Here is a 144,179-nt window from a genome sequence, read left to right as displayed (position 1 = left end):
ATTTAATTTATGTTTTACAAGTCATCTTTTCTTAAGTACATATTAAAGCACTGTGTGGACATCCGTATTTAGCTTAAAAGCTATGATTTAGTTTGAATAAAAAGTTTAACTTAAATGGTAAAACGGACGATAATATTTGTAATAAAACGGAGAATAATATTTGTGATAAAACGGACGAGAATATTTCAATAATAATTTAAATTTAAGTTAAAAACTATATAAAATATTTTATTAAATAGTTGTATATTAGATGAGACATATTAAATTGAAACATTTGAATTTTTTAAGATTCATCATACGTGGCGTTGTTACACCTAGGGAGGATCCATTATATCTTGCAGCTCGATATAAGGCAACCCGTCAGGTTTCCAGCCTATATACTTTGAATCTTTAAAATATTTAAAATAAGGTTGGAGAGAAGGTCAGCTATTGTTGTAATTTTGATAAAAAGTAGTTATAACTTTTAAAGAAATTTAAAAATATTAAATATTAAAATAAAACATTATTAATATAAAAAATAGTAATTTGAATATAATAATATCAAAAAAGAATCGTAGTTTAATTTTTATAAGTAAATTGGAAATAAATTAAGGTTATATAAATATTCAATAGTAAATGAGCTCAATAGAACTGTTTTCAAGTCTTTTTGAATTTTTTAAGATTCATCATACGTGGCGTTGTTACACCTAGGGAGGATCCATTATATCTTGCAGCTCGATATAAGGCAACCCGTCAGGTTTCCAGCCTATTTACTTTGAATCTTTAAAATATTTAAAATAAGATTGGAGAGAAGGTCAGCTATTGTTGTAATTTTGATAAAAAGTAGTTATAACTTTTAAAGAAATTTAAAAATATTAAATATTAAAATAAACATTATTAATATAAAAAAATAGTAATTTGAATATAATAATATCAAAAAAGAATCGTAGTTTAATTTTTATAAGTAAATTGGAAATAAATTAAGGTTATATAAATATTCAATAGTAAATGAGCTCGATAGAACTTTTTTCAAGTCTTTTTGAATTTTTTAAGATTCATCATACGTGGCGTTGTTACACCTAGGGAGGATCCATTATATCTTGCAGCTCGATATAAGGCAACCCGTCAGGTTTCCAGCCTATATACTTTGAATCTTTAAAATATTTAAAACAAGGTTGGAGAGAAAGTCAGCTATTGTTGTAATTTTAATGGACAAGCAAGCTACACGGTAATAAAATTAATTCATACCTGTTCATACTTAAGTTGAATCAAATAATAATTAAGTTGAACCAAATATTTAAAATTAATTTGGAAACAAAATAGTTCTACTCCAAACAGAACTAGCAATTAAATCTTTACAAAATCGCAACCCCAAAATATTAATTTTTCCAAAATCATCATGATAAAACTATTATTGATTAGAATTTTGAAATAAAGCCTACCTTAATAAAACGTACCTGGTCTACTCCACTCTCACCAGCAAACAAAGGCTGGAGTCAAAAAAGTAATATTTGTTAAGTAATTTAAAGTGAAAATGCATAGAAATAAGGAAAAATTTTAGCAACGAAACTTGTACGTACCTAGAACAAATGCCAATGGCTGTGGTGTATTTAGTTGCACCAAATATTAATTCAGGTGCTCGATAGTACCTAGAACAGATGTAAGATTATAAAAGTAGCACCAAATATATTTCAGTTTAAGCAAATATAGAAACTTTACCTATATCAGTTTTGCAAGTGCCCACTTGTACCAGGATCAAAGACACTGCCAATGAAGCTATACACCTTAGCAAAATATGGCAAAACTACACAGTAAACACATAAGTTGGATAGAAACATGAAAACAGACCAAAAGAACATCTAAAAAACAAAAATGGAATCACCATTAGTATGTAAACATGAAAATGCACAGCTTTAAACAAACCAACTTTGCATGTGCAGAATCATACTCCACAAAACTCATAAACATTAACTTCTCCTAACCAGAATACCAACTTTATGTTTACAGAGGCCTTGATCAAAACTAACATAACTGTTGATTTATAACTTATCTAATAAGAATCACAGAATATGCAGAAAGTACCTGAGCATTTAATTTCAAGAGAACCATGTATTCGAAGGAAAAGAGCCAGAAAATGATCAATGTATGCAAAACCTGGTCTATATTTCAAAACTGGAGTAAAGCTTTCATCTAGTACCAAATACATACATATATAGAGACACAAACACACAGGCATACATCTTCCATTACCTAAATCTATTTCTTGCAAATAAAAGATAAGTACCTAGAACAGATGTAAGATTATAAGAGTAGCACCAAATATATTTCAGTTTAAGCAAATATAGAAACTTTACCTATATCAGTTTTGCAAGTGCCCACTTGTACCAGGATCAAAGACACTGCCAATGAAGCTATACACCTTAGCAAAATATGGCAAAACTACACAGTAAACACATAAGTTGGATAGAAACATGAAAACAGACCAAAAGAACATCTAAAAAACAAAAATGGAATCACCATTAGTATGTAAACATGAAAATGCACAGCTTTAAACAAACCAACTTTGCATGTGCAGAATCATACTCCACAAAACTCATAAACATTAACTTTATGTATTTATTTATCTATCATCAACCAAATATAACATCTCATCACTGCCATTTCCGAAACTAATGAATAAACAAATTACAGTCAAAATGTAATTCAATAATAAACCATACCCAAAACACATCCAACAACCATACTTAATTCACTTGAGTCAGAAAAATAACAACCACAAATGCATATCATACCAATTAACAATCTTACCAAGATAAGCTAATTATAAACCATACTTATCATTACTTCATACCAAATCATATATCTAAGTAAAATGATTTTTTTCAAAATCATCATGATGAAACTATTCTTTATGCGAATTTTGAACTAAAACGTACCTTAATAATTTCAACAAGCTGGTCTACTTCACTCTCACCAGGAAACAGAGGCTGGAGTCAGAAAAAATAGTATTTGTTAAGTAATTTAAAGGAAAAATGCATAGAAATAAGTTAAGTAATTAAGCAACGAAACATGTACCTAGAACAGATGTCAATGGCTATGGTGTATTTATTTGTAACAACTATTAATTTAGGTGCTGGACAGTACCTAGAACAGATGTAAGAAAAAAACAAAAATTGCTTTATGTATTCAGATATTTTCATAAGTTCTAAGAATTAAAGGCTCAAAAAGAATCCATAAATTCACAATAATATAGCTAAACATCATGTACCAGACAACTGAATGACAGACTGAAAGATGAAGCATATGATTGAGTTCCTAAACTTATTGATGCCCACTTGGAGTATCATTAGCTTATTTATTTTTTTAAGAAGATTTCTAGAAGATCTTGTGTTTTGAAGTAGTAAAACCACAAAGTGCAACTGACAGCTAGAAACCAGAGCATAAATAGTAAGGATGGCATAATAACCAAGAACAGAAACAACATACCTGCATATAAATGCTAACAAACGGTTCAAACTTTCTAGTAATATAAATGCAGAAAAGCACACAGCAATGCTGAATGGACAATTAAGAAGCTATGCTATTTAGACTCAAGTGTAACTATCATATGCATACTATATTAGTTTATTTGAGGTCCATTTTATGACGATTTTTATGGACAATAGGCAGTATTGTTTTACCATTGCTGTGATTTCTCTCACCAATACATAAATAGTATTACTTGGAATCTTCAGTTTAAGAGTCGAAGTCTTATCAGCTAATCTCTGGTTTAATCCTACTATTACTATGAATCTTGTTATGATCAGCTCCCTAGAAGCTACCAATATAGTACACGGTTAAACTTTTAGAGTCAGATGGACTTCCTGTCCAATTTGGAAACAGGCTTATGATGTGGGATTGACTTCAACTGCTATGCTCAATTGTTTCTTAGAAAGATGGCATGCCTTTTAATTGAAATAATGTTGTTTGTGACAGGTAGTTAACTGGTATATTGATGAAGGTGTTGCATAGCTTGTACCAGGAGTTCTATTCATTGATGAGGTCTTGTTTTTTTCTTTAGTTGAGTTGTTTTAGCATACGATATATGTCCTTTAGATGCATGGAGGCAATGTATGTTTCTATGCGAATAAGCATGCAAACAAATGTATATCTAACATACTTCTTAGGTCTTGACCTGTGCACATGCTCAAAGCATTTTACACATCATGCATGTTTATGTTCTCTAAATCATGGTTAGCAGGTGCATATGCTGGACATGGAGTGCTTTTCATACTTGAATCGTGCTTTAGAGAGCTCACTATCTCCAATAGTAATTTTCGCTACAAATAGAGGCATTTGTAATGTAAGGTAAGTGAAATCGATTTTGTCAGAATTTTTAAAATATCGGCAGCTTTTAGAGGGCTAGCTTAGTTTTACATGTTGACTTTCCAGGCATGCGATGCAATTTGAGAATCTGAATATATTAGACCTCTTCTGCAAGATGAATTGTAATTATTTTTGTTTTGGGCCTGAGTTATATTTTCTATCATCATAAAAACAGCAACTCAATTCAGTAAAACTAATGTTCCTACTATATTAGTTTATTAGTATAAAATTTTGGGTAAAACAAATAATTCACAAACTTCAGAATTTATGTATTTAGAATTATGTATTTATATAAACACACAAACAATTCATATAAGTTCAATCACGAAGACGACATCTAAACCTGACTAAGTTATAGAACACACACACGGATAAATATATATATAACTCCTATTAAGCTTTCCAAGAACAAGATTCAAATTTCCAAATTCCAGTTTTCCAGCAGGAGCTATTAAAAGAAAATACAACTCCACTTAGTACAAAACTGAATCAAGCAACACAAACCCAGATAATAAACTTGAATGAACTTAGATTATAACATAGCAAATAACGAAAATAACTAGTCAAATTGAAATCTGAAGCAGAAAAGAAATATGCTTTTCCGTTGAACCCAAAAATTATCGAGGAGATGAGCAGAGAAGAACTTACAGGTGTAAACGAAAATGGCAACAGGCATAGTTAGAAACCTAAATCCAACGCCTACAGGACACCTGACACTTCGAATACCGATCATTAATATAGAAGAAACAAACTTTGAAAATCATTAATCGTTGAACTATTTTCTTACCTTGAACTGTTTTCTTCAACCCCGAAGCCAACTTCTGAAACCTTTCCTTTCTTAATCCAATTTTCTATAGATGGAAAATCAATGGCCAGTGGGAAGGGTGGATTTTAGGGATTTCAAACTGGGGAAGAATGGGCTATTTTCGGATGTCGAATTGGGGAAAAATGTGATGATTCTTTAGGGATTTGGGAGTAAGGCAGAGAGGGGAGGGGAAATGAACTGGGGAGACTTAGACAAAATTTCTAAGTGTTATCGTCTGTAAAAATGAAGACAACAAAAACGACGATGTTTTGACAAACTTAATTTAACATTTGCGGCGTTTTTGCAATAGCGCCGCTAAAAGGGTAAGCTATTGCGGCGTTTCAAATAAACGCCACTAATAAACTAACAAAACGACGACACTTTGATCTAAACAAAATAATATTAGCGGCGTTTATACACTAGCGCCGCTAAATCCAAACCTATTGCGGCGCTTCACAAAAAACGCCACTAATAAATCCTACAAAACGGCGCCGTTTTGTTTAAAAGATGATGCTCTTTTGCGGCGTTTTTCAATAAGCGCCACTAATTCTATATTTTTTAGTGGCCTTTTTGTAAAAACGCCGCTAATGCCTCTGCACACAAATCATAAAACGACTTCGTTTTGCCTGATTTGAAATTTTTTTGCGGCATTTTTTACAAAAACGCCACTAATGCATTTAAATTTTAATAGTTTAATTATTTCTTAAATTCCTTTTAAACTAATTTTATTTACTTTCAAACAATATATCTAATTTGAAAAAATTAAATTATATTGAATAATTATTATTTAAATATTTAATATTTAAATTTTAGGTAAATAATTTCTAATAATTATTTAAAACATGAAATGAATTCAAATAAAAAATATATATATTCGTATAATACTAAATCCATGCGTAATTATCTGGGAATATAAACATATACATCGTAAATACATGTATAAACATGAGATCAAGTATTTAATTAAACCACACTACGAGCACTCCAAAACCTAGATTCAACCAGAACATCATTTAATCAATTAACCCTTAAACCCTAACACTAACCATTATAACCTTAAACATTAAGACCCTAAACCCTAAATTAATACTTTAAACAGTACCAAACCCCAAACAACAAACTAATTTAAAACACTATACCCCAAATCCAAGATAACAAACCCGGCCCATACCATTAACTTAATATATATACTATACCATTGAACCGGCCTAAACCATAAACTTAAAATATATATATTAATTCTACCATTGAACCCTAAACCATAGGCTTTAAACCTTAAATCCTAAATCCTAAATCTAAAAATAAATTTAATCAATATTAAGTACTTCTTCCACAATTTATTATAAACATAAGCTTTTACATTAATATCTATATATATACACATCAACATGATCCATATGATTTTTTGTGGGGGGGTTTAGGGTTTTGGAGTTTATAGATTAGTGTTTATGTTTTATGATTTAAAATTTAGGGTTTAAGGTTTAATGTTTAAGATTTAAGGGTTTATAGAAAGCCATAAAACGTCGATTTTAACAGCTTGGTAACTTAAATAAAAATTTGTAAATAGTTTAGTTATCAATTTGTAACTTTTCATAATTAAGTAACAAAAATGAAACTTTCTCATAGCTAAGTGATGAATAGTGTAGTTCCCATTTTTTTATAAAGTTAGCTTTAAATACAAAAATAATTAAATCAAATTCAAAATAAAAATAAGAAAATAATATGAAAATTAAATCAGATCAAATCAAAACGAGTGTCGGTTACCCTACTAAAAAATGCCTGCTAAACTTTTTGCGGCGTTTGGACCAAAAACACCGCTATTAATCAGTTTTTAGTGGCGTTTTGGATAAAAACGCCACAATTGATCAGTTTTTTGTGGCGTTTGGGAAAAAAACGCCGCAATTTAGTGGCATTTGAGATTAAAACGCCGCTATTGATCAGCTTTTAGTGGCGTTTTGATAAAAACGCCGCTATTGACCAGTTTTTAGTGGCGTTTTTGGCAAAAACGCCGCTATAGTTTAGCTTTTAGTGGCGTTTCGGACAAACGCTGCTAATGTATATTATTTGCGGCATTTTTTGTTAAAACGCCACTAAAAGCGCCGCTAAAAGTCTATTTTCCTGTAGTGTCTCTTTTACACTTTTACAAACAAGTCCCTTATTTAGGTGTTTTCACTAAAAATCACCTAGTAAAATATGTTTATCATTCATCAAACATTCATATTCCTCCATTAATCATCCAAATACATGCATATTACACATGGGTCAAATTTTATACATGAACCCTAGCTTAAAATATAACTAGAAATGGGTAGATCATACTTCAAGGACTTCAAAAATGCAAAGAACATTAAAAACAGGGCTAAGATGCACCTACAATCAAGCTTGGGAATATTGAACAAACCCTAGCTATGGTGTCTTGCAAATTTTCGACAATGAAAGAAGAATATGGATACCAATTTTGACTTATTTTTCCCTTTTTATTCTTTTAATTACCAAATAACCAAAATGCCCTTAGGGTTTTTCTTTCACATTTTTCCTATGCATGTCCATTTTTGTCCAAAATTATAGAAATTGGTTAAATTGCTAATTAGAACCCTCTAATTTAATATATAATGCAATTTCATGCTTGATGCTTCTAGAATACAATTTTTGTACTTTATTCAATTTGGTCCCTAAAATGCAATTAGACATTTTATGCATAGAATTTCTTCATGAAACTTTCACACAAGCATGCATTCATAACATAAACCTCATGAGATTTATAAAATAATTATTTCTATCTCAGATTTGTGGTCTTGAAACCACTGTTCCAACTAAGCCCTAACTCAGGATGTTACAACTCTTCCCCCTTTAGGGATTTTCATCCTCTAAAATCTTACCGGTAAAAAGGTTTGGATATTGTTTCCTCATAGCCTCATCAGGCTCCCATGTAGCCTCTTCAACCCCATGTCATTGCCATAAAACTTTCAAAAGAGTAACACTTTTGTTTCTCAATTGCTTGACTTCCTAAGACAAGATCTTAACAGGTTCCTTACCATAAGTCATTTTCGGCCTGTTCTCAACCTCTGTCGATACAATTACATGTGAAGGGTCAGATCTATAGCAACACAACATGGACACATGAAACACATTGTGAATCTTTTCTAATTCAATCAGTAAAGCCAATCGATAAACAACAGGCTCTATCCTTTCGGTAACCTTATACAGTCCTATAAACGGGGACTCAACTTGCCTTTTCTACCGAATCACAAAATCTTCTTCTATGGGGATACTTTCAGGAATACCTTATCACCAACCTAATACTTAATTTCTTTCCTTTTCAAATCTGTATACAACTTTTGTCTATCTGACGCTACTTTCAAACAATCACGAATTATTTTCACCTTTTCCTCGGTTTCCTTAATCAAATCTATCTCATGAACCTTATTCTCCTTGAGCTCAGTCCAATACAACGGTGTACGACATTTACGTCCATACAATGCTTCATAAGGTTCCATATTTAAACTCGTTTGTTAGCTATTGTTATAGGTAAATTCAACCAAAGGTAGGTACTTTTCCCAACTACCTTGGAATTCAAGAACACAACATCTAAGCATATCTTCAAGTGTCTGAATTACTCTATCGGATTGTCCATCAGTCTGTGGATGAAAAGCGGTATTAAAATTCAGCTTTGTACCCAAAGCTTCATGTAACTTCTTCTAAAACTGCAAAGTGAACGTCGAATCTCTATCTGAAATAATCGATAAAGGTACTTCATGAAGTCTCACAATCTCAGAAATATATAGTTCGGCTAACTTATCAAGTGAATAATCAACGCGTAGCAATATAAAATAAGCCTACTTAGTCAATCTGTCAACCACACCCATACGGTATCTTTCTTTCTTGGTGTCAACGGAAAGCCTGTCATAAAGTCCATAGTAATTTTGTCCCATTTCCTTTCAGGAACTAAGATAGGCTGAAGTAAACTTGAAGGTACCTGGTGTTCAGCGAGCATTTCGATACAAATTCGGATATATCTCTTTTCATGCCATTCCACTAATACATTTTCTTTAAATCATTGTACATTTTTGTGCTACCCGGTTAAACTGACATACCTCCATTATGAGCCTCATACAAAATATCCCGAATCAACTCAGCATTCTTCGAGACACAAATCCTTCCACGGAACCTCAAACAACAATCAGGACCTCTCTAGAAATCTGATTCACTACTCGACTCACTCTAAGCTTTCTTAGCTTGTAACTCTTTATCAGCTTTTAACTCTGTTAGAATAGCGCCATCATGAGATAGGGCTAGCCGTGCGTTCATAGCTCTCAAAGCAAATAAAGACTTTTTGCTCAAGGCACCGGCAACCATATTTTCCTTACCGGGGTGATAATCTATCACAAGCTCATAATCTTTTAACAATTCAAGTCACCTTCGTTGCTTCAAGTTCAAGTCTTTTTGTGTTATCAGATATTTAAGACTTTTATGGTCTGAATAGACATGGCATTTCTCCCTAAATAGGTAATACTGGCAAATCTTCAAAGCAAATACAATAGCGGCTAATTCTAAATCATACGTAGGATAGTTCTTCTAATGGGGCTTCAGTTGCCTCGACGCATAAGCCACTACCTTACTTTCTTGCATAAGGACACAGCCTAATCCATTCATGGATACATCACTATAAATCACAAATTTTTTCCCTACTTCTAGTTGTACTAACACTGGTGCCTCGGTTAACAATGCTTTTAGTTTCTCAAAACTCTGTTGGCACTTCTCCGTCCATTCAAACTTAACATTCTTTTGCAACAACCTCGTTATTGGGGTGGCTATCATCAAAAATCCTTTCACAAACCATCTGTAATAACCGGCTAAACCCAAAAAGCTTCTAACTTCCGTTACATTCCTCGGCAGCTTCTATTCGACAATAGCAGAAATCTTACTAGGATCGACTTGTATACCATCCCCTAAAGTAATGTGGCCAAAAACCCAACCTCTCGAAGCCAAAACTCGCTTTTACTAAACTTGGCATATAACTGTTTATCCCTCAGAGTCTGTAAAATAGTTTTCAAGTGCTTGGCTTGCTTTGCATCGCCTCTAGAATAAATCAGAATATCATCGATAAACACTACAACAAACTTATCTAAATATTGCCGAAAAATTCGGTTCATTAAATCCATAAACACGATAGGAGCATTCGTTAGTCCAAATAGCATAACAAGAAACTCATAGTGGCCATACCTCTTTCTAAAGGCAATCTTAGGCACATCAGACTCTTTCACTCGTAATTGGTAGTATCCAGACCTCAAGTCTATCTTAAAGAACTGCGTCGCTCCCTTCAGCTGATCAAACAAGACATCAATCCTTGGAAGAGGATACTTATTTTTGTTTGTCACTTTATTGAGTTGGCGGTAATCAAAGCATAATCTCATAGAGCCGTCCTTCTTTTTTACGAACAGTACGGGAGCACCCCATGATAAAAAACTTGGTCTCGCAAAATCTTTGTCGGTTAGCTCTTGTAACTGTGACTTCAATTCTTTTAGTTCAGTCTGGGTCATTTTGTATGGGGCAATGAGATGGGTACCGTCCTTGGCATTAGCTCAATATTGAATTCCATTTTTTTAACCGGAGGCAAACCCAGCAATTCCTCCATAAATACATCCGTATACTCACACATAACCGGCACTGATTCGATTTTCAATTCGGATTCTTTTGTATTCAATATATATGCTAAATAAGTTTCATACCCTTTTCTCAAGTATCTCGGAGCAATCATTGAAGAACTCATCATTGGCGACTTATCTGCATCATCTGATTCAACCTGAAGAATTTTACCATTTTCACTTTTCAATTCCATAACTTTCTGTCTACAATTCACTATTGCCCCATGTAGTGTCAACCAATCCATACCCAGTATAACATCAAATTCATCAAATGGCAACAACATTAAGTCAGCCGAAAAATAATGATCTTTAACCATCAAAGGACATTTCTTACATACTTTTTCAATTATCACATGCTTTCCTAACGGGTTAGACTCCTTAATTACAAATTCTGTAGACTCGACTGGTATATTCATACTATATGCCAATTTCATACATACATACATACGAATAAGTGGAGTCAGGGTCTATCAAAGCAATAACATTAGTATTATAGAGAAAAAGTCTACCAATGATCACATCAGGAGAAGTTGCGTCTTCGCGTGCACGTATGGCATAGGCTCTAGCCGGAGCCCTAGCTTCAGACCTTACTGCTGTATCTCGCGTCACATTTTTACTACTGGACTCATTCCCGACATTTCTCGAGGGTATTCCCCTAAAAGCTGCGCCACTCTGTCTTGGACTCTGAAATCTTTCTTTTTCCATCATCTCATGACAGTCCTTAATGAAGTGGTCTAAAGAACCACATTTAAAACATGATCCCTCACTCACTCTACAGTTGCCAGAATGACGTCTACCACATTGCGGACATTCAGCCTTGGAAGGTTTAGCGTTACCCACGCTTTCCAAAGACGTAGCCTAAGATCTAAAACCCGAATTCTGCTTTCTATGATTCTCGTATGAATGTCCAGCTGACATATGTGAACGAGAATACATCTCTTTAGATTTCTTAGACTGGAATGGCAACGACTTACTTATGTACCTTTTTCTTGTATCTCTTGTATCAGACTCGGCCTTTTTCCTCTCTTTAACCAAGTATTCGGCTTTACAAGCCATTTCAAAAAGTACCACAAATTCTTTCAACTCGAGAATACCCACTAAAGTCTTAATATCCTCATTGAGCCCATCTTCAAATCTTCTACACATCTTAGCTTCGGAGGGTACACACTCCCGAGCATATTTGCTAAGTCTGATGAATTCTCTCTCATATTAACTGACTGTCATACGACCCTATTTCAATTATAGGAATTCCTTACGCTTCTATTCGATGAATCTTTCACTAATGTATTTCTTTCGAAATTCCTCTTGAAAGAATTTTCAAGTAACCCTCTTTGGTGGTACTACCGATATTAGCGTTCTCCACCAGTGATACGCTGCACCTCTCAACAGAGATATGACACATTTTAAACACTCCTCGGGTGTATATGACAATTCATCAAATACCCGTATCGAGTTCTCTAACCAGAACTCTGCTCTTTCGAGGTCATCATTGGCATTTGCCTTAAATTCTTCGGCACCTTGTTTTTGAATTCTATCAATAGGTACTCTAGCAAATCTCATGAAATCTATATGTTGAGGCATCACAGGTGCAGGTTGAAGATTTAGGGGAGGTGGGGGAGGTTGAGCATTCGGGTTCATTTGAATGAACTCCGTATACCATGCATTCATCATGTGGAGAAAAGCCTCTTGACCTCCTTCTCATCTACTGACAGTTTTAGGCCTACTTTCAGATGACATCGCTCCTTCTACTAGAGCAGACGCGTTACTTTCTACGTCATCCGCCACTACTCTATCGGGATCTATTTACTATATGGAAACATATTTTAATATTGTCAGGAGTCGTCACACTATCTTTACTTATATATATATGTATAGCATGTATAGCTAGACTCAAACACGTTACGTTAGTCTGAGAATAGACTAAACCATAACTCTGATACCACTAAATGTAACACCCCTTACCCGTATCCGAGATCGAGACAAGGAAAGAGGTATTTTTAAAAAATACGGGTCATAAAATTTCATTCTAAATTAAAAACCGACCAAACAAGGTCATATTATCTTTATTATGGACCTATGAAGTCCAAAACAAACATTTAAAAGCAATCCGGAACTAAACTACGAACTTAAGAAAATTCTAAGAAAGTTTCTAGGTTTAAGCCTCACACGCCCGTGTGCATTGGGACACGCCCGTGTCCCATACCTATGGGGAATTTCTAGAATTTATTTTTCATTTCAAACCTACAGGGGTTTTTACACGGCCGAGCACATGCCCGTGTCCCTCACACGGCCTAGACACGCCCGTGTCATCGCCCATGTCCAAAAACCTGGACATTCTATTTATGACATCATCGCTCATTTAGGGGCACACGGCTAAGGCACACACCCGTGTGCTAGGCCGTGCCCTCCACACGGTTGAGATACACAGTCGTGTCTCTACCTGTGTGTTTACTACCATTCATACTGTCATAGAAATTTTAGGTGCATGGGACACACGGCCATTCAACATGCCCATGAGGTAGACCGTGTGTCACACACTGTCTAGACACATGCCCGTGCGTCTATCCGTGTAGACCACTTAAAGGCTATTTTTCAAGCCAATAGTCACCCACAATCACCCATACATTCAAACATACTTTATAACATGCAACATGACATATTTAGGCATTCAAATATTCCACACCATGGCACTCTCACATCTTTATAATGTCATCCTATTGTACATTCATTTGCTACACCACTTAGAGACATTCCACACCAATTTCATGCATTATTACACTTATTACCATAACTTCAAATTAAGCACTCATGGATATAGTCATTTTAAACTATTAAGTCACCCATTTATCCCTTAGTACCAGATTCATACTTTACCATACATTCATCGATCAACAACATATCACTCCATTACCATGCACTCACCAAGCAATAACATATCCTACTATCAAAACACTAGTGCATGCATGGGCAATTAAATTACAACCCAATGATCAAATATGAGCCATATCACATTGCCATTACAAAATGAATGATCATTATCATAGGCCTTCACAATTTAGCCAAATAGCTTGACACATATCACAAAATGACCAAGTTTCCTATACATGCAATACTCAAAATAATAATTTCACTATATCCAATGGTCCTTTGATAGTGTGATCGAATACTCCGACAGCTTCCGATCCCAGAACTAGCTTGGCGAAACTACAAAGGATGGAAAGAAATGGGAGTAAGCATTAAAGCTTAATAAGTCCACATACAAATAATATGAACTGGTAGTAAGGAATTAACATGCAGAAACATACCAACATATACATAAAGTTTATTCATCATTCAAACTTTTTTGTATACTTATCATATGTTCATATATTTACATATACATAAACTTCTCACCATAAGTCATTCTTCATCAAGGCATTGCTCATGAGTTTAGCATACATACCTATACTCATCATAAAGTATCCATAACCATACCTCTTTCATATTTCCTCTTCGGGACTCTCATTACATTCATTACATTACCCGTTGAATACTCAGAATACTAATAGATACACGAAAAATTTACACATAAGTGCCACATATACAAATGTAGCCGAGGCTACCACATAACATATAACACATCCATAATGAAGTTGGACCTCTCAATGAGCTTAGATGCTCGCATCCATAATGAACTTGGGCCTCTCAACAAGTTCGGATGCAACATATCTCACGAACCAGAACCACTCAACGAGTTCGAACTTCTTAGTTCCTAGTGACATGTCACTTATATCCTAAACTATTTCTAAGGTTCAAATGGGATTTTTCCTTACTTGCATAAAGTATCTCCATCGTACTTACTCGTAACATCGTGGATAATGACCATAATAACATTCATGCTTTCATAACAATTAGCAAGTATATAACTCATAATTACAATAAAACAATTATTACAATATATTAAAGCATTAAAAAATACTACAACACCACATTATTTGCATATGTACTTACCTCAGTACAAAATGATGATAATCGAGCTTAATCATCGTGTACTTAATTCCTTCCTCGATCAAGTCCCAGTTCACGTTTTTCTTGATCTATAATGTCAAATTTAACTTATTTATTATTCACATTGTTCAAATGGGTCCATAAATCATACTTTTGAATTTTTATATTTTGACCCCTAAACTTTCACATATTTGCACTATGGCCCTTAGACTCGTAAAATGAAATGCATGCATTTTCTTGGTTACCCAAGCCTAGCCGAGCCTTTACTAAGCTTATATCAGCCCATGTTTTCTCTTATTTCACATTATTACTATTCTCTTTTACACTTTTACAAACAAGTCCCTTATTTAGGTGTTTTCACTAAAAATCACCTAGTAAAAGATGTTTATCATGCATCAAACATTCATATTCCTCCATTAATAATCAAAAACAAATGAATGTTACACATGGGTCAAATTTTATACTTGAACCCTAGCTTAAAATATAGCTAGAAATGGGTAGATCATGCTTCAAGGACTTCAAAAATGCAAAGAACATTAAAAACGGGGCAAGGATGCACTTACAATCAAGCTTGGAAATGTTGAACAACCCTAGCTATGGTGTCTTGCAAATTTTCGACAATGAAGGAAGAAGATGGACACAATTTTGACTTATTTTTCCCTTTTTATTTTTTTAATTACCAAATAACTAAAATGCCCTTAAGATTTTTCTTTCACATTTTTCCTATGCATGTCCATTTTTGTCCAAAATTATAGAAATTGGTCAAATTGCTAATTAAGACCCTCTAATTCAATATATAATGCAATTTTCATGCTTAAAACTTCTAGAATGCAAGTTTTGCACTTTATTCAATTTGGTCCCCAAAATGCAATTAGACATTTTATGCATAGAATTTCTTTATGAAACTTTCACACAAGAATGCATTCATAACATAAACCTCATGAGATTCATAAAATAATTATTTCTATCTCGGATTTGTGCTCTCGAAACCACTGTTCTGACTAGGCCCTAATTCGGGATGTTACATAACACATCCGTGATTATTTTGTAGATGCATCTACCAAAATCATATATTATGAAAACCACCCACATGGTGGATGAATGGACCCATATTTGTTTCAGAAATGCAAGACATTAAATCTCAACTTTAGCTAGTGAATTTCTAATAATTAATTTTCATTGAGAACAAGCAACATATGAGAATTCTTTTAAATTAAAGAATCTTCTAGCTCTTTAATGAATGTCCATATAAATTCTCAATAAATGTTTATATCATATATGACCCAGGATGGTCTAACTGGTCATGCCAAGTAGTAAATACATTTCTATCAGTAAACTTCTGATTTACTTTAACATGTGCTTCAATTGTACTAAATTGTAACAAATTAATAATTTTACTATAATTCCTTTTACCTTTATCCACATATAAGTGTTATTGTGACATTTACTACTGGAAATGGCTAAATTAATGTGAATATTATAATGTTACTAAGTCAACAAAAGAAATATAATTTCCAAACAATTATATGTAATATTCACTTTAGGGAATATGCCAAAATCTTCAAATATCTAAAAAAAAATTACAACTCTAGGTTCATCAAACCATAACGAGCTTTAGATAGAATTATCATATTTTTATTGCTCATAAATAGATTTTTCATTGTCAAATATTTTGCTTCCAACCCCTTAATAAGAATGATGACAAGAAGATCACAAATATTATAAATATATATATAAATTAATAACTCAATCATCTCTTTTTCATCATTTCAAAATAGATATTTATAGCAATAATAGTGATTCATATGAAATATAATATTTTCCTCATTCACGATCTCAATATAAAATCCATTACAAATATATTTTAAAACCAATAGATTAACCATCACAAGATATTAATATATTAGCTCTTCTAGAGCTTTTGACTAATTTTGTACTATCAAATATTAGAATAATATTTGTTTATTTTAGTACCAAATAAGATAAATGCTTTCTATCTATAATGATAGAATTTATTACTACATTCTCATATCCTTCCTCAAGGAATATTAAAATAGAAACAAGATATTTAAACATATGCCATATATGTAGCCAATAAACTTTCATATCACATTGAGAACATAAGTTATCTTTACCCTTTGAAAAGTTATCTTGAGAACTCTCATTGTTCTCTTATTTATTACTATGTTCCCACTTGTAGTAGTCCATGATTATATCTTTTATTTTCTTTATGTTTGCATTCACTTCAGGAAATACAATAAATCTAGTAGGATAGACTTCTAAACGCCTCCATTGATTCTTTATTTCATAATCACCACTGCAAAACATGCGTGGATTTGAAATCAAAATCTATCTATTCATGTTGACATGACTAGTCTCCAATCACATCCTCAATTACAATAACAATCATGATCTCTATATTTTCATTTTTCATAATTGTTTTGCACTGCTGCATTCACTTCAAGGAATGAAGCAAAACTAGAGGGAAGAATTTCATAGTTTTTCATTAGTACTTTATTATTTTGCTTAGTCACTTGAAGGTATGAGATTGTTCGAAAATACTATTAAAGTCGTTTTCACAATATTGCTACTGTAGGTGCACAATAGATATTTCAATCATATAGTGTAATGTATTACTTCAGGGAATATATATAATACAAATACATGAGTATCTCATGTTATTTATATATATGGTTTTAATGTAAAACACATGAATGTTTTATTCAACATATATCTTCTTGATCTGAAAAATAATATTATATTTTATAAAATTTTGCATTATAAGGAGCTAAAATATAAGCTCTTAAAGAGCTTTTTTACAGTTTGATGCAATATTAGCTCTTTAGAAGCATATAATCATTTTATTGTATAACCTTAATCAATGCTTAATTTATTTAAATAAAATTTTATTTATTCATATTAAAATAAAATGAATAGGTATAAATAATATATGTATTAAACGTAACAAATAATAAATTCATGTCACTAATAAATCATTGTGGTTAGATAATATATATTTTATATATCATAACACAACAAAATACAAAATATTATAAATTCAAATTAAAATAATTTTACAGCTATAAAAGTTTAAACATAAACATTTTCTAACCTCCACATCTTATGACATAATTTCATCTCTAATTTTACAATGATATGAAATTATTACAAACAGGGTGAATATCCCAAAGTTCATGACAAGTAAGTATTTTTTCTCACATTCCGCAATAATCGTATATCTTAATCAAAATCAAAATTAAACCAATTAATTCTATTAAAAATAAAAAAATATTTATCTCCACATAAAAATCCAATAACTAAATGCATAAAGGGTTTTATAAATTTATAGAGATACGGATAGTGAATTATATAAATTGATCTTTTTAATAAAAAATCAAATCAAATTTCAAAAGAAGTTAATTAGATTGACTTACGTTACCATAGATGAGAAGTAGTGATTATAAATATCCTTTATAATGAAGAAATAGAGATCATCCCCAAGCAAATATCAAAAAGCAAACTTTGAGAGTGAATCTTACTTCTCGATTTTATATAGATAGTGGTATCAAATCTTTCACCATCCTTAAGAACAAAAAGTAAAATAAGTCAATCAAAACAATGATAACGTATAATGAAAGAATAACGAAAAATAATAATCAGATATGAAACATTAAATAAAAGAAACTTTCTGTAAAAACTTTGCATCTTGTTGTCAAAGATATTGAAAATCAAGAAGGATAAATTTGATCACCGATAAAAGGAACTATCACTTTGAGCAAGATCGTGCTAATAACGTGTTATAAAATAAAGAGAGATGGAGAGGATAAAGAACAAAGAAACTATGAAAGCAACAGAGAAAATACTTCACTGATCAAAAGGGATGATTACAATGTTTCATCAGAATTTTTATTTATAAGCATAAGAAGTATAAAAGAAGTAGAGATCTAATTCTAATAACTATTAGAATTTAAAGTACATTAAAACTTTATTTTGATTATGGTAGACATCCACTTAATAAGATATTCATAACAAAAAATATTTTTTTATAAAATTCTAAATTACATAATTATAAAATTCTACAAAGGAATTTAAATTTCAAGTTTTTTTTAATTATTTGAATTTTAAATAAAATTTTTAATTTTTATATATTATTTTGACTTTTTAAAATTTATAATAGTATATTTTAGAATTTTCTAAAAAAATTATATTTAAAATTTTTGTAAATATTTTTATATATTATATATGAATTTTTTTACATTTTCAATCAATATAATATATAAAATACTAAAATTTAAAAAAAGACACATGGTGTGTTCTAATAGCACTGTGTGGCCGGTCAATAGATAGTCAATGCCTATCGTCGGTTAAAGTTAAAAAGTGTTTTTTAATATTTAAATATTTAATATTATAATTTCCTATTTTTAATTTAAAATTAATGTATTTATTTTAATTACACCTAATTGCTCGTGACAATTTTTTTATTGATCAAAATATGTCACATGACACTTTTTTATTGACCAAAGTTGCGTAATAAATTTTTTTAACATCCATTACAAAATGAGTAAAAATAGAGAAAATTAATATTTTATATATCAAATTAAAATAAAAAATTTAAGTAAAAAAATAAAATAAAAAAGTCAAAATTAATGAACAAATTTAAAAAAATATGAGGTTGGTGGCCGGTGGGAGAAGCGTGTGCCGTGTGCCTCCCCAGCTCACCTCCCCTCCGCTTTTCCCTCCAGCTTTCCAATTTCGGTTCTTTCCTTTATCAGTTCCTCTTTGTCTATATTATTTTTCTCTTTTTTTCTTATTAATGGAGATTTTACAAAGTTTTATTTCTATTTAGTACACTACCAGTAAAACTTTTATATTCTATAAGTAGGGTTAGAAGTTGACAAATGTCTTTTAATAATATAATATAATATAGTGACAAAAATTTCAAGTCAATTGAATTGACGAGTTTTATTTTATCATCCTGACTCTATTTGAAATATTCTTTAATCGAATTGAGTCGAATAAAGTGAAATTGTTTGAATTAAATTAAAAAAATTAAATATATCAAACTAAAATCTTATTAGGATATAAGTAATTCTATGTTAGAACACATAAATTTTAAAACCTTTTCAAAACAAAATAATAAAAAATAAGATATTTTAATATGATAAACTTGAATAGTTAATTAATTTATTTAGGTCCCAAAATTATTATTTTAGAATTTTTTTCAAAATTTTAAATTTTTATATATTCTTTATTTTTAAAATTTTTAAATTATTTTTAAAATATAAAATATATAATTTTTTATAAATATTTTGAATTTGAAAATTATTTTGGCTTTTTTTATTGTAAATTTTGTTGAGAGAGGGACCAGTTTGCTCATTTTCAAAATTGATATGGACAAAAGGGATATTTATACCAGTTTGTCATTTGAATTATTCGAGTAATTTGAATTATAAAATTCAACTTATCTTGAACTCGAATCACTTATTTAAGTTGACTCGAATAATTCGATTCAATTAAATCAAAATTTGAAAAAAAAAATTGATTTTTCGAATCGAATCAAGTTTTGGTCATCCCTATTGGCCTTGGCCTCCCCTAAAATAGAAAATTTCTCATTTAAGCTCCTTTATAATTTATAATATTTTAAAGTGGTAATAGTAAAATTACACTTTAGCCCCCCAAAATGATAAAATTTTAATTTAATTCTTTAAAAGTTATAAAGATATAGGCTATTAAAATGGTAAAATTGTATTTATATTATTGTAAAAATATACAATTTAATCCTATCACCCTAAAAATATTGTCTGGCTTCGTCACTGATATAATATTAAAAAAATAGATATTTAAAGAAAAGATATACGTGATAATTTTTAAAAAATATTTGTAGAATAAAAAAATATATTGTCAGTGTATCAAATAGTAATATTATATATTTTGAATTTTATAAAATTCTGGTTAAGTGGAAGAATGGTAATTTTTTAACAAGTTAAAAATATCATGATTTTATGCCATGTTTTTGTCCCTTTTAAGTTGAATCATCAAAGGAACTCGAATTACGAGATAAAAGTTTCCATATTTGATTTAAGAGTATTTTATTTATATTGGTAGAAAAAAGAAATGTTATAATAAAAGACCTAAATCAATATTAAAATGCTAAATCTGTATAAACCAAGTAAGCTCCCACGTGAGGGAGGGCGTAACCATAAAGTAAACACCATCCTTGTTGAAACAGCAACTTCGGCAGACCCAAAAAACCTCATCATCGGACTTAAGCCAGCCTTGTTTTTCGCAGGTAATGGGAAATTCCCCTGTTTCATGCCGAAATCATCTGAATGAAAACAGCAGTGGAGGACATGGAATATGTAGAAGGAAGTCTCGTTTCAAACCAAACCAGGTTAATTATCTTTGCTTTCTTAATCTGTATTGTATAGGGTTTCAGTTTTGTTACTCCAATTTGGCGGAAGCATAATAATAATTGCTCTTGCTTTGCAGTTTTGAATTGTAATGAGGGTCAGTCATGTGCCCCTTGTATAGGATAGGAATTATGACTCAATAATTTGCTTAATTGCGGATATTTATATATATATACATGTTTGTAAAAGAATGAAGGGTGAGGATGACTAGGGCTGTTTAAGGAAATGCAAGTTTTTGTATGTGATACTCTATTTATTCAAATTTATTTTTAGAGTTATTTCTTGCCTTTATTTATACATTAGGAATATGTGATTTGTTTTTTTTAATAACTCAATTCCTTTTATGACTTAATTATTTTTTTCATTAATTCTAAAGCTAAGTAATAGGCATTTACATAAATAATTACAAAATACGTACGATTTATTTTTTTAATTAAATATTCCATTTATTCTAAAAGGATGGAAGTTAAAAATATTTTATATACTCACTAAAATTAAAACATAACTATTAAAATAATTTAACTGGTACAAATTAATATTTTAAAAAATAATTACATTTTGACAAATTTTCTTTAATTTTAAAAAAGAGAACGAAACGAAATTACTATAAATAAATAAATAACGATATATATGCATAATGGAAAACTGTAACCACCAAAACATAAATATTTGCGCATAATAACTAAAAACAATTAATTAAAGGGGTTGTATTTAATACACTCATGTATATTTTTATTTCACAATCAACAATAAAAATAATATGTTATTATATTTTTATAAGATACTTATCAACTCCTAATACATTAATAATAATAATATACCAAATAATTTCTTTTAATTAAAATGTTTGTTAAAAACAATTGATTGTAATGTAATAATATAATTTATAATAGAGAAATTATTTGGTAGAATAGTAAAATATTAAAAAAAAGAAGAAGAAGAAGAAAGAAATACATATCACTTTTTAAAATTGTTTGTAAAATTAAAAAATATATATATCAAATTCTCGCTCTTTATAATTTTTTTAAAATATTTCCATTTTTTAAAATTTTAAATTAACCTTTAAAAAAACTTTTTACGATTTTATTTTATTTAAATGATTCAAAATACCTCTATTTACTAAAATATAATGGATTTTGAGAATATTTTATTATTTTTAGACATTATAATTATTATTCGAAAGCATAATACATACATAGTAATTAAAAAAAACTATTCAGTAGTAATAATGTTTTTATAATTTTCGATTTACATTGATGAGTCTTAGTTCAATTAGTATTGGTATTATTATCAGTGCAAGAGATTATGGGTTTGCATACATTGAAATGTATTGTTCTCTTATTTAAGGATTGGGAGGAACTCTAAGTAATTATAAATGTAAGGCATGAATAGTTTTTTTTTAAAGAATGTAAAATAAGTAAAAGAACAATATATATTTATAAATATAGATTTCAAACTACGGTTAGTGTCCACTTTTTTATTAGGAGAAGTTTTAAAGTGTTGTTCTTTAAGATGTTGATTTGAGCTTTAAACAGTTGAGATATTATTTTCAGGGTATCTATATTCGATTTTAGCCCTAGAATTTTGTATCCTCTGAGAATAGCCTAAAAGGGTTCATGAAATTTATCCAAAGCGCTTAAAACCCATCAAAAAAATATTTTATCGTTTTAACTTCGATGAGATTTGAAGCCAAGTCTTTAAAAGGTCTTAGTGGATAAAAACACTGCCAATAAAAGAGCTAATTTCCCGTTTAACAAGTAACATGATTGAATTATTATGTGTGGATATTTTATGTTTTTCATAATTTAAAAGCTTGTTTGAAAATAAATATATCTTTCAAAATTTACATTTTTGTTAATTTAACCATTATTTTTTAGTTAAATTTAGTCATTAACTTTAAAAAAAGTCAAATCATTTTATTTACAAAAATATTGATAAAAGCATTAATTTTTTTAATGATATTGGCATCTTTACATGTACTTCATACTAATATGGTATTATTTTTATTAATATTTAATGCCAATACATAATTTAAAAATGATAAAAAAATTTAAAAATTGAAAAGTGTATAAAAATTAAAAAATACTAATATAAAGTATACCTGAATTTTCATATTTAAAAATTTAACCTAATATTTTTTTAAAAATAATTGAAGATTAAATTCCACCATTTTTAAGTAATTGAGAGTTAAATTTAAAAAAGAGAGTTAAATTTAAAAAAGAAAAAGAAAAAGAAAAAGAAAAAGAAAAGATATAATGGTTAAAAACCAAATTAATCATTAGGACTAAATAGAAAATGATCTTAAAAGGGAAAGTATTTTTCTAAAAGGGAATCATTGGATCAAGAATGGTAGACCTACCAAAATTTTTTTGCCAAGTGCAATCTGACGTCGGCATGGGTTATCGAAGTTTTTACTTCAACGACGAATCATAGGGGCTGCTTTGCAACGGCAGAAGAATATTCATTTCCTTTTTACTTTCCCTCCTCCACACGTTTTAACGCTTAGCCCTTCCAAATCTTGAAGATCCCTTGAAATTTCCTTCCGTTTCCTTAACGTCCACTGTTCTTCGCATTTGTCTACACTTTAGATTAAGAAAGGAAGTACGCTACGAAACCAGATCTCTGCTGATTCATTTTCCAGGTAACCCATAAATCTCGCTTCTTCTTCTCTCAATCAACATTCAGCTTCTAGTCACACCGATCTCTCCTCATTTCCTTGTTTCAAATTCAGCAAAGCTTATCGAATCTATCTTTTCACTCTTTGTTTGGTGTTGTAATTCTCATTCTGCAACTGCGAGAAAGCCTTTCTAAGCTTCAGTTCAACAGTAACCAAATTCGGTTGAGTTCATTTTCCTTGAATCTTTGTTGTTTTACATTTCATGTGTTTGTTAAAATGCCTGAATCCGAATCATATATCATAACGTAAATCCTTTTACTGTTTTGAATGATGATCTAAAGTGAGTTGACTTTTCTTTCTGTTTTGAACCTCTTTTTTTTTTTTCTTATCCTTTTGTTATGGATAAATTGCTCGTGGTATAATCTACAAGTAAGCCGATATGGTATTATAAATCGCTTTGTTGTTGTTATTGTTGAGTGAATGTGCTGCTGGAAATAATTACTGCAGGGACTTAACATAAGAAACTTTATAGCTCTATTACTTTAATCAATCTTTTTCTTGGTTCATCTTGGTCGACTTTTAAAGTTCTTGTATATTATGTTTTTCGAATATTTGTTTTTATCCAAGGTAATTTTCTGTGGCACCTTGGTTTTGACGATCAGTGGTCATTTTCATAATACAGTTGGGCCCAACAATGGCAGAATCTAAGTCGGACACTGACTTTTTGAAGGAATTCTACATTCCTGCGTATATATTTAATGATGAAACAAAATTTTCTGATGTTCGTGATGCACCTAAGTTTCCAGTGCTTGTGTTTATCAACTCCAAAAGTGGTGGTCAATTGGGTGGCGATCTTCTTAATACATATAGAAGTGTCCTCAATGAGCATCAGGTACCTTTACTCTTTCAGAATGCATATTGGATATTTGATTTATTGCTAATCTTAGTGTGATTAATTTCAGATTTTCGATGTGGGGGAAGAGGCCCCTGATAAGGTGCTTCGCAAAGTTTACACCAGATTAGAAAAGCTGAAACAAGAAAAAGATGAATTTGCCACGAATATTCATGAGAGATTAAGAATAATTGTAAGTCGAGCCTGATACTGTACAATCTTACAGGTCTATATATATTTTTCAGGCAGTTATAAATAACAGCGACCATCACTGCAGCTATTATTAATTCAAATATTGTTATTTTATTTTGTTTTTTATTCCTTACATCTAGATTGATATTTAGGTTGCTGGTGGTGATGGGACAGCTGGCTGGCTTCTGGGGGTTGTTTGTGATCTTAAATTGCCACATCCACCTCCCATTGCTACAGTTCCTTTGGGTACCGGAAACAACCTGCCTTTTTCATTTGGCTGGGTGAGAATTTACTTGCTTTTAGTTGTAAAATCAAGTGATAGGATGAGAGCTCAACTATCAAGATACGTTATATCAATTAGAGCAATGAATTATTGGTCACGCTGTTAATTCCTTTTTTGCTCAGAACGTACTTTTAATTGGCTTGGTAATATTTGGCGTATCCATCTCAGTTTCATTTCTTGTGTGTGAGCTGAACTAAGTTTACACACTTAGTCAAAAAAATAATTAAAGCCTTCCCTTTCAGTAAATTTGTAATGTTAGCTGAAAATTCTTGCAATTCTTGATTGACGCTATAGTAGGCAACATGAGTCTGCTAGAAATCTCTATATCATGAATAATCTCCTTCAAATTTTACGAGCTATTGAGCATTTGTTCAACTGCTTTCTACAGGGAAAGAAGAATCCTGGGACTGATCGGAATTCTGTGCTGTCATTCTTGGAACAAGTAATGAAAGCAAAGGAAATGAAAATAGACAAGTAATGCTGTCATAACTCATAACTCCTCTCTCTCTCTCTCTCACACACACACACTTGCACACACATTCTTGAGGTGTATTTGTAGACTGAGGAATTCCCTGATTTGGCATTGTGTTTTGAATATTCAATTTCAATGAATTAGGACTTCGCCTCTTCTAACCTTTAGTTATACAATATATGAAGTATATACTCCACCTCTAGGTGGAGTATTGTGTAAATGTTTACCAGAAAAACACATCCATCAATCCTCTGACCAAGTACAAATGTGCTATGAAGTATGCAGTAGGGAAGAATCATTATCTATTAATGGTCAACCCTTCTGGTGTAACTTCTTAATGGAATAAGTTCTGGGAACCAAAAAATTAAATGGTTAACTTTTTTGACAAAAGAAATCTTCTGGGACAGGTGTAAGATCTAAAAACAGAGTTCATTCCTATTTAGCTACATCATCAAGAGAACATTCTTTTTCCTCTCTTTTGATTCCTTACTCCATTTTCTCTACAATCTCTTTTAGGGAGGCCAAAACTTAGAAGCATTTTTGCATCCTGTTCTCCTTAAAGATCAAAGCTAAATTTAAAACTACATAACTGCATTATTTGATTCTTATCACTTGTACGTCTCTATATGGATGACAATATTTATTTGTAAAGATATTCTCCTTCCAACATACATTGAAATGATTTTTTCAATTAAATTATGGGGTTTACTAACATAAGGAACTGCAGCATAGTTCTGTCTTACTGATATATGCCTTTTTGTGGTTTAGTTGGCATATTCTCATGAGGATGAGAGCTCCAAAGGAAGGTCCATGTGATCCTATTGCACCTCTGGAACTACCACATTCTTTACATGCATTTGGTCGAGTCTCTTCAACAGATGAACTGAACATGGTGAGACATTCTACCATTACCTCCTTTGTCTTCTTAAGATCATTTCTTTTCCTTAAGTCTATGTTTCTTTGCTATCAAGTATTTGTATATTTTTTAAACTTTCTAACTTGCCGTGAAAACCTTAAATACCTTTTCTGATTTCAAATGCCTTTTTTAGAAAAGAAAAATTCCTTTTTCTCTTTATACCATTGAATATTTTAGCAGATAACTCTTCCTGGCACCTTTGGTCTAACTTCCAGTTCCAGTTATCATTTTCTACCTAATCATCAAGTTTTATAAAAGAAATGGAATATGTGTAAAGAAGCATAACATATTTTGTATCGTATTGCATCCTTACATGGAAAGTATTGATCCTCAGGAAGGTTACCATACATTTCGTGGGGGATTCTGGAATTACTTCAGCATGGGTAAGGATTTTATGTTGCTAAAATAAAGCTATCAATAAATAAAGCTATCAATCTTCTTACAGAGTGTGTTATTTATGACTGTGGATACAGTACACATGTTTCCATATTGATACTTTAATGTACAGTTGATTATAATTTCTGCTATCATAAATTAACTTTCTTTTCATTTTTTTTTACTGTCTGTTGCCTAATGGAATTTGAACAATCCAGTAAAGAATATATGATATTGTCAAAGATATGATTGAAGAAAAACTTTGAAAAATTTAAGGTTTCCTTGTATGTATTTATATGCATTGGACTTTGGTGTCGGACATGGTTGTTTCATGAAAAATGAAGAGTGGGAGCAAATAGGTGTGTTCTACCATACAGTATCCTCCCCCTCCCCCCCTCTTTTGTAGCCACCTTTTAGGCTAAACAAGGGAAACTTATCCTCTCTTTTCCTGTAAGTGAAAGGCAGGATTAGATCACTGGTCCTGTACAACCACCAAAAGACTTTACCTGCTAAGCTAGTTGACACCTGGATTATGATATGGACACTTTAATTGCAATAGGAGTTTTTAGTTTTATTTATTTATTATATATCAGGTTTTACTAAGAGTTTTAGTTTTACTTATTTTATCTATTATATTAGGTTTTTATTTCCTTCATAAACTCTAAGTTAGGAATTCTATTTTATGTCAATTAGGACTATTTCCTTTGTCATTAACAGTCTATAAAAGGCTGTCAATATGAAATAAAGAGGTAAGCAATTATTCTATCAAAAGAACCGTTATTTTGAGAGGGGGTTCAGTCAAGGACGAATCTGCCTTTTGAGTAACCATAAGTCGAAGCAAGAATTCTTTCTCATCTAGACCTGTGACTAGATCCTACGCCAAGGCGCATAACAATTTGGTATCGTAGCCAGCTGTCATGGGTGACGAAAAAACTTTGACAGCCAAGTTGGAGGCATTCATGGAACAAATGGCTACAAGGCAACAAGCGTTAGAGGAGCAGGTGGCGATGTTATCTCTTTCGGTCCAAAAGACAACGAAAGGGGATTCAAAAAAAAATAATGAAGAACAAGGCAGCAATGGTGGCAAGAAAAGAAATTCAGATTCGCAACACGGTGAGGGCATGGTGCCACGATACTCTAAGATGGAATTTCCCACTTATGATGGGGTTAGAGATCTTTTAGGATGTTTAAAAAGATGCGAAAATTTTTTTGGCAATCAACGGACCAACGAAGAAGACAAAGTCGGCCTAGCTTCATTCCATCTTTTAGGAGAGACACAATTATGGTTTGATCAAATCGAAGAAGAGGCAAATTTGGATTGGGAACGCTTCAGAGTGTGTTGTCATATCAGGTTTGGGCCACCTATGAGTAATAACCCCTTGGGGGAACTTGCAAACTTGAGACAAACTGGGACGGTAGAAGAATATCAACGCCAATTTCAATCACTACTCGCTAGGACTACTGATCTTAAACCTCGACAACAAGTAAATCTTTTTACTGCTGGATTGGTAGAGGAACTTAGAATTGATATTGAGATGCAACAACCGGGAAACCTTGGAGTTGCCATGAATATGGCTCGAGCTTTGGAACGTAAACAAAAAGTCTCTTCCAAGATGTTATCTCAAACCAATCTAAACTGGTCAACTTCCCAAAACACTGACAGCAATTCAATCATTCCAACAACTCAGAACATTGCAAAGGGAGGGGGACAAACAATAGAACCAACAGGGAACAATGGCAAAATAGGTTCTTCTGCACCATTTATTAAGAGATTGACACGAATAGAAATGGCGGAAAGAAGGGCTAAAGGGCTGTGTTATAATTGTGACGAGTCTTATTCCATGGGACACAAATGTAAAAGGTTATTTTGGATAGAAGTACCAGGTGTTGAAGGCAAGCAAGATGATGATGAGATAGATGATTTTGGATAAGTTCTGAAGTTTATTTTGAATTTGAGCTTGAGGACAAGCTCAATTCCGAGAAGGGGAGTAATGATATGGACGCTTTAATTGCAATAGGATTTTGTAGTTTTATTTATTTATTATATATCAGGTTTTACTAAGAGTTTTAGTTTTACTTATTTTATCTATTATATTAGGTTTTTATTTCCTTCATAAACTCTAAGTTAGGAATTCTATTTTATGTCAATTAGGACTATTTCCTTTGTCATTAACAGTCTATAAAAGGCTGTCAATATGAAATAAAGAGGTAAGCAATTATTCTATCAAAAGAAACGTTATTTTGAGAGGGGGTTCAGTCAAGGACGAATCTGCCTTTTGAGTAACCATAAGTCGAAGCAAGAATTCTTTCTCATCTAGACCTGTGACTAGATCCTACGCCAAGGCGCATAACAGATTACTATTGTATGATTCAACATAAAAGAACAGATTCCTTTACTCTCACCCTCTAGTTACCTGGTTTACTCATATTTGTTTTAACATGACAAATTGACTATTGGTTAACCTCATTAATAGCATTGTAATGTTGTCTACAGGAATGGATGCTCAAGTATCTTATGCTTTTCACTCAGAGCGGAAGTTGCATCCTGAAAAATTTAAAAACCAGTTGGTTAATCAGGTATGATTCTGTCATAATGTTATCTGCTTTGTTTGATTATGCATAGACGCTTGTTGTCAGATCATTAGACTTTCCTTTTTAATAATGTTACATGTTTACTGCTAGCTTATGTAGTCATGATAGACTTATTCTCTTTCAGCTTTGAGGACAGTCTTTTTCTAGAGTTAGTTATGTTACAATTTGTAACTTAGTACTGGTTATTAAGTATTTTAAAATTCGTAATATCTCTAAAAATTTGAAGGAACTAGAAACCATACATGACACCAGATAAATTTGGTGGTCTTGTAAAGTGCGCGACAAATTTCATTGGATAACAGTTTAATGATATCTGCATGCTAGAATATGCTGTTGAATTAAAAATTAATTACATAATTAGGGCATTGGTTTGTTGAGAAACTAATGCACGTTACTGGTTTGGCATTGATCTGCTATGCATACTGAGATGGTTAACTGCTAGACATTGATCTACTGTTCAGTAAAAGGAATATGTATATGTTACCAGGATCTTGCATGTCTCTGATGCTGCTTCTCCCTCAGAAAGATATTCAAGTTACTGAATTTTTTATGTTCCCTTACCTTCTTTCCAACAGAGCACTTATGCAAAGCTTGGCTGTACCCAGGGGTGGTTTGCTGCTTCTGTTTTTCATCCCTCTTCAAAGTGAGCTTGGTTGCCTTTTTTATATTTATGTGTAATAGTTAAAGTTTTCTATTCAAACGAAAGATCAGGTTCACATTCAGGTTTCATGCATTTTCCTTTAATCAAAGATTGACAATTTTTCTCTAATGAATTCTTGATAATGGAAAATAAAAAATAAATTCAAAAGAAAAACTAGGAAAGGGGAAGGTGGAAGAGTTTATAATGTGAAAAGTCTGCTTTGTTCCATATTGTACATTTGTACTACCACCTTCTGTGTTAAAATTGCATTTTAGCCTTTCATTTGAAATAAATAATGGCATGCATACAGGAATATCTTTTAGTACTCTAGGTCCTAATAGTTGGCTGGATACCATAGAGCGCCTCTGGCCAGATAAATTTCCCCTCTTTTCTTAGTAAATTGAAAGTTTTATATGATCTTAAACTACAGGAATGTTGCCCAGCTTGCAAAAGTGAAAATCATGAAGAAACATGGTCAATGGCAGGACCTCCACATACCACAGAGGTAACTTTCATTTGGTCTAAAGCAGCTTTGCTGGCTATAAACCATTCATAGTTGTCATATGTGAAAGAAAATGATCCGGTCATACCAGAAATCTCGATTGTGACATAATGTAGAGGAAAAGTATAGCAATAGGGTTCAAATGATGAGTAAAAGCATTGATTACAATTCATGAGAAGCATGTGCTGACAAGATATATAGCTCACATATTCAATTATAGGAGTCTTTTTGCTGCCTATATGGTAATTCATTTTATATGTTACAATACTTGAAAAAGATATTAACTAAATGTAACACTCCAGACCCGACCTTGTCACTGGACCTGAGTATGTGATGTCATATTACTTCGCTGAAGCAACTTAAGCTACTATAACACAAATACATTCAATTCAAGCATCCAAATAATTCATAAGCATGCGTTTATACACTCATTGATTTCATTTCATCACTTTATGGGGGTTATATGGGTTAAATTTAGAGTTAGGACTCAAATCCAAACTCAAATGTCAAATTTATGTCTCGAGACAGGTCATAAATAATTTTGGGATTTTTAGCTTTGAAGTTAACATGCCTTGTGACACAATTGTGTCTCGAGGCAAGGTCCTTTATGTCTTGAGACTAAAGCCACCACTAAGATGCCTAACAAACTTGACAAAACAATTTTAAGTTGGCTGAAAAGTTCAAAATCTGCATGATTCGACCACTGCAGAAGTGACTGGTAGAACATGCCAATTTACTTGATAGTTGGGTTACTGAGCCTAATATCATTGGCATTGGCGTTTGGTTTAATGCTTTTGTGTAAGAAATTCATTAATAAATAGAATAACCGAAGAAGTATAAAAGAGATTACTAACCTGAATAAAAGAAAGTAGAAGACCCAATAGTTCTCTGGGTGGACAGAGAAAACTGGTAACCCACTATTCATGACAAATTTTCTTAGATATTTGCAAAAGTTGGTCATGCTATGTTATAGAGCTTCTAATCCCACATCTTGTTGTAAAGCTTAACAACATTATCGAAACATAAAATGTGTTTCTCGTGGTTTTTGGCAATAACAATGCCTCTTTTTTCATCTTCTCAAGTTTCATGCACTATTTTTCTTAATTAGACGATTCATGCTTTGCATTTTAACAATGAAAATGTAGTTATAGAGCTTTCTGTTAAATAAAATCATTGTCTAGTGCTTATTTCAGATTTTTCTGCTTAATTTCCTAATATTTCTCCCATAGTTACCCAACAGTGCTTCTAATATCTTTCTCTTATGTCCCTGGTCCCCCTCTTGAATTTAAACAGCATAAGGTCGATCATATGCCTCAACTTGCCCAGCTTTTCTGGTGGTCTAAATCCTTGGGGAACACCAAGTGGCAGAAAAAAGAATGAAGTTAGTTCCTGTTTTTGATGATTTGTTTGATATATGACATTTGGTTTGCCTTTTTGTGAAGATTATCAACCAACTTTGCTTGTAAGAACCTGATAGATGGTTTTTTTTCCCATGAATTTACAGAGAGACTTGACTGCACCTTATGTAGATGATGGCCTTCTGGAAGTTGTTGGTTTTAGAGATGCATGGCATGGGCTCGTGTTGCTGGCTCCAAAGGGACATGGAACTCGCCTGGCACAGGTAAATAATTAAAGAAGGCAGGCATATTTCAGTAGTCAAACCCTGTTTAGATTGGACATCCCTAGTTCAATTCTCTCTCCCCCAAACTATTTTAAAACTTTATGAGAGAATTTTTCAAACCAATGATTTTGCTTCTTTTCTTATTTCGTTGCATTGTTACAAGGACCTAGATGTGTGTAAAAAAGTAAAAGAGGACCATAAAATTAGTATACTTCTTTTTGTGTGCGTGCTCACATGGTCATATTTGTTTTTAGGCATAATAATTTATTTGGACCTCCAATTTTACAAAAAAATTTATTTTAGTTCTTTAGTTAATTTTATCTTTTTTAACCTTCAAGCTATTTTTTATCAAATCACCCCAAAATGGATAGAAAAATTTACGCTTTTTTAACTTTGCTAATGTGATATACTCATGGATTGCCACGTGGATGACATGTCAATATTTAATTAATTTTTTAAAATTTAAAAAATAGTATTAAAAAATATTGTTAAAATTAAATATCATTAAAATTATTTAAAAAATATAAAAATATATATTTTTTTTATTTTTAAAAAATTAATTAAATGTTTATATGTCATTCACGTGACAATCCACGTGCATGCCACATCAGCGAAGTTAACAAATGTTAACTTCCCTATTCATTTTGGGGTGATTTGTCAAAAAAATAGCTTAAAGATTAAAAAAGATAAAATTAAATAAAAAGTTTTTTTTTTGTAAAGTTGGAGGGTCAAAAAAGTCATTATACCTTGTTTTTTATTGGTATTAATCTCTATCGGTGTTCAGTTCCATATACAGTCGTTTGGTAGTGCTTGATTTGTTTTTGTCATGGAAAATAGGCACACCGAATCCGCTTTGAGTTTCACAAAGGTGCTGCTGACCATACATATATGAGGATCGATGGGGAACCGTGGAAGCAACCACTGCCAAAAGATGATGACGCAGTTGTAGTTGAAATTTCCCACCTTGGACAAGTCAACATGCTCGCAACCCAAAATTGCCGATCGAAAAGTGTGAGCGATGTTTCCTCATCAACTAGTCATCATAATGGTGAAGAAGATGATGATTTTAGTGATGAAGATGACTCTAGAGCTGAGCCAGAGTTCAGGAAATTTGGTGCAGCAGACACGTTCAGAATCCCAGATGAGATTGATATTTCTCAACTTAGTTAAACATCTGATAATTCCATTTCTTGTGTTCATTACTTATTCACTGTAATAATGTTTGGTGTTCATTTGGTTTAAATATTGCCGTAAAAGGTTATAACTCATAGTTAAATTGCCGCTTTTTAAACCAGAAACCAAATGATCCCATCTTAATGACGCCATTAGCTTCCCAGTAATTTGATTTTGCTTTGGTAATTTGGTTGTAACTTGCACTCCATCAGCATTACGAATCCCCTATTTTTGTTTTTATTACTGTTACTCGTTGTATCCTTTTTTTTTTTGGAACTTGAAAGCATTGCAGCAGCTACCTCCTATTTGGGTATTTGAAATCAATCTGAATCTTTTAAAACCCTAAAAAGCTTAAAGCAAATGAATGAGAGGATTCATACATTAATAGGATATACCAATTGCTTTGAAGTTGAACCTCCTAAGTTTATACAATCCTTTAGATTTTCTTTAAGAAATGAAAAATATATATAAAATCTTCTTGAGTTAATATCTACTGGATAAACTTCACAACCTGGTGGTCTTCCTAATAGAAGAGACATTTGATAATAAGCTTGTGCTTGCTTGAAAATATCATCATAAGTGATTAAGGTGTGCCGTCCACAATACATAAAATGTAACACCCTTAACCCGTATCCGTCGCCGGAAGAAGGTTTCGGAGCATTACTCGGATTTACATATCATTAAGCAAAAATTCCCGTTAAATACTTACCGATTCAATGCATCATATAGATAAATAAATTATCATTCAATCAATAGCTTGACACTTGCCTTAGCATCAATCAGCATTGTTAGTATACTTACGCATATTTTATATAAATTTAACATTGATATACTTATTTTCTCAACACGTCACACTTGAGTTTAATAATTGTCTCCACCTACATAATTTCCTTGTATCAATAAATCAAAGATAATCATATATGTGCATGTCATGAAATATATTATTCTCTTACCATTTAAAATCATTTATTTCATTATATTAAAATTTCATGTACCATAATTTCCATATATTTCACGTATATTTATTCCAATAATAATTCATATCAAACTTAACATAAATCAAATTCTATATGCACATACTTTCCACACCATGTGTCCATATAACATGTACAAATCATTATATATATACTTCAAGCATATATGATAATAATTCATTTCATATTCATATTGTTTCATATTATACGAATGTACTAATATTTCACATTCAACCCAAAATAACATACAATTTAACATATTTTCATGCTCAATTATGATACACAAATTTACTTGACAAAATTGCAAAAATATCCAGATTTAGGGGCATTTTGGTAATTTTTCATTTTCCCCGATTTTCATCGGATCTTGATCTAAATTGATAATTCCATTCAACTTATTAATTTAGACAATAAGTCAATTCATTTCCTTCAAATTGGTCATTTTTGATATCCTTACAAAATTGCCCCTAAAATTTTACTTTTATTCAATTTAGTCTCTGAGCCTAAAACGTACAAATTAGCCATGCTAGCTGAATATTCATACATATTCTCCTCCTCCTCCTCTCCATTCCTCATCCTTAATTTATATAACATGCTACAAGTAACATTATCAATACTTTCACTATTCACTTATATGTATATTCAAAACTGTCCATTTGCGTCATAGTCACTAAATTATTTATATCTTGAGCTACAGACCTCAAAATTAAGATCGGATAATTTTCCATAAAATTAGACTTACATATATTCTTACAAAAAAAATTTCATAATTTTTGGTTTATCCAATAAGTACAATTTATTCTTTAAAGTCACTTCTATTCTGTTGTCTGACAGTTCTGACCCTTCTTTACTAAAAATTAATTATATCTTCGTACAGGATTCAAATGATGTTCTAGTTTGTTTCTCTTGAAAATAGACTCATTTAGGATTATAAAAATATAAATTTAAGCCCATAATTATTTTTATAAATTTTTTTATGATTTTACAAAGTCAGAACAGGGGAACCAGAAATCATTCTGACCTTGTCTCACAAAATTTATCATATTTCATGATTTAAAATTCCATTACTTACATCGTTTCTTATATAAGAAACTAGACTCAATAAGCTTTAATTTCATGTTTTATTCAACCTCTAATTCAACTTACGCAATTTTTGGTGATTTTTCAAAGTTAGCTTGCTGCTGCTGTCCAAAACTGTTTTAGTGTAAGATATTATTTACCACGTTTATAACACCCTTATTCCCTTTCTCTACAATATTTTCCATCACTTTCTCCTATTTCCCTTCACCAACTCATGATCACAAAACCTCATATAAGAAGACTCTACTATAACATTATTTCCATGTTTTCTCAATAATAACAAACTTAAAAATATATTGAAATATTGATATACTTACCTTGTTCTATTGATTCCAATCTTTAATTTGATTTTCTCTCTACTCCAGCTTCTATTCCTTGAATCCAATTTGATATTCTAACTCCCCATAGTCTCCTTAACATTTTTCTCCCTTGGTAGCTATAGAAATTCTTTTGATTTCTAGGTGAAAATGGTGAATTTTTGGTAGAAAGACTAAATTGTAAAGAATGAAAAATTTCTTTTTTCTCTTCTCTTCTTCCTAACGTGAATGCATGGAAAATGGATGAGAATTTCCTCATCTTTCTTTCTTTACATATACTAATAAAATAATAATAAAATAATAAAATATCATATAAAAAATCAAATTAAAATATTAATAACTAATAATTAATTAATTAATTAATCTAAAATATCTCCAACATCATCATTACTTTCTAGATTTATCTCTCTTCCAATTGACTATTTTGCCCTTCGTGATCTTTAAAAATTTCATTATTGAGTCATCACTTAATTTTGGTAAAATTACAATTTAGTCCCTCATAATTCTTCACCTATTCAATTTGGTCCTAATTCATCAATTTTTCCTTGGTTTCCAGATCCTTCCACCCTTAAAATATTTGCACTATTAGCCCTTCAAATTTTTCATATTTACACTTTAATCCCTCAAATTTTGATTATTTACTCTTGGGCCACAATACTTTTCTTACTTCTACAATTTAGTCCTTTCTTGAATCAATATGTCATAATATACTTCCCAGCGACATAACTCAATTTTCCTTTTCTTGTCACTTTATTTCCTTATTTTACTATATTAAGAATAATATCTTACTGTATAAATTTTTGGGGTGCTACATTTCTCTCCCCCTTAAAAGAAATTTTGTCCTCGAAATTTCCTTGTTTTATTTTGATCATGAACTTTGTTATTTTTATAATTCTATAGTTTCTTTCTGCACATATTTACCTAGTTTATTATTTATATCTATTCTTTATCCTTTCGTTTCACAAATTATTTTAATTTAATATTTCAGATTTGTTTTTCAGAGCTTCCACCAACATAAATTAGAAGATAATACCATATGAATTTTAGTATCAAGTATTCTATCACATATATTGGCTTGGAAAACCAAAGAGAGATAGAGTGATATTGTGAATTAATCAGACTTGCGAAAATTTCTATCTGTTTGCATATTTATGCAATCTTTCCATATAATGGTTATAGCACCCAAACATGAACAGTTGTATATACCTCTGAAAATATCAGTATATATAAGACACCTATATAAAATCCCAAAAATCTACTGTAATATACCCAATTATAATAGTTATATTCAAATATTTTTGTAATTTATTCACTAATTTCATTTACTAATATAGTCATCAAAAATTTCATATCATTCAGTTTACTCAAAAAACTAATTCGGAAGAAATTTTCAATTAACCATTCTGTAAATACCTTATCTGAATAAATCAATTTTCCTATAATTAACTTCTTTCTTTAGCAGTGGTATTGTATATCCCAAGTAATTTTTAAAATCTAATATCTCTATCCGGAACCCATATTCACTTATTAACTCATTCTCAATTTTAACTGCATTATCAATTGTTCAACTATTGAACTTTTTCACTTTTACCGTTTTGAACTTAATCAATATAAATTATTTAGCCAAACCAATCCCTCATTAAGGAGCAAGATATTATAATGTAGCTTTGGAATCTACTGTTTCGGCTATCCAATGTTCACTTCCCATTATTAGAAAGTGGTCAATACTTGAGCCACCACTACAGGAAAACAAACTTTTAGCGGCGTTTTTTTTACCTTTAATGGCGCTTAAAAATGCCGCTAATACTTTTAGTGGCACTTTCCCAAGCGCCGCAAAAAACGTCGCTATATGCAACTTCACAAAAATTAGCGTCGTTTTTTAAAAAAAATGCCGCTAAAGAAAAAGCGCCGCTAAAGACCATGACATTTAGCAGCGCTTTTTTCAAGACGCCACTATATAACAAACCTTTAATGACGCTTTTTTAAAAACGCCGCTAAAAAATATAAACTTTAAAAAATATATTTCAATTAAATAATATTTATTTTCTATGATAAATATTATATTATTTTTATTTTTGAAATTTGAACTTTAAACTATACACAATTTTTTAAAAATCATTTATATGTAACTCAACAGAAATTATGTTCAAAGATTCGTTGTGTCACTAAATAAAGAAAAATGATTTACACAAATAAATAAAAGACGAGAAAATGAAGGTTCTAATGAGCAAACTATTTTATAAGCAATCAGAAAGAATAGTACAGGAAATTCTTAGTATCCTACTCGAAGAAAGCATTGGAAAATATAAAGAGTATGAGAATGAGTACAAGGAAGCATCTTTAAGTTGAACCATTCTAATATATGGTTCCTTGCCTGTCTTAGGGAGAAAACACTTGCACACAACAAGGACATGATGTCCCTTTCTCCATTTGACTTAATCACCCACATTCTCTCATACCCTTTCTCCCAAGAGCAATTATTCAAGTTCTTCTCTTCTTCTCTCCAATTTCTGCATATTAATTTCCATGAGATTATGATATTTGATGAGAAAATTAGTTCACAGCTATGATACTCAACTCAAAATCACAGTTTTGAAGCCTTTGCTCAATTCCACCTCAAACTATATTTTACCTCCTACTGTTGTTTAACGTTATATAGAAATTATTCTTTAAAGAATAATAATATATACTATATATACTATATTTTATCTGAACAAATGTTCCTTTCTTCAAATATACTATACAAACTATATTTCATCTTGCACAGACCCAAAATCTCTACCTTCATAGTATTCTATTGAACTAGGTAAGAGGAAATGATCACTTTGCATCAGAAGAGTTCCCTGAAAACTCAGGTTTGGGCTTAAAGCTGTTTTTCCCATATTGGAGATTGGCTCAGAGATCTCATCATGTGCCTCAGCTGATCCCACTTGTTCACTCTCAAGTTGTTGAATTCTTCCAAAATATAAGGCAGATGCCTTACCAAGAAGCTCAATCACAACAGCCCTGTAATCAACTGGATAATCCCGATAATGACCTGTAAAGACCATTAATTGACACAAGTTGAATGCCAATGCTATTGCCTGAATAAGCTTTCAGCTTGTATTCAAAAACAAGAAGCTAAATCTACTGCTGCAAATGAAACTATTATATTTTAGGAATTCATTTTATCAATTCTATATATTTGATGGACTCCACCACATATTATATATCTAGATTTGTTAAAGTTATATAAGTGATCTATGATAATTTCACCACCAACTACCTAGTTATTTCAAATCAAGAAGCTTTGACCAACTAGAAACAGTTACAAGAAATTTCTCTATTCTGTACATCTTCTCCTTCTCTTTTTGATATCCTTCTTTCATTTTTCTCCACTGATGCGTCAGCTAGGCTTATGTTTAAGAAATAAATTTACAAACCTATTCTTATGCATGCAAACAACATGGGTCCGGACCCATGTGATGGATGCTTGAAGATGAATGCATGACTATCAATTATAATTCCCCCCCCCCAATACACACACACAGGCCCAATATGTTACTGCGGTGTTGCCGAACCCTGGTTAACACTTTATATATAGTATGATCATGTTCTAATATAAGTAGTTTCTCATAAGTTTAGAAACAAACCTACATGAGGAGAACCATTAGACTTAACAAGTTTTACGTCACCCCCAAGTTGTTGTATTCTTTGAGCGAAATTGTGGATGATTTGATAAGGAGCAAGATCGTCAGTTTTCGAGCATAATATGAGATATGGTGCCCCCATCCTCTGCAAAATAATGGTAATGAGTAAACAATAAATATAAGAAAAATGGAAGTAATAAGTTGACTAATAAAATTTATAGTACACTTACAATAGAAGCATATAGAGTCTGCCAATACTCAGCATGATGGGATTCAAACCTACTGAGGAAGAGAGCATCAAGTCCAGAAGCAATGCCATTTGCTATCCATGATGCTATTCTTGGAGGATGAGACATTCTGAGAACTGTTGGGTGAACAACAAATCGAGCACCCAAATCACTGGTAAAATCCACTGGACTGGAATAAAAAATATGGCCTGAAAAGCACTCCTTCACCAGTTGGAGGTCATCCTTCATCGGAAGTCAAAGAAGATTTACTAGACCAGTAGAACTTAAATGTCCATAGCAATGTTCATAAACCATATTGATTATTACTCTAGGAAAGCATCTTTTCTGAAATGCCATTATACCAACAATTGGTTTATTTTTATGTCATATGGAAAAGAGAGACAATGATTTTCAGGATTGATGTGGTAATATTTCTCTTAACAATAAAACCAATTTTAATCTATTCAGTAATCAAAAGAAAACGGGAAAGAATGAATACAATAGCATGATTTAAAAGTTGTCGAAAGATAATATACTGGATTTACTTTCACTTCACAGGATCCCACAATCATCTGCAGCAAAGAAATCATAAAGCTATATCACCACAGAAACAAATGGAAACAAGTATTTTCATATATAAGGTTATAAAAAAATGGAGTTTTCAAAGTATAACCTGAAGAACCTTGTACATGCAGGCCTTAGGGCCACCAGAAAAAAGATGAAAAGACAACAGGGCATGGCCTAATCTTTAGCTCCTGCATGCAACCAAAAAGAGAAAACCCACTCAATGCACTAAAGCATAAAATTTCAGAATACAGGGTTACTGAAAAAGTGAAGATTGAAAGCATTGACAGGAAACTAATCTTTCCATCTTGAAACACTTTAGACAGATTATGTCCAGACTTCAGAGGAAACCATATGAAATGAAGCTTTCCCTTTGTAAGACACTAATTTTTCTTTCCTCTTTTCTTCAATTTCAAATGATAAAATAAATAAACCATAAGCTATTTGTTGAATTGTGTCCCCTCAACCACTAGTTAAAACCCAGAGACTGCACTATTTACCCCCACATCCTTACATTGCAGACATAATATAAACCTATTCCCACCCTCTCTCTCTCAATCTTGTTTTTATACCTTAAAAAATCCTATGTTAAAAACCCAGGTAGAACTTAGGATTGGATCCATTGTAACTTATTCCAATCCACTGTCACTGATGATAACAAGCACATCGTATTTTCATCTCAATATATAAAGCAAAAAAAAAGGGTAGAAAAGGGATAGCCACTTCACCCATGCATTCAAATTTTATCAAGTGGATTAAACATTTTGACTAGTCAAGCTGCTCCGTTGGAATCCATTGAGCTCGATCCGGATAAGGCATCACCATGAGTCCCATTCTGAGAGTTTAATGGACTTAATGACTGCATTAGCTGGGAAACTTTTGCGGATGGTTTCAATTTCATGTACTGTAGAAAAAAGAATTTGTATTAAGCTTTTTTACGAGATGGGATATAAGAGATTTCAAAAGAATAGCATAATCTAACTGCACAAGAAAGTTTGACTACCTGCACAAGAATTTGTATTACTCATCGTTTTGAAACTCCACGGAAACCTTCCACGATTTAAGCTCGTCATCGCCGTTGTTGAGCACCATCAAAACCGACTCGAACCTGTAGGGCTGGTGGGTAGGATCGGTGGGTTTCAACTTGGTCCCGGAACTGTAAGCATAAGACAAGAAGATACCGTTGCAAGAATCGGCGGCCAGAGATGGAGCCTCGACGACATCGAATTGGGAGAAGGAGAAGCTCAAAAGGGAGAAAAAGAGTGAAAAGTGGGTATTGTAGTTCAAGTAGAAAGCCATTGATTAGTAATTTGCTGCCAAAGCTTTTGGTTTACAGAAAAAAAGGAAAGAAAAATGAAAGAATTTGTAGCGAAAGGAAACGCGTAAAAAATCAGGTCAGATCCGGAAAAAATCAGCGGAGACGGCGGTGGGCGAGAACTGAGATGAGAAGAAAAAAACTGATTTGCAGAGACGAGGGAGAGAAGAGGGGCGAATTTAGGGGCAAATTTTCAGAGTAAAAGGGAAAAAGGAATAAGTACAAAATAATTTAGGGATTTAAGGCGCGACAGAAATGAGAAGAGGAGGGAGTAATGAGCGGGGAACTAAAAATTATTGGTCTTTTTGCGGCGTTTTCATCAAAAACGCCACTATATCTAAACTTTTTATTTAATTTTAATTTTTTTCATTTTTAACATTTTTTTATTTTTTCTTCCAAAATTTTTGTGCTGAGTTTATTATTTTTCAGAATTTTTTTTTAAAATTTTGAATATTGAACTTTTTAACTGAAATAAAAACTAAAATATTAAATTTTTAATTTTTAATTTTTAATTTTTAATTTTTAATTTTTAATTTTTTTAAATATTTTTATAATTTTTAAATTAACATATAAAATAAAGCTTGAAAACAGCAACATTTTGCAATCATTTTGCCATTTCACTTTTTTTTTCTTTTTTTTTGTGTTTTGTTTTTTGCTCTTACATTAAATTATTATATATATACTTAATATCCATATAAAATTTATTTTTAGATTTTAGGGTTTATGATTTATGGGTTATAGTTTAGAGTTTGGGATTTATGATTTACATTTTATGGGTTTAAAAGTTAGTTTTAGGACTTGGGGTTTAAGGATTGGGGTTTGGGTGTTAGGGTTTACAGGTTGGAGTTTTAAGGGTTTATGATTTGAGATTTAGGGTTTAAGGTGTTGGGATTAAGGTTTATCGTTTTTAGTCTTAAGGGGTTATGATTTGAGATTTAGGGTGTGGTGTTTAAAGAGTAACTAATTAGTGTTTGTAGTTTTAAGGGTTTATGATTAGAGATTTAGGGTTTAGGGGTTAAAGGGTTATTGATTTAAGAGATTAGGGGTTAGTGTTTAAAGAAAGCAATAACATTGATTTTAACAGCTTCGTAACTTAATTAAATGAAAACTTCTAATTAAATATTTTAGTTATCAAAGTGTAACTTTTCATGATCAAGTAAATAAAATGAAATTAACTTTCCCATGGCTAAGTGAATAGTGTAGTTAATTTATATTGTTTATAAAGTCGGTTTTAGATATGATCAAAATAAAATCGAATTCAAAATAAAAATAAGACCTTATTTAATTTGTTATAAATTGGTCTTATCCAAAATAGATAATTACCTATCCATATCAATCTGTTACTTTTTTATTTATTTTTCAATAAATAATTTGTTATAATTTTAAAATATTAAAATTAATATTATCTCTTTTATAATTATATAAGATATTATTTAATATATAAATTAAAAAATACTAATTAATTTAGACCCTAAACCCATTAACTATAGTCTCCAAACCCCTAAATCATAAAACATAGACCATCAACCTTAAATCCCAACCCTTAAACCCATAATCCATAAACCTTAAAATAGTTTAAATCTATAATGGCGTTTTTAAAAAAGCGCCGCCAAAACTCAAGCTATTGCGGCGTTTTCCACAAAGCGCCACTATGCCACTGAAGTAAAACGACGTAGTTCTGCTTAATCTTTTAGCGGCGTTTTTAAGAAAGTGCCGCTAATGCTCGATCTTTAGCGGCGCTTTCTTAAAAACGCCGCTAATACTCAATCTATTCGATTTTTAGTGGCGTTTTCTATTCAAACGCCGCTAAAAACCTGTTTTGCAGTAGTGCACGGAAGATTTTTTTTGACTAATAACTACATAAACACATATTATATTTTGCCCTTACTAATTGAGAATCATATCCATGGCTATTGTTGTTTTACCAGTCAATCTATCGTCAATAATTAATTCTCGCTAACCACGTCCTATAAAGATCATTGAATCAATAACAATAATCATATTTAAAGATAGTCATAAACAGAAGGTCTCGAAATAATACCTGAAACAGGAGACTCAATTAATCGAGATTCAAAAGCGAGATCAATACGTAAACCGGTGGATGAATATTAATTGCTACATCTGGAAGAGTAATATGGAGGGATTTGTTGGAAATTGGCCATCCATGCTGCTGTTATGTTTTTGTTGAGTGCATACGGCTTGTATGCATGCTGCATGCTACAGCAACATGTTGACTGTTGTAGTTGCAACTTAGTTTAGTTTGGTTGAAAATGAACTTAGTTATTGATGTTTTGATGGGTTTAGGTGATGATTGAGCTGATAATTCAGCTTATTGATGTGTACAAGTAATGCTTAGCAAGTCCCTAGGCTACTAAGTGGGAGTAGGTAGTATTTGGTAATGTGTTTTATCTATAAATGTATTATTTTTCTAATTGAATGAATGAATGAGCTAAATGAGCTGAAGCCATAGCTCCCTTGCTGCACATTTGTGAGCAAGAAAAAATACTGTCTTGTTCTGTCCTGTATTTCTTCCTCTGCTCCGTTCTTCTGCTGTCAAAAATCCCCAACAATAGCTAAAAGCTTGAACTTCAAGCATTTTTCCTTCATATTTTATCCGGGTATAGTACGTTGCTGCTGGTGCTCTGTTTGAAATTCTTACTTTACCTGGTTAAAGTGTGTCAAAAACCCAACAATTGGTATCTAGAGCTGCATTCTTAAGGGACCTGTTCTAGCAAACTTTAAAAAAAACGATGGCTTCATCAGGCTTCTCACCAGCTGCACCACCAGTCTCCAATGGAGAAGGCTATCACATATGGGTGGTTAAAATGAAGACACCAAAACAAGCCTGGGATAGACTGAAGGAGGAGTTTCAAGGAAAGAATGTGAGTTTTCCAATGTGCAAGCTGCAAGCTTAGCAAGATGTCAAAGCTGCAAGCTTAGCAAGAAGTGATAGTTGCGAGCCTATTGAAGACACCAACTGAAGACAGTAAGCCAAAGTGCGAGCCTGTCAAAGGTGTATGGTTGCAAGCAGCAAAGTTGAAGACACCTGTTGAAGATAGTAAGCAAAAAAGTGAGCCTGTCAAAGGTGTATAGTTGCGAGCAGCAAAATGCAAGCCCGAGTGGGTGCAAGCCAAAAATGGCAGACTGAAGGCAAGCAAACTATACTTGCAAGCTGTTTATGCAAGAAGAAGCAGGACTGTAATAGGGAACAAGGCAAGATGTGTTGTCAACCAAGGCTGTGAAGGAGGAGAAGACTCCATTTGCCAAGGTTGAAAATGAAGTGCTTGTGCAGGGTCAGCTTGAAAGAAAGCATCTAAGGACTGCCAAGTTCAAAAACTTGATGAATGAATGACATTTGCAGCATGAAGTCCAAGGAAGAGTGTTGGAAATTGGCCATCCATGCTGTTATGTTTTTGTTGAGTGCATACGGCTTGTATGCATGCTGCATGCTGCAGCAACATGTTGACTGTTGTAGTTGCAACTTAGTTTAGTTTGGTCGAAAATGAACTTAGTTATTGATGTTTTGATGGGTTTAGGTGATGATTGAGCTGATAATTCAGCTTATTGATGTGTACAAGTAATGCTTAGCAAGTCCCTAGGCTACTAAGTGGGAGTAGGTAGTATTTGGTAATGTGTTTTATCTATAAATGTATTGTTTTTCTAATTGAATGAATGAATGAGCTAAATGAGCTGAAGCCATAGCTCCCTTGCTGCACATTTGTGAGCAAGTAAAAATACTGCCTTGTTCTGTCCTGTATTTCTTCCTCTGCTCCGTTCCTCTGCTGTCAAAAATCCCCAACAATAGCTAAAAGCTTGAACTTCAAGCATTTTTCCTTCATATTTTATCCGGGTATAGTACGTTGCTGCTGGTGCTCTGTTTGAAATTCTTACTTTACCCGGTTAAAGTGTGTCAAAAACCCAACAGGATTTAACGCTACATTACTGTTACAGTTTTACAAGTTATATTTAATTAATCTAACCATGAACTTTGTAGTACAATTGTAGTTTCTGTTCACTTAATTTTTAATCATTAATCATATCAATGGATCAATACTCAACTGTTCTGGACTTCAATTTAATACAAACTGCAGACCGAGCAGTGCATTAGGTTTCGGAGAATAACTCTTTTCTTGTATAAAGAAGGCACTAATTTAGCACCAACTTAAAAAAGATAGCTTCAAAACTAGGATTTGCCTCAAATGTTACTTAAATATCAACTACTATCTTTAGTTCAGTCTTTGATTCAAAGTAGTAAACAAAAACTAAATTGCAAGTGGCAGTGGAGAGTTATGTGTCAGTCTTATCCCGTGAGTGTTGAGTGATGAACGTGTCCAGGGTATTCATCAACTCACGTGCATATATGCCTTGTGCTCCAATGCCTAAGGAAGGAAGGAACGTGCGCAGCATCTTCCTCAACCTGCAATATTTTCAAAGTTATTTTTATTAGTAAAGTAGAACCCCCAGAAAGAATAAGGAAGAAAGGGGGGAAATGTAGGTATTGCCATATATAATAGTTTCCATAAAGACTGAGATGGGATATAGGGATTGATTTTTAACTTTATTCATGTCAGTCTTTCCTCTAATGGAATCTAGCCCACTAACATGCATTAGTACCTAGAAACCTGGCAGTGTTGCATTTGCCACTCACTTCTTCTCTGTAACACAGTTGAGATACTAAGGTTAAATCACAGGTTAGAGACAATAAAATACAACCCAATTGATGCTTTTGTAGGTAACAAATCCATTGGTAGAAAAGATCATGAAGCAGAGGTGAGGTGGAATGAAATTCAACTCTACTACACAATATTAAATTTAGATGGAATGGATTTCGCCAGGTGGATTAATCAGATGAATTAGATCCTCAATGGATTAATCTATTTATGTATCCATCATACATGTCAAGTGGAAACCATCTCCAATAAACAATTTTCTTTTCCTAAAGACCACCAATTTAAAACTGGTATTGGTCCCAAGGTGGTGATTATATATACATGATTTCCAGTCATCTCTCTCGTGTAATTTTCTCCAAAATTCTCTTTCTTTCTTTCTTTCTTTCTCTCTCCCACTCCCTTGATTACACAGAAGAGACAAGTATAGAAAAGTAGGCAGAGATGAGCTTGAGGAACACAAGCACCAAAGACCAAGCTCCAAAAACTGAGTCGGGTATGGGATGTTGTTCAAAGCCAGTAAAAGGCATTTCAGGATGCTTTGATCCAATGAGTACTGATAAGTCTGGTAAAAGCAGTAATGAGAGCAAGCTTAAACAGGCTGAGGATTCCCTCAGGACTGTCATGTACTTGAGCTGCTGGGGTCCCAACTCCTAATTAATCTCAACCAAATATGTTCATCAACTGATTCAATGTCCTTAACCTTTTACTTTGACTCTTTTGAGTGCCTTAACTTCTTCTAAAGCTGTCTAACAGTCGACAGAGTATTTGTACGTATAGTACCTTTCTTTTTTCTTTAGTTTGTACAAATATATGTTCCATGTTGTAAAAGTTGGCTTGCCTGTATAGCTAGGCTTTTGCCTCTCTTGTACAAATAATAATTGTATGTTAAGGAGCGTTGATGCGTTTGATGAAATTCTGCAAAGGTTTAGTTTAAATTATCGCTTTCATCCCATCCATTACTAAGGCCCGCTGGAAACCTAACTTGAAGGACACTAGGAGCTTTTCATTAAGGGGTTAATTAATTAGCAATGTATGTCGATTTTGAAAGATAATCGGGAAATAAGTTAATTTTTAGATATTTAGGAAAATAGATCGATTTTGGAGGGAGAAACAAAAATATATAACACAAATGATAAATATAAAAATATATAATTACATATTTATTATTTTATTTATATAAATAAAAGAGTTATTAATTATAAAGATGAATTAAAGAACTTGAAAATAATATATTTATTCATTATTAATTAAAAATTTTAAAAAATTAAAATAATATGAAATAAAAAATACAAATGTAAAAAATAGGAGGGGAATCAAACTTGAGACTTAAGCATATATCAGCAGAAAACCTTCCTGCAAGACATGTTTTCTATTTATCTCTTCAAAATTAACTTATTTTTTTAAAATATTGAGAAATTGGCTCTAAATCCCTAATTATTTTTTAAAAACAACATTTTCTTCAAATTTTCCCTTTGATTAAGACCTAATTTCATATCTATTTTTTTTGCACTCATTTTTTATTTTTATTTTTGGTATACCAAAATTCGTAACACCCACTTAAATACAAATAATTCTTAAAGGGTAAATAATATTTATTAGAAACAAATATATTATTAAAAGTAAAATAAATCAAAATAAGAAATTTTTTATATGAACAGATGTTTTTAAAGTAATGACATGGATATCTAATATTTTTTTTCTTTTTGATAATTTTACTAAGTTAGTAATATTGAATTCAAGTGCAATTAAAAGCTTTATAATAGTAAGGTTAGTGTCTTAAACTTTTTAAGTGTTCAAGTTATTGAATCATTAAATCTTATAAATGAAAAAAAAAACTAATGTAGAGAGAGATTATCCATCATTTAAGAAATTAATCCAGTTGGATTTTAAAATTAATCGGGATACAAGATATAGAAATTTATTTAGAAATGATAGGAGGAGAATGTAACATAAGGTAAGTGATGAAGAAAGAAGAGGGAAAAACAGTAACTTGTTCCATATATTATGGGCTGAACATAACAAAAGTAGCCGCTGGTTAGAAGAAGAAGAAGAAGGAGAAGGGCCTTTGGTATTCGCCAAAACAACATGCTATAAAAAAGTAACTGCCTCTTTCCTTTTAATCTCCTTATTTTCCTCTCTCTCCCTTCATTAATATTTATATGCCTCATCTAACCCTAAGTTTTTCGCTGTTCTCTGTGTGTTTATATATGTTGTAGGAATGAGTTGGAAGAGTAAGGCGTGGGCTGTTGCCGCCACTACTCTTACGGCAGCTGAAGTTTCCAAGGAAAAACAGCTATGCCTATGGAGCTCAGCTAAGCACCACCACCAAGCTGCCATTAATAATGTGGTGGGATCCTCACAAAGGGAGAGACCATCAGCAGCAGCAGCATCCACTTGTTCAAGGAGGAGAGACAGGGAAGAAATGCGCCATCAATCTGAAGAATCACTTAGAACAATTATGTAATTAATCATAACCATAACAATGGGAAATACAGTGAAAGGATAACAAGAAGGAAAAAGAGGGATATTTGTGCATTTTATATACAGTTTGTAATACATGGAGAGGGTGACTGACTTATTAATGTATATGCTTTAAATATCGTTATAGCTTCAAATCAAATGCAAAGAAAATGATGACCAAATTTAAGGTTTTCCATTTGCCAAACCAATCATAACATTATCCAAGGATATATAAAAGTTTTCCCTTTTTTTTCTTTTTCATGCAGAAGGGAAGAAATTTATTATACATATTAATTTCAGAGTGAGTATTATGCACAATAGTAGGTTTCTCAACCTCTTTTTCTTTTAATTTGAAACATAGTCAAGTTAAATGATAAATCAACTGGGTTATTAGACAAGCAAACTTTTGCATGTGTAGTAGACCAATGCAACCAATATATAGATCTAGGAGAAACTACTTAGGCAAGTAGGTGTAAATTAATTAATATTTGAGGCCTTCTGGGTTTTAATTTTAGGTCTCAAATTAATTTAATTTCTATATTCGATTTTTCCAATTTTGTGTGTATATCTTATATGAGTTTTATCTAATTTATTGTGCATTTTAAACTGGTAAATAGATTTCTTAATATATCTTGTATATTACACCCCCAAATACATAAAATTATATTGGGAATTCTTATTTAAGAATGCACGTGAAGTATATGAGTCACAAAATGAGAGTGGTAAGTAACGTTTATAAGCTTCAAAAGTTTTAAAATAAAATATCAATATAAGTTTTCATTTATGAGTTCAACACGAAATTTCTATGAATGCAAATTCATCATTTTTCCTTCTTTTTTCTTTAAATAAAACATTTTTTTAAATTTTCAAGACCAACCATAGTTCTATGGCTAAACTATCTAATACTCACTTTTATTTTATCTTAGGTTATATTTTAGTCATTTATATGTGAAATGTTATATTTTTAGTCACTTATGTTAACATTTTGTAAATATTTTAGCCACTAAACTCTTAATTATCATTAACGCTATAACAGTAAGCTGACGTGGCACGTTAAATCATTATTTCAAATAAAAAGTTTAGATTAAATTATATAATTACTCCCCATATTTTTTCGTTTTGAGCAATTTAATTTTTTTCATTTATGTTCTTTTAACTTTCTTTTTTTTTTCTTTCTTTATTTTCTATTCTCTTTTGCATTTACCTTTGTTTTCCCTTCTTCTTCATCTCTATTTTCCACGTAATTAATTTAAAGAAATGAGATTTCAAACATGAGGCATCTAGAAAATTGTTTTGCTTGAATGATCTAATAATTAATTCAAAGAATTGGGATTTCAAACATGAGGCGTCTACAATTTATGTCAAACAGTCAACTAAAGTTTACTTGTTAATATGTAATATTTAACCATACGATGGATTTAAGAGCCTCGTTACACAAAAATCATTTGAGGCAACTCTTGAAACCGTCATTGGAATATGGAGAAGGAATGAGGGAACATAAAAGAAGAAAAAAATAAAGTTAAAAAGAACATAAAAAAGAGAGAGAAATGAGGAAAACTGAAGATAAGAGAATAAAAAATAAAATAAAAAAATTAAGTTAAATATAGAGGCTAATTGTATTATTTAACTTAAAATTTTTATCTAAAATAATAATTTAATATGTCATGTGAATTTATAGTTTCACCGTAAAAGATAATTAACGGATGGGTAACAAATGTTTTAATTATATTTATACATAAAAATATAAAAATATTATGCCGTATACAGTGTGATTGGTTAAAGAAAAAATATATATATAGAAAAAAAACAAAAATGAAAATATTTGCAAAGATCCAAAGTGTTGTGGGTGAAATCATTGCCTGTCAAACCTGATTTGACATTGGGATGAAAAAAAGAAAGATGCTTTTCTTTTATATTTATTATTAGATTTTGAATAATTTTGCAAGAGGGCCACATGGGTGGATGTTATTTTAATGCTCCAAAAGTAATATATGTTGTTTACATCATAACATTTCATCAAAAACAGAGCACACTCCATGAGCTCATCTCGATATTGTATTTTTCGAACCTTTCAATCCATTCTTTCTAAGCAAAATTAAGGCTTATTTTCTACAAAAATATATATTTATATCAAATGATTACATAGAATCAAAAAATGAATAGACATCAGCATTGCACTGTCCTTTTCCAACAATGAAAATTAAGTAACCATGAAAGTTGAATGCCAAGAAAACAAAACAAAAATATATGTTTTGCTTGCAAGCATATGTTATTAGACGTTAAGGAGCTTTCAACAACAGTGACAACTCAAACCACATCCCCAAAACTGATATAATAACTTAGTTTAATATTTAATTCCTACCCCATATCCATTTACGAACAAAATTCCACCCTTGTTTCGACTTTTTATTTGCTTCTGTGTATTGAACTTACAAACATAGACAGATCCAAGTGTGTGTGTAAAGCCAAAAAATATGATGGGTGTTGATGAGGAGAAATCTGAAGGTGAAGGGAAAGTTTGGAGTCTTTGTAGGATGCCGAAGTTGTGGCAGATGAGTAGTGGCAATGGGAATGGCTCATCTTCATCTTCTTCATCATCAATGGGGAACAACAATGTTTACCAGCAAACCCCAAGTAGTGAAAGATCAACTGTGACTTCTTCAAATGCATTTTTTTCTATGGCCAAATCTTTGCTTCCTGCTCGAAGAAGACTTAGGCTTGATCCTTCCAACAAGTTATATTTTCCTTGTAAGTTTCTCACCTTTTAACTGGGATGGGGTTTTCAAGTAAATTTTTTGGCTTTTATGATTTGGTTTCCATTGCATGATCCTATTCTGTTTGTGGAACTGATAAAGGGGTCCTTTTACTTATTGCAAATGCGTTTCTGCTCAAGTGATTCAATTGCTAAAAGTGAGATTTCATGGCTAGTGATGTGCTATAATTGCCAGTAAGTTAATTTGAGTAACTCAATCTGGGTGCATGAGGTTGAAGTTTGTGGTTTCTGTAGATGAACCAGGTAAACAGGTCAGGAGTGCCATTGACATTAAGAACACTAGCAAGTCCCATGTAGCATTCAAGGTATGGAACATGTCCTTATTAATGTCTGATGTGTGGTAAAAACATGTTGCTACTGGTTCTACATTGATTCAAAACATCTAATGAGTGAGAGCTTTGTGGTTCCTTCTACAGTTCCAAACAACCGCACCAAAGAGTTGTTACATGCGACCTCCGGAAGGTATACTTGGTCCCGGAGAAAGCATTATCGCAACCGGTAATCCATCAATTTAAATAACCCCATTACTACTTTCTATGCATTGGCAGAAGAACACTGATTGATTTATGGTTTTAATGAGTTGTTTTTTCTGACGAACAGTATTCAAGTTTGTGGAACCACCGGAGAACAATGAGAAACCAATGGAAAAAAAGAGCAGGGTTAAGTTCAAGATCATGAGCTTAAAAGTGAAAGGAGAAACAGATTATGTCCCAGAACTGGTATAATTCTGCAGATACATTTAGAACATAAAATTTCTTCATGTCAAATAGTGAAACTGAAAACGTGTGGTATAACAATCTTGCAACAGTTTGAGGAGCAAAAGGATGAGGTCACAGTTGAGCAGATATTACTTGTAGTTTTTCTAGACCCAGAACGTTCTTGTCCTGTAAGTAATCAAAACATAATCAGAACTGGATTACTTGGTTTATTCGTAGTCTGTTTCTAAAAAACATATTGGTCTCAAAGGCACTGGAAAAACTAAAACGTCAACTGGCGGAGGCAGAAGCAGCACTGGAATCGCGGAAAAAGCCACAAGAAGAGACGGGACCGCGTATCGTAGGGGAAGGACTGGTTATAGATGAATGGAAAGAACGGAGGGAAAGATACCTAGCTAAGCAGCAGGTTGAAGGTGTTGCTCCTACTTAGCAATTACCAACTCCATTCAATCTTTTCCATTGCTTTCTGTTTATGTTGTCATATGTGGTAAATTTGAGCTGAATTCCATTTTTCAACCACTGTCATGTCCCCAAATTTATTGTAGATAATGGGGTATATAAGTAACAAATTTGTGGAATTTGGAAGAACCATGTCACGTTCATTATGGTTTTCCTTTAATTTTTTTGTTAAAGTGCACTCATAAACTTGGCTACTTCAGATTTTCAAAGAGTTGTATAATTCATAAAAGTCATGCTCTCTGTACCTCTCTCCCTCTCTCCCTCATGGTCCAAACTGGATTTATCATATAACAATTGGTTCACAACATAGTCACTTCCAATGAAAGCAGAAAAGAAAGATTTTTTATTGAAAAAAAAAGGAAGGTCTCACGTAGATCCAGTAAAGTCATGAACAATGTAGCGCCTCAAGTAAGTTCACCCTGGAAAACAGGGTCTTGAGGAAATCTACATCTCAATGAAATGGATAAAGATTTTTTATTGAAAAAAAAGGGAGGTCTCACGTAGATCCAGTAAAGTCATGAACAATGTAGCGCCTCAAGTAAGTTCACCCTGGAAAACAGGGTCTTGAGGAAATCTACATCTCAATGAAATGGATTACTCATCATGGACCAAGTTCTAAAACATTTATTGTTTAAAACATGTCTACAGGCTCAGGAATAAAACAGCTTTCTCAATCAAGAATCTTCAGAAGCAGAACTGGCATTTTAAAGCTGCATATAAATCCTCATTGCCAAGATCCATTAAACAAAAAAGTCATTTTTTTTTCTTATTATAAATGGTGGGTTGCTGGCTCATATCAAGAAATTCAACCATTTTTATTACTTATTTGCTTCATCGATTGCTCTCGGAAGCGCGGATAAAATAAAAGTAATCATCGCCAGCACAACTTCAAAAAGAAAAATGAGATGGGGATGTAGCCGCCGATTTGACACAGAAGAGCCAGTGGAAAAGAAAGGCTGTTCCGCAACACGTAAAACAGCATGGTTTTAGCACCAACATTGGGGCATTTTTCTTCAAAATCTAAAAATCAGATAAGCCCGGGAGAGTTTGTGCATATGTTACTTTTGGCATCAGAACAAATGGAAAACAATGGACAAGGATGGAAGCTCTGGGACGAGAATATGAACAACAGAGGTGCTCTTCTATCATTTATATACAACTTTGAAACAAACCCTAGTTAACTACTTCAATAAAACTACTGGGGTGCTGGGCTCACCGTCAATAAAACTTAGCTCATTACTAAACTTTTAGACTCACAATTTCATATATTTGGGCCTTTCAAATTTGATGATTAAGGTTTTCAAAATTATATGAGTGGTGAGACTATTAATTCATTGGTTTGATTCAATGTGTTTGAATTGATTCAGTTAAATTAATCATTAAATAATTTAAAAATAAAATAAAAAATTATATTATATTCAATTCATCTGTACCGATTCTCAAGTTAATTAATTCAATGTCGTTCTTCAGACTGGTACCTTGATAGGTCGGGTCTAATTCAAGTAACTTTATTGATGACTATACCAATTTCATCATGAAATTTCAATATTTCAAACATATTCAACTTAAACCTGAATTACCCACCTTTTAAAGCCCCCAATTTTTTTTTGACAAATTTCTTTTCTTTTCTTAAGAACACATATAAGATTCGTTACTACAAATAGGATAATGGTAACCTCACAATTAATTATTTCATTTATGAATTTTATAGTAATAGAAATATATCTCCTATTGAAATAAAATTTGTAACTTGCTATCATCTTGCCTAGCAAGCAAGGATTTACCTTCATGGAAAAGATAATTCATTCGGATCCACATGAAAGTCCAACTCTATTGCATTGTCATAATCCATGTTGTATATTTGGAAAAAAATATAGTAATCCTCATTGCTTCTCTCCTCACTGAGCCCCTATTTTATTGATTTAAACAGACAAAATGTAATGTAAGACTAAGATTAATGCCAACAATCAATCACGGAAGAAAGGACTCATTGAATTGGGATCACTAACTAATACTAATAGATCCAAACTTAAATTGACTCAACCTAAAATAAACCCAACCCAAATAGTAAAATAATCCTATCCTAAAACAACCTAACTCTCAAATTGAGTTGATGGAAAAATTTTAAAATCCAAATTACCCTGATTCACCCAAACCGTCCAATTGACCATCTGCGTAAAATTCTTTCTCCGCTGTTACCTAAAGTTCCTAGTCCTAGAAAGTGTGTATGCATTGAGCTTGCTGATGTTGTCTATTTGAGCTTTCTTTTTTCTTCGTACTCGTTTTAGTTCTCCTCATGCTATTTCTTAATGTTGGGTAATATTTTTCTCTTTATATATATATGCCAATGTTACAGCCATTATTGGCTACGAATTCTTCCTACTTGAATCATTAACACAAATATCAAGGTTTCCCATGATACACTTGTCATTAACAGTTTCTTCTCTGCAAGGCATGAAGAACATCAGATTTGAGGAATGATGCCATCCCGATATTGTATGGTTGCTGTTGTGTCAATATGTCATAGCACAGCAAAACAAAAACAGGGGAAAAATACGCTACCAAACCCAAAACCATGAAATGAATCTACATGACACAAAATTATTTCCAGACAAAAGATCAATGTCGTTACAGTAGATGTGTGAAACCGATTAACTGTCCTCACACTATCATCCATGTCAAATGCCGGTAACCAACCCACTTGGCAGCAAGATTGATTCCGATAGCCAAGGCTGCACCTAATAATGGCATTGGAAGCCGTCTCTCCATAGCAATACCTTCTGTTTGCTCCCTTACTTCTGAAAGCTTCTTTGAATGGTTAAAGATAGCTAACGCTAGATAAGAAGTGATCACCAAGATCCTAACCCAAGGTTCCCCGATGGCAGCCATTACAGCTGCAACAGGCAGTGCTGATGTAACATCATCTCGCTTTTTAATAACCCGCGAGAAACTATATAACCCCAATAATAGAGTCCAGTAGAGTGGCTCAGAGATATAGCCAGTCACGGCTGCATAGCCAATGAGACCGGATATTGTGAGCATATATGGTTGACAACTTATGGAGTTGGGAACAGTAGCCTCAGCAATGGCGAGAACCGCTGATGCAAGCACAATAATCACAGTAAGTTCTTTAACAGGGGCATATGCCACTATCCCAGAGTAGAAAGCTCTGACACTATAGATCAAAGTCTCTATACACCTGATCATGGAGGTGATTGGATCCCCAATGAAATAGAAAATAAGGGCAAGTGCAAGCTTCAAGATGTACCCCACAAAACGAACAACACCAAAAGCAGCGTTTCTCCAATTAGATAGCTCTAACAAAACAGCCCTCCATGCATAGAGAAGGAATGCCACAGCTGCACATGGTCCAAAGAGAAAGTGGATTAATTAGCATTATGTTAAACTTTTTTTATGGCAATTCTTTGCTTTATATGATTGTAATGGCGTGACCGAACGGTAGTAATACATGACAACTTTAACAATGCCCTAAACTCGTTGGAACCTATGTTATGAATAGTTTTCATGGGATTTTCACTAATTACATGGCGAAATTCTAATACTCAGCTGAATAGGACATATGAAGAAGCTCACCAACAAAGAAAGGCCACCTAACAGGAGGATCAGGAGCTTCTTTGGTCAAGTATCGGAACCTCTCCGGCATTGTACTCTCTCCTCTTGCCAACCTCTCCGCTTCATCAACACCACCATCTTCTCCTCCATTGCCAGCATTAGCATAAAACTTGGATTTTCGATTGAGAGAAAGCCCCAACCGTTTCCCAGAAAGTAAAAGGAAATTTGGGGCCGGCCTGGGAATGAAAGCTTGGGGTATTGAGAGAAATGAAGGGGGGGTTTGATGACGGGATAGGACAGTGCGCCGAGAAATTGAAGAAGTTTTAAGAGGAAAGAGTGATGGGTTGAGTGAGAAATTAGAAGCAATGGTTGGGATCGTCATTGAAACAGTGAGGTGGTTTAGGGTTTAGAAAGGTTTCGCCATTAGCAGAGGATTTGGGAACTGAGAGGCTTCGCCATTATCTTCAAGGTTTTGTTTTGGTAGCTTGGGCTACTTTCACCTCTGGGTTTTCTTGGGTATTGCTGTTTAGGCCCATAAAAACTTTGAATACAAACTTCTCCAAAATTTATGTACCTCTTGACATGTATTTCGCTTGTAAATATGTTACTTTCTCTGTCTCTTCTACATCATACTAATCAATCCAAAGAATTATAGACAACACTTATATAGGTAGCATATGTCAAGGTGCATTCTCAATGCCTTTAATATCTAATAAGCAACTGCTACAAAGCTCTAGATAAGATGTTCGTAAATGGAAGGATTAGAAGTTATTACTGCACACCCTAAAAATACTAAAACTGTGTGATGGGTGAAACACACAAATAGATTCTATAATTTTTTGAAAGATTGTTGGACTAAGACCAAATGTCTAACACATCCAAACTCATGAAAAAAAACTTTACAATCCCTCCTGCCTCTCCATAACTTAAACCACTTCATGCTTAGTTTTAGGTCTAGATATTGCATTTGTTGCATTATTAGGCCTAGAATCTTTAAGTGGTTTAGCCTACTCACTTTCATTTGTACAAATGGCTTGTTGGTGCAATGTTGTAAGTCTTAGTATATGTAGCTTGAGTTGATATTTTAAGTTGTACAATTGCATAACAGTCAAATTCGTTGAATATGGATGGATCCGTCATTAAAAATTCAGGCAAATTTAGAGTCGAGTGTATAATTGTGACCAAGATAACCAATGGGATAAGGGATCATTTAGGTATTGTTGAGATTGAACTATAGCTTTCCGAGATAAATTTTCCCTTGCTTAAGCTCTTAGGGCTAGTTTGGTATTGTTATTGCGATGCAGAAGTGCTTTTGAAAAGTTGCAGTTGAAAAAAGTGTTCCTTAAAAGAGCTATGAAAAAGTGTTGTGAAAAAGTGTTATTTGTTTATTTCAAGTATTTGACATTATTGTCAAAAATTAGGGTTGAAAGTTAAAATATCTATTTTAGACATTACGTTGAACAATAATAAATCCATATAATAAAAATTACACAAGCAGTACAATCACTATTAAATTAGTTAATCAAATAATATTTAAGTAATTTTAATTAAATATATGTGCCATATATTAGATATTAGTAATATAATAACAATTACTATTAGTTTAATAATAGCAATTACGGTGAAATTTATGCATCTATACATTTTTAACATTACAAAAAATTAATAATGATTGTTTATAATTTTGAATCATGGATAAGAAAAAAAAAAACTGAAGTTGCATGATATTGGATATTTTGGTGTGAGCTTGGAGTTCACCATAAAATAAACCATTTAGAATTAAAATTCTCAGACCTCTGTTTCAAACATAGGCTGGAATAAACACTTACATTACTCGTATCTACTCAACTACAAAGTGAAGCAAATGTAAGTCCTTTTTCACCCCTAAACAGCTAAAGTCAACAACCTCTGCACTTGATACCAACTTCTCCATTTGAAAGTGTTTTTAACTGAAAAATCAATATGTTTGGGATTGCTGCTTTTAAACTTCTAAAGGCATTTTCAAATATGCCCTTAGTGTTGCTTGATTGGAAATTGAGCTTAATACTACTTGTGTTGTTAATTTTTTGCAAAACACATCTCATAATCAAACATTTTCCACTTTAATTTTGCATTCTAGAACACTCATCAATGGGATACAACAGTGGAGAATAAAGCATGCTTTTAAAGAAAGCAATCTAGTTGCTTATGTTTTGGTAGGAATGGCGAGTTGTTATTTTAATCATTTGACTACCCACATATTTGATTTTGGGTTTTATGTTATGTGTACTAGCTCTAGGGGCGAAATAAAAAAAAAAATTCAGGCAAAATTAAATTGTATATTTTTGCGATAATAAAAATACAATTTTACCATTTGAATAGTCTATATATCTTTATAATTTTTAAAAACTAAATGAATTTTTATCATTTTTTGGTAGCCAAAGTACAATTTTACCATTATTAATTTAAAATTTTATAAACTATAAAAAGACTTAAATAGAAGATTTGAGTACCTACCAGTACCTGTATTCCCCATTGACTAGCCCTAATTGTATTAAGGGCCATTTGGTAAAAAAATCTCAGTACATGATAAATGGAATCCCAATATAGTTAACTTCATATTTTAATATTGTGGATTTCAATTTTTTCAAATAATAAAACTCCAATAAGGCCAACAAGCTATTAATCTTGTTACAGGGGTGAAGCTAGACAATTTTTTTAGGGGACGAAATGAAATTTTAATATTTAATAGTCTATATCTTTATAATTTTTTAATGATTAAATTAAATTTTCATAATTTTAGAGGGCAAAGTACAATTTTATCTCTACTAATTTAAAATTTTAAAAATTTCTAAATGGCCAAAATAACAATTTTCTATTTTAAGAGGGGCTAGGGCTCCTACCAACCCTTCTGGATTCACCTCTGTCTCATTACAACTTTTATGTGTTCAAGTAATAGCATGTTGTATTGGGTTGAATCCCAAATATACTATTTCTTCCTTTAAGATTATATCTATGTTCAGCTTTTAACACGCTGTGTTGCGTTCAATGCTAGATAAACCCTTCATTAAGCTTTGTTTGTACCCCAAAAGAAACCATTTTTCTTAAAAGTTTAATTTAATAATTGACCCTCAAATCATGTCTTTTTTAAAGTTAAGTATTTAAATTTTTTTATCGAATTAAATACCTAAACTTTATTTTTATAGTCAACGCTAGCCATTACCGTTACATTTATAAAAAAAACTTCTACATCTAATTAAGAAACAAGATGTAATTAAAATCAAATTAAATCAAATTATTATTAATAATTATATTAATATTAAATAAATTAAAAAAATATTCCTCTTTCTCCCACCTTCTCCTATTTCATTGTAGAGTGTAGTAGCAGAGATGGAAAAATCAAGACTATAAAACTACTTCGATTGTAGTGCTCAGAGATGGCCATTGATGGTTTTCTTTTCCAAATTGTTTCCCCATTGATAGATAGATAAAGCTCTAAAGATGAGTTTTCAGTAATGTTGTTTTAAATCCGAAAAAAAGACATAGGATGGGACGGTGAATAAGTTAAAGATTAATGAAAAAAGAAAAAAAAATAAAGGTATGATGTGTCATAATTTGGTTAGCTCGTGTAACGATATAGGTCAGCATTGGTACTGAATTCGACAAAAAAAAGGGTAAATTACACCAATAGTCACTCAACTTTAGGGTAGCTGACAAAATAATCACTCAGGTTGCAATTTAGTCGCTCAATTTTAAAAAAATAACAAAACAATCCTTTTAACCATTTTCCGTTATAGACATAACGAAAAAGTGATATGGCAGATGACAGATTCCTTATTGTCATTAACCGTCCAACTGGTCGATTAGCACCAATTTAAACAGCCCTTTTAGCACCAATTTAGGGTTTAGGTAGTAGAAAAAGAAGGAGAAGAAGAAAAAAAAAGAAGAGGAGGAGAAGAAGGAGAAGGAGAAGAGAAAAAATAGAGATGCTAACCGTGATTTTGACTTGCTATTGTGGAAACCCAGCCAACTTAAACACGTCTTAGTCCAATGATAACCCAGGTAGGAGGTTGTTAGGTGTAAAAAGTTTGGGAGTGGATTTCAAAAACCATGTAGTTTCTTCACCTGGTTTGATCTACCATTGACACCCCGTTCACAAATTGCGTTGTTAGGTCTTCTGAAAAAAGTGAGAATATTGAAGAATGTAAGGAGGAGGGAGAGAAAAAAATGGGTTTTGGTGCTTGTATTTGTAATATTGTTGCTATTTTTTAAACCCTAAACCAACTTATGTGATAGCTGGTGTTGTTGTTAGCACTGAAAACTAGCTTATGTGGTTGCTGGTATACTGTTTTGTTATTCATTAATAGTGAGTGAAAGCTAGGGGTCCTAAATGTAATGGTTTGTAAAGGGTAGAAGTATGCATACAAACTTGAAAGTTTAAATACTAATTGTAATGGGAGAGTATTTAGTTATTGTAATGGTCTAGTATTCTCTCACAATTGTATTTCATTTCATTTCATTTTTTGAATGTTTAATCTTCTTTTAAGGCTTGAAAGAGTACTTAGTTATTGTTTTTTATTTTGTTATATTGCATGGATAAATGGTCATATGTTAAAAGAGATAAAACAGATGAAAAAAAAAACAAAAACACATTGGTCAACATTAAACTTCTTTTATATATTAAGGCCAAAATGGTTACAAAAGGAAGGGTAAACAATTGCCAAATTTGCCTACAATTTAGTACAATTAAATATATTTGAATTGTAGGCAAATTTACAAAAAATAATCTGCCTAAGTTAAGAAATCAGTAGTACATATTGGCAAGTTTACATAAGTTCAAAAAGTTAACAAAATAACGTCATGTTCGCAATGTCATCGTTGGTCTGTCACAGATAACTTTTGAGTAGAAGGCATCTATCTAATAGTCATTGGTTCCCTCTTGAATGGAAGCTTTTCTCTTGGGGCAGCATCTTGTTGGTGAGTTGGGGAAGTTTGTAACTGAGTTAGGGTAACCTCTAACTGAGTTGGGGGTAACATGTTACTGAGTTGGGGCAACCACTTGGTTATGAACACCAAATTTGTGTCTTTTGACCTACAGGAACAAGTGAAATCCATTAAAAAAATTTCATTTATAAGTAATATAATGAAGCAAAGGCAGATGACTTACTGGGATGTGTTGGCTAACTTCCCCTTTGCAACTCCTTTTATTATGGCCTATTTTGTTGCATTTACTGCACCTCATTTCCACCCCTCTCTTGGTCAACCTTTTTATTATTTTGGTTCATCAGGTTCTTTCATTCTCACCTTAATAGGTTTGTCAGGTGGCTTTCTTAGTGTAGGAGGCAAGATTGGCAACATATTTGGCACAGACGCCTATTGCTTAGGACCCCTTACTGGCCTTATAAAGTTAGAGTAAATGGCAAGTTGGGTTTGCTTGGTGTACCATGTTTTTACATAAGTTTCTGGGAACTCAACTTTTAGATGAATGACTGTAACACCCCTAGCTCGTATCCGTTGCCGATTAGGGTTATGAGGCATTACCGATCATATTACAATTCACACAGATATGCATCACATAATATAGTTCGAAATTTTAATTACATCAATGATTATAATTAAATCAATTATCGAAACTCAAGAATAAATGTCATTCACAGCATAGTATAAATTTCAGAACCATTTATACATATACTGAATATTTAATACATCAATAATTTCAATATTGAATATTAGATCTATTTTTATAAAAGCCTTGCACTTTCAAAAGTTACACACCATTTGAAATAAAATTTACTTGTCAACTCTTTTTAACCATATATGCGGCATCAACTATTTAATCTATATGAAACTTATATATATATTTGCATATTAACACCAATTAAAACAAACTTTCGGTCATAAGTAAACTCAATTCATTTCCTAGTCTATTCGACTATCACAAATCTTTTGTACCTATTTGCAAACTTATAGGTAACTAGCTTTGTCATAGATTTGTCATTAGGGCTGCAATCATAGAAAAACCTTTCACGAACCATCTATAATAACCAGCAAGTCCCAAAAAACTTCGGACTTCAGAAACATTCTTAGGAGGTTTCCAATCAAGTATAGATGAAATTTTACTCAGATCAACTCGAATACCCGATGCTGATACAACATGGCCTAAAAAAACTGACTTCACTTAACCAAAACTCACATTTACTGAACTTCACATACAACTATTTATCTCACAAAGTCTATAACACCAGTCTCAGATGTTCGGCATGTTCGGTTTCATCACGGGAGTAGATCAAAATGTCATCTATGAACACAACTACAAACCAATCCAGATACTGTCTGAAGATCCGATTCATCAAATCCATAAAAATAGCAAGTGTATTAGTAAGTCTGAAAGGCATAACCAAAAACTCATAGTGTCCGTACCTCGTTCAAAAAGCAGTCTTTGGCACATCGGAGTCTTTAACTCGCAACTGATAGTAACCTGATCTCAAATCTATCTTCAAAAACACTGTAGCCCCTTTCAGTTGATCAAACAAATCATCAACCCGCGGCAACGGGTATTTATTCTTTATAGTCACCTTTTTAAGCTGTCTATAATCAATGCACATTCTCATAGTTCCATCTTTCTTTTTCACAAACAACACTGGTGCACCCCAAGGTGAGAAACTCAGTCGCACACATCTATCTATCAATTCTTGTAACTGAGCTTTCAAATCTTTTAATTCAGTAGGTGCCATTCTGTACGGAGCTATGGATATCGGAATCGTCCCAGGCATTAACTCAATATGAAACTTTACCTCCCGAATAGGTGGAAAACCCGGTAATTTTTCAGGAAACACATCCGGATACTCGCACACAACAGGTACCGATTCAATGTTTCTTTCGGCTACTTTACTATCAAGCACATATACAAAGTAAGCTTCGAGCCTTTTCTCACATATTTCTGAGCTAGCATCGAAGAAATCACTGCTAGTAACCCATTCAGATCATTAGATTCAATCCAAATAATCTCATCATTTTGGCACCGTAAATCAATAGTCTTTCTCTTGCAGTTTACAATAGTATCATGCAAAGTCAACCAGTCCATACCTAAAATTATGTCGAACTCATCAAATGGAAACAACATCAAGTCAGCCGGAAAGCACGAATCTCGAACCATCAAGAGACAATTCTTACACACTTTGTCTATTATAACACACTTGCCCAAAGGGTTTGACACTCTAATCACAAACTCAGTAGATTCAACAGGTAGAGTCTTACTGAATACTAAGTCTCACACACATAAGAATGAATCAAACCAAGATCAATCAATGCAATTACATTAGTATCATAGAGAGTGAATGTACCAGTAATGACATCTAGGGATGAAGCCTCCTCACGTGCGGGAATAGCATAGGCTCTGGCAGGTGCACGAGCCTCAAATCTGACTGTTGTATCTTTAGTCCCTCATTGACTGCCACTCGCATTACCCACATTTCTGGGTGGTCTTCCTCGAGCTGCAGTATTACCCGATCTCGTATTCTGCACTAAATTTTCTTTAGCTAACACTGGGCAATCACGTATATAATGATTCATCGATCCACATTTAAAACAAGCCCGATCATGTAATCTGCAACTGTCGGGATGTCGTTTGCCACAATGTTTACACTTAGGTTGATTTGATCTGACATCACCCACACTAGCTACTGAGGTAGCTCTCGAGCTCATAGGTGGTCTACTCTGATCCCATCTAGAATAACTCGAAGTGGCTTTAAAACGGCTGAAATCATTTCAGAACTTCTTTGGTGTCGACTGGAATGACTTACTGGATGTTCTTTTACATGCATCTCTAGCTTCAAAGTCAGTTTTTCTTTTCTCTTTCCCGAGCTCTTCAACTTTGCAGGCTCGCTCAACCAGTACTACGAACTCTTTTATCTCAAGTATGACAACTAACAGTTTAATGTCTTCATTCAGGCCATCTTCAAATCTTTTACACATTATGGCTTTGGTAGAAACACACTCTCGGGCAAACCAACTAAGTCTCACAAATTTTCGCTTATACTCTATCACGGTCATCCGACCCTGTTTCAGCTCTAGAAACTCTTTGCGCTTTTGGTTAATAAATCTCTGGCTGATATATTTCTTACGGGACTCAGTTTGGAAGAAATCCCAGGTCACCCGTTCTTTTGGAACCACTGATACTAAGGTATTCCACCAGTGATATGCTGTGTCTCGATACAAAGATATAGCACATTTCAAACACTCATCCGGGGTAAAGGATAGCTCATCAAACACACGAATAGTATTATAAAGCCAGAAGTTAGCCCGCTCAGCATCATCATCATCAGTAGCTTTAAACTCTTCAGCCCCGTGTTTTCTGATTTTATCAACATATGGCTTATATAATCCCAGTGGATCACTTACTTGAGGTACAGCAGGAATCGAAGATGGATTAGTCAGGGATGGAGGTTGTTGTGCAGCAGGATTAGTCCGGATTTATTAAGTAAACCAATCATTCATCATTTGGTAGAAGGCTTGTCTAGCCTCTCCTTCCTAGTTACTCAAAATCGGTCAAGAATCAGTTGGCGCTGTCACTTGCGGGGGAGCAGGCGCTACACTCTCGACATCATCAGCTACAGCTCTGTCGGGATTCATTTACTATATGAAAGCACATTTTCAAATGTCAGAAGTCATCACACTATCGCAGTACGTAATATGACATGTATAGCTAGACTCACACAACTATGTTAGTCCTAGAACCGACTAAACCGTAGCTCTGATGCCAAAAATATGTAACGCCCCTAGCCCGTATCCTTCGCCAAATTAGGGTTATGAGGCATTACCGATCATATTACAATTCACACAGATATGCATAACATAATATAGTTCGAAATTTTAATTGCATTAATGATTATAACTAAATCAATTATTGAAACTCAAGAATAAATGTCATTCACAGCATAGTATAAATTTCAGAACCATTTGTACATATACTGGATATTTAATACATTAATAATTTCAATATTGAATATTAGATCTATTTTTATTAAAGCCTTGCACTTTCAAAAGTTATACACCATTTGAAATAAAATTTACTTGTCAACTCTTTTTAACCATATATGCGACATCAACTATTTAATTTATATGAAATTATATATATATTTGCATATTAACACCAATTAAAACAAACTTTTGGTTATAAGTAAACTCATTTCATTTCCTAGTCTATTCAGCTATCACAAATCTTTTGTACCTATTGGCAAAGTTATAGGTAACTAGCAAATTTATATATATAACCACATGTATATATATATACACATAACATCCATAATATAAACACTTTTATACACAAGTAAAACATATAAAAAAATTCAACTAATATAATAAGGCCGAATATCATATACACATGACTTAGTATAAATTATAATTGAACACCAAATTATATCATATATAAGTCTTAATTTTTACTTAACAACATATGGCCAACCCTAGCTTAATTAACATCTATTATAAACATATAGCCGAAACACAAAGTACCTTCACAAGCTTTATATACTTAGATACACTTTCAAAATAACGTAAAGATTATGATCAACCATGACATGCGGCATAATAATCAAATGGACTTTAACCATGATTCAACAAAAACCAAAATCAAGCCTAAGAATAAAGCCATTTTCAATGCATAAAACATTTACCTCGAACGTCATCCATTCATAAAATTAGACACTTTAAATAAAACAAATTTAAACCACAATTAAGCATAACCAAATTATCAAAACCAAGCTCACTAAACATTATGACTAAGTACACTTAAAACCAAGTCTAAACATAAATAGCAAGCCATTTCGCATAGCTTTAAATACATAACCAAAATCAACATTTCAAAAGTATGTTCTAGCCTATACATGCCATAATTTAAGTTTGACTATTTAAATACCATAGTAGTAGATAGTGTGATGAACTTTGCTGACGATCCCCGAGCTTGTAACGTGTATCCCAAAATCTATAAAACAAAGTAACATGAACACACAGAGTAAGCTAACTTGGCTTAGTAAGTTATAAGCAAATAACAACCCAACCATATAGTCAACTCATTAAATTTAAACTAATCCACCATTGTCACATTTAAAACAATTTATACATTCCATAACCTCACATTTTTAAACTTAACTATCACTTTGACCGAATTCTTATAAGGTTAAAATTTTGCAAATTTTCATTCAACTTCCATAGCCAGATATCATTATACATTCAAGTATACTTCCACTCATTTACACAAGCTCACAAAACAAGGTTTAACTTCATATACATACATCACTTATTTGGCCGAATACACAAGGTCATATATATAACATCACAGATGTACATTACCTATATGGCCGAATATACATGGTCACACATATGCAAATAATTAAGAATCATTTCATTAATGTTCAAATTATTTAGGCACAAGACCGAATATACATACTAATCTCACATATATTTTCCATTTCTAACATACATGATTTTAAACAAATATTCAAAGTACTCATTTACCTTATCTCACATGGGTAACAAGTTAGCTCATACCTGGCCATTTAGCTCATTTTACTTATTCGAACACAACTTATCCTTGCCCGATGAACCATTCGAAATTGGATAGGACACTCTGATAATCACACATATCGTACAATGCCAACGTCCCAAACGTGGTCTTACATGTAATCACAAATCGATGCCACTGTCCCAGACAGGGTCTTACTCGCACACATATATCGGAATCCTACGTCATGACATATGTATCCTAACTATTCTTAAGGTTCATACGGGGCTTTCGAACTTCATAACTCGATCGAAACAAATTCGGAAACAGTGTAATCAAGCCTATTCATATTCGGCTATAGCATATAATAATTCATACATATCATTCAGCATATATACTTTGCATTTATTTAAAATTGAGTATGACTATTTGCTTATAAACTTACCTCGGACGATATAAAACGGAACGAGACAGCTAGTCGATAACCTTCGTTTTTCCCCAATCCAAATCTGATTTCTTTGATTCTTGATCTAAACATATTCAAATTAAGCTCATTCAAACATATTTTCATTCAATTTAGTCCAAAAACACATAAATAGGCAAATTACCATTTTACCCCTAACATTTACAATTTTTACAATTTAGTCCCTATTGCACAAAACACAAAATATGCAAAATTTCCCTATATCCATGTTTGACCAAATATTCGTAGTATTCATACAAGTCATATGTTTCATTTATTTCACATTTTAGTCCCTCAACTTATTATTTTTGCAATTTAGTCCTATTTACTCAAAACCATCAAAAACCCCAATACAAAACATGTTAATCTAAAACATATCTTTCATTTTTCATCATCAAACAACAAAAATCACAAGCTCTCAAAAATGGCATAACTCAAAATATTCACCAAATTTAAAAATTTAAGCATGGGTTTTGTAGTACTCGAAGCAACGATTTCAAAAACGTAGAAATTATCAAAAACTGAACAAAAACGAACCTTGATTGAGCTTGAGTAAGTGTCGAACCCTTGCTTTCTCTTATTTCTTTTCTTTATTTGTTATTTTAGTAGATGAACAAATGAAAATAATGTGTTTATTAACTTTGGTTTTATTTAATATAAGTTTATTAACTAAATTACCTAAATAACCTTACTAATATAACATAAAACTATTATAAACTATGGCCACTACCATCCACCAATATTAAATATGGCCTATTTACAACATAAATACTTCCTATTAAAAAGACAACAACAATTTGGTCCTCCCATATTAAACCATCAAAATTTCATCATACGCGATTAAATCCTTTTATTTAATCGAATACGTAAACGACAAAATTAAATCACGAAATTTCCACAGATATAAGTCCATAAAAAATAAACACAGAAAATAATTTTAAAATATTTTTCTAACTCGGATTCGTGGTCCCAAAACCACTGTTCTGATTAGGGTCTAAATCGGGCCGTTACAATGACAGCCACTGCATGCATGCAAGGGATGCCGCTGAGATCACAATTCCTACAGAAGTAGGAATTGTCAAAGTCCACAACATGCTGACTGCCTAGACCACATTCAACCTGATACCTATCCCCACTGATATGTGATGGAACACACCTAAAAAATAGTCACTAAAACAATATTAAAAACAATATGTGATTAGCCCTACGAACAATCATACACAAGGCATAAATATATTAAAAAATTACAGAATAAAGACATACATGTATTGGTCTAACAACATGTGATCAACTCCACCAGCAATCATACACAAGGCAGAATAAAGGCATCAATATATTAAAAAAATTATCTATTTACCTTAGTGAATCTTTGATATTGACATCAAGCTTTTTCTTGATATTTGGGCACAAGATTCTTTTAATTTTTTCATCATCTTCTTTTTTCTTGACAATCAGTAACATAATCTTGGTCCTAATTGTTTCCATCATGGTCAGAATATGTTTCCCTCTTACTTCCAATATCTCTTACCAGTAAGCAAAATAAAGGATTAGTGAACTGCATGTCCTTAATGATCAATAAGTGACATAAAAATAGGGGTTTACCTTGTTAAAACATTCAGAAAGATTATTCCCTAACATGTCAGACTGGCTCCTAATTGAGAAATGAGACCTTGACCAGTGAGTAGAGTTCTTTTCCTTCAACCAATCATAAGCATATTTGGAGTGCTTACTCTGACAGCTTTCCAAAACCTCTACAAAATCCTTTGGAGTGCTTGCTCTGATAGCTTTCCAAAAAAAAGCTTTCAATTCTTTTGTTCAGAAATCAGCTTTCTTGAAATTGGCATGTTAGTATCTAATACAACGTCTTGTTACTATATTAGGAAACAACATATATACTGCTTCTCAAAGTCCCTGCAAATAGAATAAAAATAGTTTAATTCTTTGACATGCCATAAACCCTAAATAGAAACAACATAAAACAAAGTAGACAAATAGAGTTTTACCTTTTGTTTGTCAGACATGAAAGATATCTGGTATGAGGTCACAATTTCCAAGTCTAATGCGAGTAGCTCTAAGAACCAGAGCCATGATGTTTGGTTTTCACTTTTGACAGTAGCATATGCAATAGGATAGACGTCATTATTTGCATCTATCCAAACAGTTGCCACTAAGTAGCCACCAAAGTAGTCTTTCAAGAAACATCTGTCTAAACCTATTATCCTCCTACAACCAACCTTATAACCATCTTTGCATGCTTATAGAGACATACATCCTTTGAAACAACCTTTTATCCAGATAACAGATTGTTGTTGTTCCCTCATTTTGGGTCCTAACCTCTAACAAATACTTATAAATCTTATCATATTGAGCCTTATGGGCTAATTCAATTAATTCTAGTGCTCTAAGTTTAGCCCTCATACATTTGGTTAGTGAGACAAGGCAACGGAAATCTCTTTTGACATTTTGTTGCAATGATGTCAAAGAATAATCAAGATCAACAATGAACCTTTCTTTATAATGTTGACCTATCCAAGATGAGGTTACATTATTATTTTTATAGACTTCAGAGCAATTATGGTTAGGGTTTGAACTCCTAATTTGCCAAGTCTGGTCAATAGGGTCATTAAGGTTTAGTCTAGAGGTCCGTATGTACCAAGAACATTTTGAATGCAGACTGCTTTTAACCTCTTTAGATCAATTTTTGGGAACTTAATAAAATAACTATTCAACCTACCATACTACTTAGCAGCTTCTTTTAGACTGTCTTTGAAATTAAATAACATTCCAACCTGAAGTTTAGGATTACTCATGTCACTGTCTAAGTTGAACTCAGGCCAATTTTGGCCATTGGCGTTAGATTCATGTGCACTATTTAACTTCCAAGAATCATCACTATCACACAGTTCCCCTACTTCTATATCATCCAGGTTTAAACCATCTAAATTAACCCTAATCCTGTTAGACACATCACTATCAGATACATTACTAACATACACATCACAATCAAACATTTCTTCTTCACTCTCATTGAAATTATCATCAATTAAACCTGCCAAACAAATTTAACGTCAATAAAGGCAAACAACCAAACAATTTAATACAACATGACAAACAATAACCAATTCAAAAATAATTTAATACAAACACATCCATTTCTATCACGCACATGACAAACAATAACCAAACACTTTAACCCTAAACCTAGGCAATGATAGACAATAACCAACACAATATATAAGCTAAAGAATAAATTTAATCCAATTGATATTTGAAACTAGGAACTGATTTGTCTTTTTATAACAAAAAATAACCAAACTTGATATTGTTAGTCATAAAAATAGGAACATATTTGTCTCTTTAATAAGGCAATTAGTATGCAAATGGAAGACATATTTGAATACACAATATTTCAATAAACATATTTAAAATACTCATAAGTCATATTTGAATAGTTAAATCAGTTTGATCCAAACAATAAACATGACATACACAGTATCATACACATGGCAGACTATACACAGTATTTGCCATTCACTTCTAAACCCTATGTGAATAACAAATGAAATCAAAATCGGTCATGCACATTAATAACAAATAAAACCAAAATCTAGCATAAACCCCATGTGAATGCAACATTTTCAAAATTTAAATCTAAACAACCTTATATCGAAATAACCCTAAATCTAAAAATCAAAAACCAAATACAGAAACTTACTCGTTACAGTAGATGTAACACATTAGCAGTGTAATGACTCGAAATTTATGGGTATTAGAAATCGTGCTTCTGGCTTACTATTTTCGTAAATCAGGTTCATAAATATTTATTAGAAATATTTACGAATGTTAGTTGAGTGATTAATTAGATTTCGGCTAGGTGAATTAGCTTGAATTAAGGTTAATTTAGTGTAAGGACTAGATTGAATAAAGTGTGAAAGTTGAATTATAGAATAAATAAAAAAACCAAGGGACTAAATTAGCAATTAAGCCATAGGTGCCAAATGTATGGTAAAAATTAAATACATGTGTAATATATAATAGCCTAAATTTTCAATGGTGTCGGAACAGTGATTCGAAATCACTAAATCCAACAAATGAGTAGAAAATATTAATAATTTAGTAAATATAAGTTAAATGTGAAGTTAGGAAAATTTTTGAAATAGCGAATAGTATACTAGAAATAAATATTTAATAAAATTAGAATCGAAAATGAGATATCGAGAGTTTGAAAATTTTAAAACGAGCCATAAATATTTTTATAAATATTTATGGAGTGTTAATAAGTTAGTATTAAAGTTCCGTCAAGAAATTTTAAAGTTTCGATAGTTAATTGAATAAAAAGGACTAAATTGTAACAAATGTAAAATTATGGGAAAAGATTAAATAACTTAAATGATAAAAGAAAGAGGGTTTAAAAGGCAAATAGACCCAAGGTCTATTTGGGCTGGACGGCAAGGGGCATGAAATCAGCAGGAAAATTGATGAATTAAGGGTAAAATTGGAATATTGCAAAATTTACTTAATAAAGCTAGGACTAAAGTGGAATTATCTAGATTTCTCATTATTTTTCTGCATTCTCATCAGTAAAAACACCATATAAGGGTTTTATTAAGCTGGTTTTTCATATTTTTACTTCAAGTAAGTTCAATTCTTGATTATTTCTTGAAATTTTTGTGTATTTATGACTTTTACAACTAGGTCCACTTGTTGAATTCACTAGTTTTTAATTTTATGAAAGAAATTGGAAGTTTCTATGAATATGTGCTGGAAGTTTATGATGATTTAGCATGGAATTAGAGCTTTAAATTGTTTATATGCTGATTTTATTGAAAGAATTGAATAGAAAGTGAATGTTCGGGACCTAATGGTGAAAGAGTTTGAAGTTAGGGTTTTATGTGGAAATTATGAATTTAAATAATTGTGAAATAACTTATAATGTCTAGGTAAAGCATTAATTTTGAAAAATTAGCTTCATTGAGGGGTTAATTGATCAATGACTGAATTGTATAAACTGTGAAATTTGGGGCAAAAATCGAAATCAACATTTGCACTAAAACAGTTTTGGACATCAGCAGTAGTCTAACTTTGAAAAATCACCAAAAATTGTATAAATCTAATTATAGAATGAATAAAATATGAAATTAAATCTTATCGAGTCTAGTCTAACTTTGAAAAATCACCAAAAATTGTATAAATCTAATTATAGAATGAATAAAATATGAAATTAAATCTTATCGAGTCTAGTTTCTTATAGAAGAAACGGTGTAAGCAACAAAATTGTAAATCATGAGATATAATATATTTTGTAAGACAATGTCAGAATGAATTCAAGTTCCCCTGTTCTGACTTTTAAAAATAATAAAAAATTGAATAAAAATAATTAGGGGTTTAAATTTATATGTGTAAAATCCTGAATGAGTCTATTTTCAATAGAAACAAATGAAAAAATCATTTGAATTCTGTACAAGGAGATAATTAATTTTTAGTGAAGAACGGTCGGAACTGTCAGACAGCAGAACAGGGGAGACTTCAATGAATAAACTGTATTAATTGGCCCATCCAAAAATTATGAAATTTTTATGGTAAGAAGATATTTGAGTCTAGTTTCAGGGAAAATTAGCGGATCTTAATTTTGAGTTCTGTAGCAAAAGATAAAAATAATTTAGTGACTATGACACGGATGGACAACATTGGAATATACATAAGTAAATAATGAAATTATAGATAATATTACTTATAAGCGGGTTGAAGATGAAGTCATACTGATAAGTGAATGATTTTGCAATGATAGATCGAGAACCCGAAGCAAGTCGAGGAAAAGAAAAAGTAGCTGATTAGTTCCTGAACTTTCACAAATTTTACAAATCGACCCAGGTAAGTTCATATGGTTGAAGTTTAATGATTATATGTTAATTTTATGAATTATTTAATGTATGATGAAATTTATTTATTGATGAATAGAGAATAAAATAACAACCCAAAAATCGAATAAATGATCAAATTGAGCGGAACGTCGGATTTGAGTACTTCTGATCAGTGACAAGTGATAAGTGGTAGCTTTAGCTACACTTATCTGATCAATGACAAGTGATAAATGATAAGTGGTAGCTTTAGCTACACTTATATGATCAATGACAAGTGATAAGTGATAAGTGGTAGTTTTAGCTACACTTATCTGATCAATGACAAGTGATAAATGTGATCAATGTAAGACCGTGACAGGACTATGACTTCAAAAAGTGATAAGTGATCATACGCAAGACCATAGTTATACTATGGCAAAGTGAAAGTGAAGTACTCAATTTTCCATAACCGTTCCCTAATTTGGTTAAAGAATGATATGTGACAAATGGGCCTAAAAGAATTAAAGGAAATGGATAAGTGGTAGTAAGTTTATACAAGGGAACTCACCAATGACTGTGGTTGACAGGTGAACTTAATAATTATGTATATTGTATAAGTGTATAAATATTTGGTAAGATTTATGTTTTATGCCTATGAACTTACTAAGCTTCTATAAGCTTGCTTGAGTGTATTCAATGTCTCTTGTAGATTGACGTGGAAGTATACAGAGGATCGGATCAACACAGAGGATCACACTATCCAGATTATCTCCGGTAATTTTTGTAAATTTCCTTTTTGATTTATATGGCATGTATAAGGTTTGATGATTATATAAATGCTAAGACTTGATTAATGAATATACATTAAAGTAAAGAATGATGAATATGCTAAATGGTATGATTATAATAGAAGTATAATTTGGTATCAAATTGATTGAAATGAATTGGCTGGTTGGGTTGGTCTCGGTTTTAAAATTTGCAGGGAAGGTTAGATATTTATAAAGGGGTTATATTGAACAAAAAAAATTAATTCGATAAACTCCGGTAATGCCTCGTACCCTATTTCGGCGACGAATACAGGTAAGGGGTGTTACATAATAAATACTATACATACATTTTTAATACATGTATGTATTTACTTATTATTTAAGTTAATAATAATTATTACTAAAATATAATATAGTAATATAATAAAACATAATGTAAAATAAAATAAAAGTAAATAAATAAAATAAAGAACAAGAACAGAGAAAGAACGAAAAGAGAGAAAGAAAAAGTGAAAAAAAGGGAAATTAGGGTTTTGAAGTTTGAAGCTTAATTGGTAAGTCAATTTAGTCCATTTTCTTGTAATTTTGATTTTTTGGAATCCTAGAGACAAATATTACTTGATTTATGTGGAAATTTTGAAAGTTAGTAGATTTTTAGGTATGGTTCATGTTGAACAAATTGTTCAATTAGGGATTTAATTGAATGAATATCAAGTTAGAATTGATTAAGGGATTAAATTGTAAAAAAAGCTATAAGTTTTATGTTAGAGGGACTAAATTGAAAGAAACTTGAGATTAGGGTTTTACCATGAATATTTGATGGTTACGGTGGATATGATAGGAAATTGAATAGAAATGAAGTATGAATTGAGTGATAAAAGTAAAAGAGTTAATTAGGATCAAATTGGAATTAAGGTTTGAATTAAATAGAAATTCAATTATTTATTGTGAATTAATGCTGTATTGATCGTGTAAAATTGTTTAATTTCTGTAGCTAATGTAGTATCGGAGAGAAGGTTGACGAAGAGTAATCCGAGAATTACGGTTTGTATTTCTATAAACCGAACTTAGTAATTAACTGTTGCTTTTATTATTTAATGTGTGTGGTAAGTGAAATTAAGGTGAATTTGATATATTGATATTGAATTGAATTATTTTGTGGAAGTATGTGTATGATTGAAAAGTGTATTGAATTGGAATGGTTTGAAATTGTATATTGATTGGAAATTAAATTATTTATTGAAATACCCTATTAACAATGTCGGGTAAAGTCGGATAAAATTGGCATGCCATAGGATTGGAAGTGTTCAGGGATACTTCAACCTCGAGTCGATGGGGCACTATAAGTATCGTACTGTCATTGTTACTTCGATTTAATCTGATTAGGTACTGAGTACCGTACTGTTACTGTTTACTTCAGCAAAGCTGATGAGGCACTAAGTGCCGTTCTGGTGTGTTGGTTGGATCCGTGTATCCGTCCAGGTCCGAATTATGTTAATAGGGATAAACTACTGTACTGAACAACTAATTGTTATTGATTGATTTTGAATTGAATTGAATATTTCTTTGAGAATAAGTTGTGAATATAGTTATTGTTACAAAATTGAAATTTTTTATTTTAAATGCATTTGAGTTAATAATTGATTTAATTGTTGGTTTATAGAAATACCATTGAGTGCATACTCAGCGTACGGTTTATTTCCGTGTGCAGGTTAGGTACGAAGGTGACTAACAACTCAACATCCAAGCCGATCCCGAACGCAAATATGTGGTGATGTATTTTCCTTTTTGAAGAATGACATGTACCTAGGTTGTCTTTTGAAGTCATTTTGAAAGGTGAATATTAATGGTGTATAAGATTATATTGGTTGATCTATATATATAAATATATGTCTTATAATATGGTCATTTACATAGTTTAACTTGAATTGATTTGGATGGTATTTAAATAAAATGTTTAGAAAATTTATGTTAGATACCTATAAACATACATGATTTAGATCGTTATATTGACAGTTTTGACATGTTTTAGATGTATTTAATCATGTTTTGGATTGATTGAAGAATTGGATTTTAAGTTGCTTGTTATTCAAGGTTTGCAGGGTTGGTAAACTTGAATTATAAGGCTCATTTTGAGTCCACACGGCTTGGCACACGGGCGTGTGATCAGACCGTGTGAGACACACGGCTTACACACGGGCATGTGGTTAGGCCGTGTGTCCCTTGCATTTTAAATGTTGTAAACAGAATGCCCAAGAATAGCCACATGGGTAGAGACGCAGGCGTGTGTCTCAGCTATGTGAGGCACACGGCCACAGCACACGGGCATGTGCCCTGGCCATGTGAAAACTGCATTAGATTCGAACACGGGCTAAGCACACAGACATGTGTCTTGGTCGTGTGAAACTAATTTGTTCATGAGTAATAAGTCAGAGAGTTACACGGGTAAGGGACACGGGCGTGTCCTGGTCGTGTGAGTCACACGGTATGACAACACAGACATATCATAGAGACACACGGGCGTCTCTCCTAGACCACACGGGCGTGTGGGTACTGTTTATAATAAATATTTTGGAAATTTTACGAAAAAATTTATAAGTTTCTGATTGGGTCCTGATTTGTTTCTAACTTCTTCTTTTGGCCTTGAGGGTCCATTAAAAGGTCAATAAGACAAATTAATGAACTGTATAATGAATATTCTTGTAACTGGTAATTCTCCATAATCCTGTTCCGATGCCGAAAAAGGGTTAGGGGATGTTACAAGCAGCTTCTCTTTTATTGACCAATGTCGCTAAAAACCAAAAACATTGATATGTTTCCCTTTTTGTCTTCTTTTCTCCCCAAACGAAAAATACTAATTGATTTCTAACCCTAAACCTTGTTAGTCAATTTTCCAATCGATTTTCTAACCACAAACCAACCTTTTTAATCGATTCCGAATCAATTTCTAACCCAAAACCCTGTTAATTTTTTCCTAATCAATTTTATTTTCCTCTACCCTTAATCACAATTAATATTTGTTTTTTTACCCTAAACTAACTCATCTATTCAGATTTTTTTTCCTAAACTCATTTCAAACTTTGACCCTTCCACTGCTTCATTAACGTGGCAAGTTAACTTGCCACATCAGCGATTTCGTGAAAACAGTAACGAAAAATGTTAATAAGTGACTGATTTGTCACTTTTTAATAATGTTAGTTACTATTTTGATATTTTTCAAAAGTTAAGTGACTGAATTGAAATATAAATGACTATTTTGTCAGCTAACCAAAATTGAGTAACTATTAGTGGAATTTACCCAAAAAAAAAAACTTAACTAACTCAAACAAAGGGCGTAGAATGAGGACCAACCGATGAATTAAGCCTTTATTAAAAGGTTAAGTTGTAACGCACCGTTTTAGCTGTTTCGCCGGTTCGCCGGGACGAATCAGGCGGTGCGTTTTGTATCAATTCCTTCCAACAAAACGATTGCCTATTTCTTGGAAGTTGCAGGTCGTATCGTCACACTCCCGTTTCGTAGTAAAACAGCATCATCCATTGATTCCCTTCCCTTCTGCTCCCTCCCTCTTCCATTAAAAAAGAAGACAGAAAGCAGCTATCAAAATGGCTACTTTGCTAGCGGCTGCAGGTCGTAGAGCAACTACTCTATCTCGATCCCCGGCTCTGTCTCAAGCCGCTTCTCTCATTCCTCGCCGTGGTCTTGCCGGCGCTGCGGGTATTCTCCGTTTTCCCTTTTTTTATTGTTACAATTTACAAGTTTTTGTTGACTCAAATATATGTAAAGTTTGTCTGAACATTTTTGAATCTCGTTTACCTTAGATTATAGTTGAAGCTAAAGGATCTTAGAAGTGAAGATCCTATTTTCACCCAACATTTCTTCAACTCTTTTGCGCTTTGCAGATCACCATGGACCCCCGAAGGTTAATTGTTGGCAAGACCCAATGAACCCATCTAAATGGAAAGAAGAGCACGTTAGTTTGTTTCTTTTTCATGCTTATATTTCAGTTCTGCCTTTTTATTTCTTACGCTAGTTCCAATTCTTTCCATGTTTTTACCTTGAAAATTTTTGAAAACTGTTTTCTGTTAATTGATTTTGTACACCTAATTTAAGCCCTGTCCAGTCTCAATGATCGGTGCTTCATTTCATTCACTTGAAGTTAAAAAAATTTGTTGAGTTTGAGCAGCTTTTACATCACAGCATACAAGCTGATTCTTTTGCTTTTTACTCGACTATGTACAAATTAATTGATACTATTTCTGAACCAATATAATTTAGATTGGTGAGAAAACAATGTAGTGGAAATTAGACAAGTTGTAAATGTGGAAACTGTCTTGACCTTTTTTTATGGTTGTGCAGTTTGTTATTGTCTCTTTATCCGGTTGGGGCCTGCTTTTCTTTAGCGGATACAAGTTCTTCACTAAAGGCAAAGGCAAGAAGGAAGAGGTACTTTTATACTGAACTTTGGTTGTTATTAGTTTGGAACCTCTACATTTTCTTTTCTATTATCTATTTATCTGTGATATGATGAAATTCAAGGAGTGTCATTATGGACTGTCAATGCCTATTAAGAAAATGAAACGACTGCACTAAGCAGAACAAACACATGCATCGCTGATTACAATTAAACAAATAGTCATTGAACAAGCAAGTTTTACTCTAATCTCCATTTTTTTTATAAGCATCGGGTAATTTAATATCATCCTGTGCAATCTGTTGTAGTCTCGGAATTCTGAATCAAACAGTTTCCTGAATTTGTTGAGAATGTTGAAACAGACTTTGCAACTTTATCATGAAGCCTGAACTCAACTGAACTCACTAGACTAATCCCCAACCCGTTTTATGAATGCTACAAATTTGATTGTATACGTACTTAGTGTGAGAACAAGAAATCAATACATGACCTTGGTTTCCAAATGCTCATCACAAACCAACACAAATTGCATTAGTAACTAGTAAGAGATATCTCCTATGAGCCAAGTTTGTCCTTATTAGGAAGTATGTTTAGAATTACCATCCAAGTGATGATATCATGTCTAGGAATCTGATGCTTGAACCATAAAATTCTCTACCAGCTTATGCATGTTTGCATCATCACAAGTTCTAGCTACACAATACCTGGGAGCAGAGTTGAACCAATTAACATCATATGCTGCTACTTGAGTTGATTAAAATTTCCTTCTCCTGACAATGCCTTAGGTTAGGTCAATGTTTCTTGTGGCTTTTCTATTGAATCAAACTTCATCTCATTTTGTTGGAGATGTTTCCACTAGTTGATGACCTTGTTTTATTGAGTATCTAACAAGAAATTGACAATGGGGTGCTTATTCTAAAAGCGTGATGGAATGCCTAAGCATGTTTTCAGCTTTACATTATTGTTGAGTATCTATTATAGCTTATCCCTTCATTTTAACTTTTGTTTTGTGACAGAACATGGTGGAAACGACACATTAATGAGGTTGGAGTTTCTAAATTTTACAAATAGTCCATGAATAATGTGTTGCTGGAACTTCCATGTCCTTGGGCATCATCTTCACTTTTCTGTTTTCTTTTCTTTTCTTTTTCCCTCAAGTAAATTTGGAGGTCAGCTTCTTGTCAGTGAACATACAGCCTGTTTCATTGGCTTGTCCTGTTGGTAATGGGATGTAACAGTTTTTAAGACCCAAAATGTGTTGATGAATTGGAAAAGTTAATGAACTATGTTTTTATGCATGTTGTCTTGATTTTGCTTGACCCCTATGCCAAATATAACTTAATAACTATGTTTAATGTTATGTGATACAATATGTTTGATATTATAACAAGCAGGAGCTTGAAGTAATGTGGATACAGTGCTTCGATTTGCGAACCAACCCATCATTTAAAAAAGAGAGGAGAAATCCAGGTTTCATTTATTTCTGAAAATGATTTCCGTATTCCTTTTCGTGTTTGTTTGAAACCAGAAGGTAAAAATGTTTCAAACAATTGAAAAGTACTTTTTTAGGCATATACTTGTGAAAGTAAGACCAACAACAATGAACACTTGAACTACCATGTAGATTTTTACTAATTCTAAACATAATTTCCTTCATTGCTTAAAGAAAGGATAGTCAATTACTGAAATAAGATACTTAAAAGCTAGGACATAACACTTGAGAAGTGGTGTTAACTAAAACTCAGTCTCAAGACTCGCCCATTTCTTCCTTGTACCCTTGTTTATCTTGTGAATCAGACATAAAATCACCGGAAAGGTCACCATTTGTTGCTGCTTGTTTATCTGTAACCTCCATATCTTCCATTTCATCTCTTTCGGCAACTTCCTTTTCCTGTTCTTCCAAGTCCCTGCTGTTATCATTGCTTGCTTCAAAATTTTGCTGATTGACTTCATTTGTGTTATTACTGGCTTCTCCATTGACACCAGTGTTTTCTGAAACTTGTCTTGCCTCGCAGTTATCTTTGTTGGTGGACATTGCCTCAGAGTTGTGATGCCTCAACAATTAGCTGTTGCAAGATCCATTTCCTTCCTCAGACCTGTTTTGGGTTTGCCCCACTCTTCCATGCTTCTTACATCTTGATATTCTGTTGAAAATATTCTACTTGTGCTTACCACTCCATCTATTTCAGAATTTGCATTCTTCAAACATTTTCCAACATTCTCAAGGAATCTCTTCTTTGCAAATATCATCCCTTTTGTTGTGCTTAAATTTCCAAATCTCTCTGCTAAGCTTGAAATCTTACTACTCTCATCCGTTTCCAGTTTGTTCCTACCTTGATGACTTGGTTTGCTTTTATGAAGCTCACCTTCTTGTTGGGGACTACTCCTGTTTTTGCCTTCATCCACATGTGCTCAAATGTTGCAGTAGCTTTTGCATGATTCTTTTCCATATACATTGTTGTATGTTTAGAATTCATTTCATTTTCAATGTTGTCTCGCCCTTTTTCTCATCTCCATTTTCAACCCATTCTCTGTTGTCTTCCTGATGATGAGGATAACTCAATTTAGTTTTGTCCTGACCTTTTGGAGAATTATCAGCACCTCCACCATCCTCACGGCCAAGTGTCAACGCTGTCTTTGGCTCCATAATTGTTATATTTATTGGAGGATTTGCTGGGTGATGAGTAGTGAGAGAGGAGGAGTTGAGGCGGTGATTCAAGTCCTGGATTTCATCCTCCTTTTGCTTCAAAGTTGTTATTAAAGCTGGGAGCTGAGGATTTTGGTTTCCGGAATGTCGGAGGAGTTTGATCTGGTTTTGTTTATCCACCAGTTCAGACTCCATGGTCTTTTGCTCGTCTTTGAGGGAATCAATGGTAGATAGCATTTCCAAGAGCCTATGATCCAACTCCATTTTCTGCTTTCTAAGAGAGTTCATCTTTGCTTTTGTCTCTTCAGCTTTCCCTTTCAGTTGTTTGGTGTATTCTGTTTGTTTCTGTAATGAAAAACACAACACATGTAGAACCCTCAAAACAAATTATTTATGTAATATATGATAGAAAAGCAGGGAGACCTGCAGCAGGAGCTGAAGGGAAATGAGGTGATGGCTGTTCTCTTGGAGGAGGAGGTTGAAAATGCGTCTCTCGCGGAGCTTGTGGAGGGCCATAATAGCAAGCATTGCAACCCCAAAGGCCAAAAGGCAAAAGCAGCACCAACCCACAGGGTCTTGGCCTCTGCTGCCCGTTTCCATTCCCTTTCTGAGATAGTAATAATCCTCCCATTGTCATCTCTTACTCCTTTTTCAGATATCAACAACCAAGTAAGATAGGGAGATGTTTAAATAATAAAAGGAGGATACTTGGTGTTCCTTTATTTGCTTGTCATGTAGAAACAATCATGCAACTACTCTCCACCAGCATGGGAGTTGTTTTCAGGCGCTGATTCTGGACTCCACACTCACACTGCATTCATTGTTTTAATGTTCACCTCTTCTTTTTACCACAATAGTAATAGCCCCTCCATTGTTGTTCTGAATTGCAGGCATCTATTTTGATTAACTACTCTGAAAACACTCCAATACAGTCAATTGAAAAATCAGTTGGGATAACAGTTGTATCGGATCAAAACTCCGAGCTGATTTTATTTAAATAATTTTTTATTATAAAATTCAGGCTTAATTAATAATAATTAAGGTTTTGATGGATTTGCCATAGTTGAGTAGAGATGAAGGTGGTGGTGTCGTTTAAACGCAATTGGTGTTGTTTAACCCTCCAAAATCCAACCATTACCAATCAGACAAATATTCCCAAATCCTGCAATTGCGCAAGTTGGATAATCTTTTCCCTGCAATCCATCTCCTAAAAACTCTTGATTTCCCAGCCCAAAAATCCTCTTCCATTAAACCTTCACTATACTCTCGCCTCTTGAAGGCATGCACATACCTTCAATCTTTTCCTCACGGGCTCCAATTCCACGCCCACGTCATTAAATCTGATCTCCACATGGATCGTTCTTTAGGTATCAGTTTATTTGCTCTCTACTTTGTGTACCGATTTTTGAGAAACTCGGAGAGTTTTCGATACGATGCTTGTAAAAGATGATAATTCGTGTAAGTTGATGGTTTCGGAGTATATTAGAGCGGGAAAACCAAAGAGTTCGCTTCAACTGTTTCTCGAATTAGTGGGGTTGGGAATTGAGCCTAGTGGGTTCACTCTATCTGATAAAGGCCTGTTCGATTCTTGGAATGTTGCTTTCATGGGAATTATGAAACGTGAGTTTGATTCGGATAATGTAATTATGACCGCGTTGATTGATTTCTATGGGAGGAATGGGCAGTTGAATGAGGTGTGCCAGATGTTCGATGAATTGCCTGAACCGGATGCAATTTGTTTGGATTCTGTGATTTCGGCTCCCACAAGGAATGGTTTGTGCAAGGAAGTATTGAGTTTTTTCTATTTTATAATGAAAAGGAAGTATGGGTTGATCCTAGATGGACTTACACTTGCGACAATTTTGACAGCTTGTGGGAGTTTGGGGTGGTTTGAGGCAGGGGAAGCAAGTGCATGCGCAGGTCATTACTTGTAGACTTGGTGATGCGGTTCTAGAACGGTCTCTTCTTGACATGTATGGCAAGTGTGGGTTGGCTGAGGAGTCTCAGCATGTTTTCGATAGGATGTCAAAGAAGGATTCACTTGCTTGGGCTGCCTTACTTGGTGTCTACTGTCAGAATAAAGAATGTGAATCTGTTATTAGAAAATTTAGGGAAATGCGTGATGAAATTAATTCGTGCAAGTGCAAGTGCAATTGCGGCTGCTTTAACACAAGGGAAACAAGTTCATTGCCAGTATGTAAGAAGGATTGGTTGGAGAAATGTGGTTGTAGAATCAGCCTTGGTGGATCTTTACGCAAGATCCAGCGCTATTGATGTAGCGCATCGCATCTTCATGCAGATGTCTGATAGAAACTTGATAACACGGAGCTCAATGATCTATGGGTTTGGTCAGAATGGAAGAGGTGGAGAAGCTCTAACAACATTTAATGAGATGGAGGGCATGGAGCCTGATTGTATAAGTTTTACCGGGGTTCTTTACACTTGTAGTCATACTGGGTTGGTAGATGAAGACGATATTTTAACTTAATGACCGGGGAATATGGCTGATCTGTTGGGCTGTGCTGGGTTGCTGGAAGAAGCTGAAAGTTTGATAGAGGATTCAGATTTTAAAGATGATTCATGTCTATGGGCTGTTATTCTTGCGGCTTGCTCAACCAGTACAAATTCCAGTACTGCAGAGCGCATTGCAAGAGAAATGGTTCAACTTACACCTCACCAACAGGTGAGTTGAGTTGTGTTGGCTAATGTATATAAAGCAGTAGGCCGATGGGATGATGCTTTTAAACTTAACAAGCTAATGAAAGATAGAGAAGTTAAGAAGACTGAGGCCAACCACACCTACTAGGAACATACATGCCTTCTTGTCTCAGGAATGATGATACTTTGGTTTCAAATCCTTTGAATGTACACTCCACTGTGATTATTTTCCACTCATCCCCCATTTTCAACCTCCACTAAACAACTTGACCCTCCAATGAAAGTCCAAAATTTCCATTCTTATAACTTTTTTTTTTACTTTCTTTATATTCTAAATAAATTATGTTTAATTTTTTTCACGAAGTTAATTTATTTATTTATTTAAGTTATTTATTTAAGCGAAAATAGCTTAAGTTCGAATAACAATTGTAAAAAAATAATAATTTATAAGTGATGTAATTAGTTAATTAATTAATAGACTGGATTAATTAAAATATTTAAATAAAAATAAAAATAAAAATATTTTATAACTTTAAATATTATTAAATATATAAATAATGTTAGTAATCATCATACCATACCACCAGCATTTAACACATTTCCTATCATAGTTTAATCTCACCAGAAATGTAACATGATGAAGATATTGAATAAAAGTTAAGTGTACGCCATCTGGAAACTGTTTCTGATTAACATACCCTAAAATCATTATAGATTTAGTACAAAGTATCAAGCACAAAATGTAGCAGAAGAAAAAGACCACTGTTTCTGATTAACATACCCTAAAATCATATAGATTTAGTACAAAGTATCAAGCACAAAATGTAGCAGAAGAAAAAGACCACTAATTAGCATGTAATGTTAACCCTCTACACAAGCAAAGCAACAGACAGGACTACTGCAGGTCGTCTTCGTTCATCATCTCAGGAAGCAGAGATTAAAGCAAAGAATCCTTCGATTAAGTAGAACAACACAGAAATATTATTAAAAGTTAAGACTGCTAAATCTTACTAACCACAAATTTTGATTGTCATTGTATCCAAGTTTTATCTGATTTCTCAACATTCTTCGTTCAGCAGTATGTGTATATATTTAAACAACATATCAATAAAATGAATAGGCAAGTAAGCCAGCCAGGAAGGGTATGGGAAGAAGATGCAATTTGAGTACATGGTATCTTATCCGACATGATCTAAGTCCAATACAAGCAAATACCATCTTCTGCTACGGCCTCCTTATCATTATCAGAGTGCTGCAGCCACGGTTCTTCTTGCCGCCTCACGCTTCATCTCGTCAGCTTTACCGCTACCTCTGAAATACATGTAAACTTGCTGCAAATTTGAAAGAGAAAAAGAAAACTGAAGGCTTTAGAAGAAACGAAAATGGGGAAAGTTTTGCTGAAAAAGTAATCAAAGACGAGGAATTTATGACCTGAATAACCCAGACACTGAGCAATGATTCAATGCAGAAAAATCCAAAACCAATGAAGTAGAATATCTGCAAGTCAAAATGAAGCATACCATGTCAAGTCTTCTCAGAGATTTTATTGAAGTAAAACCAGAAACAACAATTGCAGGCAAAGCATCCTAATGGCCTAAAACTTACCCCCACCAAAGCATTGTGGCCAATGAGATCAATCGCAGGCAAAATACCTCTGCACCATTAACACATCAGCTATAGCTTACCATAGAGGTACAAGTATACAAGATTAAAGTTGTTCCTATCTCTTTTTTTTTGGTAAAAAAAACTGTTCATATATGAAAAAGATAAAAACATATTTTCCAATGTGGTAGAAAATTCAGGGATAGATTTGCTTCCCCTTCAGATTGTATAAAACCGTAGAACACAAACCATGTATGAATATTCAGGTAGAAATATTCAAAAACCCACCAAGGAAATCTTAGGTTTTAAAAAGGCAAGATATCCACTCTCTAAAAATTGTTACCTTCTCTATAAAAGAATTAAACCCAAAAATAAATGTAACAAAAAAAATCCTTTAGGGAGGAAAAAGTTCTAACACACTTACGCAAGGGATTTGCCCTTGAAAATAATTGGGGGAGCAACTGAAGCAAAGATGCAAAAGCCAATATGCAACTGCGTGGAAGAGAGGAATCAGAAATGAGAAGCTTTCTAATATGTCTTCCATGAATATAGAACAATTACAGTGGGAAAGCAAGAAGCATACCAAGTAAAACAAAAAAAACCATCCAAATTTCAACGCACTATCAGTCCTGTAAAATGAACAGGAACATAGCAACACAGGATAAGATTAAGGATTACACAAAAGGCTTACATTTATAATCATTGGAATCAAGACAGTAGAAATAATTGCACAAAGTACTACAATCTAAGCAATAATTGGACAGATACAGTTTTTAGTTACTTGTAAACCAAACAAGGAATAACCCAAAAGTAGTACCTCATAGCACGATAGAGAGGGCGATACCACATTACGTAGCCACCAGGGACCCCAGATATGAAATATATAATGGCAAGAAACCAAATTGTTGGACCTGGAATAAAATATAAACTTAAACCATGATAAAGATGTCAAAATAGAAATTAAACACTTGACAGATTAAGCACAATACTAACTTTGAAAACCCACCTTCTCCTTTGATCCAGGCTGTAGTAACAGCTACCACATTCCAAGTGAGACAAAGAACCAAACCTTCCATCCAAACAAAATTACAGACTTAAGTCAGCATTGGCCATAATAACAAATTGACAATTTAGACGTTTTTCAAGATGTGAACAGAAGTGAACATTAAAGCCAATACAAATCACATTTTTAACTGAAAGACTCACTGAAGACTTATATGTAAGAAGAGCAAGAAAAAATTGGAAAAAGAACAAGACCAAACCAAAACCAACATCCAAGCATTCCATTTTATACTGGTGAAAGTTTTTTCAAAAGAAACAGAAAAACCTGAACTTGAACTCACCTAACAATGTTGTGAAAGCAACATACTGAATCTTTTGTAGGTGGACTGGTATTTCATTTGCAATATCATGATGGATAATAGGAAAATACGGTGGCCAATTTTTGTCCTCTATTACAATTCCAGCTGCCAAGAACAAGGCAAGAACTCATGTCAAAATCAAACTGGTAATGCATAAGCCCGGGACTCATCAAGATAAAAAATAAAAAAGAACCTACCTCGTGCTATTGCATCCTCTTTTCTTCTCAATTCCTGCAAAATATAAAGTTAACATTCAGTTACTACAAGGACAAATTATTCTAAGAGCAAAATGAATAGCAAAACCACCTTACATACAACACAGTTACATATTGCATCCGAACATATAAGAATCAAGTCATTGCATAATTTTAGTATTTTCATAATAAAAAGACTACAGAACATAAAGATATTTTACAAGCATTCAGACAGAAAAACTAAACTGAAATATGAATAGGAAATTCAGATTCAAAAACTATGGTTTTGATTTTTTTGTGCCAAGATAGCAATATTTAAATTACTTCAGAAATCTGTATAATTTGTAACTGCACTGCGAAAGGAACAACTTATCACAATTGATATCGAATACTGCAAAAATAAATCAGAAGCACCAGACTTATTATTCAAGGGCCAGCCTCACTCGAGTGTAAACAGCCAACAACAAATTACCTGTTCACGCTTATTCAGTTCAGCCTCTTTTGCTTTAAGTTCCTTCTCTCTTGCTTTCAGATCCTAGATTTGATAAGACAAAAACATCAAAAGAAGTCTTTTGCTTAAACATAATATCCAAAAACATGACAAACGGCCATCCAATATATGAAAACTTTTAGGATACCTTGGCAGAATCAAGAGGAATATCTACAGTTGCACCACGGTCATATGGCTCAGGAGGAAGGGGTGAAAGCCTTGATGTTGCAGGAGGAACACTACCGGGGTTCTATATTGTGTATTTTACAAGCAAGACTTTAAGCATTTGCATAGGATCATTTATTTATGCATACAGAAGCACAACACGTATAGCAGCATATATAGGACACGAAAGTAAACCAGTCACATGAGAAAGTATTACATGGTCAACAAGCAGTCTTGCAAAAAAGTTTCACAAAGCACAAGGTATAAGCTAATGGGAAATCAGATCCCATGCAAATTTTGGATAAACGATGTTGCACAAAACTGCATCTGCAATCAGGTTTCAACAAGCCATATTCCTAAATATCATGATATACATGACTTTCATGCCAGATCTCCTGTCACATGGAGAAGGCATGCTCATCCCTCCATAACAGCTCTCCTTGAGCTTTGCCTTCATTCTTGGACTGTGTAATGTGGCCTTTCATGGAGCACCTATTTTGGATCTATCTGATCTCCATTCTAAAGAAAACAAGCTGTTTAAGAACAGGGAAATAAAAGAATTTAAACCCAGCAACATATGCAGTGGCTGGGAAGGGTTATAAATTCATCCAAGAAAAAAATTCTGGCACGGCTATCAATGCTAACAGTAGCAATCACAGACCATTAAAAATGAAGCATTTCCAATCATATCAAACATTGATAGCTTCTTCGCCGTAATGATAACCAATTTCATCATTGAAACCACCACGAAGCTACAACTTAGTGCACTACCATTAATTAGTTAGAATAAAGTCAAAGCATGATTATCATGTGAAAATCGATGATCAACTTTCACTAGTCATTGCAACCAACCTATGCATTACAAGACACATACAGAAGAGCTTAGTACACCTGTCACCAGATTTTGCTATTCCCACGATTGAAATTGTACTATTCAAACATTATGCAGGTAGAGGTAACAAGACAATTGTAGGAAAAATAGTACTTACAGTAGTATAAAAGGCACCTCCACCATAATTTGATTGCCCCGATCCTTTCCTAACTGCTGGATCCTGCGATAAATAAAATGGAAACATACAGATCATTCCAAGCAAAAACAATAATTAAGTGCTTTAACAAAAAAATCATCATGCAAAAGTTAAATCACTACCAATTTTGAAGGGATACCATTACGAGGTTCAGTGCGTTCAAACTCAAAAAAAAAAAAAAAGTAAACCGTATTCAACAAAGAAAAGCCTTATACCATAAATTCACATCATCACAAGCATCAGTTTTACGTATCAGAAACAAAGCTTACTATTAGAATACTGGCATTATTAGAGTCTAAGGCAGTTTCTTTCACTTCGTAGCTTTACATTTCCCGCAATGAAGAAAAAAGTACATGAAGACAGTTGCCAGAACTACATTATGGAAAACAAGAAATCCTACATAAAGTGAACTAATTTTAACATAAAAATTTCCAATCAGCAGCGCAAATGAAACAGATCTAGCAATTTAGCTAATCAGTCATCCTCAAAACCTACAGATCAAATCTCGTCGGAAGAATTCAGAAGAATGTGAAAACCTACAATCGGTGGCACTGGAATTTATGAAGAGAAAAATGGAATATGAATACGTGAAAACTTGCATACAAAACTTACCGAAAAAGGATTGACCTCTTCCTCCGCGAAAGGGTTAGCATCGAAGCGACTCATCGAATCTCAAAAATGAAACTGTCAAGACTAAGGCAATGCGATATAGATCTGAATTTGAGACACTGAGAATAAAAAAGGTTTGGTGACAATGATAGTTAAAGGAAACTAAAAGACGGATTTGGAGAAGATAAAGGGGAGAAAGAAGTGTGACCAAAGTAAAGGGATCAAGTAAGCCGCGGTTGGGGTTTTAAATACGAATCGTAATGGGCTTGAATTATGTCCAATTTTGGGCCAATTCCGCGTCTTTCTTTAGCGGCTAGCAGCATTGTTCCTTTTAATCAATTAAAAAAAGGGATTAATTGTAAATCAAGAAAAATGGATTAATTGCACATACGTTTTCAAACTATCATGTTTCCGTGTTGAAATCTGTCACGAAATTTCAAAAATTGATCAATCAAGTCCCTTGAGTATTAGACGTGAAGCATTATTGATTCACAATTTAGAGAAAAGAGAGACAATGTTATTAAATTTTATGCATGTAAATCCAAAGTTTTTCATATTAATGCTTAAAAATTTGATTACGGGTTACATTATATCTGAGTTAATATTTAACATTCAAGATGAGGACTGAACTAATAGAAAGACCTTATGAATATGATAGTGATATTTTAAAGATTTAATTATAATCATTTTGTGTTTGGAATTGGGAATAATTAATCTTAAAAATATATATTTGTTGATTTCTTTATTTTAGATCTCGTTAGTCAACTATGACTCAACAGCCAACACCTTAAGGATTAAATTATTAGTGATGAGTCATGCTGTTGAAGGAAAAGACATTTAATTTGGATGATGATTCTCCCTCCCTTACAAAAATTGGATAGTGATATTTAAATTTAATAAATAGAAAAAAATTATGATTCAATATAATATTGACTATTGTTTAAAATCGTTGATTCGAAAATTAATTGAGATATCAATTTGAAATAAGAATTAGATGATGGATTCGTGATTTGTTATCAATCAATTAAGTTGAATTAAAAAATCGATTGAAACTTTTTTTTTTTTTAAACAATGTATTGAATTGAAGTGAAAGTATGAATTAAAAATTGATGATGTATGGGTGGACCATCCATTCATCCTATTATGAGAAGCTTATAGAAAATGAATGAATAAGGGAGAGATCCAGCACCCACGATATCCCCAGCCTGAAGGGAAAAGAGCAGTTATTAAAAGCCCAACAACAAATATTTGAAGTCCAAAAGGAAGCCCAAATCTAATAACTGAAAACTGACAAATCAGCAGCGCAGGTGAAGGTGGAACTAGCCACCCATTCCCCTCCCATCCTCACCAAAGCCATCTCAACACCATCCTCATCTCTTTTCACTTGACCACCTGAAAAGAGAAGCTAGAAATAGAGAGGAGAAATGATGCAATCTCGCTTTACCTCTGTTGTTCGTGCCATATCATCCGCCGCAAAGGCAAGGCCCTTCTCATCCACCATCGATTCACCTACCCCCACCAAACCCGATTTCCCTCCCACCCTTGCTGGCCTCCGGGCCCGCCTTGCCGCCGAATCTCCCACCCTCTCCGATTTTTTCGGTCTCCAAACCAATAACCTCTATTCGGTCGAAGTCGGCACCAAGAAAAAACCGCTCCCTAAGCCCAAATGGATGAGAGAATCCATTCCCGGCGGCGAAAAATACGTTCAGATTAAAGCCAAATTAAGGGAATTAAAACTCCACACTGTCTGCGAAGAAGCTCGATGCCCCAATCTTGGCGAGTGCTGGTCCGGTGGCGAGACTGGGACCGCAACTGCCACCATAATGATCCTGGGTGATACTTGTACTCGCGGTTGCAGGTATTCCTTCTTTTTTTAAGTAAAAAGTAAATGTGATGCCTATAAATATATATATATTTACTTATCAAATTTTATTGTTTGTGATCTTTCCAGGTTTTGCAACGTGAAGACGTCGCGAACGCCGCCTCCACCAGATCCCGATGAACCGAGGAATGTTGCGGAGGCAATTGCATCGTGGGGTTTGGATTACGTGGTGATTACGAGCGTGGACCGGGATGATTTGGCTGATCAAGGAAGTGGGCATTTTGCGGAAACCGTTGAGAAGTTGAAAACTTTGAAGCCAAATATGCTTATAGAAGCCTTGGGTATCAATTACACCTTAAGCTTTACTTAAAATTTTTACTTATCGGCATGTCCTCTGACACTGAAGGTTGATGCTTAGCTCCTTTCTATATATAGATAATAAGTAAATGCCCTTGTAGAAGTAAAATCCTTAATCAGGTTTCGGCATTTATGGTTGTTAGGGATTTATTTTCACAAAATTCTGTAGTTTGACATAAAAAAAAATTGCAATGAGGGGCTGTTCTTTCTTATTTACCTCTTCAGGATTTCTTATCCAGTCTGAGTTCGTACATCTTAGCTGATTTTGGCTTGCACTGTTTTCAATCTTTTAGTTCCTGATTTCCGGGCAGATGCTGCCTGTGTAGAGAAAGTTGCAAAATCTGGATTGGACGTCTTTGCTCATAATATCGAGACTGTTGAAGAACTTCAAAGGGTTGTACGTGATCACCGTGCTAATTTTAAGCAATCTTTGGATGTTCTAATGATGGCCAAAGAGTATGTTCCTGCTGGAACACTTACCAAGACTTCGATTATGTTAGGATGTGGAGAAACGCCTGATCAAGTTGTGAAAACAATGGAGAAGGTCAGAGCAGCAGGTGTTGATGTAATGACATTCGGTCAGTACATGAGACCATCAAAGCGTCACATGCCCGTATCAGAATATATTACACCTGAAGCTTTTGGAAAATATCGAGCCCTTGGCATGGAAATGGTATGCCTGTGATGTTTGATTCTAAAAATTATAGTTTTCTTCATAAATTACCAGCTATGTCTCTGCTCATATTGATTGAATGCCTAACCAATTTACCTTCTCTGGTTTCTTTTGATAATTTTCATAGTCTGTCTTTGGCTTGGTTGACTACAATTGCTTGTTGAAAGAAAAAGGGTATCTTCCTTTAATGGATCTTGTTAAGTTGCTTTGACCAATGGTTCTTAAGTGCTTTTGCGGAAGGGATCTAAAATTGAGAAATGAAAATGTTAGAATGTATGACAATATAATTGCCAATGCTAGCTTGCCAACTATATTCATCTCATCTTTTTGCTTTCCCCTTTTAAAACACCTGCCATTCATGATTGGAGCAGACAGTTAACGAGTTCTAATTGTACTAGTGGCACTCGTATCCATTCCAGGTTGATGTAGAGCTTTCTCAACGTTTTCTTAAAAGTGATTTTTAGGATAAAGTTTTGTTTATTTTCATTCATAAATTTGCATACATGATATGTTTATAAGTTGTTTAAAATGAGATTCGAACATGCCTACGAACAACCATAATATTTATTTTATAGAAGATAATGAAATAATAAAAATAAAGAGATGAAATCTTAACTGGTATGTCTAAATTCCTAATACTGACAGGGATATATTGCTAATTGTTTTGCTTTGCTTTTATGCTTAGTCTTAATTAGTTTACACATCATTCTTTAAGAACTCTTTAAGTTTCTTTTCTTAAATAAATATACTAGTTTGCTATTGCAATAGTGTTTCTTTTTTGCCAGAATATTGAATCAGCTATTGAAGTCGTAATAGTACTTAGTAAAAAAGTGTGAATATGCAGGGATTTCGATATGTGGCATCTGGTCCCATGGTCAGATCATCCTACAAGGCAGGAGAATTCTACATCAAATCTATGATAGAATCTGATCGTTCTGCTGCTGCTTCATAGTTCCTTTTCTCTTCATTCCCTATGTTATTCTTTTTCTTTGGCTATCATTAACTTGCTTCTGATACTACACAGTTTGGCTAATAAATTGGTTTGGAGGCTGACAGCCAATGATTCGGTACTCCAATTGTTGCAGTATATTGGCACCAATTTCTAATTGAGATTTGTATTGTACTTGTTGATGTTGTAATTGTACGTAAGCTACACTTTTGGTGCTTTATGAAATATTATGATCAAGGTTTAGGTTTTAATTGTATAATCATGCATTTTTGCCCTCAAGTACTATACAAGTGTTTTCATTCTCATTCCATAGGGCTGCTAGCCTATGTATGAGGGTGTTAGAATTTGTGATCATGCTCAAACTCCTCAGACATTCTATTAGATAGGAAATATTTTATTTTTCATGCTTGTGCCAATAAGCTACCAAATGCTTACACTCTGTTAGGCTTAATAAAAGACTTCAGTATATAATCATGAGCCTATATTTTGACTTGTCCATATGGTATACGATTGAATTATGAAAAGAGAATTGTTTAGGATCAAAATGGGATAGCAATGCGGCCCCCAAATCCTTTTGGACCTCAGCACATTTTTAGGCCCTTCGTTTGCATGGGTTTAGGTTGCTCAATTAACAGCTCATATACGAAGATCAAAGAAAGAATGGTCATACATGGATGGATTTAGACCCTTTAGTTAGTGTTGTGTTGTTTGGGATTAGTTTAAACTCGTTGTCGCCATAATAAAGCTAGATGGAACATTGATCGGACGTTAAGTTTGAAGTTAATTCAAAAGATTGATTCACACACTTAACTCCTAAGATATTGCAAATTTTCCTTTTGTGAATTCCATCTCGTTTGTCCCAAAAAAAAGGCAGCAAATGAAAATGTTAGTTTTCTTAAAATGCAAATGTACAAATATAAAAATATCCTGGTGCTTTTTTTCCATTCCATGCCTGCTTCTTGTCTCAGTTGCAGCATCAGCTTAAGCTTGAAGGAACACCAATGCTTTGGCTCTTTTGATGCAGAGGTCTCAAGACACGGTCTGGTGGACATGGCACCAGAGCTGGAGTAGGATGTGCAATGAAAGTAGGAGTTTCCTCACCAGGCATTAAAACTGATACTTCATTCGCATAAACTGTCATCTGCATAATTAAACAGATTTTCAATGTTTAAGCAACAAAACAGCGAAGTAATTGTAAAGAAGGAAGAGGATCCAAATTAGTGAAGGTACATTAATTCATGAAACCAGACAAAGTCTTAATTGTGGTTTAACATTTATTATTATATTGTTCGTCCATTAACCAAGGGAGTTGAAAGCCTTAGAAGAGACAAAAGGATGAGTTATTGCATTCTTGGGATACAGGCATAAATAGCATATAAAAATAATTGAGGTAAGATTAAGAATAATTATATGTAGCCAACACCATTCCCCACTAATAAAACAAAACCATTGTCTGCAAAATTTTCTACCTTTTCCCCACAAATAAAGGGGTGGGGGTTTCCAACAACCGGATGACATTGAAAAATAGGCACAACTCAACTAGGCAAGTAGCTAGCAAGCAAAGCGGAGACGATATATTATTAAACTAAGGGAAAGATGAAAGCGTGCCATGCTTTGATCATACAAAGTGGGGAATCCACAGCACCATATGTTAGTATTATTCTATGCTTCAGCTAAGTAACACATCAGGTGATGGTGTTGGCCAATGGTTTAGCCAAAACTTGCATCCAACCAACAATTCAGCATGGAACGCTCCACCCTTTTGTCAATGCACTTAATGCAAAAGGACATTTATGGCATTAAAGATTTTGTTGCTATCCCCTGTTAAGATCTTAAGGCGATGTTCCTTCATTATGACCCCCCCCCACCCCCCGGGTTGCCGACTTTTGATTGGAAGGAACCTCAAAAAGTCAAAATGATGGGAAAGATTTAGATATTAAAAAATAAACAAAAGTTTGGCAACACTTCAAGTCTGCCGGTCATTAAGTGTGACATTTGAGACAAAGATCACATGCTGGTGATGCATAATGCTCTCATTACCCCTGTGAACCCACATAGACAGCATACAGATATATAATGCTTATCCTGTGTTGTGTATCTATGTTATAAGATATTATTACTATAATAATACATAATGCATACCGCTGTGTGAACTGAGAATTCCGAGCCATCCACTGCCATCTTCCATGGAGATGATGGGATTAGTATTTAATCGGCATGCCTTATCCTAAAATTAACCCACAATCCTCAATCAACTAATTAAGCTAAACCCTAAATGCTATTAGAGCCATACAGCATAATACCATGGGGACAAACAAAAAGGCCATGGTTTCACGAGTGAGAAAAAGGAGGCATGGCAACTGGCAAGATGGTCAGCATACATGTAGAAGATGGGTCCTTGCCACTAACCTTTTTGTCTAAGGAAAAGAGATTTTGTCCTCAACAAAGACCAAAAACAAAGTTGTCCACAAATTGAAATACTTAAATAACCCAATATACACGCAGTTGAAGGTTACCGTATGATAGTATCAAAGACTAAGTTCAAGCCTTGATAACTCTTTCTTCTTTTTTTTTTAGAAAAAAAAGGAACTGTTCTATAATTTAGATTACATTTTGCTTTCTTTACTAAAGAAAATAAATTAACCCTTATACATTGGATTAAAAAATAAATCGATCCTTTATTAAAAATTATTTCTATTTCTATTGTTAAAATCTTATCTTTGTACATCAACACGGAGTACACATGATAAGCCATATGTCAATGCCTAATTATTGTGTTAGTCACGCCAGTTTTTAACAATAAAAATTTTAACAAAAAGAATCAATTTACTTTTTTATCTAATATATAGAGACTAATTTATTTAATTTTTAATAAAAAAGACAAAATACAATTTTATTTTATTTTTTTTTCAAAATTCGTCGAGTGTTCGAGGGAGGAAGATAAAAAAAGAAGAGCACAAACTTTATGATAAAAGTGTAGTAACGAAATGGATTAGTTTTGATGCAACAATGCAGTGTGCATAATGATCAAAGTGATGCACCAAATTAGCTATAATTACAGACAACAAAAGAAGAGTCACAATCATGCTGCCAAGCCCACTCATTAACTCCGCTAAACAGCAAAAATAAAACATCAAATTGCAAGAAACATATATAGAGATAGAAAGAGAGTGAAAGGTAACCATTTCTAATATTAAAGTTTTCATGTATAATCCTTTTCTATTATTCTGGATCACTCATTCCATTTTGTTTCCACATACCAAGAAAATCCTATGGCAAATTTCGAATACTTGAATTCAACCAAAAAAAAAGGGGGAAAGTTCAGAGAGAGAGAGAGAGCTTACTTTGGGAGAAGGGTAATTAAGCTTGGCATTGAAAATATTGTGAGACTCAAGGTCATTAGGGGTTGTAGAGGTATCGGAAGTTGGCCTGATGAACCTCTCGAAGATAGCCATAACAAGGAACATTGATATGAGAATTGCAGTAGCTACAAACCCAAACGACACCGCATTCACCGAGTTGTCGAAACGTCTCCAATGCTCTTCCCTCTCTAAACTCAATGGATCCACTGTGGCAGTAGGTGGCACCGTTTCCCAGTAATATTCACCACCCATTAACCCAAAAACACATCAACCAACCTTGTTGTATAAGGAGCAGAATCAAGCAAAAACACTTGTAAACATGATCAGAGAGCCATCCTATTCCCATGTATGCATGTAGTATGATAGTATCCTACCCTCCATTAATTATAACATGCCTCAACAAAAAAAAAAAAACACCACTTCAAGTTTGAGGCACTGGATCTTCTTCCTCTCAAGGTTTATAATATGCACCAACACTTTGAATGTTCTTTGCCCTTCAAGCCTTTTAAGAAGAGAGGATGGATGAACAGGGTATTACCGCCGGTTGAAAATGAGAGCTTTTTTGGGTCGTCTGAAAAATAGACCTTTTATTGCTTCTTCTTACTCACCTCTTGGCTCTTACAATTCAATCCTTGCATTCTCCTGTATATATATAAAATATAGATATAGTTACTGTCGTTTCAAATTTTTTTTAAATAAAATCATTATTACTATTAATGCAGCATTTACTCCAAATATGATGCTACGCAAAGTTGTCACTATACGAGAACCACTACCATTACCGGAGTTTAGATTTTTTTTTTATTGGCTGACATTAATTTAGAATCTTTATTTAAATCTAAGGTTTTAGTACATATTTTTGTCTTAATTATTGGAAATTTTCGTATTAAAAATTTTCAGACCGGATTTGGTAATTCTTAGCAAGATAGATACGCATCTACGGTTCATTAATTACAAAATTAGTTCTGGATTAACTTTTTTGGGCAGCAGTGTTGCGTTTGAACTTAGGAATACAATGTTGAATATCAACCCCAATGTGTTTTGTTAATGTTTATTGTTGTGTGAAGTTTAGCTTTTGTCAACAGTAATGAAGGGACACAATTAGAAGTTGAGGATGCAAGTGGTACGCTAAGAAAAATGGAAAATAAAATTCGGTAAACCATTGGTTTGCATTGAAGACGATGGTTGAAGAGGATGTGCTAGAGCACATCTAGGACGCCAAAACTGTCAAAGAAGCATAGGATACATTGGCAAGTTTGTTCTCCAAGAGAAATGACACAAAGCTTCAAATCCTTAAGGGCGAATTATTGTCGATGGCACAACGTGACATGGCAATCTCACAGTATTTCCACAAGGTGAAGTCGATATGCTGAGAGATTGGTGATTTGGGTGCACAAGCTCTGATAGGGGACACTAGGGTGAAGAGGATAATCATCTATGGTTTGAGACTAGAGTTCAGAGGCTTTGTTACTACAGTACAAGGATAACAAACCCAACCATCACTTGTTGAGTTTGAGAATTTGCTTGCTGATCAAGAAACGTTAGCAAAGAATATGGGAGGAGTAAACAGTTTATGCCAACAAGAGCAGTTGGAATTTCAAGCAGCATTGTGGACAAAAAAGAAACAAGGACAAGGCAGAGAGTCTATGAGATGAAAGGGGTTCTCATACAGGAGGAGACTGCAAGTTGGTTGGTCTTTGTGATGTTGATTATGTGGGTGATCATGATACCAAACGCTCAATGACTGGGTATGTATTTTTGTTTAGGTCGAAAGCAGTTTCTTGATGCAATAAAAGGCAGTCGATTGTTTTTTTTGTCAACAACAGAAGTGAATATCGAGCAGTAACGATGGTAGCTCGAGAAAGTACTTAGCTCGTGCAAGTGTTACAGGATTTGCATTAACCAATAGAGTGTGCTAATCTGTTCTTTGATAACGTGTCAGCAATACGTTTGGCAGAGAGCCTAGTTTTTCATGCAAGAACTAAACATGTGGAGGTTCATTATCACTTCATTAATGAGAAAGTGCTGCAAGAAGAGATTAAGTGGCAACATGTTAAGATGGAAGAGCAAGTTGCATACTTATTCACGAAAGGTTTGAGTGGCAACAAGATTGAAGTTTTTGTCACCAACTAGGTATGTTGGAAAGGAAGTAAGCTGGTTTAGAGGGGGAGTGTTGAATATCTAACCGCCTCTAAACGTGCAAACATTTAAAATAAAGATCATACAAATAAAATATATAATTAAAGTGCAGTATCTGAAAGCAAACAGGTCAAATTGTAATATAGAAGTGTTGCAACGAAACATCAGTAAATATTTCGAGGATCGTACCTAATGGAGGTTGAATTAAATCTAAAATTATCTTCTACAGTAACAGGTCTAAACAGTAATCACTAAAAATTATATTATGATAAGTAATAGTAAAAATTAACGTTATAAAATAAAAACAAAATTATTAAAATGAAGTTGACAAACGAAAAACTCTCTAATAATAAGCAAAAGATTAACTCGCTTCAGTGGTTCAGGTTTTATTAGTGAATTATTAACTAACCCGTATTACCTCTCGGCCTTTACTAATTAGTTAATTGACTAGTACTCACTTATCTCTCGATCTCACTTTTCTAACCGGGATAAATCACGATTTACTCAGCAAACTTATCTTTCGGCCTTGTTTCAATCCTAGGATTTAAGCACACATAAATTTATACCAACTAAATCGTATGAGAAACTCTCATTCTTCCATTAATCACTCCCACATTCACTCATTAATATCCCTAAAGGACTTAGCCATTCATTGATTCAATTACCATCTTCATTAGAATTAAATTAATCATGCAAAACACACAAATTAAATTAAAACAAAAGAAGGATAGAAATTGATCCGTTTGATAAAATGGATGTGCTCGAATCTGTGAAATCTTTTAATAGTTGTCGAGATATCGTCGTTTGCAAGAGAAATGTAAAAGAAAATTATGAAAATACTTAATAACAAAGACTTGGACTCAAATCGAATCCAAGTTGAATAACAAAAAATAAAACTATTTTTAAAATAAAATAAAACTAAGTTAAAATCCTAAACTACTAAACTAAAGCCCTAAAACGACTTGGCAAAAGCTCTCTCTAGTTGAGCATAAGCCTCATATTTATAGGCAAAGTTAGCAGCCCTAATTAGGTTAATTACAAGCCTCAATTGCACTAAATATTGATTGTACGGACAAAATCACCCTTGCTTAATTTTTTCCCTCTATCAGACCTATGTCGCGGCACAGCCTAGTGCGTGTTGCGATACACAACTTCAAATATAAATTCTTATGCTCGTTCAACTATGTTGCGACACCAGAAGCTTGTGTTGCGACTCGGTTGTCCTTCCTGATGCTTTTGGACCTGAAAATAGGTGCCATGCACACTCAATTAAATCATTAAAACTACCTTAAAGTCGATATTGACCCAATAGGTTAACTAACTCGAAATATTGCGTAAAAATGTTTATTTTGTAATAATTTAAATCTAAACTAAATCTAAACTAATAAAACTTAAAATGCAATAATTAAACACTAAACGACTTAAAAACAAGCCTGTTAAGTGTCAAAAAGTACTTAAATTGCCACTACAATTTGTGGCTGGTCAATATCAACACCAGCTTGATGGAAAATGTGTTTTGTTAGTGTTCATCGTTATGCAAAGTTGAACTTGTCTTTAGTTTTTAGGCACTATGTTTAGCTTAAATATTTTGTTAGTAGTGGAATAAATCTCACATTATTTAGGAACAAAAATCAAAAGGTTGTAAGTATTATTTGCACCAAACCAAATATTGAATCTTCTACTTGGTTCTTTAAAGTCTTCCTTTATTTTGTTATTTTGGAGTTTTAAGAGATGTAGCTAAATTTTAGTTTAGTGGTGTCATGAACTTGAATGTTCTACAACCACATAGCATACTAAGAAAAGTTTCACTCTTTCCACCTTACTTTGATACCAATTGTAGAATACTTAGGCCCACAACAACATTAAACTAAAATTTAGCTACACCTCCTAAAACTCAAAAAAAAAAGGAAGAATTTAAAAAATCAAATAGAAGATTCAATATTTGGTTTGGTGCAAATAGTACTTACAACATAAGTCTTTAAATAGACTCAAAGTCTAACTACCTTTATGTTTTTGAGCTATGTGGGATATGGATTTTTATAAAAACTCATAACCCTTTGCTTTTTATTCCTAAATAATGTGGGATTCATTCCCCTAATAATATAAAACTTAATACTAAAATTAATACCTAAAGACTACTCACCGAAGTTAAAATTTTTACAAAATAAATATTAACAAAATATATTTTTCAGTAAGTTAGTATTGATATTCAAGACTCCCACTCAACACTAACTTTCACTATGCCAAACTGATGGCAGAAGCTTCTGAGTTTGTTGTTAGAAAAGCCTTTTGTAAACAAGTTTGCAGTCAACTACGCACGGCTTCCTTTGTACTCCTACAAATTTTTCAATTTCTTCTTATCACCTATCATGTGATTTGAATAGCTCGAACCAACAATCCAATGGTTCTTATGATCAATTTGATTGGACATTACAGTTGTAAGAACCATTTTCTTCTTCACAACAAATAATGCCTCAACATCCCATTTTTGTTCACTGTTGACGGTAGCAACATTACCTTTCATAGGCTTTTTCTTCAACCAGCAAGTGTGTGCCTTATGACGCTTTTTATTGCAATTGTAACGGCTCCTTCTAAACTTTCTGTTACTGACATATGGCTTCGCAACTCCCCCTACATGAGAACTTCTTTTATCCCAAAAACTCTTCACATTGTCCTCGTTCCTTTTCAATCCACCTTGCTCATTGGAATTCCAACTGCTCTTGTTGGCATAGAATGCTTGCTCCTCCCGTATTCTTTACTAACGCTTCTTGTCCAACAAACGAATTCTCAAACTCAACAAGTGATAGTTGGATTTTCCATCCTTGTATTGCAATAACAAAGCCTCTAAACTCTGGTCTCAAACCACGGATGATTATCCTCTTTACACTAGTGTCGCTAATCGGAGCTTGTGGATCCAAATCACCAATCTCTTGGTATAACAACTTCACCTTGTGAAAATATTGTGAGATTGCCGTGTCATGTTGTACCCTCGAGGAGTTAATTTTTTGTGTCATTTCTCTTGGAGAACAAACTTGCCAATGTATCTCCTACTTCTTTGAGAGTTTTGGCATCTGGAGCACATCCTTTTCAACCGTCGTCTTCAATGTGAACATTACTTTATCGAATTTTATTTTCCATTCAGCCAAAAACTTACAGGTCCGTCATTGTATCGATAGATGATTCTCACAATTAAATACCTAAAGGGTGAAAGTATTTCGTGAACAATGTACCAAGTAGTTCCTAGAAAAGAGATGTGGGTCAGAATGGACACTCTTAAGTATCAAGTCTTTCATTAACTAGAACATTTCCTAGGTATGCAATTTCACACTACCACACTTCTTTCCAAAAACTAAGCAACCATGGAAAATTTCAAGTATGAGAATTTCTTTTCTGATGTGGAAGATCAGACAATACCGCAACCACAAAGCATACTAAGAAAAGTTCAACCCCTTTAACCTAGCTTTAATACCAATTGTAAAACACTCAAGCTCACGACGCCGTTAAACTAAAATTTAGCTACACCTCCTAAATAAAAAAATAAAGAAGGGATTTAAAAAACCAAATAAAAGAATTAATATTTGATTTGGTGTAAATAATACTTACAACATAGATCTTATATAGACCTAAAGTCTCACTACCTTTATGTTTTTGAGCTATATAAGACATGGGTTTTTATATAAACTCATAACCCTTTTCCTTTTGTTCTTGAATGATGTGGGATTTATTCCACTACTAACAAAATACTTAAACTAAACTTAGTGCTTAAAAACTAAAGACAAAAACTAAACTTTTTACAACAATAAACACTAACAAAACACATTTTGCAACAAGCTGGCGTTGATATTCAACATACAAAATAAAAATTTAAGTTTAGTAAAAATGATCCGCATATTGATTTTTAGGAATCAATTTTAGCTTGTTTTTATATGTTGAAACATTAATAGAGTGATAAAATATTTATATTTAAGTATTCTATTAACATAAATTTTAGATTCATTCTTTGAATAACTTCATACTTCAAACTCTAAAAGAAATTTAGATTCAACATTTTTTCTATTTTTATAGGTTTCAACATCTTTTTATACCAGAAAAAAAAGGACCATAAAATGAAAAATAATAATATATATTTTATTTGGATGTTGATATAGTGTACAACAAAAGAAGAAGGCAAGGAGGAGACAATGAAGGGGTAGTGGTGGGGCAATGAAAGCTGATTCACCTAAAAAGACAAATAGTTAGGATAGGAACTAGAGGGCAAGCTGACTGTTTGAGGAAGCAATTGTTTAGAGTAACTTTAGGGTATTGAAAAATGATTCTTTTTTCATCATTGATAAGGGTATTTATAGAAGAAACTCTCTTGTCCACTAGTGTAACATGGCAAATCATCGTGAAAGAAGTAATCATCATTTGATACGTGAAGGGCATGCATTGTGAAGCCCATTCTGTTATGTATTCGATCAATACAAGGTTGTTATACTCAGGTGGATCCCACATGCATTTAAGGTTTTGTTCATACTTGAGGAATATTTTCACCTAAAAGCTAGATGCTTAGCCATTCTGAAGAGAATAGAGGGTTGAGAGCCTTCTTGGCATATCGGGTGGTTGAGAACATGAGGGGGGTAATGCATCATTGTTTAGAGTAAGTGATATTTAGGTGAAGTCAACAAGAGATAAACGATGTCTATTCTTTTAATACATGTCTAAGAGACGTAGGAGTATAACAAATATATATGAGCTATATGAGAAAATTATTAAAAAAGATAGATATTGATATTTTATTTTTATTTTTTAGTTTTAATAATAGAGTAATAAAAAGTGTTGGATAAATTCTAACTTATTATACTGATATACAAAATATAACGGAAAATTACTAATTAGAGCCTCCAAATTTGTTAGTAGCAAGCAACCAATAACAGAGGATCTCGTTACATGAACCACGAGGTGGTCCCTTATACACATCTAACTTGATTTTCAAGCACTCAAAATACTAAACAAAGAAAATAATTTATTTATGGATCACTTCCGTTTAGATTTTTATCAATTTGTGCATCCTTTAATTGTAAATTTTGAAGTACTATATAGTAAATAGTTGACATTTCTATGTCAACCAAATTTATTTCTCCTTAATCTATCTTTCAAATTTTCTTATATTTCGATGAAGAAATAAGAAATAAAGGAAAGAGAAAAAAAATTAATTTTTTTTTTTGCAAAATTTATATAAAATTTTTATGTTTAAAGTTCATAGTTGCTCCTCTCAATAATGTGGTATTCGAAGTTCAAATCTAGATCTCTCATTGAGAATATAATATACCTTACCATTGCTAATAATACTTGTTGGTTAAATATAAATACTTTGACACGATTAATTAAAATAAAATTGTTATGATACTAACTATTATCAACCCACTAACCTGCTAGTCCGTCAAGTCTTGACCTGCATTCTGTATGAGTTCGTACATGCGTAGTATGGGCGACCCCTAGATGGGGACACGTAATACGTAATATAGTTTGCCTACACACGGCGTGAATCCACTTCGAGTATACACGTATTAACTCTAAGGTAGGATATGTGTCATCATGCATGGAAACTTATCTAACATGTCACATCTATGAATAATAATTATATCATATAAATACACAGAATTAACTCATCTGAAGGGACACACAGAAAAACACTAGCAAAAATTATCTTATTTCTCAAAAAATTTATTTTATATTCACATAATTCTAGATGTTTTTGTCCTATTCTACAATGATTAAATTTCAGTTTCTTTTTAAACATAAATTATATTTTATTTGGATTCAAAATCAAATCCACACACTCTTGAAACTCTTTTGATATTGGGTTAGCAAAGATTATGAAAAAATATTTTTAGTATTCAATAAATACATTCATTGACAGAGTTAAAAAAAAATTTAGGTGAAATTAAATTGTATATTTTTATGATAATAAAAATTTAATTTCATCATTTTAATAGATGATATCTTTATAATTTTTAAAAGATTAAATTAAAATTTTATTATTTTAGGGGGCCAAAATATAATTTTATTATTATTAATTAAAAATTTTATAAATTATAAAATACTTAAATAAAAAAAATTCATTTTAGGTCCTGGACACTCCTTTACTCTTCCACTGATTATATTTTAATTAATTTTAGTTTTTTATAGCTTTCCATTTCACAATTGTGAAATCAAAATTGATGATAATTTTTTAAAAAATATTTAAAAAGAAAAAAAAAATCATATGTGGTGTTGTGCGGTGCGGAGTGTCCAATTCAAGGTAGAAAACTTCACATGCCTCCCGTGCATGACTTTACAGCCACAGGGGACGGGGGACCACGTAAAACACGTGTTATCAATCTGAGTACTAATCCCATCATGCCACCTGCCCATATCTTATTGAACTCTCATCTGCCACCCGACAACTCCGTCAATGGCCCTTGGGCTTATGTGGGGTCAGCTCACTTGGCCTGTGAGAGTCTTGGGCTCATGTGAAGTCTTAACTGCTAACCACCTTTTATTTTTTAAATTTTATGTTTTTGCTCCGGCTCTATCATTCATAGTACTCATTCTTTCTCTTCTTTTGATGGTGCTGCGGTGTGCGTATAGTACAGAACATGATGGTTAGGTCGTGTAATGAAATTATGGGCCCACTATTTTGAGAACTGGGCCTCCGTTTGTTGTCCACTACAAAATTTCCATGCCTTTAATTACTACTGTTTATCACAATATTCCTTAATTTATCTTACTTTAAAAATCAAAATTAAAAAGATTTTATATTAATTTAAAATGTATTAAAATGAAAATATTTGTTTAATACTATATCGAATTATTACAAAATTTTATTTTTTAAATTAATCATGAAGATAAAAAAAATTTAATGCCAATTTTATTTTTTATTTATGTAAAACGAATTGGTTTCATTAGTTTTTACATATTTTCACTTTTTTTTATAATTAATATTTCAAAAATTCAATTTTCTGTTCATATAAGTTATACATGTAAATTTTAATATAAATTAAAAATTTCTAACTATTTATTTTATGTAAAAATTTTCAATCGTTCAATAAATATTATTATATACATTATTTTATATCAATATGATAGAAATATCGAATTGATTCAAAAATTTACATTCATAACAATATAACTATATTGATAAATTCAATCGTCAAAATATTAATTATATAATAATATATGAAAAGATGTAATTTTATTTTAATTTTATATCGGTGTAAGTGAATTACTCCCTTATTTTCATAATAAATTATTTTTATCACATTAGATTGCATATTAAATTAAATATCATGTGAATTTTGAAATTTATTTTAACAACCCAATTTTTCAGTGGTTTCGAGGCCACCAAATCCAGCGAGTAAGTTCATAAATATTATTATTTAATATTTACAAGTCAAATATGGTTTTAAAAAGGTTTTTGAATTGGTAATTTGTGTTTTATAATAATTTATTAGGTTCGAGTGGTAAGACCCTAGGTCAAATGGTTTTAGAAAGTGAGATATTGAGACCTCGTTTTTATAAACCGAGCCGTAATATTTTTATAAATATTTACAAAGTGTCATTAAGATGGTATTAAAGTTCCGTTGAAATATTTAAAGTTTCAATAGTTAATTAATAAAAAAGAACTAAATTAAAAAAAGTGCAAAACTTGCTACTTATAATATTTAAGTGATTAAATGCTTGATTAATAAATAAGAAAGGACTTAAGTAACAAATATACCTAAATTAAATGGTGGGAAGGCATATGAAGATAAAATAAAAAAAATAAAGAAAATGAAAGGCAAAAGAGTAATTTTGATTAAATTAAAACATACAAATTGAATTTTAAAGCTTTCTATTCAATTCATCTTCTAATTTCGACTTAAACCGACTTAGGAGAGAACTCTTTAAGCAGGTTTTTCATATTTTTGATTTATTTGAGTTCAATTCTTACTCGTTTTTTATAATTTTTATGTTTTTGAGATTGTTGCAATTAGGTTCAATTAAACCTTATCTTAGTTTTTTTTTTATTTTAATAAAAATTTTTGGAAGTTGCCATTGATGAATATTAAATATTTTTTATGAATAACATGGATTTAGAACTTTGATTGTGTTGTATGATAATTTTATAAAGTGATTTTGTTAAATATTGATTTTAGGATTAAATTGTGAAAATATTAAAATATTAGGGTTTGATAGAGAATTTTAGATTATTAGGGGCTTTATAATGGCTTAGAATATTTGGATAAATTATTGATTAAGAAAACTTAGTTAATTTGATAGATTAACTAATTAAAAGATTAAATTACAAAAATTTTAAAAATTTGGGGTAATTGTGTAAATTCAAAAAATAAAAAGGGTATTAATTGTGAAATGAATTGGAAATGAAATATATGCTAATGAATGAGTAATTTTATATTTTAGATCAAGATTTCGTAGATACTCATGAAAAAGGAAAAATAGCAGAATAGTCCCTAACTTCTGCAATTACTACAATTCAGTCCAGGTAAGTTCATACGGATAAAATTCAATATTTTTATAAATTGATGAATGGTATTATTTATTTATTCTATTGTTGAAAATGAATTATTGTTGGAATTATAATACTGAATTGGATTTCGGTTTGAATGGAACGCGAGATTTGAGTACGTTCGTAATTTGGTATATGATGGTATTGGAAGGAGACAACGACATTTTTTCCAAGTAAACTAAAGTTCAGCATTTGTTGTGAACTCTTGTGTTTTACTTTCTGTTTTGCGTATTTGGGTGAATCAACTCTTACGAGCTTCTATTTAGCTCTTACGAGCTTCTATTCAGCTTTCGAGCTTCTGTTGGCATATTCAGATGGACCAGCTCTTGTGAGCTTCTATTGATGATGTACTCCTATCCGTAAGTTATTCTTCAAATGGAAAAAAAATCGGCAAGTTGATTTTTTAAATGAATTTGAAAGACATATTATTTATTTTTATATTGATTTGAATACGAATGTATTTATCAATGGAAGTTGTGAATGACAAGAATTGACAGTGAATGACATGGAATTGAAATGAATGATTTTATTTATTTGACTTGTTATAGTAGATTCGGTAAGATTTTGTTTAACCTGTCAGACTTACTAAGCTTCATTAAGCTTATTTGTATTGTTTAATGTTTTTGAAGATTTTCCGAAGGTTGGACGATCGAATCAGCACTCAAGTCACACTATCCAGCTTATCTCAGTAGTTTTTGAAACATTAAATACGGTTTATATGGCATGTATAGGATTTTGTACAGACTTAGTCAAAGTTTAGCTTATGTAAATATTATGAATAATATTTTGTTTATATAACCAACATACTTATTGGTATGAAGTTAAGGTATGATTGTGATGTTAGTATAATTGATATATGTATGTATGTTTTTATTATAGTGAACTTTGGTAACTTGGTTAGATAAATTAAATAGGTAAGTTTGGATACTTGGCTGACATTTTTTTTAGTTGTCATTTAAGGTGCCTAAAGACATATTAGTTGTATGTGGTGATAATGCATGTTTGAGACTTGATTTTTAACTTGTTTTAAATGCCTTGTTATGGCATGTAACACCCCTAACTCGTATCTGTCGCCGGAACAAGCTTACAGAGCATTACTGAAACTTTTGGAACATTTACAAATAATTCACGTTAATTTCTATTCTTTTACTAAAATTATTCTTAATGACCCTTAAATGGACCCTCGAGGCCCAAATCGAGTATTAGAATTGAGTTGGGACTTAATCGGGAACTCTAAGAATTTTTCGCAAAATTTTTAAAATTTTTCCTAGGTGCAGGGCTCACATGCCCGTATGGTCTAGGGACACGCCCGTATTGTAGGCCGTGTTCGACTCCGTGTAACTCTCTGACTTGTGCCATACGGCCAGCTACACGCCTATGTGAGTAGGCCGAGTGATCAATTCAATTTTCAAAAATTAGGTGCAGGGTTCACACGGCCAAAACACACACCCATCTTCTAGGTCGTGTAGTACACACGGCTAAGACACACGCCTATGTGCTCAATTCTAAGCATTCTGTTTCTTAAATTTAAGATACAGGGGACACACGACCTAACCACACGCCTATGTACCAGGCCGTGTATAACACATGGTCTAGACACACGCCCGTGTGTCTACCCGTGTGGACAAAATAGAGTCATTTCTAGCTTTATTTCTCATCCAAAATTTTATCAATATCCTGCACCAAAACTTACATCCAAATACCAACCAATCCAAGTAGTATATCAAGACCAATTCAAGCATCTATCATAATATATCATTATATGTATACCTCAATCAAACCATAATATTTGTACTCATGATAATACCATAAGGTTACCTTAATAGGTATCTCAAAACAAAATCATTACTGATGTGATCCAGGCCGTATCATGTCTTGATACAATTCGACGACATCAAAATTGGCCTAAGCACGAGGGGCCCAAGTGCAAAATGAAGCTTTTAATTTTAGTTTGTTAATTTGGTTGCGGGAAAATAAAGATTTTTATCCATTTTAGTTATTTAGTTAAAATCAGTTTAAGACTTTAATTATGTCATAATCTGAACATCTTTAATAAGGGTTTTTAATTATGTCATAGTTTAGGACATCTTTAATATATGTTTTAAATATGTCTTAGTTTAGATGTCTTTAATACTTGTTTTTAGTTCAGACAAATTAAATTGTGTTTAAGCCGAGTTTAAATGTGTTTTTACAGGTTGTTCACATTGGTTGCTGATCATTCAAATACAAAGGGGCAGATTCAATGGTGCATGTGCTTGTTATTGACCAAATTCAATGCAACATTCATATTCATGAACGTTTGGAAAGATGGGAGCTTAATGTGACCATTTGGTTCATGTTCATGTATGTAACACCCCTAACCTCTATCCATCACCGGAATAGGGTCACGAGGTATTACCAGACTCATTCACCAGCATTTATACAAAATAGAGTTATAAATTTGCATTCCAAATCAAAACTTTTCAAATTTCACCATAAAGTCCCTAATATGGGCCTACGAGGCCCATTACATGCTTTAGAAGTGATTTGGAACTAAACCGGTAACTTTGGAAAACTTCGAAAATTTTTTCTTGAAGTTAGGGGCACACGCTCGTGTGGCTCACATGGTCATGTAGCCAGCCCATAGGCAGTTCTGACTTGCAATTTCTTAAGCAAAAAAGGGGCACATGACCTGGGCACATGCCCATGTGGCTAGGCCGTGTGGTAAACTGATTTTTCACTATTTTAAAGCTATTTTCACACAATTTTGACACACGACCATGCTTGAAACCCGTGTCCTTCACACGACTAATACACATAGCCGTGTCTTTTGCCCGTGTACTATCCTGACTTCACATTTAAGGATGCAGGGGACACACGGTCTATCAACATGCCCGTGTGCAAGCCTTGTGTCTCATACAGTCTAATCACTTGCCCGTGTGACATGCCATGAGGACTCAAAATGAACCTTATAGTTCAAATTTACCAACTCTGCATACCTTGAATAGCAAGCAATTTAAAATACAATATCTCAACTAGTCCAAAACATGATTAAACATATCTAATACATACTAAAACCACTAATATAACGATTTAACTCACGTATTTTCAATAACTATTTAACATAGAATTTCCAAACATTATACTTAAATATCATCCAAATCAATTCAAAATAAACTATATAAGTGACTATTTTATAAACATAAACCCCTTCGCAATATAATTTAAGAAATGGTGATCCACTGCCAATATATGTTTGCATCATCGTCTCCAACCCCCTCGCAACTTTGATTTTGAAAGCGTCATATATGACTGGGTCGACTGAAGCACAAAACCAATTAAGGGACGATACTCTCATCTAGTTGGATCTGAAAATTTTCTGCCTAATTCTTTTTCAAAGTTTTGGCAATTCAATGTTCTGGTTAAAAACCAATCGCATTATGTTCTCTTATAAAAAAGTGACACCATTCTTGGTGTCACGCACTTCACCATCGTAGTAAATAATGATATTAATTCTTCCACTCACTTTCAAATTCGGATAACCTGTTCCACATGTTCAAAACAAAAACATCATACAGAGAAATAATGTTGTAATTAAATATGAACAACAAAAATCAATGCTTACTTTAAACAAATAGGTTGCTCCAACTTATGCCTTATGTGCGAACTTATTCTCTTCTAATCTTTCTACGATTTTTCTTTGCTCGTAAATGCATTTTGCCACTCGATGATGAATTAAGTTGGTTTTATAGACTAGAAGTAACTCGTAGTTGGTTCAAAAAATTCCTCAGGCTCAATGGGGAGTTGAAAATTGTAGATAGAAAATGCTCCAAGTAAGACGCACTATAAGCAAAAGCACTAAAAGAGCGTCTAGCTAGAAGTGTTTTCAGTATCATGTCAATTGAAAAAGCTTTTAGTTGGACGCACTTTTAGTGCTTCTGATGACAATGCATACTACTTGAAGCGTTTTCTCTTTATAAATTTCAACCCTAGTCTTATTCCAAGAAACCCATCATATATATATCCCAAGATATATTTTTTGAACCTCATTATTTGAAAATAATAGATAAGAGAATAAATAATTTACTGAAAAATTAGATCAAACTAATATTAAGAAGGTGGGAAAACTTTAATAACTAATATTTCATCGCTGCCGAGTAGGCCGAGTTTCGATTATGATTCCAATTCAATTTTTCAATTCGAATATACGATTGGCGTAAATACGACATTTTTAATTTTTGAAATAAACTATTATTTAACATCTCAAAAAATTAATACAAAATAAAAAATTAAAAAATCAAAAGAAACCTTAAAACCCTACTTTAAATACCCTAAAAATCAATAACCGTAATTTTAAAATAAAAAAATGACGTTGAAAAAATCAGAGAAAAATGCTTTTATCTGGAGGTGTTTTCAAAAATGACCTATTCTCGTAATTTTTTCTAAAATCGATTTATTCACGTAATTTTTTTCTGACATTTATTGGTAAATTAGTCTTAATCATTAATTATTAGTTAGTTGGGATGACACTTTATCATCAGTCATTAGTACTTAGATGGAATGATACTTAGTCAATAATATCATCATTATTTTGAAAAGATGTTACTACAATGTGATAAATCTCAATACTATATATGAATTTTAGTTTGATGTGTAATTTTATAAATAAAATTTTGATTTGATCTAATGCTTATAAATTATTAATACGATTATTTATATGATATCATTTTCTGTTTATATATTGCATACTCATATAATTATATCGATCCAATATAAAAATAAATTGATGTATTTTTTTCCAAATAAATGTATTTATTTCTTTAAATGTGTATGATTGAATCAAAATTAAAGCTTCATGTGTATAATTGCATTGAATTAAAATTCATGCATCAAATTAAAATATAGGGATTACAAAATTATTAGTAAGAAAAACTTCAAAAAATTAAAAAATTCATAAATTTTTTATTTTAGAAAATTTTAGAATTTTAGGAATTTTAAAAAAAATTATAGTATTTTTTAATTAAAAATTCAAAATTCCTTTAAATATGAAAATTTTGTAAAAATGCAGAAAAAAAAACCCTAAAATTTTCAAAAAACACCATAAATTTCTTAAAAATTTTCATGAAATTCTAAAATTTTCAAAAAAACCTAAATTTTCAAACATACAATTTTTTTAATTTTTATTTCTTTGAAGTTTCGCATATACTTATAAGTTTTCTAAAAAATATTTTTGTAATTTTCAAAATTAGATTTTTGTTTTACTTTTTATAATTTCTTTGTTTTAATTTTTTTGGATTTTTAATATATTTCTTATTTTCTTTTGTTTTCTTTTAAAATTTTAAGTAATTTTTTTTGACATGTGGTAGCGTGTTATTAGTTGGTTTAATTTTTAACTGAAAACTAAATTGGGGTAATAGGCTGTACAGAATGAAAATACAAGGGTCAAATTAATAAAAATAAGAAGACAAGTACGAAGGTGATAATTTAACTACAGTATAATGACAAAAAGAGGTATTAAGTGAATTAAATATTATGAACTTTATTTAAATATAATTAAATATAAATTATAATTTTATGTTTCTTTTTTAGGTTTTGGGTTTTGTTTTTTCGATTTCGGGTTTTGATTTTTAAATTTGAGTTTTAAGTTTCCAGTTTTGAATTTTGAATTTGACTTTTTTTTTATATTTTTTAGGCTTCATAATTATAATTAATATATACTTTTTAAATAAAAGTTACTTAAATTATTGAAAACCCTTCCATATTTTTTGTTTTACACTAATAGTGTGCCATCTTGTTTTTTTTTTTAACATTAATTTCATTATAAGTTCTTATCATATTTGTTTTTTTATACAATGCCTAGAACTATTTATAACCCCTCATCAACCCTTAAATAGGAGGATAATGAGCTTTAACACGCTCGAACTCACATCCTCCTCCACTAACAACAATACCGATACCAATCAAGCTAAAACTTAATCGACTGATGTGCCATTTTGTTATAATTGATGGTGCATGAAACCAAATATCCTCCCAAATAAATGTATGGATAAAAAATATAAGAATTTTTTTTGTTAATATAATGATTGAGATGGTGTCAATTAACTTGTGACAACAAACTTATGCAAACACTTAATATTTGTACATATAATGAATTTAAAATAGTAAGTAAAATAATATTTTAAAAAAGAGAAAAATATTTGATATATTATAAATGGAGTTTTTAAACACAATCATTTTTTAAATATGCTTGTGAAATTAATATATATATATACTGTTAGTGTATCAAATATTAATATTCTAAAAAATATAAAAATTAATTAATAAAATTTGTTAAACTTAATAGAAATAATATATATATATAAAATAAAAGACTAAATTACTAATTAATAGTTGTAATATATTGATAATTTTTTTAAAAAAAATTGTTTCTTATCCAATATATGAAAAAATTGATTAAGTGCCAATTTTACATTGTTTCTCAAAATTATTTTTGGACCAAAAAGTACTTTTGAGATAAAAATATTGCTAAATAAAATGCTTTTTAACTTTTTAAAAATATTATTGAGACAAAAAAAAGACTTTATAAAAATACTTTTTTAACAAAAAAAACAGAAGGATAAAATTTTGAATTTTACTTAAAAGTATTTTTTAACCAAAAAAAAAAAGTTTAATGGTGAAATGCGGTGTGAGTTATAACAACATTTGACATGAAGTGTAGCAAATAAAAAACAGCATCAGAATTCCAAATAGAATTAAAATGATTTCCCGTTGGAGTGAAAGTACAACACAGCTACTATTTCATTTTCGAACATGTGTTTCATCATTGCAAATATATCACTAAGTTCCAAATGAAATAGTGATTAAAATATCATAATTTAGAGGCAAATATGAAGGGGAGGGGCTTGGCCACCAAATTGATTTTGTTTTTAGTTTTCTCCCCCATAAAAATGAAATAATTTATGTTTAATCTTTTTAAATATATAAAATTATAAATTAACACATAATAAATTTATATTCTGGTCTATGAAAAATTTATAATTAAATTTCAACCCCTGCAAAAAGAATTCTGAATTTGCTCTTGTTATAATTCATTTAATCTTATCATGAGTGGATGATTCAGTATCATCCTTTTTAGACATCGATTAATTTATTAAAGTTTTGTCATGGTTAAATGTGTCTCTAAAAATTTGAACTTATGTCTTCAAACACAAAGGAATTAATGCAAAACGAATAGCAATTAACTTAAATAAAAAATTAATTAAAACTACTTGCGTATGAGTTGAAAAAATTTAGTAAAAAAACTTTTAAGATCGGTAAATGTATCACATATGTTTATATATTAAAAGTTGGATTGTATTTTTGTCCTCTTTACTTAAAAATAGATAAATTAATCTTTTTATATTAGATTAAAGAGTAAACCAGTCATTCTGTTAAAAATTTCATACATTTTTATTGTAAAAAACTGGTCCTTGTACTTTAGTACGAGATACACGTGACATATCACGTGTAATTTTCTAGTTATCTATTAGTCACATTAGTTTTCAACAAGAAAAATGAATGTAATTTTTAACAAAAAACTAATTTAATTATTAACCCAACATATAAAGATTAATTTATTAATTTATTTTAAATAAAAAATAAAAAAGAAAATGCAATCCGGAGATATTTTTAGCCTCAAGAACCAATGGATCATAAACATTCTACATCAGTGTATAAAATGCAGGCCAGGCATAAGGAGATTCTATCCTTGAGCAAGAAGCAAGAACCAAAATGAAAAATTGGTAGCTTTAAGACTTGGGAAACAGATTGAAGCAAAAAAAAAAAAGAAAAAAAAAATCAAAGTCAAAAACTGAATAGTAGTAATTGGGTTAGCCCCGACAAATAATAGAGTGTAGGCTTTTCCTTCTCTCACAACTGACAACGCATATCCTTCGATCAATCTTCGTCACGCCCCTCCCCATACTAATGAGATTGTCTAAACAGTCATTTCACAACATCCTTATTTATTTGATTATTTAATATGCTAAGTTTTGTGGAATTTTTTTTTCTGGTCATATTATGGGAGAGATTATTCCAATTATGGATTTAGAATACATAATTTAAAAAAGGAATGAGATTTATGAATACAGATTTAATCTTAAGATTATTTGAAAGTGCGATTGCTTAGAATTTAAGACAGACAGGATTTAAAATATGATTTTTCAACTTTTATGGGCCTAAATTTTTTTTTTGAACTTTTAAAATAAAAAATTTTACCAAGCCAAAAAAAACTTTTTTTTTAGTTTTTAAGGGACCTAAAAGAATTTTTTCTAATTTTTAAAAAATTTAAAATTCTATTTTATTGTTTTGTTTAAGATCCTAAAAATAACAAAAAGGCTTGATGAATATAGAGATAGAATTTTGAATATCATGTCAATTAATTTGAAATTTACACAATTTCATTATTAAAATAGTGACGTGATCAAGTAAACATGCTATTGATTTTATAGAGAACTGAAAGTGATATTTCGTGTATTATGAAACTCAAACTTTGATGCTTGTTAAGTTACTAATCAACACTCAATCATCTTAACAATATTATGTCAGATGATTTTTTATTATTTATTTAAGAACTTAACTTGATCAAGATGTTTTAAAAAGTTAATTTTTACCCTTAATAATAATAATAATAATAATAATACTAATAATAATATACATCATATTTTTTTTAGAGAGAATGAACAATATAATATATCAAGAAATACTAAGTTAGCTTTTATGATTATTTTTAAGGGAATAAATTATATCAGGATCATCACAAAAAGTATAGTTTTTAGGCATCAATAAAATAGTGTCACGTCATTAAATTTTAAAGATAATAAAATATTATTATACACTCATCTATATCTAATATCTTCTCCAACTTAATTTAGCTTTAGTAAAGTTAAATTACTTAAAAATTATTAATTTTTTAAATTAAAATTTTAATCATTTTTTCCATAAATTGATATTTTTTATTTTTGTGCAACCAATTTTAAAAAATTAGTAAATTTTGTGCAATTTTTTTCCATGTTACATATAATTTTGGTAATTATTTTACCCTATACTCAGAACCTTGAACCTTAAATCTTGAACCCCAAATCCCAAGATTTAGGGTTTGAGATTTAAGGTTTAAGGTTTGAGTTTGGGTTTGGGGTTCGAGGTTAAGTTTATGGTTCAAGAGTTTGAGGTTTATGATTTGAGTTCAATGTTTAAGGGTTTTGGGTTATGGGTTATGAACTCGGGTTTATGATTTGAGTTCAATGATTTGGGGTTATGAGTTTGGTGTTCATGTTTAGGTTTGTTGTTCTATATGTTGGATTTAGGGTTTGAGATTCTAGATTTAGGGTTTAGGGTATAAAAAATTTCAAAATCATGCGTAAATGACATGGAAAATTTGTTGAAATATCATTAAATAATTAGAAAGGGACCATGGATAATGTAATGGGAAGGGTCCACAAAATATTTTCTCTATAGATAAGTGTATGATAATAGTTTCATGTCTTTAAAATTTGATGATGTGCCTAAAAACCTTAATTTTTAGGATCGTCATTATGTAAATTATTCCCATTTTTTTAACTCTAACAAACAAAGAAATAAAATCAAATAGTCAAAAGATTTGCCAACTCTCGAAATATGTAAGTCCCACAATCAAGTTTTGTATAAGATTTTAAAAAATTAATTATTTTTTTATAAAATTTTAAAACCTTAAACTTTAAATTTTAAAACCTAACCAAATTATAAACACTAAATTCTAAACCCTAAATATGAAATACTAAATTTTACTCAAGTTTTTTTTTGGATAATGAAAATTTAGTCAACTTTAAACCTTAAGATTAAAACATTACAAAATTTATCTAGAAAGTGCATTATATTAATTAGAATTTCCTTTAAAATAGATAATATGATATATTATTATTAGGTGCTTAAAAATTGTTTTTTTTAAAGATAATTTTAATTTATATATATTATAGGTTTACTCATTTAGTGTCACCTTTTAACTAGGTCTTAACTCAGTTGAGTAATTATCAAAAATCTTTATTTTATCTATACTATGGTTATGGGATTTATTGAGTTGATGTCGTGTAACACCCCTATCCCGTAACCGTCGCCAGAATAGGTAAGGGGCATTACCGGACTTGTAACTCATGTCAGAACAGTAAAATTTTAAACTTTTTCTTGAAATAAAGACCATTCATTTAAATAAGTACTAAGCACAGCTAGAGATAAAATTTAAACTTCACTAAGTAAACATTCAAAAGATGCCATTTTCGCATGGCTTATATACATTAACCAAAAATATTCTTCCGCCACTAGTCTATTCTATACATGCCATAAAATAGTTCTAAACATGACAGTAACAAGCAGTGGATAGTGATAGTGTGACTAGTTGCTGACGATCCCCGAGCCTGTAGCTTCGCAATGAGATCTATAAAACAGAGGAAACAGAGTAAACGGAGTAAACATTACAATGCTTAGTAAGTTTTAAGCAGTGTCAACAGATAACAATCAAATTATAACATAGTTGTTCGTATTTTTATTTCACTCTTCCTTCGGGCATACCATCCCTTTACCGAATATGCACATCTCATCATACACAATAGGCAGATAAACTTTCACATAAAAGTGAGCTCATGTGACATAGATATATCGTATGATTTCACATAACCTCTCACACTGATCCGATGTCACATAATCATAGGAATAGTCTCATAGATTGCTCTCGTATGCATCACATAACTACCTTATGATTTAGTGCAAATCAAGCTCACATATAAACTTGGAGTACATACCTGTTTAACCTTTCGCATTGAGTATATTTATAAGCAATTCTTATTACGAAGTCTTACCCGGACATAATCTCCACACGAAGTTATCGGGTCTTACCCGGACAAAATCCCCACACGTAGTCATCGGGTCTTTAGAGCTCGGATATAGTACGAGCATGAAGCTTACGGACATTAATCAGTGATAATATTCTCGCATAAAGCCTGCGGGGTTTTAACCCGGATATAGTACTGACACAAATGCCCTTCGGGACTTATCACATTTATACACTTTCACATCCATCACGTTGGCCACTCGGCCCTGTCACATATATACACTTTCACATTCATCACATCGGCCATTAGGCCTTATCACATATATATACACTTTCACATTCATCACATCGGCCATTAGGCCTTATCACATATATGCATGTTCACATCCATCACATAGAATCCTAAATCAAAATATAGATTTTCATGTATTCACATCACAATTATCCAAATATACTTCACATACCACATATACTTTCACGTATACACACTGTCTTGGCTGAATCTACATCTATCATTTTCCAATATCACAATTTAGAATTCACGTATGGGTTTAATCAATAGCTTATGAGCAACTAAAACAAGTTTATCAAGGTTTACAACACAATCTCAAATTCAGCACAAGCTGTTTTTCCTGAGCAATAGTCACTAAATTATTTATAACTGGAGCTACAAAACTCCAAATCACTTTCCGTTAATTTTTCCTGAATATAGACTCGTATATCTTCCATCCATAAAATTTCCAGAATTTTAGGTTTGGCCAATCAATACCAGATTTTTCTTAAAGTTTCCCCTGTTTCACTGTTTGACTAATCTGACCACTCTTCACTACGAATCAAATTTCTCATTTTACAGAATTCAAAATGTGTTGTATTTGATTTCATTTGAAACTAGACTCATTAAGGAGTCTAAGCATATAAATTTTATCTTATAACCATTTTTGTACAATTTATAATGATTTTCTAAAAACAGAATAGAGTATTACAGTGTCATTCTGCGCTGTCTCACACAACTTTAAGTATCTCATTATCGGAAATTCCTTTGCTTACACGGTTTCTTTTATAAGAAACTAGACTCATTAAGCTTTAATTTCATGTCTCATTCAGCCTCTAATTTAAATCCATAAATTTATGGTGATTTTCTAAAGTCACGTTACTGCTGCTGTCCTAAGCAGACTATTTCAAATTACCCTTAAATTCCCAAGCTCAAACACTTAAGAACTTACCATTTGAGCTTAGAACATATCATGGCCACATCATATCTTATTAAATGAACTCATCATGTCCTATTATAATTGAATTTACTCAACGTTTAATCACTTAAAACTTACAAAGGAATCAAACTCAAATACTTAAGAACTTACCTCGGAAATTGCCGAACGATTACAGATCGACTATTCGGTTAGGTAGCTTTTTTCTCTTTTCCGAATTAGACTCCCTAAGCTCTTGAGCTTGAATAAACAAATTTAATCTATTACAAACCAATTATACAAACTCATGGCCGAATATAACAAGAAGACTACTGGATTCTACTAGCCACTCATTGCCCTATTATTAACCTTACTTAATTATAAACGCATTCGGCAATTTGATAATTAAGTTCATATCATGGTATCATAACTCCACATTTATCAATATATCATTAACAAAATATGCTCATGTCAAATTTACTCCCAATCACATCTCAAAATTCAGCAAGCTTAGAACTCATTTAATAATTAAATTCGGTAGCTTAATCACTTTGCTAACTACTTATGCATATAATTCAATGATTTTTACATCATCTTACAATCACCATTATTCAAGACTTTGAGATTTCCACAAATGTTCATCTAATGCCTCTAGGCCGAATGTAATATTGCATCCAAATTCACATAGTTTTTTTTTGTTATATCTAATTCTAATGTACATAATCATAATTCAATTCAACATTATAAACCATTATCACCCATTTAGCCGAATATACCACATTAATTTTTAACATTACCCATGTAAATACCTATAGGTTCTTATACCTTAAATTCACACATTTAACCCTTTAATGCCTATTGATCATTCCTTTGGTCTTAACCTAAATGACAGCTCTCATTCTCCATATTTCAACCGAATTTTTCATAGCATGAAGACTTTCATACATTTATAAAAACTTTCATAACTCATTTGAGCCATCAAGCACATTTAGTTTATTCATACTCAACTAGAATCAATTATCCTCCCAAAATCATCAAACATACAAAATATACCCCATTAAGCTCATGACCGATTGCTACATGCTTCATGAACACAAAAATTTTCACATGGGTCTTGTTGCAAGCTTCAAAACCAACCAAAATTCACAACTTTTCAAAGAAAATAACATGAACCTTACCTTATTTGAAGTCTTCTTTTGCCGAATGCCCTAAGCTCAAAGGTTTCTATTTTGTTTCTCAACTCACGGCAAGAAGAAGAAGAAATGGCCTTGTTATTTTCACCTCAAACATGTTTTATTCATTTATTTCATTAACTTTTATTATTTCTATTTTATGAAACCACTTTCTTTAATATAAACAAATATATTATTAACATTATTTACTAACATACAAAGCACAAAATGCCAAAATGTGTCATTCATGCCCATCCTTGCCGTCCACTACCAAGAAAAAGGAATGTTTGACATGCAAGTCCCTCATGCTTCAAACCATGCAATTTTTAGCCACTTCCAATTAACCTATGACATTTTCAAGATTTTTCACATAAGCCCCTTTTTATTTATTTCACATCCAAATGACAAAATTTAAAGCATGAAATTTTCACACATACTTATTCATAAATAATAAGCATAAAATATAACAATTAATTATTTTTGTGACTCGGTTTTGTGGTCCCGAAACCACTTTCCGACTAGGGTCAAATTAGGGGTGTCACATGTCGTCCTTCATTAGGTCTCAATTCTCAATTGAACAATTACTCAAAACCCTTCCTTTTTATGTGTACTATATCTAAGGAGTTTATTGAGTTGGAGTCATCCTTCAACTGGATCCAATTCAATTGAACAATTATTGAAAACCATTCATTTTATAAAATAATAAATATTATCGTGAGAATATTTTTGTCATTTCGAAATTTTAAAAAAAATTGATAGGATTTGAACCCAAAATCTCATTATTATCAATGTTTTTACTATGTCTTCTTAAAACAATTTTTTATAAATATGTTTATTATATAATTTTTTTCATATGAGTAGGAATGACAATGGAGCGGAGTGGAGACAAATATTGTCAAATCCATCACTGCTCCATAGTTAGCCGGTCTGCTCTATCACTCGCCCCACTCCACTATGGATATATGGACAAAATAACTTATTTGACCCTCCAACTTTAAAAAAAAATTATTTTAGTTTTCCATTTAATTTTTCGTCTCTTTTAGCTATTAAATAGTATTGTTTGTCAAATCACCTCAAAATATATGAAAAAGTTAATGTCTGTTAACTTTGCTGACATAGTATCCACGTATATGCTACTTAGCAATTACTTAATTTTAAAAAATTATATAATTTTTTAAATAATGTTAATAATTTTTATATTTTTTGAATTTTTAAATATTAAAAAAATTAATTATTGATATGATATCCATACGATAATCCACTTGTGTTTCACGTTAGCAACATTAATAAAAGTTAACCTTTTCATTTATTTTAGGATAATTTTTTTATTAATTTTAAGGTGATTTAATAAATAACATAAAATCAAAGGCTAAACATAAAAATTTAAATAAAAGATTAAAATATATTTTTAATAAAATTGGAGTACAAAATAAAGCAGTATCCCTTTAATATATAAGACAGCAAGGAGCTTAGAGATTTAACACCCCACGTTGTGAGTCACGTGTATGGTTCCAAATCATTGTGCTGTCCAAAACACGACCTGACAACAAGTTGGGAAAGAACTTTGTGTGTCAAATTTTGTTAAAACATGGAAAGCCGGGACACGTTGATTAATGCAGTTTCCGTAGTAGTTATGCCCCTCTTTTTCTTTTTTCTCCAAGATAAAAGCTATTAATATCTTCAGGATCTACCACATTGTTGTCTTAATGGTAAAACTTGTGTCCACCACCCGTACCTGTTCAACTCCTATCTGTTTGGAGTAATTAATAGATACCCCTTTATTCGTTTGTTTTATAAATTCTACCCAGTTAAAGAAAATCCACTCATCCCGTGTTTTTACACAGTATATAACAATAATCCTTCTCATTTTACAGTTTACCCAGAAGAGATGAATCATCCACCTGTACTAAAAATGGAATGCTTGGTTCCAATCATCAACACTCTGAAATGGACATTTACTCATCCCTCATAATAATAATAATGCAGGTTAATTATCTAAGTTGCAAAATGAAAAAAGAAGAAGAAGAAAAAGCATCAACCTAAACTCTAAAATATGTTTTTTTCCCTATTACACCTGAAATCGATGGTATTTTTGATAGTGGGAAGAGAAAAGGAATAATATGTGAAATTAAAGAGCACTTGGTAGATAAGCCTGTGTTGTTGTTAATTGTAAGCAGTGCTGTGGAACCTTTTAATGGTGCAAAGATTAAGGATTCGAAGGAGGATATGGTTGTTGGTGCACCTTGGAGTCTTGAATTGGCCAAGTGCTGCTCCATTCCCTATGAAATAATCCAAAACCTTGTTGAAAGTCCCTGTTTCCACAATGCAAAGCTCTAAAGGTCCAATGGAGTTGGTTCTCCTGGACACAACATAGCCGTGATCCACAAAAGAAGCATCCATTACGCCACAGCACTCACCTAGCACCCTCTCCTCTACTTCCCCTTTTATTTCCCAGTAAATCATGTAGTGCCCTGGTTGATGCATCACCTCCGCATGGCTCGTGAAATCAACCAGCTCCCCTCCATACTTGTTTAGCACCTCTGACCCTCTTTCTACCGCCAGCTGCAGGTCATTTTCTGTGTTCTTGTCTATGTTAACCGTTAATATTAGCTCCCTCCTGAATATGAAATTTAATTTCGGGGTCCCATTATGAAATCCAGCCACTTCCACCACATCTCCTAGCCGATATCTGTAAAGCCCTGACAAGAATTACATACAAGTGAAACAAGTTATCTAATCATCCATCCAGCCATCTTCAAAAGAAGGAAACTTAAGCAAAGTGCAGTCGGACATGGATGTAACAATCATGTTAGACCATCTCATAATTAAATTAGTGAAAGAAACATGAGCATATATAATATACCAGTAAAAGTTGTAAGGACAAGCTCATATTCTTGTCCAATCTTGACTTGGGAGAGTGGGACTGGTTCATCTTCTATGTAACCAACTGTGCCGGAAATCAAATCTTGCTTCTTTTTGTTCAGGGGTATAAACTCGAAATAAGAAAAAGTAGGGATTACAGCAAAATTGACATCTTCAGGCGGCAAACAAGGATCCAAGTTCACCCCAATCCAACCCTCGGTTGACCCGTAGTCAGCACTCACTAGCGGTAACGAGGCAGCATAGTGCCTAAGCTTCTTCAAGTAGGGTTGCATTGAACCGGTCATGATAGAGTACACATACTTTGCATTCGGCCACAGCCTGGGAACGATGCCATACCAGTTGGAAGCTTTGGAGTCCCTGCAAATGGCTTCAATCTGTGATGCCAAACATGGGCTTGGAGAAATTATATCCAACACGGCTTTTCGCATCCTGGGCAGTGTTATCCTTGAGCTCAATGTACCGTCCTTGATATCACTGCATATTTCTTCCCATTGCTCTTCAAAAGTGGCAAAGGCTTGGACTATGCTGTAAGCGAAGGTTGAGGCGATTAACTCGACCTCATCCCAAAACAAGAGGCCGAGTAATAGATGGCAATAAGTAGATTGTTTATAATCTACCCCGAAAATCACTTCCTGTGGGCTGCAAGTGAATGACTTGGTCTTCTCCTGTTTGATGTTGAATTCTTCACTAGCATAATAGTGGGTGGTTGCTGTTCCCGCTGTTAATCCTCCCTTTGTTTTTAACTGTTTACTGCTGTATATGAACTCCAAGATTCTTCCACCTTCTCTTATTGGATAAACCCTTTAAAAAAATACAAAAAAAGTATGGGAATAATGGGATCAGCACGCATTGCAAAACAAATTATACATTTATATCTGAGTATGGGATGGATGACCTTGATCTGTAAGCTGCTGCCAACCTATATATATGCAAGGTGGTCTGGGAGCTATGGCGAGTAAAGGGTAAAAGCTTCTGTCTCCCTTCTGTGGTACCGGAGCTACAAACAAATTGCAGATAAGCCGTAATAAAAACGTTATGAGAGACGGATCCAAGGCAAGAGTCTCATCTAAAAGATGGCTTTTTGGGACAGTGAAGACCCGAAACATAAAGGAAAAAAGAAAAAGAGAAAAGGAGTACTGAAAAAGATGTTACCTTAGAGAGAGAGTGGTAATAGGTTGTTGGGTGAGAATAGGAGCAGTGTCCCCATCTGCAATTCGTTGAATAAAAGGCTCAAAATCTGCATGGGAGGCTAGAGGAACTAAAGAGGCGTAAAGAGATTCCAATGCACAAGCATCCATGTCCTGGATCTTCATGTCCCCAAACCATTTTTTCAGGTACTCCACACCATAGTTGAGATGAAGAATCTGACCAAGTGTCTCCGTCTGGACCATGGCGGCGTTCTTCGATACACTATCGAACCAACTGATAATTTCGTACTGGTAGTCACCATCGGCATTGCCATTACTGGTCACAACTTGAGCTGCTTCCATCAAGCGCTGCAAAAGCAACAGAGGAGCCTAAAACAAAAACCAAAGAAATGAGGAATACGTGTGCATATATATTGGTGTAGCAGGTTGTGGTTTTTTGGGTGTGTGCGTCTCAGAATCAGAAATACACAAAAGGAAAGGAGGGAGCCCACGGTCGAAAATCTCACATTCATGCCTGTGGCCTAATTATAATAGCTAAGGTCATTGTCCCTTATTGAAAGGCTCAACAAACCTCCATTTGTTTGCAGAAGTTCCATCATGGAATTTGTACGATGGGTTATAGACCACAAGTGACGGAGTTTATCATGTCAGATAGAGATTCTCCTGGATTTGGAGTAAAATATGGCTGGGACCAAACCCAATCATAGTTTCCCTCCATGTTCATAATTAAGCCATCGATTGAAAGTGATAAAGTTTCTCCCCCATTTGTGGTTATGCTATATGTATGTATTACTTCCATTTGCCAAGATGATGTTTTTTTCCTTTTACATTTCCATGATACCGGAGACTCTGCTTTTCTTTTGCTTCATTATCTTTCCCTGTTCTACATTTATATTTTATCCCCCTCAACCCTGCTGCTTGGATTTATACCGTCCAATTCTAAAATCATTACTTTTTTGTTCTTCAAAGTTTCGGCTCTGCCCTTATTTAACAAATTTCCTCAAACTTAACGTTTAAAATTTCTTCAACATGCTATTTCGAAGTATATGTCACCGACGCCTTTTTAATGCACAACGATTTGACTTGAATTTTTAATAATTTTTTTTTATTTTTGCTGTTGTTTTTTTATATTTTATTGTTGTTTTCTCACTTTTTGTTATTATTTTATTATTATATTGTTATTATTTTCTTGTTAATGTTTATATATTGTATAACACTTGTTAATTTTGTTATTATTTTAGAAATATTTGCTTGTTAAGAGATATTTATCCAAAATTATTTAAATGTAAAGATTTTTTTAAATTTATTTTCAATTTGTTAAGAAATATTTATTCTAATTTTTTTAGTGTATTTGATATATTATATTTTTAAAATTTTTTATATAAAAAAATAAAACGAGTTAAATCGAATTTAACTTTTAATATTTTTATTTAGGTCGAAATTATAAAAAATTATCCAAAAGAACCTAATCGAAACTAAACAATCAAACTTAAAATTTTTTTAGTACCAATTCAAATCCGATTTTACCACAAACAACTGTATACCACGTTGAAGCTGAACGAGGTGAACATTAATTGGTGTTTTGATGTGTAAATTGGTTGAATGAAATTTAAAAGAGCCAAAAAGGAATCAGTGAGACTGTGTAAAGTGATAAATTTTTCTTTTTCATAAAAAGCTTACTGTAATCCGATATTATCCTAATCAGAATGATCTTCAATAAGCCAATAATAGAAGTTAAAGAAAAAAAAACTCAAATTTGAAATTCTGGTACTACACGAAACCTCCCTATCCATGGCCGCTCTCAACAGTATCGCCTGCCGTAAACCCATCGTTAAATCCCAGAGTTTCCCCGATTTCTCTCCAATTCTCCCCTCCACTCGTCTCTCTCACAAAACCAGCTCAAACCTGTTAAAGCTCAACCCCAAAAACAGAAGAAATTGGGTCATTCAATCAGTCACAGAGGACAAAGAATTGGCTCCAAAGAAGAACAGTCATTCCCATGAACATAAGAAGCTTTTGTTCCCAAATGGCTCCAAAACTTTGGAGGCTTCTTCTTCAGAGGTTGGAGGCGGTCACGGTGATGATGGTGATGGCCATGATGATGTCGAGAAGTTGAGTAGTAGAGCAATCAATGCCTCTATTGTTCTTGGATTTGGCACGCTTGCTGTATCCAAGTTGCTTACAATTGATCATGATTACTGGCATGTAAGTTTTCTCCTAGGTTTTTCATTTTTTTTTTGCATTTTAATTTTATTTCCTGTTTTACTTAGAGTTGAATAATGATTCGTTTCAAAAGAGCTTTCTTTTGGTATGCTCTTGTTTTGAGAAGGGTATTTTCGTTTGGTAGTAGTTTTCCTTGGTTTCACTTCTCTCTCTGCTAGAGTTGGTTAATCTCTTTCGTTCGTCATTTTATGATTTTATTCTTGAAAATTGTTGAGGTGTTTATAACTTTCTAAACTAACCATGAAATCTGAAACTTTGCTTGTAAAAAAAAAGGGGGTCTTCATTTATGATTTGTGCTTTCCTGGAAATTTGAGGTTTTATGCAGATTAGCTTTCAAAAACCAAGTGAAAGCTGGAGTCCTCAAATTAAAATGAAGTGAAAATCTAAGTGCTACAATATTGTTTTTTTTTTCCTATCTCAGTATTTATTTGATTCTTATGAATGATTAACAGGGATGGACACTTTATGAGGTACTCCGATATGTTCCAGAACATAATTGGATTGCATACGAACAAGCTCTTAAAGCCAACCCAGTGATAGCCAAAATGGCAATAAGTGGGATAGTCTATTCAATAGGAGATTGGATTGCACAAGTAGTTTCTCTCTCTATTAATCCTTTAAACTTAAACATATATTGCATTCAGCTCATATTGTATAGCCTGTGTGTAGTGTTATGAAGGAAAGCCTCTTTTCGACTTTGACCGGACACGTATGTTCAGATCGGGCCTTGTTGGATTTACTCTTCATGGATCCCTTTCTCATCATTATTACCAGTTTTGTGAGGTAATACTTGTGGTTCATGGTTTATATGTTTTGCTGCTTTGAGTCAATTTTTTTCCATGGAGCACTGAAACACTTTGAGTTCCAGGCTCTGTTTCCTTTCAATGACTGGTGGGTGGTTCCAGCAAAAGTCATCTTTGATCAAACAGTTTGGGCTGCAATCTGGAACAGTATATATTATGTAGTTTTGGGGTTCTTGCGTTTTGAGTCCTCGGCTAATATCTATAAAGAACTGAAGGCAACATTTTGGCCTATGCTGACTGTAAGAAGCTTTTCTTCTGTTTCTTTTGATGCATATTTTAGGTGTCAATGGTTGTGGTATGCATTGCAAACGATGTAGTCTACTCTACCCATAATTTTTGATAGACTGGAATTCTATTTCATGCTTTATTTGTTAGAGCAGGATTTATCATATATGCTCCTTTTTCTTTTGCATTAATCACTGTCAATGTAAAATGTCTACCTCTTCTCCATGATGTATTGGAGGATTCAAGCTTTCTTAACAGGTCGACCTTAAAATCGGCTTAGAAAAAATGCTGTGCGGAGAAGGAGAAATCTGTATATTTTAATTTAGTACTATATAACTGACCTCAAGCTACATCATAGCTAACTGTGAAACCATGCCTATGCTGAGAACTGTTTTGATTGATTTCTGCTGATAGGGTGAATGGAGAAGTTGTGTATTTCTCTTTTATAATCTCCATGGTTATTTTTGATGAAATCTCTATGGCTTTTTGGTAAAAATGAAAAATCACAAAGGAAAGTGCATTTGATGAAACATTTCACCAACATTGGCACACTCCGAAAATTTTCTATGCTGTTAGCAACCGGGGTTGCTCTGTCAAATCTACCCTGGGTTTCCATATTGGAAATTTGACTGTTATGTTTGTTCTGTACTTGAGTTTGATGAATGTGCAGTTAACACCTTTTTTATTTGTATATCATGCTAAACATGATTTATTACTAATAAATTACACACACTTCACAGGCAGGTTGGAAGCTTTGGCCATTTGCTCATGTGATTACCTATGGTGTCATACCTGTTGAACAAAGGCTCCTTTGGGTTGATTGTGTGGAGCTTATCTGGGTAACAATATTGTCAACGTGCGTATCTCTGCCATCTTGTCTAATATGTGAAGACATATGCCACTGTTTCTGCAGCACATTCTTAGTATATCATTTAGTTGCTACAACCATATAATCATTTATTAGGTGTTGTGTGTACTTTTCACTATATTTTCTGTATTCGTCTTGTCTCCTGCATTCTTAACAACCAAATTGCAGAACCAGGATTATATGCTATTCTGGCTTCTTACTTTTTATCCTTTTCTCATTAATCCCTGTATGATTGTTGGCCATTTTTCTCTCTAGTTGGTCTATCTTTTTGACAAATCTTCATACATGATACAACTACATATTCGCTTGTCATATAAACTGATACAAATTCCACGGTAATATGTTTTGAATAGCGTGCAACAGAATTTAATCATTTTTCTGTTTCTTTCCGTGCTTGTTATATTTGTTTCGATTGGAATTTCTTTCTAACGCGGGCTGGTGTTTTCATCTTGAAGTTATTCTAATGAGAAATCAGAAGCACGTATAACTGAGCCAATGATGGATGCAGACTCGAATTCATTAAACAATCCTCCTGAGGTAGAGCTAGAAGAATGTTTTGCATCCTTTGGCATATATTTTGAATGATAAATGAAGTTTACATAGTAATTGATTTATGGTACTGAAGTTCATCTCTAGGCATTCACTTCCTTTTCATGTTGTACTAATGTATTTCAATCTTCAATTTTATTTGTCAGGAATAAACGAATCGATATCTCAGTTGTAAAGAGAGATGAGAAACATCATTTAGGCGACTTGGAGGATTCCTTGTAGTGACTGGTGAAAGAATAAAGTTCCCTACCAAGGAATTTCACCCCATGTACAATTTTATGCTTTTTTCCTACATTAGTCTTTCAGGTAAAGCAGAGCATAGTGGGGATATTATTTGTATCAAGAGAAGTGTAATAATATGGACATAGCAACATTCCATCCTTACCCTTGTATGATTTATACTGATGTATTAAGTGGAAGAAACTGACGGTTACATACTACCAACTTGCCAGCCGTCCAGAAACAATTCGCTGTGGTTGGTGGCAATACAAAAGAAAAGAGAAGAAAGCATTAAATACATCCGTACTGATTCTTATTACAGGTGATAATAAGTAGACTCTAATTCAAATAAAAAATTTAAGTTTATTTGTGAGGTATGGGCCCGACTGAAAAATAAGTTTAAAAATTTTATTAAATTCGATTTAATTAAAAATGTTAAAATTTGGATTTAATTTGATTTGTTCATATTAAATTTTTTTATATTATATTAAAAATATTAAAATATTTTTGAATAAATTAAAAATAAAAATTTAAAAGTATATATATTTAAATAATAAGATAGATGTAATATAATAAGAAAATGTCTCTAAATTAATAACAAAATTAACAATAAAATTAGTGTTATATAATATTTAAACAATAATAACAAAAAATAGTAACATAATAGTGAAATGATAGTAAAATAAAGAGAAACAACGAGAAAATATCATTGAAATAAAAAAAAAGCAAATCTTTTTTTTAATCATTTAGTGAATTTGAGCCAGGTTGAGCTCGGGCAAAAATATCTTACTTAAAGTTCAGTTCGTTTTTAAAATATATATTTTTTAAAATTTATTTTTTGAACCTATATTTTTACCTTAATTCTCTTACTTTTATGGTAAATCGAGTAACTCCACCTATAAGCAGATTTAATTCCTATCCTTGAAGAAAACAAAACAAAACCTAAGAAAAACAATTAAACCTAAAGAAGCACAACTAGAGGTGTTCATGGGTCGGGTCAGGCTAGGTTTGAGTTGGACTCAATTAAAAAATTAGGCCCATTTATTGGGCTCAAGCTGGGCTGGGCCAAAAAATAGGCCAAAATTTTTTTCTAAACCCGACTCAGATAAAAATACTAAAACTCGAGCCCAGGCCGGCCCACCCGTATTAATTTTTATATTATTTTTAAATATATAATACATTAAAAACACTAAAAACATCAAATAAATATTTTTCAACAAATTAAAAATAAATTTTAAAAAATATGTAGACTTAAATAACACTAAGATAGATGCAACTTAACAAGTAAATGCCTCTAAAATAATAAAAAATTTAACAAATACCTTTAAAATAATAACAAAATTAACAATAAAATAAGTTTTATACAATATCTAAACAATAACAACAAAATAGTAGTAACATGATAATAAAATGGTAGCAAAATAGGGAGAAAACAACAAGAAAATAACATTCAAAAATAAAAAAAATAATTTTTTGTCCTTTAGTGAATTCGGGCCGGGCTAGACCCGGACAAAAAATACCTTACTCAATGCCAGACCCATTTTTTAAACGGGCCTTATTTTTTGTCCAAGCTTATTTTTTAAATTTATATTTTTACTCAAACACTCTTATATTTCGAGCGGGCCTTCGGGCTAAACTAAGTAGCCCGGCCATCAACACTTCTAAAAACAGCAGACCAATCGATTTTTGTCGGCAAGAGTTGTTTGACTTATGATTTAAACTTGTCGATGAATCTCTGCCAATAAACCTATTAATGATTCCTTCATTAATGATCTATATGCCATGGGTGATGGGTTGAGTTAGATTAACATGGTTGGACTTTTTAGGCAGAGGTATTTTTGTGTGGACTTGTCAAATACGAGATATTTTCCTGTGAAGTTGTCAAATTCTAAACAGACCGTGAAAAATAATCTTAAAAAATTGTTGGAGATATGTAACGACGCTTACCTTAAAAAATAAAAATTAATTTATCCAATCCAAATTATTCAAATCTTAGATTCGGTCAACAACTAAGCAACTGCAGGTATCATTGTCCTCTTTTATGCCAGAAAGACATCAGATTATGATAAAAGCTAACCTGTCCAATGGCAAGTGGACTGTTTGCAGTCGAAATTTTTAATTACTATTTTGATTTTATTTGATCTTCATCCACTACTAACTGGCCACAACGAAGTGATAATAATAAAAATAGTCCATGCACAGTTCACGTTTTAAATTAATTTAACATTTCAAGGAATATAACAATATTAAATCTCATACATTATCAATAAGGATTATATAATACATACATGATTGCGCTTTAAATAGCTTTGATCCGATTACCAGTATACGTGCACAAAAAGAAAAAAAAGCTTCATCCACCACTCTAAACAATGGAAAAGATTCAGCACAACCATGTACAAGCTAAAGGACTAAAGCTTCATGTTGCCCAGATTGGAACTGGTTAGACAATTCTCTTCTTTACATTTGCTTATTTTATATATATAGTGTACGTAATTTGACTAATTAATAATACTTGTGGCTAGCTAGCTTCTAATGATGATGGGGGTGTGGGCATGCAGGTCCCAAAGTGGTGGCATTCTTGCATGGGTTCCCGGAAATTTGGTATTCATGGAGGCACCAGATGGTTGCGGTGGCTAATGCTGGCTATCGAGCTATTTCCATTGATTTTAGGGGCTATGGACTCTCAGAGCATCCATCAGAACCAGAGAAGGCAACCTTTAATGATTTTGTTGATGATGTCGTTGCCGTTCTCGACTCTTTGGGCATCACTAAGGTACCATTAATGGCTTTGATGTGTTTACGAGCTAAATTCAGCACATATGTTGAAGCTTCTTTTTTTAACTGTTGAAACCAGGCGCATCTTGTTGCCAAGGATTTTGGGGCCTTTGTAGCAGCCATGGTGGGCATACTTCACCCTGATAGAGTGTCCACCATCATTTTACTAGGCGTTCCTTTCCTGCTACCAGGTCTCTCTCCACTCCAGTCTCAACTTCATCTCATTCCACCAGGCTTTTATATGCTAAGATGGATGGTAAGTAATTTGATTTCATCTGCTGCTAATCTTTTTCAATCCCATCTCTCGTTTCCATCATGTTGTGTTGTAAATTACCTGCAGGTGCCAGGAGGAGCTGAAGCAGATTTTGGCCGCTTTGACACAAAGACGGTTATTCGCAAGGTTTATATTATGTTCTCTGGAAGTTTACCCCCGGTTGCTGCTGATAATCAAGAGATAATGGAATTGATCGACTCATCTGCACCTCTCCCAGGATGGTTGAGCGAGGAGGATCTTGCAGAATATGGTTCTTTATACGAGAAAAGTGGATTCCGCACGGCACTGCAAGTTCCATACAGGTAAGCCTGCATACATGGATGAAGCATGATTGATTATGTTCCAATAAGTCAAACCAGTCCTATGCCATAACTGGTGTATTTTGATCAAATATGTATTTTATACATATATATTCTTATCTTACATGCAGGACTATGATGCTGCCCTGTGGGCTGGATGATGGGAAAATCAGAGCTTCAGGACTTGTGATCATGGGAGAGAAGGACTATATCATGAAATTCCCAGGGCTGGAAGACTATATCAGGAGCGGCAAAGTCAAGGAGTTTGTGCCCAATTTGGATGTCACATTTTTGGCACAAGGGACCCATTTCGTCCAAGAACAACTTCCTAAGGAGGTGAATCATCTCATTATCTCCTTCCTTAACAAGCACTGCGAATAGAGGAAACTGATGACCTAGTTGCTTCTTCATCTTCTTCCTTCTTTACCGCTGAATAAAAGGACCTCGTGCCATTTAAATAAAGAATAATATGACCTCAAAATGGTCAAATTTGAATGTATTGGGAGTTGAGAATCTTCATTTCAGTTCAATTAAGTATTCACTCTTACACCAAGATTAGCTGACGGTATCATTTAACAACCAAATCCAAATCAACAGGCTTGAGTGCCAAATTGGAAGCTTACAAGTATGCTGCCAGCTCCATTAATTAAACGAAGCTAGAGAAAAAGATACCTGTAAAAAAAGCAGAATTTGTGAGGAAGATAAGAACGGCCACAAATTCCAATTTTGAGCTGATTAAAGTATTGGAGGTGGAAACATAGTGCGTTAGTATCAGGTTCATATACACTACAAATACGAGACCAAATAATCCGGAACTTAAAGATGTATGCTTCAACCATTTCATAATTGCAAATAATTCATTGCAAGTGTTATCCAAAAGCATGTCTTCCAGGAAAGTAGACAAGCGTTACCTATTGTATTTTGTGTACAAATTAGAGCTCATATGCAGGGAGTTTGGGGCCCCAAGGGCTCAACCATGTCTAGGAGAAGATATAAGCTTGTGAGCCTGATCAAGCAAAATGCAAGCAAATGCTTTTGCCCTATAAAAAAACCTTTACATTGCCTGTTTTTGGGTAGAGTGAAAGGAGAACACAAGCATTCCCACTAATGCCATGGCAAAGTCCTACACGCTTCAGCAACCCGCGGTTCCACACCACCTCTGCTGCTTCAAGAATCTCATCATCTCCAAAGACCTAAAGAACACACAGATTCTAATGAATTCTAATTCCGTCACGATACAAAGATTGTGGTTTGTTGCTAATTTTATTTCTTTTAGTAGCAAAACCTTGAAGAAAGAATTACTTTGTATTGAACTTAAAGTTGCAAGCAAATACCAAGTCAGGGTGAATCCATTAATGCTTAATATTTAATGATGGAAGTTATTCCAATAAATCTAGCAATTCTAGGACTAGGAATATGCCGTAGTTCTTTCTCTAGTAGCTATAATCTATCTATCTATCTATACCTAGATATTAAAACAATCCCAGAGGATTGTGACAAGTATGACGTGTTAGTAATGCTTGGTTATTTGTCAATGCATTAAGAGTAGTTTCAGTTAACATTTGTTCTTTATACAATATATTTCTTTCCTAGAGTTAACACATGGCGACATTTATGTTCTAATATTTTGTAATGTCCTAAACCCGACCTAAATGGATAGATCAAGTTTAGGGTGTCAATTGAACTTACCAAAAAACACATGCACACAAAGTCGATTTAACCAATGCATAGATACATCTTAAAACCACCAACCATTCAACATAATCCAATCTTAAAACTTAAAGTTGGAAACAAACAACAATTTTAGACACATACACATATATTTAAATATAGGACCATTAGATTACGGAGTCCCATGTCCGTCGGCCGCCTAGTTCAGGGAGGTTCCTAAAATTCATCCAATGTAGTTAGTACATTGAAATCTAATGTAAAGTATAATTACTCAAAGTACATAAAATGACTCAGATATCACTAAGATTTCAAATAGCACACTCACTCTTATTCGATTAGATTAATAATTCCCAATAGTTTAGGATGCAGAGCAGTTCAAATACTCAGCAGATTAGATACACAAATAGATTCAGATGTAAATACAGATACAAATGCAATTATCCTACCCCCATCTGTTGCAGACCATCTCCGACCAATTTAACACACCAGTAGGTATATAATACCCTTCTAGCCTTATACACATCATAATGTTGGTACGACACATTGCAGCATTTACAATCTAACTGCTAGATCAAATATCATTACAAGTGATTTGACCACCAAATCAGTACAAAACACTTCCTTCAATTCGTAAATTTCACCCCATGCAAATGTAGAGAACAATTGACCAATATATATATATTTACTTATGCAGATACAATCATACAGTTCTAATATAACAGAGGGTTGAAATTCTTACGAATTGTCTTATCCGGGTATGTAAGGCCAGTTTATAATCATGATAAAGCAGATCATACAAGTCAATTTAGTTCATACATATCTTACAAACGGCTTACACTCGACTCGTACAACAATTATGGCGTTAATTGAAATTTAGCGATTTAGGTTCACATGTCCGTGTGGGTACCTGTGTGACTCTACACGGTCTGACACACGGCTGTGTGGTTGTCCATATGCCCTTATTCACCAAGTCAGTGAGTTACACGGTCTAGGCACATGCCCATGTGTTGCCCGTGTACCTTACACGGTTTGACACACACCCGTGTGTCCCTAATACATAAATAATAAGTCACATGGTCTGGACACACGGCTATGTGCCAGCTTGTGTGACCACTGCACATTAATGTTTCACGCACGGCCTACCACACACCTGTGTAGCTCATTTTTGTGTCTCAAATCTGAAGTCAGTCTGTTACACGGTCCACCACTCGACTTTCAACACGGCTACCACACGACCTGCACATACGCTTGTGTGGCCCGTGTGTCATCGACTGTCTCTATTTTGACGATAAAAATGTAGAAGAAAAGAGTTTCGATACGTTACTTGAAAACCACGATGACTTTGAAGCAAACCTGGGACTCCCAAAGCCTAGAAACCAAATCCAACTACTCAATTAACGGAAATTCAAAGAGATACACTAAATCGCAATAATAATTAATGCCGAAACCTTCAACACTCAAACCCAAAACAAACCAAACTAACTTACAGGAATTTCAACAGTGCACACTCAAGTTTTAGACAACGATAGAAGCATTAGGCGTCTTTTAACCTTCCTTTAAGCTTTCGTAACCATGAGCAAACAAAACAAAAAAAAAAGAAATAAAAACACCGATCAACACCCTCACTTCGGGATTTCAAAAAATTCATAATTCATACATAACAACCAGAATTACTACGATTAAATCTTACCTTTAAGCATCGAAACAACCAACAGTACAATATAATTCAACAATTAACCCAACAGAACGTTATATGAAGAGAAATTCAAGAATGATGCCAAAAGAAAGAAGAAAAAGAAAAAGAAATAGTGAGGGAGAAGAAGTTAACATATAAGGAAATTCATTTAAAATCCTAATATCGGTATTTACAGAGAAATGAAAAAATAATATTCCTTAATGCACACGTAGAGATTCAAACATAGGACCACTGAAACAAACATATTGTAACACCCCTAACCTTTATCTGTCGCCGGAATAGGGTTATGGAGCATTACCAAACTTTACAGATTAATTACAGACATTTCTCAACCTTTATTATTCATATCAAGAACCAATCATAAAACACTCATATTGTCCCTTAGATGGGCCTTCAAAGCCCAAAATACACATTAGTAGTGAATCGGGGCTAATCCCAACACTTAGGGAATTTTTCCCAAAATCTCAAAATTTTTTTCTTAGGAGAAGGGAATACATGCCCGTGTGACTTACACGGCTATGAGAGACACCCGTGTCTTAGGCTATGTCCAAATTAAGGTAGCTACTAACTTGGGGCACAAGGCCAACCACACGCCAGCGTGCTATGCCGTGTGTGAAGTACAGGGGTCACACGGCCAAGTCACACGCCCGTGTGCAATAACCTGGGTATTCTGTTTTGAAATTTCGAGGTGCAGGGGACACACGGTCAGACTACACGCCCATGTGTTAGGTCGTGTGTCACACACGGTTGAGACATACGCCCGTGTGGACGAAAATAGGCCATTTTAAGACCACTTTTCTCACCCTTATTAACATCAACCTGCACAAAACATAGAAATACACAAATATATCCCAACCAAGCAACCAATTCATGTCAAAATTCATGTTTTAAACATAATATGTAATCATAAGACTTAGTTGCATAAACTCACAATAATAACTCCATTCCTTGATTACTAAAAATTACTACTAGATGCACACAAACAAATATACACATATGTATCATTCATAACTATGTTTCAAGTTTAATTTTTTTTAACTCAACCCTATACATGCCATATAAACCATAGGATTGTATTACAAATCTACTGAAAAATCTGGATAGTGTGGCCTGATGTGTCGATCCGATTCTCTGAACTCACGTCAATCTACAAAGAACATTAAACACACAAGAGTAAGCTTATAGAAGCTTAGTAAATTCATAGACTTTAAAAATATATCTTACCGAACAAACTATAATAAAACATTAAACAAGGTATTTCACTAATATTTCCTACCAATCACAATTTCAATTAATAAAATTCACTTGGTTGAGCTCAATATCAATAACTTCTTAGATTCTTTCACAATAAATCCATATGACACTTACCAATACTTATCAAATTAGAGAACGTCTTACGGATTTGAGTACATCATTTTCTTGATGCCATAGTCCAATTATGGTCTTACACATATAATGCCATGGCCCTGCCATGGTCTTACACTCGAGTGCCATAACCCAGTTATGGTCTTACCATCAGGATGCCATAGCCTAGCTATGGACTTACATTTATACATATACTGCCATGGTCCAACCATGGTCTTACGTTCACGATACCATAACCCAGTTATGGTCTTTTCACTGAAATGCCATAGCCCAACTATGGTCTTATTCGTCAATTCATCTTGTGTCACGGAATGATCGTACTCAATCCTGCGTTCCACTTAATTTGAACATTTAATTCGATTTTTGTATTATTACCATAATCATAAATCAATAATAAAAATATAAAATAATACATTATATCATTCCTAAATCAACAATTTATCATAAAAATTCAACCATTTGAACTTACTTGGGGTAGATTGTAGAAGTTGTAGAAATTCAGTGACTATTCTGTTAATTTCTCTTTTTCGCGTTTATCTTCGGGTTCTTGATCTGTAATGTAAAATTATTCATTGATTAGCATCTAATTCAATTCTAATTCACTTCACAATTTATGCCCTTCAATTTTTGAAATTACACATTTACCCTAAATTTTACAATTTTTACAATTTAATCCCTAATCAATTAATCCATCAATTGAGCTAATTTTTCTCAATTAACACTTTATCTAATTATTTTACACTACTATACAGCTTTTGATATTCAGAATTTTAACACCAAACCCTAATTCTAAAATTTTTCACAATTAGGTCCTAAAATCAATTTCTATTGAAATTACTTGATAAAATCATCATATAATAAAATTAAAGCTTCAATTCCTTGTTAATTCATCATAAATACCCAGCACTCATCAATGGAAATTTTCAAAATTACCATAAAATCAAAAACTAATGAAATAAATAGTTGGACCTAATTGTAAAAGTATTAAAAACATAAAAAATACATGAAATAATCAAGAATTAAGGTTACATGGAGTAAAACTATGAAAAACCAGCTTCTTAGAGACCTCTTATGGTGTTTTTGGCTGAAGAATTATGAAGAATTGTCTAGATTTCTTTCAAGTCCCAATTTATCTAATTAAAATTTTCTTAATTTCCTATTTTGCCCATTTATCATCCAATTTCTTTGTTTTTTTTCTGCCTTCACCGTTTTAGCCATTCAATTTAGGGCTAATTTTCTCTTTAAGTCCTTCTTTATTTATTACTTGAACTATTTAATCATTATTTCCTTAATTTGCAAGTTTTGTACCTTTTTTAATTTAGTCATTTTTAATTAATTAACTATAAAAATGTTAAAATTTTCTAACGAGACTTTAATACTAATTCACTAACACTCTATAAATATTTATAAAAATATTTATGGCTCAGTTTATTTAATTGAGGTCTTGGTACCTCGTTTTTGACCCAATTTACCTAATAAATTCTTTTAATTCACAAAATTCACTGATTCAAGAATATTTCAAAAATCAAATTTGACTCATAAATATTAATTTATTAAATTTTTAAACTTACTTGTCGGATTTAGTGATCTCAAATCACTATTTTCGATACCACTGAAAATTGGGCTGTTACAACTCTCCCTCTCTTTAGGAAATTTTGTCCTCGAAATTTGTTACCTAAAAATAAGTTAAGATACTGTGATCTCATTGATTCCTCAGTTTCCCAGGTTGCCTCCTACGAACCATGACAATGCCACAACACTTTATGAATTTTCCCAAGTTCCTGAGGTAAAGCTAACCGATAAGTATGATGAATCACATGTGAAGGATCTGATCTCTACCGTCTCAACATAGATGCATGAAACACATTATGAATTTTCCCAAGTTCCGGAGGTAAAGTTAACCGATAAGCCACAAGACCAATTCTTTCAACAATTTCATATAGTCCGATAAATCTTAGAGTCAGTTTCCCTTTTCTGCCAAACCGTAACACTTTCTTCCAGAGTAAAGCTTTTAAGAACACTCGATTGCCAACCGCAAATTATATATCTCTTTTTTTCACATTTGCATATGATTTTTGACGGTCTGAAGCAGCTTTCAAACTATCCCGGATGATTCGAACTTTTTCTTCAGTTTCTCGGACCAAATCGACTCCCAATAACTTGGATTCACTCAATTCAGACCAATACAATAGAGTCTTACATTTTATTCCATAAAGAGCTTCAAATGGTGTCATTTTTATACTGGACTGATAACTATTATTATAAGCAAATTCAACTAAAGGTAAATACCTTTCCCAGCTATCTCCAAACTCGAGTATACAACATCTCAACATGTCTTCTAAAATCTGAATTACTCGTTCTGATTGCCCATCAACCTGAGGATGAAATGTTGTGCTAAAATTTAGCTTAGTACTTAAAGTTTCTTGTAGTTTACTACAAAATCTCGATGTAAATCTCGAATCTCGATCCGAAATAATAGATGTCGGAACCTCGTGTAGTCTTACAATCTCAGACATATATATTTCTACTAACTTTTAGAGTGAAAAGTTTGTTCTGACTGAGATAAAATGTGCCGACTTAGTCAATCTATCAACAATCACCCAGATCGAATCTTTGTTTTCTCAAAGTCACAGGTAATTCGGATACAAAATCCAACGTGACATGCTCCCATTTCCATTCAAGAATCATGACAGGCTGTAGCAAACCCATTGGTACCTGATGCTCTACTTTGACTTGCTGATAAATCAGACACTTTGCCACAAATTCGCAGATTTCCCGTTTCATACCCGGCCACCAATACATCTTTTTCAAATCACAATACATTTTCGTACTACATAGATGAATGAAATACATGCTACTGTGAGCTTCAGATAAAATATTATTTTTCAGATCTAAATTGTTCGGAACACAAATTCTGTTGCGATAATATAACATACCACTATCATCAATGGTATACTCTGTGCTCAAATTGTCCTGAACCATCTATAACACCCCTTACCAGTATTCGACGCCGGAACAAGGTACAAGGCATTACCAGACTTATACACAAGCGATCATACAAAATCGAGAGGTAGATTTACATCCAAATTTTAAACTTTTCATATACATTCATTTCGTCCCTAAAACGAGCCTATAAGGCTCAAAACATGCATTGGAATAGTTCAGGACTAAACTGAGAACTTTAGAAAATTTCACAATACTTAATTTTTTTTTCATATTTTAAGAGCCATACGCCCGTGTGGCTTGGGACACGCCCGTGTGGGTAGGCCGTGTGGTCACACACGCCTGTATCCTTAACCTGTGTAACTCTCTATTTGTCACCCAAGAACAAATTGAAGACACAGGATCAAGTCACACGCCCGTATGCTAGGCCGTGTGGTTGATTTAATTTTCATAATTTTTCATAAAATAGTGCAGACTTCACACGCCCAGGACACACGCCCATGCCTGAGGCCATGTCATCCACACGGCTGAAACACGCGCCCATGTGCTCAATTCTGAGTATTTTATTTTGCAACAATTAAAGTGCAGCGGACACACGGCTGGAACACACGCCCATTGGGCAAGCCGTGTGTCACACATGGCCTAGACACATGCCCATGTGTCTACCCGTATGGAAAAAAACAAGGCTATTTATGAAGCCTTTTCTCACCCTTTTATGCACACACCTACACAACAAAACATAACACCGATCCAAGCAATTACATTTAACCAATTCAGCCACAATGAAAACATCCACACATCATTCACATGTTACCAGTTCTCACAACATCACATACCTATCAACTTCAATCATACAAACTTCCACATCCATGAAAACCTCATCATATGCATATATACTTAAACCAATATTAGCCAATTCCATATGGCCATTTACAAAGTGAATTATCAACCAATATAGGCCAATCTATTTGGCCAATTCAATTGTGACATACAACAAAATAACCAAGTCCTTATACATACCATAACTTAAAATGTCAAATTCATTGGTACCCAAAATAATTAGTTGATAGTGTGATGGAGTCTCCGACGATCCCCAAATTTGAGCTAGCTTGACGACACTATAAGACAAGGAAAAAGAAAGAGGAGTAAGCTATATAGCTTAGTAAATTCCCATGCAAATATTAGGAATAATAAACACACATTTAACATACAATCAACATGATGATAATTGACATAAATATTATTAAGATCTTATAATCATAACTTACTCAATCATAACCTTACCAAGGATTCATTACATAACGAGATCATAACGTATGAATTTTACGTACATACCTGAGTCATCTAGAATTGGATTTACACATAATTCATCTTTGACATACTCGTTAAATTACCCGTTGAACCACTTGGAATACTAAAGGATACTCGGGAGTCCTGTACACATTGTACCATACCAATGCCATATCCCAGATATGGTCTTACATGTAATCTTATATCGATGCCAATAGCCTAGCTATGGTCTTACATGAAATCTCATATTGATGTCATATCCCAGATATGGTCTTACACGAAGTCTCATATTGATGCCATATCCTAGATATGGTCTTACACATAGACTTAGTAACCCTAATGTCATGACATTTGTATCCTATCTATTCCTAAGGTTCAACCGGGATTTCACACTTGTCGTAACTTTGTCGAATACGTCCATGAGTCAACACAATTCATACAATAATAAAGCATTTAAAATAGAATTAAAACAATGCATTATTTACATAAGAACTTACCTCAGTACAAAATTAGTAGAAATGGGACCTAATCGTCAAACACTTTGTTTTTCCCCCGATCTAGGTCCGAACCCATTTCTCTTGATCTGTAATAGAAAATTTAACTCACTTATTATTCACATTATTCAATTCAGTAAAAAAAATTACACTATAAAAAATTACATTTTTACCCCTAAACTTTGACATTTTTACATTTTGGTCCTTAGGCTCGTAAAATGAAATAGATTCAATTTCTTCAATTCCCAAGCCTAGCCAAACCTCTTTTATGCTTATAACAGCCAACATTTTTTATTAAATCACACTTTTACACACATTTCATAACTTTTTTTTTTATAAATAAGTCATTTTGACATTTTCATCAAAAATCACCTAGCAAAAGTTGTTTATCATACACCAAACATACATTTTCTACCATTAGACATCAAAATAAACTCATATCCAACATGGGTCAAAACTTAGGCCTTAATCATTTCTCAAATTAATGGTAGAAATAGATAGATTGAGTGATAACGACTTAAAAAATGTAAAGAACATTAAAAAAAGGGAAAGAACGGATTTACAATCAAGCTTGAAAGTGGCCAAACCCTAGCTATGGCTTCCCTTATAAATTTCAGCTCAAGCATTAAGAAGATGGACTAAATTTTGGCTTAATTTTTGCTTTTAATTCATTTAATTACTAAATGACCAAAATGCCTTTTTCTTAAAACAGTAAAATTCTCTTACCTTATGTCTATTTTTGTCCAACTTAAAGTAAAATGGTCTAATTACCATCTAAGGACCTTCAATTTAAAATTTCATAACAATTAGACACCTCTAGCATGTAGAACTCAATTTTGCACTTTTTACAATTTAGTCCTTTTTGCTAAATTAAGTGCTCAAACGTCAAAATTTTCTAACGAAATTTTCACGAAATTATTCCATAAAATTGTAGACCATAAAAATATAATAAAAACATATTTCATTACGTCAGATTCGTGGTCTCAAACCACTGTTCCGACTAGGCCCAAAATTGAGCTGTTACACCATCTGTCTTTTCAACACCAATTTTGGATCATCATCTTGCAACTCCCGAATCCATTGAAGGAGCAAAGGTTTCGTTCTCAATTCTACTAATACAGAGCCGTCTTCATTAATAGATAAATGAGTATTCATTGTTTGAAGTGCAAACAAGGATGACTTTCGACTGAGTGCATCCGCAACCATGTTAGCCTTTCCTAGATGGTAGTCAATAATCAAATCATATTTTAGTAGCTCTAGCCACCGTCTCTGCCTTAGATTCAGCTCCTTCTGAGTCATTAAATACTTTAAACTCTTATGATCTGTATACACATAACACTTCTCACCGTACAAGTAGTGTCTCCAAATTTTTAAAGCAAAAACGATTGTAGCCAACTCAAGATCATGTGTAGGATAATTCCTCTCATGCGGTTTTAACTGCGGAGAAGCATAAGCCACTACTTTTCCTGGCTGCATTAAGACGCAACCCAATCCATTTAGAGATGCATCACTATATACAACATAAGGCACACCCGATTCTGGCTGGGTTAATACTAGAGCTTCAGTCAACATTTTCTTTAACTATTCAAAACTCTGCTGACATTCATTAGCCCACACAAATTCAACATTCTTTTGTAATAATCGGGTCATCGGTGAAGCAATCATCTAGAAATTGTTAACAAAACAACGATAGTAACCTGTTAATCCCAGAAAATTTCTCACTTCTATTATATTCTTTGGAATTTTCCAATTCACCACTACAAACACTTTGCTCGGATCTACTCGAATCCCTTCGGCTAACACAATATGACTCAGAAATCCAATCTCATGTAACCAAAATTCACATTTGCTAAACTTTGCATACAACTAATTTTCTCTCAAAGTCTGTAACACAATTCTCAAGTGTTGTGCATGATCGGATTCTGTCTTAGAATAGATTAGTATATCATCAATAAATACAACCAAAAATCTATCAAAATATGATTGGGAAATTTGATTAATCAAATCCATAAAAGTAGTAGGAGCATTAGTCAAACCAAAAGGCATTACCAATAACTCATAATGACCATGCTAAGTCCTGAAAGCAGTCTTTGGCACATCACATTCTTTAACTTTCAACTGATAATAAGCGGATCTGAGGTCTATCTTCGAAAATACTGCAGCACCTTTCAGCTGATCAAACAAATCGTCAATACGCAGTAAAGGTTATTTATTCTTTATTGTGACCTTATTCAGCTATCTGTAATCTATGCACAATATCAAAGATCCGTCTTTCTTTTTTAAAAATAAAACAGGTGCACCTCAAGGAGACATACTCGATCTGATAAACCCTTTGTTTAGTAACTCTTGCAATTGTGTCTTTAATTCCTTTAACTTAGCTAGTGGCTTAAGGTACCGTGTTATCGATAATGGAGCTGTTCCCAGAATTACATCAATCACAAATTCAACTTCACGATCAGGTGGTAAACTCAGAAATTCTTTAGGAAATACAACAACAAACTC

General features: G+C 32.8%; 13 protein-coding genes, 1 long non-coding RNA gene and 4 other non-coding genes across 24 annotated transcripts; 9 read left to right on the top strand and 9 right to left on the bottom strand.

Annotated features, from left to right (window-relative positions):
- The first annotated feature begins 23,476 nt into the window (after positions 1-23,476).
- LOC107894122 (diacylglycerol kinase 5) lies at positions 23,477-33,706 on the top strand. 3 transcript variants are annotated; one of them, XM_016819339.2, is made up of 14 exons: positions 23,529-23,832; positions 23,994-24,029; positions 24,491-24,700; positions 24,771-24,893; positions 25,045-25,173; positions 25,564-25,649; positions 26,416-26,539; positions 26,898-26,946; positions 29,433-29,515; positions 30,106-30,173; positions 30,601-30,675; positions 31,966-32,053; positions 32,177-32,293; positions 33,131-33,706. In XM_016819339.2, the coding sequence occupies exons 3-14, from the start codon at positions 24,503-24,505 to the stop codon at positions 33,461-33,463; spliced, it is 1,473 nt and encodes a 490-aa protein (XP_016674828.1). In that variant the 5' UTR covers positions 23,529-23,832; positions 23,994-24,029; positions 24,491-24,502; the 3' UTR covers positions 33,464-33,706. The 3 variants fall into 3 exon arrangements, with proteins under 3 accessions (XP_016674826.1, XP_016674828.1, XP_016674827.1); XM_016819338.2 differs by having other exon boundaries at positions 23,923-24,029; XM_016819337.2 differs by lacking the exon at positions 23,994-24,029 and having other exon boundaries at positions 23,477-23,832.
- A 4,343-nt stretch (positions 33,707-38,049) lies between these two features.
- On the bottom strand, positions 38,050-41,832 carry LOC107894123 (uncharacterized). 4 transcript variants are annotated; one of them, XM_041084904.1, is made up of 8 exons: positions 41,261-41,825; positions 40,986-41,161; positions 40,367-40,448; positions 40,230-40,265; positions 39,697-39,936; positions 39,470-39,611; positions 38,620-38,874; positions 38,050-38,347 (listed from the first exon to the last, which is right to left on the bottom strand). In XM_041084904.1, exons 3-8 carry the CDS (start codon positions 40,382-40,384, stop codon positions 38,319-38,321), a joined length of 720 nt encoding a protein of 239 aa, XP_040940838.1. In that variant the 5' UTR covers positions 40,385-40,448; positions 40,986-41,161; positions 41,261-41,825; the 3' UTR covers positions 38,050-38,318. The 4 variants fall into 4 exon arrangements, with proteins under 4 accessions (XP_040940838.1, XP_040940840.1, XP_040940837.1 ...); XM_041084906.1 differs by having other exon boundaries at positions 40,239-40,265; XM_041084903.1 differs by having other exon boundaries at positions 38,050-38,874; positions 41,261-41,832.
- A 6,284-nt stretch (positions 41,833-48,116) lies between these two features.
- LOC107894940 (uncharacterized) lies at positions 48,117-48,901 on the top strand. The gene is made up of 2 exons (XR_001683325.2): positions 48,117-48,340; positions 48,459-48,901. It is a non-coding gene; the product is annotated as an uncharacterized lncRNA (long non-coding RNA).
- A 2,008-nt stretch (positions 48,902-50,909) lies between these two features.
- Positions 50,910-52,779, top strand: LOC107894126 (vesicle-associated protein 4-2). The gene is made up of 6 exons (XM_016819340.2): positions 50,910-51,450; positions 51,710-51,780; positions 51,892-51,973; positions 52,076-52,194; positions 52,284-52,361; positions 52,442-52,779. The coding sequence occupies exons 1-6, from the start codon at positions 51,177-51,179 to the stop codon at positions 52,619-52,621; spliced, it is 804 nt and encodes a 267-aa protein (XP_016674829.1). The 5' UTR covers positions 50,910-51,176; the 3' UTR covers positions 52,622-52,779.
- A 364-nt stretch (positions 52,780-53,143) lies between these two features.
- LOC121212985 (small nucleolar RNA Z278) lies at positions 53,144-53,259 on the bottom strand. Its single transcript, XR_005908352.1, has one exon. It is a non-coding gene; the product is annotated as a small nucleolar RNA Z278 (small nucleolar RNA).
- Positions 53,260-53,293: 34 nt separating this feature from the next.
- LOC121212977 (small nucleolar RNA Z223) lies at positions 53,294-53,386 on the bottom strand. Its single transcript, XR_005908347.1, has one exon. It is a non-coding gene; the product is annotated as a small nucleolar RNA Z223 (small nucleolar RNA).
- Positions 53,387-53,437: 51 nt separating this feature from the next.
- LOC121213012 (small nucleolar RNA U36a) lies at positions 53,438-53,530 on the bottom strand. Its single transcript, XR_005908381.1, has one exon. It is a non-coding gene; the product is annotated as a small nucleolar RNA U36a (small nucleolar RNA).
- A 29-nt stretch (positions 53,531-53,559) lies between these two features.
- On the bottom strand, positions 53,560-53,705 carry LOC121213014 (small nucleolar RNA snoR134). The gene has a single exon (XR_005908383.1). It is a non-coding gene; the product is annotated as a small nucleolar RNA snoR134 (small nucleolar RNA).
- Positions 53,706-55,226: 1,521 nt separating this feature from the next.
- LOC107894127 (uncharacterized) lies at positions 55,227-56,852 on the bottom strand. Its single transcript, XM_016819341.2, has 2 exons — positions 56,245-56,852; positions 55,227-56,009 (listed from the first exon to the last, which is right to left on the bottom strand). The coding sequence occupies exons 1-2, from the start codon at positions 56,603-56,605 to the stop codon at positions 55,312-55,314; spliced, it is 1,059 nt and encodes a 352-aa protein (XP_016674830.2). The 5' UTR covers positions 56,606-56,852; the 3' UTR covers positions 55,227-55,311.
- A 20,235-nt stretch (positions 56,853-77,087) lies between these two features.
- LOC107894130 (uncharacterized) lies at positions 77,088-79,483 on the top strand. The gene is made up of 4 exons (XM_016819344.2): positions 77,088-77,488; positions 77,674-77,744; positions 78,131-78,217; positions 79,202-79,483. Exons 1-4 carry the CDS (start codon positions 77,377-77,379, stop codon positions 79,223-79,225), a joined length of 294 nt encoding a protein of 97 aa, XP_016674833.1. The 5' UTR covers positions 77,088-77,376; the 3' UTR covers positions 79,226-79,483.
- Positions 79,484-79,534: 51 nt separating this feature from the next.
- On the top strand, positions 79,535-83,849 carry LOC107894128 (uncharacterized). Its single transcript, XM_041084901.1, has 3 exons — positions 79,535-79,655; positions 80,201-80,290; positions 81,242-83,849. The coding sequence occupies exons 1-3, from the start codon at positions 79,592-79,594 to the stop codon at positions 81,508-81,510; spliced, it is 423 nt and encodes a 140-aa protein (XP_040940835.1). The 5' UTR covers positions 79,535-79,591; the 3' UTR covers positions 81,511-83,849.
- LOC121212271 (pentatricopeptide repeat-containing protein At1g03540) lies at positions 82,266-83,320 on the top strand. The gene is made up of 3 exons (XM_041084717.1): positions 82,266-82,619; positions 82,702-83,025; positions 83,132-83,320. Exons 1-3 carry the CDS (start codon positions 82,266-82,268, stop codon positions 83,318-83,320), a joined length of 867 nt encoding a protein of 288 aa, XP_040940651.1.
- A 599-nt stretch (positions 83,850-84,448) lies between the features above and the next one.
- On the bottom strand, positions 84,449-89,167 carry LOC107894129 (secretory carrier-associated membrane protein 1). The gene is made up of 13 exons (XM_016819343.2): positions 88,943-89,167; positions 88,292-88,354; positions 87,286-87,387; positions 87,120-87,182; positions 86,651-86,684; positions 86,436-86,558; positions 86,099-86,161; positions 85,910-86,003; positions 85,676-85,721; positions 85,517-85,584; positions 85,096-85,144; positions 84,922-84,987; positions 84,449-84,821 (listed from the first exon to the last, which is right to left on the bottom strand). The coding sequence occupies exons 1-13, from the start codon at positions 88,994-88,996 to the stop codon at positions 84,735-84,737; spliced, it is 912 nt and encodes a 303-aa protein (XP_016674832.1). The 5' UTR covers positions 88,997-89,167; the 3' UTR covers positions 84,449-84,734.
- Positions 89,168-90,129: 962 nt separating this feature from the next.
- LOC107894131 (lipoyl synthase, mitochondrial) lies at positions 90,130-92,991 on the top strand. The gene is made up of 4 exons (XM_016819345.2): positions 90,130-90,797; positions 90,891-91,102; positions 91,412-91,791; positions 92,636-92,991. The coding sequence occupies exons 1-4, from the start codon at positions 90,364-90,366 to the stop codon at positions 92,741-92,743; spliced, it is 1,134 nt and encodes a 377-aa protein (XP_016674834.1). The 5' UTR covers positions 90,130-90,363; the 3' UTR covers positions 92,744-92,991.
- Positions 92,992-93,559: 568 nt separating this feature from the next.
- Positions 93,560-97,917, bottom strand: LOC107894132 (uncharacterized). 2 transcript variants are annotated; one of them, XM_041084900.1, is made up of 3 exons: positions 96,085-97,917; positions 94,883-94,967; positions 93,560-93,881 (listed from the first exon to the last, which is right to left on the bottom strand). In XM_041084900.1, the coding sequence occupies exons 1-3, from the start codon at positions 96,352-96,354 to the stop codon at positions 93,862-93,864; spliced, it is 375 nt and encodes a 124-aa protein (XP_040940834.1). In that variant the 5' UTR covers positions 96,355-97,917; the 3' UTR covers positions 93,560-93,861. The 2 variants fall into 2 exon arrangements, with proteins under 2 accessions (XP_040940834.1, XP_016674835.1); XM_016819346.2 differs by lacking the exon at positions 94,883-94,967.
- A 23,880-nt stretch (positions 97,918-121,797) lies between these two features.
- LOC121212388 (indole-3-acetic acid-amido synthetase GH3.10) lies at positions 121,798-124,689 on the bottom strand. Its single transcript, XM_041084898.1, has 4 exons — positions 123,985-124,689; positions 123,728-123,829; positions 122,813-123,633; positions 121,798-122,648 (listed from the first exon to the last, which is right to left on the bottom strand). Exons 1-4 carry the CDS (start codon positions 124,320-124,322, stop codon positions 122,113-122,115), a joined length of 1,797 nt encoding a protein of 598 aa, XP_040940832.1. The 5' UTR covers positions 124,323-124,689; the 3' UTR covers positions 121,798-122,112.
- A 284-nt stretch (positions 124,690-124,973) lies between these two features.
- Positions 124,974-129,085, top strand: LOC121212389 (peroxisomal membrane protein 2). Its single transcript, XM_041084899.1, has 7 exons — positions 124,974-126,185; positions 126,656-126,796; positions 126,873-126,986; positions 127,072-127,245; positions 127,972-128,087; positions 128,555-128,636; positions 128,795-129,085. The coding sequence occupies exons 1-7, from the start codon at positions 125,772-125,774 to the stop codon at positions 128,798-128,800; spliced, it is 1,047 nt and encodes a 348-aa protein (XP_040940833.1). The 5' UTR covers positions 124,974-125,771; the 3' UTR covers positions 128,801-129,085.
- A 1,970-nt stretch (positions 129,086-131,055) lies between these two features.
- Positions 131,056-132,771, top strand: LOC107894152 (bifunctional epoxide hydrolase 2). The gene is made up of 5 exons (XM_016819374.2): positions 131,056-131,309; positions 131,429-131,643; positions 131,725-131,901; positions 131,986-132,221; positions 132,350-132,771. Exons 1-5 carry the CDS (start codon positions 131,240-131,242, stop codon positions 132,597-132,599), a joined length of 948 nt encoding a protein of 315 aa, XP_016674863.1. The 5' UTR covers positions 131,056-131,239; the 3' UTR covers positions 132,600-132,771.
- Positions 132,772-144,179: the final 11,408 nt, after the last annotated feature.

The sequence above is a fragment of the Gossypium hirsutum genome, chromosome A13 (genome assembly GCF_007990345.1).
Source record: "Gossypium hirsutum isolate 1008001.06 chromosome A13, Gossypium_hirsutum_v2.1, whole genome shotgun sequence".
Taxonomy (NCBI): Eukaryota; Viridiplantae; Streptophyta; class Magnoliopsida; order Malvales; family Malvaceae; genus Gossypium; species Gossypium hirsutum.
The sequence above is the reverse complement of the archived record's forward strand: the minus strand, read 5'-3'. Positions and strand labels throughout refer to the sequence as shown.

Coding starts and splice junctions, on each gene's coding strand:
- LOC107894122 (XM_016819337.2), top strand. CDS start 24,503: ATGGCAGAATCTAAGTCGGACACTGACTTTTTGAAGGAATTCTACATT. Junction 24,701..24,770: donor GTGTCCTCAATGAGCATCAG/GTACCTTTACTC, acceptor GATTAATTTCAG/ATTTTCGATGTGGGGGAAGA. Junction 32,054..32,176: donor GTGGCAGAAAAAAGAATGAA/GTTAGTTCCTGT, acceptor ATGAATTTACAG/AGAGACTTGACTGCACCTTA.
- LOC107894152 (XM_016819374.2), top strand. CDS start 131,240: ATGGAAAAGATTCAGCACAACCATGTACAAGCTAAAGGACTAAAGCTT. Junction 131,644..131,724: donor ACTCTTTGGGCATCACTAAG/GTACCATTAATG, acceptor TGTTGAAACCAG/GCGCATCTTGTTGCCAAGGA. Junction 131,902..131,985: donor TTTATATGCTAAGATGGATG/GTAAGTAATTTG, acceptor AATTACCTGCAG/GTGCCAGGAGGAGCTGAAGC.
- LOC107894131 (XM_016819345.2), top strand. CDS start 90,364: ATGATGCAATCTCGCTTTACCTCTGTTGTTCGTGCCATATCATCCGCC. Junction 90,798..90,890: donor ACTTGTACTCGCGGTTGCAG/GTATTCCTTCTT, acceptor TGATCTTTCCAG/GTTTTGCAACGTGAAGACGT. Junction 91,792..92,635: donor GAGCCCTTGGCATGGAAATG/GTATGCCTGTGA, acceptor GTGAATATGCAG/GGATTTCGATATGTGGCATC.
- LOC107894126 (XM_016819340.2), top strand. CDS start 51,177: ATGATGGGTGTTGATGAGGAGAAATCTGAAGGTGAAGGGAAAGTTTGG. Junction 51,974..52,075: donor AGAAAGCATTATCGCAACCG/GTAATCCATCAA, acceptor TCTGACGAACAG/TATTCAAGTTTGTGGAACCA. Junction 52,195..52,283: donor CAGATTATGTCCCAGAACTG/GTATAATTCTGC, acceptor ATCTTGCAACAG/TTTGAGGAGCAAAAGGATGA.
- LOC121212271 (XM_041084717.1), top strand. CDS start 82,266: ATGCTTGTAAAAGATGATAATTCGTGTAAGTTGATGGTTTCGGAGTAT. Junction 82,620..82,701: donor GGAATGGTTTGTGCAAGGAA/GTATTGAGTTTT, acceptor CAATTTTGACAG/CTTGTGGGAGTTTGGGGTGG. Junction 83,026..83,131: donor GGGAAACAAGTTCATTGCCA/GTATGTAAGAAG, acceptor ATCTTCATGCAG/ATGTCTGATAGAAACTTGAT.
- LOC107894129 (XM_016819343.2), bottom strand. CDS start 88,996: ATGAGTCGCTTCGATGCTAACCCTTTCGCGGAGGAAGAGGTCAATCCT. Junction 86,559..86,650: donor AGAGGATGCAATAGCACGAG/GTAGGTTCTTTT, acceptor TGTTCTTGGCAG/CTGGAATTGTAATAGAGGAC. Junction 84,988..85,095: donor GCCACAATGCTTTGGTGGGG/GTAAGTTTTAGG, acceptor TTTGACTTGCAG/ATATTCTACTTCATTGGTTT.
- LOC121212389 (XM_041084899.1), top strand. CDS start 125,772: ATGGCCGCTCTCAACAGTATCGCCTGCCGTAAACCCATCGTTAAATCC. Junction 126,797..126,872: donor TAGGAGATTGGATTGCACAA/GTAGTTTCTCTC, acceptor GCCTGTGTGTAG/TGTTATGAAGGAAAGCCTCT. Junction 127,246..127,971: donor CATTTTGGCCTATGCTGACT/GTAAGAAGCTTT, acceptor CACACTTCACAG/GCAGGTTGGAAGCTTTGGCC.
- LOC107894130 (XM_016819344.2), top strand. CDS start 77,377: ATGGCTACTTTGCTAGCGGCTGCAGGTCGTAGAGCAACTACTCTATCT. Junction 77,489..77,673: donor TGGTCTTGCCGGCGCTGCGG/GTATTCTCCGTT, acceptor TGCGCTTTGCAG/ATCACCATGGACCCCCGAAG. Junction 77,745..78,130: donor CTAAATGGAAAGAAGAGCAC/GTTAGTTTGTTT, acceptor ATGGTTGTGCAG/TTTGTTATTGTCTCTTTATC.
- LOC107894127 (XM_016819341.2), bottom strand. CDS start 56,605: ATGACGATCCCAACCATTGCTTCTAATTTCTCACTCAACCCATCACTC. Junction 56,010..56,244: donor TAGGTGGCCTTTCTTTGTTG/GTGAGCTTCTTC, acceptor GACCATGTGCAG/CTGTGGCATTCCTTCTCTAT.
- LOC107894132 (XM_016819346.2), bottom strand. CDS start 96,354: ATGGGTGGTGAATATTACTGGGAAACGGTGCCACCTACTGCCACAGTG. Junction 93,882..96,084: donor TTAATTACCCTTCTCCCAAA/GTAAGCTCTCTC, acceptor TTAATTATGCAG/ATGACAGTTTATGCGAATGA.
- LOC107894128 (XM_041084901.1), top strand. CDS start 79,592: ATGTGGATACAGTGCTTCGATTTGCGAACCAACCCATCATTTAAAAAA. Junction 79,656..80,200: donor AAAAGAGAGGAGAAATCCAG/GTTTCATTTATT, acceptor CTTGCCTCGCAG/TTATCTTTGTTGGTGGACAT. Junction 80,291..81,241: donor CTTCCTCAGACCTGTTTTGG/GTTTGCCCCACT, acceptor AATATATGATAG/AAAAGCAGGGAGACCTGCAG.
- LOC107894123 (XM_041084903.1), bottom strand. Junction 39,937..40,229: donor GTGAAGTGAAAGTAAATCCA/GTATATTATCTT, acceptor CTTCCGATGAAG/GATGACCTCCAACTGGTGAA. Junction 39,612..39,696: donor AGACTCTATATGCTTCTATT/GTAAGTGTACTA, acceptor ATTATTTTGCAG/AGGATGGGGGCACCATATCT.
- LOC121212388 (XM_041084898.1), bottom strand. CDS start 124,322: ATGGAAGCAGCTCAAGTTGTGACCAGTAATGGCAATGCCGATGGTGAC. Junction 123,830..123,984: donor ATTACCACTCTCTCTCTAAG/GTAACATCTTTT, acceptor ATTTGTTTGTAG/CTCCGGTACCACAGAAGGGA. Junction 122,649..122,812: donor TGTCCTTACAACTTTTACTG/GTATATTATATA, acceptor AATTCTTGTCAG/GGCTTTACAGATATCGGCTA.